The sequence below is a fragment of the Astyanax mexicanus genome, chromosome 4 (assembly GCF_023375975.1).
Source record: "Astyanax mexicanus isolate ESR-SI-001 chromosome 4, AstMex3_surface, whole genome shotgun sequence".
Lineage (NCBI taxonomy): Eukaryota > Metazoa > Chordata > Actinopteri > Characiformes > Acestrorhamphidae > Astyanax > Astyanax mexicanus.
Genome location: NC_064411.1, coordinates 34,384,770 through 34,504,570, shown reverse-complemented (window position 1 = coordinate 34,504,570; position 119,801 = coordinate 34,384,770). Strand labels below are relative to the sequence as shown.

The 119,801-nt window shown below is 37.6% G+C and overlaps 7 protein-coding genes and 1 non-coding gene across 10 annotated transcripts; 3 read left to right on the top strand and 5 right to left on the bottom strand.

Annotated features, from left to right (window-relative positions):
- Positions 1 to 13,685: 13,685 nt before the first annotated feature.
- On the top strand, positions 13,686 to 67,612 carry kcnb2a (potassium voltage-gated channel subfamily B member 2a). Of its 2 annotated transcripts, none has more exons than XM_022679170.2 (3): positions 13,686 to 14,134; positions 17,822 to 18,521; positions 63,616 to 67,612. In XM_022679170.2, the coding sequence occupies exons 2-3, from the start codon at positions 17,946 to 17,948 to the stop codon at positions 65,518 to 65,520; spliced, it is 2,481 nt and encodes an 826-aa protein (XP_022534891.1). In that variant the 5' UTR covers positions 13,686 to 14,134; positions 17,822 to 17,945; the 3' UTR covers positions 65,521 to 67,612. The 2 variants fall into 2 exon arrangements, with proteins under 2 accessions (XP_022534891.1, XP_007253039.2); XM_007252977.4 differs by having other exon boundaries at positions 13,686 to 14,142.
- Positions 67,613 to 72,456: 4,844 nt separating this feature from the next.
- Positions 72,457 to 77,724, bottom strand: rpl7 (ribosomal protein L7). The gene is made up of 7 exons (XM_007252976.4): positions 77,610 to 77,724; positions 75,941 to 76,064; positions 75,661 to 75,827; positions 75,170 to 75,307; positions 74,418 to 74,527; positions 73,762 to 73,981; positions 72,457 to 72,513 (listed from the first exon to the last, which is right to left on the bottom strand). Exons 1-6 carry the CDS (start codon positions 77,621 to 77,623, stop codon positions 73,773 to 73,775), a joined length of 762 nt encoding a protein of 253 aa, XP_007253038.1. The 5' UTR covers positions 77,624 to 77,724; the 3' UTR covers positions 72,457 to 72,513; positions 73,762 to 73,772.
- On the bottom strand, positions 75,379 to 75,467 carry LOC125802101 (small nucleolar SNORD12/SNORD106). Its single transcript, XR_007439059.1, has one exon. It is a non-coding gene; the product is annotated as a small nucleolar SNORD12/SNORD106 (small nucleolar RNA).
- Positions 77,725 to 79,268: 1,544 nt separating the features above from the next.
- On the top strand, positions 79,269 to 84,141 carry rdh10b (retinol dehydrogenase 10b). Its single transcript, XM_007252979.4, has 6 exons — positions 79,269 to 79,878; positions 81,228 to 81,463; positions 81,575 to 81,673; positions 81,898 to 82,043; positions 82,828 to 82,959; positions 83,071 to 84,141. Exons 1-6 carry the CDS (start codon positions 79,605 to 79,607, stop codon positions 83,186 to 83,188), a joined length of 1,005 nt encoding a protein of 334 aa, XP_007253041.3. The 5' UTR covers positions 79,269 to 79,604; the 3' UTR covers positions 83,189 to 84,141.
- An 11,471-nt stretch (positions 84,142 to 95,612) lies between these two features.
- LOC111194457 (uncharacterized) lies at positions 95,613 to 98,851 on the bottom strand. The gene is made up of 8 exons (XM_049478474.1): positions 98,612 to 98,851; positions 98,257 to 98,304; positions 98,011 to 98,133; positions 97,745 to 97,855; positions 97,591 to 97,632; positions 96,865 to 97,122; positions 96,500 to 96,565; positions 95,613 to 96,332 (listed from the first exon to the last, which is right to left on the bottom strand). The coding sequence occupies exons 1-8, from the start codon at positions 98,645 to 98,647 to the stop codon at positions 96,261 to 96,263; spliced, it is 756 nt and encodes a 251-aa protein (XP_049334431.1). The 5' UTR covers positions 98,648 to 98,851; the 3' UTR covers positions 95,613 to 96,260.
- Positions 98,852 to 100,940: 2,089 nt separating this feature from the next.
- On the bottom strand, positions 100,941 to 107,242 carry ube2wa (ubiquitin conjugating enzyme E2 Wa). The gene is made up of 6 exons (XM_022679169.2): positions 107,092 to 107,242; positions 104,700 to 104,791; positions 103,742 to 103,844; positions 103,494 to 103,649; positions 103,010 to 103,085; positions 100,941 to 102,166 (listed from the first exon to the last, which is right to left on the bottom strand). The coding sequence occupies exons 1-6, from the start codon at positions 107,104 to 107,106 to the stop codon at positions 102,153 to 102,155; spliced, it is 456 nt and encodes a 151-aa protein (XP_022534890.1). The 5' UTR covers positions 107,107 to 107,242; the 3' UTR covers positions 100,941 to 102,152.
- Positions 107,243 to 108,419: 1,177 nt separating this feature from the next.
- elocb (elongin C paralog b) lies at positions 108,420 to 114,630 on the bottom strand. Of its 2 annotated transcripts, XM_007243239.3 has the most exons (5): positions 114,516 to 114,630; positions 112,433 to 112,522; positions 112,043 to 112,067; positions 109,777 to 109,920; positions 108,420 to 108,955 (listed from the first exon to the last, which is right to left on the bottom strand). In XM_007243239.3, the coding sequence occupies exons 3-5, from the start codon at positions 112,044 to 112,046 to the stop codon at positions 108,765 to 108,767; spliced, it is 339 nt and encodes a 112-aa protein (XP_007243301.1). In that variant the 5' UTR covers positions 112,047 to 112,067; positions 112,433 to 112,522; positions 114,516 to 114,630; the 3' UTR covers positions 108,420 to 108,764. The 2 variants fall into 2 exon arrangements, with proteins under 2 accessions (XP_007243301.1, XP_007243302.1); XM_007243240.4 differs by lacking the exon at positions 114,516 to 114,630 and having other exon boundaries at positions 112,443 to 112,522.
- On the top strand, positions 114,349 to 116,946 carry tmem70 (transmembrane protein 70). The gene is made up of 3 exons (XM_007243241.4): positions 114,349 to 114,691; positions 115,799 to 115,898; positions 116,325 to 116,946. Exons 1-3 carry the CDS (start codon positions 114,494 to 114,496, stop codon positions 116,768 to 116,770), a joined length of 744 nt encoding a protein of 247 aa, XP_007243303.3. The 5' UTR covers positions 114,349 to 114,493; the 3' UTR covers positions 116,771 to 116,946.
- The last annotated feature ends 2,855 nt before the right edge of the window (positions 116,947 to 119,801 follow it).

Below are 119,801 nucleotides of genomic sequence, written 5' to 3'. Positions count from 1 at the left end.
AGTGTTTCTAAACTTAGATTTGCTTTTAAATTATTTAAGTAAATAAATAAATTAACAAAAAAAAAAAAACATTTGTACATATTCTGTTTGCATACATTAATTACAGACCTGCAGATCAATTTTCAGAAATGGGCTCATGAAAAAGTTCTGTAGCAGTAGTAGCAGTTTAGAAGTAGGAATATTAATAAGTTAAAAGCGATTGCAGGCTAGTTTTTAAAGTAGACAGAGTTCAGTCTTACCTTTTGAGACGTGCAGTCCTTATAGCACACGAGCGTCTCATTATGAGTGAATAGGGTTTATATAGAGCGCCCCCGAATATCAGATTACAGTGCGTGTCAGTGAGAGGGGCAGTGTGTGTGTGTGTGCGTGTGTTTGTTGTCTCTTTACTGCTATCTCTGACACTAATGGGAATTACATCAAAAAATGAAAGTGGAGAATCATCTGGCTGCAGCTTCTGTCACTTTATGAGACTTTATGTCCAAAATAATAGAATTGTAAAAAGTCGTGATTTGGTTTAATTGTGTTTGATTTGCTTTATCCTTGTTTTCCTCATGACTAATGCAATAAGCTGAAGATGATTTCTGAGAAGTGTGAAATCAGTCATGGTTTTTATTCTCTTCTGAGCTGCTTTCTATCATCACAGCGATTCATTAGGGTGGGGGGAAGACTTCCTGTAGCAGAGCAGAGGAAATCATTTGCTCCCTCTTATATTCCTGATTTATTCATTCTCCTTCCTAAGTTGTCACTGTTGCCCTGGTTTCAGGGAGCCAAGAAAGCTCATATACTGGCCACTTTATTGGAAACACCGTCCCTGGATGAACAAGTGTGTGACAAATTTAGTATTTAAAGTGGCCGCAAGTGAGTGGAGTCACAGAATACAGTAGGTGTTTTTAGGTGTTCTATTCTATTCTACCAGGGAGTGAAAGTAGAAGGAAATGTGTTTCTAATAAAGTGGCCAGTAACTGAAAGTATAAGAGATGTGTTTCTAATAAAGTGGTCAGGGAGTGGGAGTATAGGAGAGGTGTTTCTAATAAAGTGGCCAGTGACTGAAATTATAAGAGAGGTGTTTCTAATAAAGTGGCCAGTAACTGAAAGTATAAGAGAGGAGTTTCTAATAAAGTGGCCAGGGAGTGGAAGTATAGGAGAGGTGTTTCTAATAAAGTGGCCAGTGACTGAAATTATAAGAGAGGTGTTTCTAATAAAGTGGCCAGTAACTGAAAGTATAAGAGAGGAGTTTCTAATAAAGTGGCCAGGGAGTGGAAGTATAGGAGAGGTGTTTCTAATAAAGTGGCCAGTGACTGAAAGTATAAGAGAGGTGTTTCTAATAAAGTGGACAGTGACTGAAATTATAAGAGAGGTGTTTCTAATAAAGTGGACAGTGACTGAAATTATAAGAGAGGTGTTTCTAATAAAGTGGCCAGTGACTGATACTATAAGAGAGGTGTTTCTAATAAAGTGGTCAGGGAGTGGAAGTATAGGAGAGGTGTTTCTAATAAAGTGGCCAATGGGTGGATACGCAAGATACAGTAAGTGTTTCTAATAATGTGGCCAGTGACTAAAAGTATAAGAGAGCTGTTTCTAATAAATTGGCCGGTGAATAAAAGAAAAAGAGAGGTGTTTCTAATAAAATGGCCAGTGAATGGAATCACAGGATACAGTACGTGTTTCTAATAAAGTGGCCAGTGACTAAAAGTAAAAGAGAGGTGTTTCTAATAAAGTGGCCAGTGACTTAAAGTATAAGAGGTGTTTCTAATAAAGTGGCCAGTGAATGGAATCACAGGATACAGTACATGTTTCTAATAAAGTGGCCAGTGACTAAAAAGTATAAGAGAGGTGTTTCTAATAAAGTGACCAGTAGTGAGTGAAAACACAAGATACAGTAGGTGTTTCTAATAAAGTGGCCGCTAGTGATTGAAAGCACAAGATACAGTAAGTGTTTCAAATAAATTGAGCAGTGAGTAGAAGCACAGGAAGCAGTAGGTGTTTCTAATAAATGGGCCAGAGTATGAAATTATAAGAGATGTGTTTCTAATAAAGTGGCCAGAGAGTGAAAGCACAAGATACATTATAAATTTCTAATAAAGAGTGAGATACTAGTGCTGAACAGCATGCCTTTCTCTAAGTAATAAATATGAGCCAAGATGGGAGAGATTCAAATTATATTTAATGTGTTAATTCATCACCCAGTGCTGCAGCTATAAAAAGGTCACAAAATCGCACATTATCAACAAGGTAAATTAAATACTGCTGACTTCTGAAATGACACACAGTGAAACCAGTCCAAGCCAAGAGTTTTGTTAATGTAGTACTGTTTCAAATCAGAAAAATCAAGTTATCTACAACTGAAATTCTATGAAAATTTAAAATAAATATCTGATCCACCAGTGTTCAAAAAATCTTCCATTAGAAATTGTTATATGAGATGAGGAATCATTCTTTGTTTATTTAGGGAGTCTTAGTTACAATAACAGTGTGGGTGAAGCTACAGCTGTACTTCAGCTTTGCTGTCTCTCTGTGGGAGTTTACATAGACATGATGAAATTGGTATCATGTCCCATGACTTTTACCTCGTCCCATTCTGCATTGAATGCGGACGTGATTGCACAAGAGTGAACAACTCTATCCAGATGCTGCCGGACACAATCATTGCAACTCACTGCACTGCTGTACAATATGGTAAGTACTGACTTCTATGATGTTTTCCTGGTATACAGGTGAATTGAGGAATGTTAAATGCTGGTGTAGGTGTTCCCAAACCATACTTGAGGTATCCCTTGCCTGTTTGTGTACCTTCATAAGGATGTTGTAACACATTCATTAGCATTAAATAACTTTATACCAAAATTATAAACTAATTGAAATTAGAGGCCTATTAGAAGAACACATTACTTTGTAATAAAGCTTCGTAACAGTGTTATAAATAAAACAAAAGTCTAGGATTTTAGGATCACTTACAGCTCTGGAAAAAATTAAGAGACCACTTCAGTTTCTGAGTTTCTCAGTTTTTGCTATTTATATATTTATTTTTGAGTGAAATGTACATTGTTGTCCATAACAACATTTATTTAGAGCATTTATTTGCAAAACATGAGAAATGGCTGAAATAACAAAAAAGATGCAGAGCTTTCAGACCTCAAATAATGCAAATAAAACAAGTTCCTTTTCATAAAGTTTTAAGAGTTTAGAAATCAATATTTAGTGGAATAACCCTGGTTTTAATCACATTTGGCATGTTCTCCTCCACCAGTCTTACACACTGCTTTTGGATAACTTCATGCCACTCCTGGTGCAAAAATTTAAGCAGTTGGTTCGATGGCTTGTGAGCATCCATCTTCCTCTTGATTATATTCCATATTTCGGTAAAATAAAAAAAAAGTGGTCCCTTATTTTTTTCTAGGGCTGTATATGTCTGCAATGTTTATATTTAACTAAAACGTCATGAGCTTGTGATTAATGCCATGCTGATAATGTTCATGCATATCTATACAGTCATGCTATAAATACATACACTACAATGCTAATGCATGTGCAGTAAGAAGTCCCTGTATAGAAAGCCTGCAAATATAATGAATTAAATTCATGTTAGTTTGCATGGTTTATTATAAGCATGCTTGTGTTCTTCTCAGAAGCAATGCTTCTAAATATGGAAACAACCCAATCATGAAGAAATCGTTTCATGGGAAATTGAATTGTTGCTGCATAATTAGGTTTTTAATTTATAGTTAATCAAACACAAAATCCCTGATGGTTTCAGGTCTGAAAAGATGTTTTCTGGCTGGGCTTTTCCAGTAGTTGTTGACTTGTGGTGTTCTGACCAAGAGCAGACCCCCTTAATGGACCATTTTGCCACTGAAGGCTGGGCCCAGTTTTCTCAGCATGGTAAGCTAACCATACATTTTCATTTAGTTTGTATGCTCCATTTCTCAAGTTAGCATGCTAACTTGCTAACAGCTTGAAATAAGGACAGACATGTCAAACCAGAGCATCTTCAAAGATGGCAAAAAGCACCTCCTGCATTAACATGACTATGAGCTGAGCATCCAACTATTTTTGTTAACTTATTTTTTATTGATTTAATTAGAAATCTCTGCATTATAATAGAACACTGAAATTGAAACTAAGGACATGGGGGCAATTACACATAAATGTCTGAGAAAACATACAAACATTATAAACAATACAAAAAAAAAGTCTTAGCATAATTTATAACATCAGTCCAAAAATGAATCATTGTCACTCTAGCTCCATGAAATCTAGCTGTTGCCCACTCCAAAATCAGAATGCCACAGAGATATCCGCACCACAGGTGTAATAAAAATAAATTGGGTTTAAACCATCATTTCACGACTGATTTCTTGGCTGCTGTTGTTGTACATTCAGCATTAAGTTAGAATCATCAAGTAACAAGAGCAAAGCTAGACACAGGGGAATATTAACACATAAATAATCAGATAGGATTCGCATGACATTTAACCATAAAGTCTTTACAACTGGACATAACCAGAACACATGCATATAATCTCCAGCTAAGCCCAACTGACATCTGCTACAGCTGAGCATCCAACCATAACAAGCTAATGGATTTTCTGAAGGCACACTCTGGTGCGCTATTCCAACAAGACAATGTTCATCCACATACTGCTCTCATCATAAGAGCTTGCCTTGAAAACACATCGACAGATCCACATGTGTGTATTGCTCTATTGTACTGGATGCTCTATAATATTCCACCCCTATTGCAAAATCTGCAGCATCTGCACTGGAATATTCAAGATGCATGAAACAGATTACCGCAGGACCTCATTAGGAACCTCTACAACTCAGTGCAGAGATGTGTTGTGCATGTGTTGTGCCCACACTTCCTTCTGTGCAACAACACACTTCTTTTTTTTTTTTTGCCCGCCACCACCCCCCCTCTTCGGAGGACTATTTAAGACTTTATTTTTATTGTTTATTGGTTGAGGAAGGATAGGGAGATAGGTAAACATGAGATTCACAAATGATAAGGAAGAAAAATAAAAAGAAGTGGGGAACAAATTATAAAGAGGAAGGTAATGAGAATGGGGAAAAGAGAAAAGAAAAATAATAATAATACAAAATAGGAAAAAGAAAAAAATCAAACAGAGATGGGTGAAAATAGAAAATAAGCTTAAATGTTGGTAGAGAATGATTTAGTAATTAATGGGACCATCAAAAATAAATATTGATGGGAAAAAAAAATCTCCAAAATAATTCCAAGTGTTGCTTTGTTATGTATTTTTGTAGGTGTGTGTGTGTGTGTGTGTGTGTGGCAACAACACACTTCTGAAAGTCTTAAAGCCGTCTTGACCTTACGTCTCTCTACATCACACTCCGTGACTTTCTGCAGCATCTCTTGCTGCATTGTGTCTCTAGATAATGCTGCAGGAAAGTGCCTCACGCAGCTGCTTGCAGCTTTAATATTAAATCTATCTTGGTGCACGATGCTCCACGTGTACGCCTGAATCTACTCCAACATTCAGACGAGTTTACATCTGGGTACTTGGTACTTGATAAGTCCGCATCCTCTTTGTGGTTGCCTGTGTTTTGCCTGTGTGTTGTTGCTTGTGTGCACATATCAGAGAGTGTTTGTGTGTGTGTGCATGTGTGTGAATGTCTGTGTAAATGCGTGTGTGTCTTATGTAGCGGCCCAGCACAGGGCCCAGGAAATCAGCCACTGTTGTTTGCAAATGCAGCACCATCTGTCTGGTGCTTCTGTTCAAATGTCATTAATGAGGCACCAGAGCAATCTAGGCAGCACTAAACTTCCTCCAGCCACTATCAGGCTGGACAGCGGCCAGCTGAGAAAAAACACACAGGCCTGATTCAGACCAAAACATCCACCACTAAATATGCAGACTAATTGGAAATCAGAGGGAGTCAGCAAATAGCGGTTTCACTCTTTAAGATGCTGCTAAGTGCACTCACTGGCCACTTTATTAGAAACCCATGTCTTGTAGGCCTGCTTGAACTGAATGACCTGATTATTAGCAACTCTTTCCATTTAGGTCTGCTTGAACACATTGGCCACTTTATGAGAAACACCCGCTTTTAGCCCTACTTGAACTTTATTTAAACCCTTTCCCTTGTACATTTGATTTAACACACTGGCCACTTTATGAGAAACACCTCCTTTTAGCCCTACTTGAACTTTATTTAAACCCTTTCCCTTGTACTTTTGATTAAACACACTGGCCACTTTATTAGTAACCTCGCTCTTGTAGGCCTGCATGAACTTACCTGCCACTTTATTAGATACACTTACCATCCAGGTCTGATTGAACTAATTAGCCACTTTATTAGAAACTCACTCTATCGTAGGCCCCATGAAAACATTGGCCACTTTATTGGAAATACTTGCCTTTAGGTCAGCTTGAAGTCACTGGCCACTTTATTAGAAATATCACCTTGCTGGCCAACTTCAATTCACTGGCCACTTTATAAGAAACCCCTCACGTTTAGGCCTGCTTGTACTCACTGGCCACTTTATAAGAAACCCCTCACTTTTCGGCCTGCTTGTACTCACTGGCCACTTTAATAGAAACCCCTCCCAAGTAGGCTGGTTAGAACTGCCTGGAAACACCCCCCTCGTAGGCCAACCCAAACTCATAGGCCATTTTATTAGAAACTCCTTTTTGTAGGTCTGTTTAAACACTGGCCACTTTATTAGAAATAGACTTGCTAGAACTACCTGGCCATTTTTTTGGAAACATTTCTTTGTAGGTCTGCTTGAACTGATTGGCCACTTTACTAGAAACACCTAGTATGTAGACCTGAGTAAAAATTATTTACCACTTTATTGGAAACACCCCCTTGTAGGTCTGCTAGAACTCACTGGCCACTTTATTAGAAACACCTTCTTAAATGCCAACCTAAACACTGGCCACTTTATTTGAAGCCCCTTCTTTGTAGGCCTGCTTGAAAACATTGGCCACTTTATTAGCCTTGGCGATTTCACAATTTCACTGGCCAACTATGAACTTGAATCTGAACTTGCTGGCCACTTTATTGGAAACTCTTCTTTTGTAGACCTGCTTGAACTTGCAAGTATGATTACAATAAACTCCTCCCTTGTACAGTTACACTATACAGGTGAACAAATACTACAATTTATCACCTTCCAACAATAATGACCCCGTTCATTACTGGACAGTTTCTGTATCTTCTTGTGTGGTGCTGGTACAGACAATCGCACCAGTATATCAGCAGTGTTGCTGGGGTTGGATGTGGATCCACCACCCATATTCAGCATATGTCAGCTCTGTGACTGAACACTGATGAAGTGCCAGAGAAAGGCTAACCCAAAATATGTGCCAACAGACTGGCAACAGCCTCTAACTCCCCACCAGCAAGGTTATGACTCCCACAAGAGAGGTGTTTCTGATAAAATGGCCAGCAGTGTAGGCACGCCTTTAATCGTCAAAAACATAAGTTTTGAAGAAACATCACAGTTTGAGTGGGAACAAACGGATTCATCTGGATATGCATCATCTGGATATGCAGCCATTACTCTTCCGAATTGATAGACTCTACTGGCAGGGCGGCCACTTTAGGGGATGAGGTGCTTTCTTGCAATGAATAATGCACTCACTGTAAATCCTCCACAAGCATCTCCAGTAATCACCAGTCCTCCTGGGCAGAAAGACAAGCAAATAGGACAAAAAGCCTGTCTGAGAAAGCTTGTCCACTTCGGCCTGCATCAGTAGCAATACTGTAAAAAGTTTCTTGTAAATATTTAAAGCATATTACTGTACAATAGTAGTAGTAATTTAATGTAAATGTAATGTAAATGATTATTACAGCTTCTCTAGGGTTTTGGCATAAATAAATACATTACATTACTGTAACTATTCTTTACAATAACTATATGTGCTTTAAATGTTTGGTGTCTTCAGTTGCAGTACTGTACAGTTGAAGTACTGTAAAACTATAATTAGCTATATTCTGTAAAGAAAGTCACTGTAAATGAACAGTAAATTACAGGCAGCAAAAACACTGCTGTTACTGTGCTGCAGTTCAGCATGAAGTCAAGCTTTTGCAGACAATCCTGAAGGAGAATGAAGGACAACCCTGAAAGAGAAGATGGAACTGTTACATCTGATGTAAAACTAACATATTACTTAAAACATGGTGGAGGTAGTGTGATGTTTCGGGCCTGTTTTGCTGCTTCAGGGTCTGGACAACTTGCTTTAATAGATGGAACAAGGAATTCTGCTGTTTACCAGACAATCCAGAAGGAGAATATCCGGCAATCTGTTTGTGACCTCGAGCTCAGGTGTACATGGGTTCTGTAGCAGGACAATGATCCAAAACACACAAACAAGTCTACCTCTGAATAGCTTAAAAAAAACAAAATGAAGGTTTTGGAGTGGCCTGGTTAAATAATTTTTCTTTAATATATATAAATATCGTTTGTATTTGCTTTTTTAAAAATGTTTAGTCAGGATTTTATCCATTTTTTTTGCAACCAGTGTTACAAACATAACTGTTAATTTACTGTTACGTGTGGCAGGCCAAGAAAGGGTTTTAATCTAGTGGAGACATTCCTGTAAACTCTTGCTGTGTGTGGGTAAGCATTATCCTGCTAAAAAAAAGGCCAGATGGAAGCATGGCCCTGAGAGGCAACAAATGTGAATGCTGAATATTTTGCACATATCACTTTGTTGTTAGTTGTTAGTGTTCCTTGTATCACTACTAGAAGTAACATCACACCAGCAGTTGGGGCAGGATCCAGCAAATGCAGGATTGAAGTGCTCACCACAATACCTCCACTCCAAACCCGATCTGATCCCAAACAGACTTTCACCATTCAGAGGTGAGTATATCGGACTGTAGACTGCGTGTTTACTGTATTTAAACAAGCTAGGCTGGACAAACAGCTAGCTAATATCGCCCAGGATTACAGGAGCACTCAGGGTTCCTCAGTGTAGCGCTGTCGGGCAGCATTAGCCGCTAACCGGAAATCTACGCTTACTGTAAATAAACAGAAGCGCTTTACTCACCAAAATAAACAGTTTTTTAGGAGAGAAATCTGTGTAGATTAACATCCAGCGCTCATTTGATTTTAAAAGAAAATGTTTTAAGAATTTAAGTTTTGTTTACTTAACTTAGCATAGCTTTATAGGTCTCGCCACCAGTGATGGTATAGTTACTTTGAGAAAGTAATCCGATTACTGATTACTGATTACTCCTTTAAAAAGTAACTTAGTTACTTTATGGATTACTTGATTTTAAAAGTAACTAAGTTACTTTACAAGTTACTTTATTAGTTACTTTCAGCAGCTGCAGACACCACCTCCCGCCGCCTTAACATAAACATTATAACCAGTTTTGCCAATACTCCCTTTATTGGAAAATGCATTTTTAACAGCAACAATTTATCTCTATTAAGTTGAACTATTTCCTAAAAAAATATATTTTTTTATATAAAAAAAAAATTTACTTAACATAAATATTTTTTTTTATAAAAAATTAAATATGGTCTTTCTTGATTTTACTAAACATAAATACTTGTTTTTATAAAAAATATATAAAATAAAGAAAGTCTTTCTTGACCTGACATATTTAACACTGTAAAACTGAACATTGAACTTGTTGTTCTCTGCAGGGCAGCAAGGAGTGGTTTTATAAAACAGAACCGTGTATATGGTCTAGACCAGGGATCACATATTTGCAGACTGCGGTCCGGGTCCGGACCCAGACGTTGTCCAATACGGACCCATACCGGCGAAAAACGAAAACGGGCGGAAACTAAAGACACGCCGAGCGCGAGAGAGAGAGGCAGGGGAGAAAGCGAGACGCGTGTGATTGGGGAAGAGCAGAGGGGGAATGGGTAAGGGAGCGGTGTGTGTGTGTGTGTGTGTGTGTGTGTGTGTGTGTGTGTGTGTGTGTGTGTGTGTGTGGAGGAGATGAGGTGGAGAGAGAGAGAGAAAGTAACGCACAGTGACTTAAATAAGTAACTTTAATCTGATTACTGGATTGGAAATAGTAACGCGTTAGATTACTCGTTACTGAAAAAAAAGGGTCAGATTAGAGTAACGCGTTACTAAGTAATTAGCCTAAGTAAGTAATTACTAAGTAACGCGTTACTGACATCACTGCTCGCCACCCAGCGAAAAGGAAAACATGGCAACACCTCTGTTGCTTACTATTGTCTCATAATGCGCCTTATAATCTGGTGCGCCTTATGTATGACAATGGACAAAAAAATATATGTTCATTGATAGTGCACCTACGGCAATGTAAAATTTACAAGGATTTTTTTTACAGTGTAGGCTACACATATACAGCGCTGCACGCTAGGGGTGGGCAATATTATATCGTATACAATATACAATATATAAAAATCCATATCGTGATAAAAGAGATGTTCTGTCTTAAAAGTAGTCTATTATTTACTGTGAAGCTTTAAGTGTATTTATTGTATAATTGTTTTAGTTTGCAGTTTATATGCATGCACTAAATATTCTGCAATATTTTTTGCTGCATTATAATATTTTATACTATATTATTTATTTTGCCACATTATGATTATGCTGTTATACTCTTATACTATATTCCTGAAATTAATTCATTATTTTTCTGTTTTCCTATATCGCCAAGTATATCGTTATTGCAAAAATACCCTGAAATATTGTGATATTATTTTAGAGCCATATCGCCCACCACTACTGCACACTATTACACTTTTTTACTACTCCAACAGGGAACCTCTATGTTCAAACTCTTTATTTCAAAATTTTTGCAAGATAGGCATTTACAGTACTTTTTATATTCGTCCAGGTGAACATCCACACTCTGTTGCTTACAGGCCCCTCATATTAAAGTGTCTATTTAGGGCATGTGCTGTCATGAGTGGAAAACTGATCACATCTCTCCCTCCTGTGGTCAGTGGAGACACAGCACTTCACTGAAGGTGTATGATAATCCAAATCACCAGACAGGAACATCGCGTGCAAACAGCCTCTGTAATTATCACAGAAAGATCCTCTGTCTGAGCAGAAGGGTTACGAAGACTTTAGATTTCTGCAAATGCTGCAGAATATTGAGACAGGGCCTATTTAAAACCACACTGTTCTGGTCCAATGGTTCAGATGGACCTCCTGTTGTACATTCTGGCAGGGCCTTGAGGGAGAAAAGTGGTCTAAAAGCAGTGGTGCGAAGAGGAGATTATTTGATCAGTGGAGAGGATACACTCCCTAATAAATCACATTAAAAATCACATAACAAATAAGGAGGCAATTAAAAAATTCTAAATTTAATTGAATTTACATCTTGAAAAAAAAAAAAATTACACCCTTAATATTATTGGAAATCTGTGGTGTGATTTAAAGCGGGCTGTCGATGCTTGGAAACCATCAAACCTGACAGATTTGGAGATGTTTTATAAAGAAGTACGGTCAAACATTCCCTCACCTGGATTTAACTAAGTAAATGATCTGGAGTTGCTGCAATTGGTCAGGTCTAGGTGCAGCATCAGTATGTGCTGAAAGAATGAGGTCAGCTGACTATCTGAATATACTGAATATAGACTAGGTTATTCCATCAATGGTTTTTTTTCTTCCATGATGGAACGGGTATATTCCAAGACAACAATGCCAGGATTCATGGGGCTGGAATTGTGAAAGAGTGTATATTTGAGTATAATGAACATTATTGTTTTATTCTATAAACTATGGATATTTCTCCAAAATTCCAAAATAAAAATCTAGTCATTTGCAAAAAATGAGAAATGGCTGAAATAAAAAAAAAGATGCAGAGCTTTCAGACCTCAAATAATGCAAAGAAAACAAGTTCATATTCATAAAGTTTAAGAGTTCATAAATCAATATTTGGTGGAAAACCATGGTTTTTAATCACAGTTTTCATGCATTTTGGCATGTTCTCCTTCACTAGTCTTACACACTGCTTTTGGACTTCATGCCACGCTTGATGCAAATTTTTAAGCAGTTCATCTTGGTTTGATGGTTTGTGATCATCCATTTTCCTCTTGATTATATTCCAGAGGTTTTCAATTTGGTAAAATCAAAGAAACTCATCATTTTCGTGTGGTCTCATTTTTTCCTGTATATTTGAGCACTACACCTACACATATATATTTGATCACTACACATTTTGTTGTAGAAGTACAAACTACACATCTATTTCAGTACTTTTCAGTAATTTTTTTGTACCATTCATTGCATGCTTTGTATACTATAAAACAGTACACATATTTACGAGCACTACACTGTTTTTCTATTAATATGCTAATTTTCTTTCTAGTACTACAAAGAACACACATATTTGAGTACTACACATGTCTGAGTACTAAAATGAACAATAAATATGCCTAAATAATTAAAAATGAAATTGCAGTTTCCGAGTTGTACACTGATTGTCATAAAAATAGTTGCAAAAATAGTTGCAACCAGAGGAAAATGTCAGCAACAGAGTGAGCTCACTTTGGCAGTTTCCATTGATAGTCTGCTTTAGGTAAGAAAAAAATGCTTTTCATAAACAGTTTTAAAAACGTGTTTAAACCTACCAGTAGAGTCGCTAGCAGTAATTTATTGGGTCTAACAGAATATTAATTATTATTGAAGGGTTAACTTATTTACTCTTACATACTCTTACTGCGGGAAAAAGGTGTATGTGACTGAATTTTTTAGCTAACTAGCACTTGCTAACTTTAGCAAACTACTTCTACAGTATTAGCATGAGCTAGCTAGATGCTTTCTAGTTAACTTTATGTTGTAAGTCATGTTATTTAGTAATTAGCAAGCTAGTTAGTTTTTTATCAGAATTGGATGTTTTAAATAGAGTTTATAAGCTTTGTGGAAAAGATTTTACTGCTAGTTGGCATAGCCACGCCTAGTTCTACCACCTTTTTTTTTGTCTGAAGCTACAAGTTACAATGTATTTTAAAAAGGATGAGTGTACACAGAGAGCAGTGTATTTATTATTTTATGGTAAGTCATAATTATGAGATAGAAAGCTAAAATCATGAGATAGTAAGTCATTATTTTGAGATAATAAGACATTATTATGAGAAGGTAAGTCAATTATGAGACAGAAAGTCATAATTATTATATATATTTATGAGAGGGTGGGTCATAATTATGAGACAGAAAGTCATAATTATTATATAATAAAACATAATTATAAGAGGTTAGGTCGTAATTATGAGATCAGCTTTCATAATTATGAGATAGGTAAGTCACAATTATGAGATGGTAAGTCACAATTATGAGATGGTAAGTCACAATTATGAGATAGTAAGTCACAATTATGAGATTGCTTGATTTAAGTCTTAATTCGCTCATTTTGTAACTTTTATTTTAAGAAATCTTACTAAGAAAAAATGCTCCATGCAGATGTATTTTTATTTTTTTTTATTCATTTTGCTTAATATAAGCATATGTCTCAATTTGCTTATATTTTGTGTAGTTTGTATTAGTGAGCTGAGATGTGTAGTCTGAGGTTAATCAGTTAAACTGGGTTAGGACTGGTATCACTGGTGTGACTGGAGGCTGAATGGGTGTGCTGGGAGCACCACTGCCATCATCAGAGCCTGTAGGTTAACTAACTCTCCGGTAACTGGACGCTCCCTGCTCCTCCTGCACGGGACGGAAACAGCCGCTGCTATCCTTAGTGATGTCCAGCCCAATCCAATTAGACTGCGCCCACGGGCTGAGAGAGAGAGAGTGTGTGAGTGAGAGGGTGTGTGTGTGTGTGTGTGCAGTGCAGGCGGTGGGGGGGACTATCTATCGGCGTTCAGTGTGAGCAGGGAAGCCCACAGGGCTGTTACGGGACGTCTCCTGCGGGGCTGAGGCTCAGAAAACCCCGACAGAACCCACAGAGCAGCGGCGGACTGACCGGGGGGCTGTGAAAAGCCCCTCGCTGCTTTTTCCTCTCCCAATAACCCGCCACGTGCTCATAGCGTGGCTTTATCGAGCAGAATGAAGAAGAGCGGCTGGGCTTCTCCTCTTCCTCCTCCTCCTCTTCCCACTCCTGCTGTTGCTCCTCTCATGGAGGCTCAGTTACAGCCCTGATCTTCCCCAGCCCTCGCTCCTCAGCATCAGTATCAGCAGCAGCAGCAGCACAACAAGCTATGGAACAAGTAGGAAACTACTAGGTAAGGAGGTAAGTGCTGCTTTTTTTATCTTCTTCTGCTTCTTTTTCGACTTTCTGCTGTGTTTTATTAGCATTGCAGAAGATGAAGGCATGTGCATGAAGTGGTTTAAAGGCTACAGAGCTTCAGCTGTCTCAGTAAAGTCAAGTAAAACATTGTTTATTATTGTCAGGCGTCTACGAAGGAAAGTAAAAATGAGTACATATAATTTTATTACAGGTTTCTTGAGTTTCTGTTCAGCTGCCAGCTTATGTGGGGCTCAAATCTGTGTGGAAGTTGGCACAGTACCAATGGAAAAGCTGTAAAGAGTTATCCACAGACGGTGGTCATTTTTTTATAGCTTCCGGATAAAGTTATTATAAGTGGTTAGCCAGATAAACATACATTTGAATTATTTTACACCTAGTAGGAGAATGTGGTTGTAGTCTTGCCAAAGAGCTCTTATCAAACAATAAAAAGACTTACTATCTCATAATTATGGATTACCTTCTCAAAAATATGACTTAGATTAGATTAGATTAATACATTTTTTTAGTGAAATATTAAGGAGAAGATTCCAAGTAAGGCTGATTAGTATGTTTCCTAAAATAAGCTAAATAATCCCACATTTACTAGCTTAGCAAAACAACAATTCTTAACAGATAAAAAAAATGATTTACTGCCCTAAATTAGAGCTATTTTACACATTTTAGCCCCTAGAAGTTCTCAAAAGACTTGCAACTACAAATACAGCACATTGTGAATCCGGAAAGGATTAATGCCACACTTTCTAGATTTTTATTCATAAAAAATGTTGGAAACCATCATTTTATCACTTAGAAAACATGTCCATGTATTTTTTGGAAAATCATCTTACAATGACAAGATATACACTGTTTAATGACATGTGTTATGTGATAATGTTACGTGATTCTAAGTAAATTAGTGTATTACATACAAACTAATATTTTTACAGATATAAAATCTATATGCATTTCTAATAAATAATAAAACATTTTATGTAATTTTACAAATTTACAAAAATAGTTATCACAAATATACAGTCTCATATATGCTGTCAGCTAAAACTGCAAGAAAATATGTTTTTACAGGTATTATATGTTGTCCCTGCTGCCAGAAATTCACATTTTTTTTTACAGATATTTTCTGGCACCCCAAAAAAAAGATGTTTTTTGAAACTATATTGTTATAGAAGTAATATTACAGTACTGTGAAAAGGAGTGCTCACAAAATGCTTATGAGTGCCCAAGGATTCTTATTTGTGTAGCTTGGTGTGCTTGTCCACCATGATAACATAACCTCAATGGGCACAGTTAAAACCCAAATACGCCAACTCAATTATTGACGTCTCAGGTCCCCCTACACCCAAGCTACACCAATAAGAATCCTTGAGCAAGACTCTTACATCTATTGTGCATTCTCCTACCTGTTCATCTATTAAAGTAGTGTTTATTATTTGACAGTTTTCTAAGCAATGGTTTGAATCTCTTTTTTTTTTTTTGAAAGTTTATTTGAGTTTCTGTAAAGCTGCCAGCTTATTTAGGGCTCAGATCTGTGTGGAAGTTGGTCTAATACCCATATAAAAGCTATAAAGGGTTATGCTCTGTCAGAACCTACAAACAGTAGTCATTTTTTTATTGCATTTGGCTTAAGATTTAAGACTTTTACCCAAGAACAGTTATAACAAGAACTGGTGTAGCTTGGTGGACTTGTCCTCCTTGGGAATTGAACCCCAACAGGCAAAGTTAGTACCCGCTATACTTCACATCAACCCAATAGTGGACCATGGAATGGTGGAGTTGCCATGTTGCTCATAATTAGACCTCTCGGACCTCCCTGTGCTCTAAAACAAGGGCACCCCAAGCTAGGCTTCAGAAGTAACAGGACGCTCCAACCTTGTGGGGATAAAGAGCAGAGCTCCTGACGTATTAGATGTGGCAGGGTATTAACTCGGGGCAAACTGCTCGCCCGTGCAAAAGGAGCCCCCGCTCGACTTCTCCTCAATAGCTCCATTACCAAACACTGGCCTAAATAAGTTCTCTCTCAGGTTGGGTGGGGGTTTAAATAGCCTGGCTCTTACGAAGTCTTTTAAGTGCAGGAAATAGCAGCCCGTTAAATAGTCCTGCAGGGATTTGTGATCAAGACGGTTTTAAATGCCCAATCGCATTACGCTCTCCTTCCCTGTAGGGAGATTGCTGTTCAGTACAGCCTGTTGAACCTTCACACGCTCAAAGTCCTGCAATGCACCTGTTACACGTCTGGATTTGACACTTTTTGGTCATTTTGGGGTCCTTGAAGCGCCAAATTCAGCAGAAAGTTATTTAATACAAATGAGAAGGAAATACAGTGGAAAGATTGTACACAATTACATGTACAGAAATTCCATGTTTGGCTGGCTAAAGGGATACTCAACAGGCTATTCAGTAACAGAATAAATAGAATAACTACCAATTATTATTCTGGATAAAGCAACATCCAGCAAGAGACTAACATCAGACTTTAGACAAACATTAGACCTCTTTATCAACATAGAGGTTGTTCAACACATCTACAATTGTCATTACTAAAGGAATGTACCCTGAAAGGTTCCCCAGTCTTTTTGTTTAACAGCTCAAAGATTTGATTATAATCATAAAGATCCGAGCCAAGCTGGATACCTTTATTTTAGCATGAGTCCTGTCGGCTTTGCATGATAATAACTTGAGCATGCTGTGCAACGTTTTGAAGTATTAGTGTCCAGCAGAAGGGCACTTATGTAATCCTGAACCCATTACTAGGCAAGCTGTTAAGTTCACCTGGGTGCCATGTATATTTCAGTGTCGGAAGTGTGTTTCGTTTTCACTCTATCATCGATTTGCATCCAGATAAAATCTGGATCACTTCTTTTAAACTAACAATATGTTTTCAGTTTTCTGTCTAGTGTGAGCCCCACATGTTTGCCATTGTATAATGTATGTATATTTGAGGATTCGTCTAGAATTAGTGCTAAAGAAGATTAAATAGGAAACATTCAGTAGTGCAAAACATGTAACATGATGTTTAAAATAGCCTTGAAACAGGTAGTGAAAATACTGTGCTAAATGAACATCTTATAAACTAGAATTATCTCCCTTTCATTGAAATGTTGTTTACTGGGTATATTGCATACTATTGTAGCCTAAATTCTAACCAGATTGCAGAATTTTTAGATTGAAAACCACAGAATGACCGCAGCTTGACCGCAGATTCAGTAAACCCACCAAGTCTGATATGATTGTTTATGACTTGTTAATAAAATAATGTTTTTCTAATTTTATTTTTTAGCATTTTTGGTGCAAATAAATCTAAATCTTTACTTGATTTTTTGCGAATGAGAAAGAAAATCTGCAATCTGTGAAAAGTGAGTTCTGTTTTTTACATTTTGTACAAAAAAGCTCAGAATTTGTTCAACACAAGTAAAGATGATTTTTGAGAACGATTAAAGCAATTTGGAAAGTTGAGAATGCATCAAATGTTAGAAATTTTGAGATTTGTAAGAGTAATTTAAAAAACTTACATTTTGAGATAATACGTTTTAAACATAAGTAAAAAGGGAATTTTGAGCTTTACAGGATGAGTTGGAAAATTTGGAGAATTTTAAGTAATCCTGAACATTTTTAAATCAAGTAAATGTGTGACTGCCTGTAAATATCTCTTCTGCTCCTCTTGCAGATATGGAGGGACTGGTCTGAGGTGGATTCATTGCAGCTTCTTCATTGGACCTGTCTTTCACTGTTGGTCCTATTTGACCAGTGCAACTTTCTTGACTAGTGTAATTTTTGTTTTATTGGCCGTGATGGCTGAAAGAGCAAACTTCGGTGCTCAGAAGGTGTCCCGGCCGCAGGGCTCCCTTCCACCCGAACCCATCGATATCATCCGGACCAAGGCCCGCTCCAGGAGGGTCCGGATCAATGTGGGCGGGCTGGTCCACGAAGTGCTGTGGCGGACACTGGACCGCCTCCCGCGTACACGACTCGGCAAGCTCAGAGACTGCAACACCCACGACACCTTAATGGAAATCTGCGACGACTACAGTCTGAATGACAACGAGTATTTCTTCGACCGGCACCCGGGCGCCTTCTCCTCTATCTTAAACTTTTACCGGACGGGCAAGCTGCACATGATGGAGGAGATGTGTGCGCTGTCCTTTGGCCAGGAGCTTGACTACTGGGGCATCGATGAGATCTACCTGGAGTCGTGCTGCCAGGCGCGCTACCACCAGAAGAAGGAGCAGATGAACGAGGAGCTGAGGCGCGAGGCCGAGACGCTGCGGGAGAAAGAAGGAGAAGAGGTGGACACAGGCTGCTGCCCAGACAAGAGGCAGAAACTCTGGGATCTGCTGGAGAAGCCCAGCTCATCTGTAGCTGCTAAGGTATGGCAACAATACACACTCCAAACACACACAGTCCAATTGCATGTCCCAAATATGTGTAGCTCAACGCATGTCCCAAACACACAGTCCCCAAATGTTTGGCCCAAATACACACAGTCCAAATACATGGCCCAAACACAAAACTCCAAATGCATGGCTCAAGCACACTCAGTCCAAAGACATGGCCCAAACACATAACTCCAAATGCATGGCCCAAACGCACATCGTCCCAATGCATGGCCCAAACACACTCAGTCTAAAGACATGGCCAAACACATAACTCCAAATGCATGGCCCAAACGCACATCGTCCCAACGCATGGCCCAAACACACACAGTCCAAATGCATGACCCAACCAGGCATCGTCCAAAAACATGGTCCAAACACACAGAGTCCAAACACATGGCCCAAACACGCATCGGCCAAATGCACGGCTCAAGCTCAATTTGTACAGACAGTATATGTGTGGCCCAAACACACATTCCAGACATACTACCCGCAGCCTGTGGGCCAAACATGCCAATCCAAATGCATGGCCCAAACACACTCATTTCATATGCATAGTCCAAACACATGGGTCAAACACAAATGACCACTCCATACCCACTACCAAATGCATTATTCAACTCTTTACCTAAACACACATTCCATACACTAGAAAGAGAAATTGTGCAACTCTCAGTGTGTGTGAATGGTTCAGTTTAATTAATGGATTAATATACAGCATTAACACTGTTATACCAAAAAGTAGTAAAATAAGGGTGTGTTAGTGTGAAGATGATGTACACATTTAAATCAAGTCAATTCGATGCATATAATGCAATCAATGCACTGATTTATTCAGTGTGGTTACTGTGTGGTTCAGTGCCTGGTCCTGGAGGATCTCCTGCATATTTTAGGGTAAACCAGCCAGATAGCAAATATTTTTTTTGCCTCTCTGTTTCTGGTATCAGTACATTTTTAGTACTTAGTTTAGCAAAATAAATAATTATTTTATTAAATTTTAAGTAATGCTCAGATTTTGTTTAATAAAAATTATATATAAAATAATATATATATATATATATATATATATATATATATATATATATATAATGTATAAAACAATGTCATTGTATTTGACTTCATGACATAAGTCTTCAATATTGCAAAAAAATGAACAGTTTCTGGAAATAATGGTTAATTTTCTCAGAATCTTAAAATAATGGCTAAATTCTAAAAACTTCTGATTCATTTTGGTTTAATAATTTACAATATACCATTTAAGACAATGAGGACTTATGTCATGAAAGTAATATTTGTATATTTGTACTTTATGTCATAAGTTTCCAATATCTCAAAACTTTATTTTTTGCATTGTGTCTTTGAATCTTTATATAAAACCTCCAAATAATGTCTAATTTTTTAAACTGACTGACTTTAATAAGTTTGCATGATGAGTGTATATTTTTTAATTGAGTAAAAAATATGAATACATATTTTTCTCATGAATTGGTCATATTTTTCTGAAAAATGAAAACACACTGCTGCAAGAAACCAAGAATTAGACAAAACGAGCAGAAGAGTTTTTCTCTTTTTTTACCTGGTGGGAATGAGCTTCCATAAGCTCAGGAAGGCCAAGTTCCCACCCTGACCTAATATATCATATACATTTACGTTGTGGTGTCTCATTGTGACGTAGCTGAACTCTAGAATCTAAATCCTTTTGATCCAAAATTCTGACATATGGATCAAAAATAGCAATAGTCACATTATAATGGCCGTGCTGTTCTTATTCATCTTCTGCTTTTGTTTATCCAAATGAGGCCTCTCAGCTCAGCCTCTAATGTCATAAGACAAGTGACATATTGTTGCTGCGTGTGCGCCCATCTGTACCGGAGATTTACAGCCCTGGCACTTCACTCAGACTCTTTTAGATTGGCACAATTCTCAGAGCCCATGAATATTCATCAGCTCCCGTTGTTTTTGTTACAGCAAATGACTGCATATACATGCTTTATGCACTTGCAGTGACTTTGGCGGTGCATTGAGATTTCTGAACCGTTCTCTGAGAGTGTTGTGGTGGTATTTTCGCTTTATATTCAATTTTATACAAATTATATACTATTTCACCATCATGTACCACATGTGATGCGAATGACAGTAAAGTCTTATTTAATACTTGAATCCTTGAATCATGGCTGACCTAGTCTTTGAGGAGGAGATCTTTCAGACAGTGCTACAAATTTGGTTTCTAAATTATCCTGTCTAAAATTGCTCATTGTATGTGATTAGTGTTTGGATTGTATCTTAGCTTAGATTTATTTGGATTTTATCCACATGCGTTCACACCTGGTAGTCAAATGTGTCTCTGTATAGTGAGACTGAATTATGATTGCTGTGTGGGATGAGTTATACAAATTTGTCGGTTGTGATGCAGCTATTACTGATGTATCGGTTTTACTTGAAGGAGTTTCAGTTGAACATTTTGTCTTGGAGAGATGGGTGTGTTTACACTGCCGTAACATGGCTCAAATGCGTTTCAGACCCACTTCTGAAGTGGTATCGCCTGAAAATGTGTTTACATTTGGGGGTACACAGTCAGGTATGGTTTTACACTTGCAAGTTTATGTGGTTTGGTGGTCGTATCCAGCAGATAGCCTAATTCTGGTACTCAAGACGCATGAAGTAACTAGGTGTAAATGGGGTGAATACATGTTAAATTCGTTACACCCTTATCAGTAATGTGTTGATGGTCATATAGTACTTTTCATGATCTGGAATCCTGTCCATAAAAGCTTAAAGCCTAACTCAGAATTTACTTGGAAGCTCTTAGTCCTTGTTTCCTAAGCAAAACCACAATCTGATTTGCTTGTAACACAGTGACTAAGCTTCAGCTTGACCATCATTTGTGTGGAATATCCACATACAACTCTGGAAAAAATGAAGAGACCACTTCAGTTTCTGAATCAATTTCTCTGATTTTGCTATTTATAGGTGTAAGTTTGAGTAAAATGAACATTGTTGTTTTATTCTATAAACTACAGACAACATTTCTCCCAAATTCCAAATAAAGGTATTGTCAATTAGAGCATTTATTTGCTGAAAATGAGAAATGGCCGCAATAACAAAAGAGATGCAGAAATAATGCAAAGAAAACAAGTTCATATTCATAAAGTTTTAAGAGTGCAGAAATCAATATTTGGTGGAATAACTCCACCAAACACAGTTTTCATGCATCTTGGCATGCTCTCCTCCACCAGTCTTACGCACCGCTTTTGGATAACTTTATGCCCCTCCTGGTGCAAAAATTCAAGCAGTTCAGCTTGGTTTGATGGCTTGTGATCATTCATTTTCCTCTTGATTATATTCTAGAGCTTTTCAATTTGGTAAAATCAAAGAAACTCATCATTTTTAAGTGGTCTCTTATTTTTTTCCACAGCTGTATAAACACCATGCCTTATTTGCACTGTATCACCCTACCAAACCTCCCCTCATAATACACTTATTTTACAGGATGTCAAAGCGTCCTTCAGTTCCTGAATCAGTACAAAAAGGGTTCAGGAACATTAGAGCCTCATTTTTCCAGCGCTTTTCTGATTAGCCGGATCTGCTGCTGATTTTTTTTCAGAGCGTTGTTCTCAAATCGAATCTTGCCTCATCTTTTTTGCACCAGCGATCATAAATGGCTAATTGCTTCGTGTCGTAAACTGCATTTGTTTTGCCATCAGACAGCTCCAGACGCCTCCCTTGCACAGCATTGTGCCAAATTGCCTTTTGAATGTTTAATGTCAAGCCCACACATGACTTGCATTAAAAGTAGCAGAAAAAGTGGCTCACGTGCCTTTAAGCTTGTTTGTGGGGCTGACAGTTAATGATAATAATAAGCAATTAGGATTGACCTTTTGGATGAATCGACTGTGATTAGTTGGCTTATTAATGAATGCTTTAAATACTATTAATGGATTTAACCTCTTGGGACCCTGTGACCTCATATGTGGACATTACATTTCCACTTCTCTGCACCATCACACTTCATTTTTTAAAACATTGACCCTTTGGCCTCATTTGGAGACACTCTATTTATCATATAGTGATCACATGACAGGAAAACACGGGGACAGGAATCCCAGTCAAAGGTTTCTACAGCCAGTCCAGACAGAAACATGGGCCAGGTAAAGAATAGCATCATTTTTTTATACTACTTAATTTAGTTACTGTCAGAGTATTTTCTGATTCAATCATTTTTAAACTACTGTTCCCATATGGCAAAAATAACTTCCTGTACAAAGACAAAGTTTTGTTTTTATACTTGTTTGGTTCTACTAATCCCAAAAAATTAAAAGGAGATATTGAAATGCAAACTAATCAAAAGTCTGGGTCTCAAGAGGTTAAACCAAGCCTGAAGCACAAGATCATATAAATTGCCATTTGTAAATGTATTTTAACATATTTTAACATATTTTCCTTTATCAAAGAAAGTTGCTATTCAAAATAATTGAGGCAACTCTTGGTCATTTGAGCTGCACATACAGAAGTAATCTGTAATGCATATGGTATTTCAACATGCTAGACATCTCTTCATGTTGTAGAGGAGTTGTAGAGGTTCCTAATGGTGTTCTGTGATAATCCATTCCAGCTTGAATATTCTCATACAATTATTTTACAGTTTTTACAGTATGGGTGTAGTGTTCATAGCACATTACAAACAAAATCCCACATTTTTTCATTTTTAGTATTTTTATCTTCAAGGCAAGCTCTTGAGATGCCAGCAGATTGAGGACAAGCATTGTCCTGTTGGAATAGCGCAGTCCTGTTTGTTTTTAAAGCAGGACAATGATTGGTTTAGTGTAAGAACACTATGAAGTAACATTGCTGGTGCAGCTGTTTAGATAGAGCAGTGGACTCATAATTGCAGACTGATGGTTCCTAACATGGTGGTGTGCTAATGATGCTCTGAGAGGAGGTCACTGAATGAGCTAAGACATTTCTACACACACACACACACACACACACACACACTCTCACACACACACACACAGCCCAGTCCCACAGGCCCATTCCCTACTTCCCAGAATGTGTTCATGGAAAGCAGTCAAATGGACCATTAGTGACGGCCCTTAATGTACATTCGCCCACCCAGCCTCCCCACCTCCCCCATTTTCGCTCACAGTGCCACTCTTGCAGCCATTGTCCAAGCAGAATCCCGAGGATTTTACAGCCAACTGAAAAGACTGAGGCGTCTTACAGAAGATGATCAAATACACTTAACAGCTGGTGATAATGGTCATAAGTGCACTGTCGCTTTCTGTTGTGTGTCTATGGGTGGAGCCTTGACAACTGCTATTCTTGCTCATAGACTGTATATAAAGATAGACGCCGTGTCTCCGTTCCCATTCATTCAATGAAAATGAAGCCAAAATCTTCCGCCATTTTGGCGATTCAGAGACCAGAGTCTGCGCAGTAGAGACCAGAGGAGGGAGAAAGGCTGTGGAGAGACCGCCTACTCATTTAAATAACCCCGCCCCTGAGGGCTGCCGCGCGGTCACAGACTGCAGAGCGGGGCGGAGCGGAGCTGACGGTCTGTTATTGGTCCCGCCCATAAGCAGCCCTTTTACCATTACCACACCTTTTTTGAATAGAGCCGAATAAAGTTTTAAAAACCGAATTCTGTGGGGATATAAAAATTTGACAATATAAGCAGAGGTTACACTAGCTGTTGCGTTTAAATAATGGAGGTAGAATTACAGTATATTAGAAAAAAACGTGATTGAAAGTTGTCTGTTTTGCCATTGAAACCTATGGGGATGGGTGGAGTTACACAGCTTTCTGCAGCCGAACAGCAGGGGGCGCCCGACCTGTGGTGGCTTCACTTTTAAGAGACGATGCTCTGTCCAGCTATATACAGTCTAATGTGTGTTTTTTATGTGTTTTAGTGCAAAACAACATCAGTGGCAGGACAATGAAGAAAAACAGTTCCTATTCATAAAGTTTTAAGAGTTCAGAAATCAATAGTTGGTGGAATAACACTGTTTTTTAATCACAGTTTTCTTGACATGTTCTCCTCCACCAGTCTTACACACTGCATTTAGATAACTTTATGTCACTCCTGGTGCAAAAATCCAAGCATTTCATCTTGGTTTGTTGGCTCATCATCAATCTTCCTCTTGATTTTATTCCAGAGGTTTCCAATTTGGTAAAATAAAGATGAAGAGGGAGAGCAAGAGAATGGAAGAGAATAAGAGGAAAAGAGAGAGAGAGAGAGCAAGAGAGAGAGAGAATAGAAGAAAGAGAGCAGTTGGGTTCAAGAGGTAGAGAGAGCGCGGGTCTCAATAGATGAGAAGAGAGAGGTGAGAGAGAGAAAGAGAGAGAAAAATAAAGATAAAGAAATAAGGCAGGGGATGTTGAAAGAGAGACAGAATAAGATATATAAAAAGTTTCCGAGTGAGACAAAGAGAGATCGTAAGAGAAATAGAGAAGCAGAATGAAAGCAGGGAATAATAAAAGAGGACAAGCAGCAAAGAGATCAAATAAAAAGGAAGATTAAAAGAGAGATAGAGAGAATAGGAAAGGGAGGAGAAAAGGGAAATTATGAACAAGAAATAAGAAACTTGATACAATTCCTAACCGAACACAACTCAAAACCAAAAGAGCAAAGAAATTCAGCAATTTACACTGTTTTTTAGATTTAGGGGATTTGTTCAATTTACGAAGGACGTTCTCAAAAACATATTTAAGAAATTTCTTAGAAAGACATTGATGAACGAGGCCAGTTGTTCTTTATGGACTCTCAAAGAACCCCTTAATAGCATCTTCAATTTTTGAAGTGTGCAATAGATAATTAAAAGACAAGAATGAGAAGAATACAGCAAAAGAGCAAGTGAGAGAGAGTAAAAGAGAGAGAGACCTAGCCCACTAAACTCTGATGTGTCACATCAGGCTGATCCCCCCTCGTCCGTCTGTTTACACATGCTCTCCCTCACCCAGAGTTTGTCAACCTGAGGGAATGAACAGAGCAGTCAGGTTCCCAATCATCACCGCTGACAGTTTTAGCTGCTCTTTATTGGCGGGACGGAATTTGGGCAGCTGGAACTTCAGGTCCCGCTCTCAACACACAGGACGGGGGTTGATTTGCGGCCACAGTGATTTTTTGGCAGTCAATCATATGTGTGAGTCAGCACAACACTTCAGCACTGCCTCAGCACACTCCTGGCGACCATCATCTGTGGATTTTCTTGGACCAGATCAGTCATAACATTAAAACCACCTGCCTTAATACTGTACAGGTCCCTCTTGTGCTGCCCCAAAATTTTAGACCCATTAAGGTTTCCTGTGAAATCTGGAACCAAGACTAACCTTAGCAGCAGATCCTGTAAGTTATGTAAGGTGTGAGGTGAGGCCTTTATGGATTAGTAAGCCTTGGGCCTCTATGACTCTGTTGCTGGTTTACTAATCACCTTCATTTGGCCACTTTTGGTAAGGCCTGGCCATTGCAAAACAAGCTCAGCTGCCTGAAGTTTTGGAGATGTTCTGACCCAATCGTCTAACCAACACAATCAGGTCTTTGTCAGAGTGTCTCCGATTGTATAAACTTTAGAAACTTCAGGAGACTGTTTACTTGCTGCCTAATATATAGCTCCCTCTTCATTAAAATCAGGCAATAATGTTATTTACTCTAACTGCCAGTGGTTTTAATTTTTGGCTGATTGGTGTGAATGAACAAAAAAGTGTTAGCCGGTTGTTGATGTATCAACATGTTTTTTGTTTTGTTTTAGGCCATTTTCAATGACAAATTTGACTTGTTTCAAGGAGAGAAATTATGTAAAAATAGATCATCCCAGTTTTGAAAGAACGCATGAGTTAAATCAAGCAAAGAAAATCAATAAATGGATTGAAAAAAAAAAAATATCCTTGCGATAATCATTTGAAATGTTGCAATTTTGACTAGATCTTTCAGTGTATTTATCGGAAGTAAAGTACACTGTAAAAATGATTTTGTGTGTTTTCTCAAATAAACTCTGATTTTAGATCTACAAAATTTTCAATAAAAACTTGATTACAAATAAAAGATTTATTTGAGTTGAAAAAAAACCTAGTTCAACTGCTTGTTACCAGTGTTTTTAGCTGGATGTGTTGTTAGGTTGAAGCGACAAACCACCTTTTATATTTTTCAGTCTATGTATGGTTATGTATACTAGTTAATAACCCATAGGTTCAATACTCATAAAACACCAATTACACATTCAAACTTATGAAGAATGATCCATCTTTGGCATTCAACTGTTTATTTGTTTTAGTGTTTATTTAACACTTTATTTAAAGGATACATTCAGTAGAACTTTAAAGCATTCAAAAATGACCAAATAACACGTTTTGTAAAGCAACACTTGAGTGTTAGCTTGTGTCACTATTTTCAAGATGAAGTTATATGTTGTAAGGCCCTTAGGTCATTTATTACATTGTTGTGAAGCATAATACACATGTAAAAAATGTATAAAGCTACTATGAGGTCTAGTGTATGATTTAATGATTGCTGGATCTGTTCTCTATGTCTATATGTTTTAGGGCATCAAAACATTTAACTGATGTGTGGCTTAGATCTATGGCTTATTTCATGACAAACGAATGGGTCTTTATTGACTTATGTCGTCTTGGCATGAGCTGTCCATATGTATTCCAGTATAGCTAGTACATAGAACTAGGTGATATCTAGTTCCTATGTACAGTAGGAGGCCAGGGATGACTTGCATTTAATTATAATGGTCATAAACAACCATTAAGTTCTCAAGTCCTTGTCATTATGGTGTGCTTTGTCCAGATCAGAAAGAAAGTCTCTCTTTCACTCTCCTTGGTTATTATTACTAAGTCAGGAAAGGTCTAGATGACACTGCCTTGAGGTGAGCTGCGTTCACGCAGTACCAGCTAAGGGATCGCGACATAATCTCCTTTGGTTCCTAGTCTGCTCCCACAAATAGCGCACTCGGAAGGGCCTTGCCTTGTCTGGTTTATGCCATCTGGTCACATGGTCAGCAGAGCTGCTAATGAGGCAAATGTGGTTTTCCATCGCTTAGAAAGAACGTGATTAAGAAAGAACAGCGTGTGACAGAAACTTTATTGGTTTTCTTTCTGTGTCTGAAGAGTCCACTCTTCTCCACGGTTGGGTCACCGGAGTTAATGGGGGGTGGAATCTGTCCATTAGCGCAGATGGTCCAGCTTTAATCCTGCTTTAAAATTAGCCCTGTTCACATCTTCGAGCCAATCTTCAGAGCACTCGGTTAGATATGGTGTGATGGTTGAGGAGTATTGGCAGATTAAAAATCTTACAGAGAGATGGAAGGCTTTGACCTTGCCCTTTGATAGCTCGTGTATGTATTGATTAGCCGTAGCTGCGGTCCATTTTAGCCCGTCCCTTCCCCCTTGACATTCTCCCTGCCCACGGTATCTCAGAGGATTTAGCAAAGTGTCCTCTCCAAAGGGCACACGGTGCTAACCCCGTTGCATCACATGATCAGGCAGAGCTACTTAAAAGAGCTTGCCAGTCTCTGAAATAAATGTGATGGAATGTATGAAACTTTGTTCGTGACAGTTCTAGACCGTGAACACATTGGTGCGAACAGTTTTTGTTGTGAATATTTTCTGTATGAACAAAATGGCAAAGTGGTAACTTAAAAATACACAACTTAAATTATTATCAAATAAATGAAAAAAAAAAAAAATTGTGCGTATAATACTTTGATTAAACGCAAAGTAATTATGGCAAAGCTGTGATAAATATCTAAAGAAACGCAAAGCAGAACTATCCAAAGTCTGAAATATGAAATATATTCTATGAAATATAAAATATATCTTTAAAATAACAGCCAGTCTGCCAGAAATGTAAATCCAGTACACTGTTACTAAAGTAAACCCTTTAAATGTTTTTAAAATGCTACAAAAGAGGTTGTCAGAGGTGTAACACTAGCAATACTGATAGAAATGTAAAACAATTAAAATGTCAGAAATGTAAGATATCAGCAAGACTGTCAGTGGTGTAACACTGCCAATTTTGCTGCTGTTATATTTCTGCCAATATTGCTAAAGATGTAACACTGCCAAGATTAACCAAAGTGTAAATACTAATACTAAAATTAATACAGCAGCAAGATTGTTTGAGCTGTAACCTTAGTAACAATGTCACAAATGTAACTTCGTTAATATTATGAGAACTGTAACACCATGACAGTGTAATTCAGTTCAAAGTTTGCAAGACTGTCCAAAGTGTAACACTAGTATCAAAGTATTTCTCTGAAGCGTGACAGCAAGACTGTGTAAGATGTAACAACAGGAACATGGTCAGAAATGTAATATCATCATCATCATGATTAGAAAAGCAATGTCCTGACAAATGAAACACATCAGCAACATTAACAAAATGCAATGTTGGCAAAATTGGCAGAAATGTGAAACCCCGACAAAACTGGCAATATTGTAACAAAAGTCACAGTGGTCAGAAGTGTAGCGCTAAGCATTGTTAGAAATGTAACACCTATTCAAATATGTCTGTGCAACAGTCAGAGATTTGACCCTGACAAGTACACACTTGTAAGGCTGTTGGACATAAAACAATGCCAGCACTGTAGGAAATGTTATGCCGCCTTCAAGTCATGCTGGAATTATAGTTATTTATTTGATATGAATGCACATGAACACAACTGCAAACTCATATTTTTGTGCAGTAATACAGCTCTGGAAAAAAATAAGAGATCACTTCTGTTTCTGAATCAATTTCTCTGATTTTACTTTTTATAGGTATATGTTTGTATAAAATGAATTTTTTTGTTTTATTCTATGAACTACAGACAACATTTCTCCCAAATAACAAAAAGATGCAGAGCTTTCAGACCTTAAATAATGCCAAGAAATCAAGTTCATATTCATACAGTTCAGAGTTCAGAATTCCATATTCAGTGAAATAACCCTGGTTCTTAATCACGCATCTTCATGCCTCTTAGCATGTTCTCCTCCACCAGTCTTACACACTGCTTTTGGATAACTTTATGCCACTGTCAGTGGTTTAACACTATCATAAATTCAGAAGTCTGGTGCAAAAATTCAAGCAGTTCAGCTTGGTTTGATGGCTTGTGATCGTCTATCTTCTTCTTGATTATATTCCAGAGGTTTTCAACTTTGTTAAATCAAAGAAACCAAAGTGGTCTCTTTTTTCCAGAGCTGTATTTGCTTTCTATCCAACCAAAACTACTTGAACAGCTTTATTCTTATGAGCTCCAAAGTCATGCGTATGAACTTCCGAGGTGGACTTGAAAGCAACATTACATCAAAGCAATGTCAAACACTTTCTCCTCACTGAGACCTGCTATACACAGCAGATGAATTTAAATTGATTCTGTGTGGGATGTTCTAACCAGCCAGACAATGGCCATCAATACAGAGAAGTACAGAAAGTAAAACTGTGTTAGAGCCTCCAGCCTTTACAAGCTTTTTCCAAAAAAAGGGCCTTTTGCATTTGCACATGCTTCTGAGGCCATATAAGGCTGAAATGGGCCAAGAAAGATGTGCCTTTTTAACATCATAATTCAGTTGTGTAATTTTAGAAGGAAAACTTGGACCAGTGTCTTAGAGAGTACACACTGCACTGTTTAAAAATGGGAAATGATTTATTATTCATGATATGAAACAAGTGAGGCATATAAACAAACCCTCTTCATGTAGATTGTAATTGTTTTTGCTGGGTTTGACTTTTTTAATGCACAGTGTAGAATAAGTATAAAAACAAGCTTCATTAATTGAAATACATTTATACACACATTGTCAAAGAAATGGTTGCAAAAATAGTTGCACCCAGAAGGAAGTGTTGGATTGCAATTCTATTCACAAGGAATATGAAGGTTAATAATTGGAAGAATAAATTATTACAATTGTAGACTGATATGGTATTGAGCTACATATTGAGCAATGTATATGTAATGCAAAATGGCAGATATCTCAGTGTGGAGTTGTAGAGGTTCCTAATGGTGTCTTGTGATAGTACATCCCAGGTAAGCCCTTGAGATGGAAACAGCGCACCAGATTTTGCATCCAGAAAAGATAGGGCTACTGGTTGAAGGACCTCATTAACAGAAAGTTGGGATGACTCACTGCCATCCTAAATCAATCCATGACAGTCTTGCATAACTACCCACCAAGTTTCATTCCTGTCAGTTGATTCCCTCTGGTGAAAAATAACTGTTAACCATGGGTGTATTTCCATGTCGTTTCCACATTTTAGTATGAGGGTTGTACTATAAGCAATGACCACATTTGGCTTTTTACTGTATATCTCTTGTCCAGACATACAGTCAGACTGCACATTAATACTTTATCCATTAATAGCACATTAAGTAGCTTTCTCTGGAACGTTTAAGGGATCACTTCACTTCCTTCCTACTAATTACATTAAATAATAATAATCCCACACATGTGGGGATAAATATATGAAACTTATTCAAACAGAAGCGAAGTATGATCATAAGTTTGTGTGTAAATAGTAGGGCTGGCCCGAATAGCGTTTTTTGAGCTCCGGATATTCGGCACTGATTCGAAGCGAATATTCGAATATTCGTTTTTAAAAAAAGAGGTTTAAAAAAAAAAAAAAAAAAGCAAATCACGGCCCCTTTAATCCACTGAAAAATGTTCAATTTGCTCTGACCTACGAGACATATTCACCCCGGAGTTTTTGGTGTTTTTATCCCGGATTTTTGTGTTTTCACCCCATATTTTTTCTGTGTTTTTAGCCCAGATTTCATCGTGTTTTCATCCCGGAATTTCTGCTGCCCCACACGCGGCTTATCCGTAAGCAGGCTAGAAGGCTGCTGCTGCACGGTTTCTCCGCTGCGCAAGCCAGCCCAGTAAATTGCTGTTTGTGTTTTCACACTTAGGCTATTTGCTTAAAAAAACAAACAAAAAAAACGTTTGTTCAGGAAGTATTTTATATTCTTAAACATTGTTAATTATATTAGAGGACAGTCATTGTAAACTGTACTTGGTCTTTTTCGGTTAAAGGATTGTGCAGGGCATATTACTGATTTTGTATTTTTGCACTTGGGCTATAAGCTCAATATTAAATATTTCGTTTGTTTAGAAATTATTTTATATTTTTAAACCATGTTAAATTATATTAGAGTAGAGGAAAGTCATTGTTAATGACGTTATTGTACTTGGTCTATTTCGGTTAAAGGATTGTGCAGGGCATAGCCGTATTACTGATTTTGTATTTTTGCACTTGGGCTATAAGCTCAATATTAAATATTTCGTTTGCTTCGAAATTATTTTATATTTTTAAACCATTTTAAATTATATTAGATAAGAGGAAATTCGTTCAGACATCATTTTTGTAGGCCAGGCTTTTGTAACCGATTTAGCCCCTACTGTTGCCACATTACCCCTTACGTTTTATTATATAAATCAGTTTTTTTATCATGTATAATAGAGGTCTGCGCGAGACTGATTTTTAAACCCACTCTTCCACGCTCCGCGTTTCTGTCTCGTTACCGCTCCGCAAAAAAATTGCTTCTTTTAATCCCGCGCCCGCCCGCCACATACACATTTCTGCCGCTCCCGCCCCACGTTCCTAATATAAATTAAATAAACTACATTTAATGCTTCAAATTTACTTATATATTTATTAAAACAGCAGCGCCGTTCCTTACCCCAGTCCAAACACCATCGGTGTGTGCGTGTGTGTGTCGGTCCATCCTGCGCGTTGAGAGTTTTCTTTAGGTTTTTTTTTTTTTTTACAATTATTACAGTTTTCTTAACTATTTATTAATTTGCTCCCGCATCGTCTGAATTAAACTCCCGCTCCAGCCAATAACAGTTCAGTTCTGTCCCGCGCGCAAGATATTCTGACGGGACCCGCGAGAACAGAAGTGGTTAGAGTGAGATGGAACTCTGGAAAGGAGAAAAAAAAACGAATATCCGAATACCAAAATTAAAAACCGAATACCTACTCAACGAACGAATATCCGAATACCCGAATATTCGGGTCCAGCCCTAGTAAATAGGTGTTTAGAACAGATTCACTGCGATCAGGTTGTGGCTTCTGTCCTTAAGTGCCTATAACATGAATAATAGATTGCATTGCTAGCGAACGTCAGGGACACGACACTGCTCGGCTTGCGCTGGGGGTAGAGAGATGTGTTCACTGCAGTGCGTTGGGGAAACAGCTGTTCCTACAGTCTATAAGAATGGTAATTATAAAAGCTTACACTACTGTTTATTTTATATACAGTAAAAATTCACACAATATGTTAATTTGTATATAAATAATAAATATTGTTTTATTTAATTAAATATTTGTATTAGTATTAGTCTTTTTATTGAGAGTTTTTAACCCTTTAATGCCAACACAATTTATTTGATGGGTAAATAAATGAATGAGACTTAATATTGTTTGTGTCTTAAAATTTTGGTTGGTAGAATGTTTTCTGACCATTAAGTAAGCGTTCTTAGAATGTTCAATCTGTCAATTTTTTAGGATCATAAACATTTTTATTTAATATTTTTATATAAATTTTGTATAATCTTTATAATTTTTATACAAATATAGTTGTGATGCAAACCTTTATTTTTCAAATGTTTTCAAAGCGTTCCTGGAACTTTTTTTTCTGTCCATTTTTAGAACCAACTTCTAAACATATATATAGTTAAGCCATTGAAGAGTAACTGTTTATTATACCTTGGGTGTATTGATAAATATCTTTCAATTATGATTACTTAACTTAGTATCTATAATTACATAATCATTGTGTGAAACCTTGTATTTTATATGCATTAACCAATACTCACATTGTATTTGATCATTTTTATTACTCACAGTGTATTTTACACGCATTTATATAGAAGATTAACCAATAATCACAATATATATTCTTTACATATATAGTAAAGCATTGTTTGATCAGGCATGTGACTAACACAGACTTTATTATGACAAATTAACCCACATGATACATAAGGCATTTACTAACACAAAGGACCTATTATATGGCGGTCTAACCACGCGCTATTAACACATTAACATATAACATATGAGATCTATTGTGAGACTTGTGTAGCTCATGCTTGAAGCATTTCGTTCACTGCATGTCTCTGACTAACGGCCATCAATCATCAGCTAGAGCACTCTGTACGAACTGAATTGATACAAAGGAGACTTCGGGACGAACAGTGCGGCCTTTCTCTCTCTGTGCGTGCAAAGTTCTTCACCTACCAAAGCGGGAGGAGGACGCGCGCACATAGGGAGGACGGCGCTGTCCAATTCCTGAAACAATACCACACTGTCCGGCTGGATACAGTCAAGGCCAAACACTGATGGTCCGGTCAGACACGTGAAATGGATTACTAACACGTGAAATTATGCATACTAACATGAGATGATTTTAGCAACGCCTCATCAGCAGGTTTCACGTCATTTGGGGTATAAAACATGGAGTCAGATCAGAGGGGGGTCAGAACTTATACTGGGACGGCTGTTAGACGGTTTAAATAAAGTGCAAAAAGCATAAAACTTTCCCTGTTTTTGTTGTTACTTCCTAGAATTTAGCCTAGCATCTTAGCCTAGCATTTTGTGTACTTTAGCTGATGATTATTTCAGTCAGTTATCTTTAAAATATACCAAAACCAATTGTTAACAACATTTTTTAGCATTTCCAGCAACTTATTATATATTTTCAGCCAAACAGGCAACAAGTTAACCCTGAAAACTGTTGTTGTGTGGAGCTGTAGCTAGCTGGCTGACTAAGTTAGTGTTAGCTTAGCTAACTAGCCATAGTCAGTCAGTGCCATACAACACAGTACAGGTTTTATTCCAATTATTCCTGTTACACCATGCTGAATAAAAAGGTCATTTATGCTGATTTATGGACGTGTTATGCTAGTTTAATATTTTTGCACAGAACTTAACATTACTTTTTAACTTTTGGCATAATTTAAATCTCATGTACAATTTCAGCCTCTGTTATCAGCTAACTGAGCTTGAGCTAGCTTAGCCTAGCATAGTTAGCTAACTAACACAACTCTATTTCAGCTGACTAATGCTCAACATATGTGCACCTAGAGAATTAACACTCTAAAGAGTTGTGTTTTGTGGTGTTTAGCTATTTATCAATTGCTCAGTCATTTTTAAGGTAAGATTAGTGGAGTGAACTTTACATATTAAGCCAATTTAATGCTAAATGTCAGATGTATGAGCAGGATATAACTTCTCACACACATTTACAGAGCTGCAGGTAAACAGTTAGCTAAATACTTTAAAGTTTAGTATCGCTGGTTTAACAGTTATTTAAAGGTCACCTTCCGTCGTTTTTTCTTTCATTTTAAAATGTCTAGTTGTGGTCTCTAGTATGAATGAATGACATGTGAGCCGTTTTTGTAAAAAAAAAGTGCTCAGGTGTCTCTGTATAGCTCTTTTTTAATGGACTGTTTTAGGTGTGTGTCCAAAATGACCGGATTCCAGCTTTGCTCATGAATATTCATACATGCAAACAGCATGCAAATATCTCTCCTCTGATTGGCTAGGAGCACTGCGACGCCCCTCCACCGCTCTGCCGCTCACTGCCTCCCACCTCCTAACTGATGAGCGGTGATGTTGCGTCGCTTCAGCTCCGCCTCTGGGAGTTTCTCGAGCCAAGGTGGGCTGGTCTGTGAGTTTCTGCCTACGCAGGCAGAAAGATAATTCAAAATTCACCCGTTTTTCGGAGGGGGGGAGGGGGGATTTCTTTGCTTAGCTCCTGCAGACAATGGGGGCTGCAAAACAGTTTAATGTGCAGGTGTACACATTCAACTCGGAGAGACCTACTGTATTCCACAAAAAACAAGAAAAATCGGATTTTCGCGGAAGGTGACCTTTAACAGCGTCCCACCAGTGTTTATATCAAAATATTCAGTTTAAAATTTTCTCTTTTTTATGTATCAGATTATCATTGTGACCAGCAATGCCAGTTGATAACAATGCATTTTACAATATTTTGCTCTTATAAAGACCATGAAATCATAACCATAGATAGAAGTATAAAGATAGAAGTACTTACTGTGTGTATGACTGACTTTATTAGACACAAATAGATAGAAGTCGTAATAAACTGTATAATACTACTGCTTTTACTACTCTTGATGTGCAGTGCGACCATCTTAGAATTCTAAACTTAGGGTTGGTGAGAAAGTCTCTTCTAAATTTAGAGAAAATCCAACTTGTGGAGAGATTCCAGATTTTTTTTTTTACTTGCGTTAGCAAATTCCATTCAAATGTTTGAATGTATAAAAAGAAAACTGTTACACATTGTCTGCCCAAGATTAGTAGATTATGCTTAATTTATGCATAAAACTGCAATTATATCAGATTTTATTTGGTGAAAACTTTAAAAACATTATTTTTAAACTACTGCATGCTTTTGTACATCACAGGGGTCACCCTGCATTGCACATTCTTGTAATCGTTTCTCTTTTCTCTTCTCGTAGCTGAACCATGCAGTTTTTCAAAAGGGTTTTTGAGCAGAAGCATCTCATTGACATTTTCCTAATACAGGGGAATTTGGCCGGCGTCCCGTTGCCACTTTTGAGAGCCACACAGGGCAGGAGATAAAGCAAGAGTGGAAGAGCACTTTCAGGGTCCGGCGAGATGTTATTAACCGGAGTGTGAGGTGATATCAATCACTCTAGAGCGCCTTTACCCTTTCAGCCCACCACTCTGAAAGTGTGCGTGTGTCTGTATGTGTGTGAGAAAGTGTATCGACACTCTTGAGTATGTCATCACGGCTCTGTTCTCCCGAGGTCACGAAAGAGGAAGGGTGGTCCGAATAATCCACTGAAAGGTGTATTGACACAGAATGAGCACAGTGTTTAATATAGAACAGTACTGGCAGGGCGTTTCAATGAAGTCGATGGGGCTCATGCACTTTGCTGACACTTTTTGCTTTAAGCTGGATGAAAAGGCAGTTCCTGCTCAATGAAGATGTGATTCTTCACTAGCGATGACATTTAACATCTAATTACACCATTTTTGGGAACATTTCTCTTTGGCAGAGCTTTTTCTGCTTTGACGAATTGGGCCGTTTCATAAAGACGCTCATAGTCGAACTCAGCACTTTGGGCTGCTGTTAATTGTCATGCAGGTGTGTAATTCTGTAAATAGGCCCTATATGAGCTATGACCAATACATTTTGTTCTTTTTCAGTTTAATCTTTGGGTTAAAGGGCCCATATTTTTTAAATAAATTTAAATTCTTACACATTTTGGAAGGCCAATTACCCACCATCTGGTCATATGAACTTCCCCCAGACTCTGGTGGCTTGATCTGGGGTCAAGCCAGCGATCTTCAGATCATAGTAACAGTAATTTAGCCCCCTGGACCCTTCAGAGCCTGGATTAAATTTACATTTAATGTGCTTATAGAATGGAGACTAAATATATCTGCAAAAAAATATATCCTGTTCTGAATTCACCTTGGTTTTGATGTCACAACCATGAATACCGTATTTTTCGGACTATAAGGCGCACTTAAAAACTTTTAATTTTCACAAAAATTGACAGTGCATCTTATAATACGGTGCGCCTTTTGTATGGATTTTACTCGTCAGGTTGTAAGGAGCAGTAAACACACTCCGTGCAGCGTTATAGAGAGTTTCAGTGCTATACAGAGTCCAGAGCCGTGCAGCTCCGAGGCTGGAGCAGCAAATAGCATTAGCTAGCTTATTCACTGTTCAGAGATCAGTATTATCTAAATTTTACTCGTCAGGTTGTAAGGAGCAGTAAACACACACTCCGTGCAGCGTTATACAGAGTTTCAGTGCTATACAGAGTCCAGAGCCGTGCAGCTCCGAGGCTGGAGCAGCAAATAGCATTAGCTAGCTTATTCACTGTTCAGAGATCAGTATTATCTAAATTTTACCCGTCAGGTGTAAGGAGCAGTAAACACACACTCCGTGCAGAGCCGTGCCGCTCCGAGGCTGGAGCAGCAATAGCTAGATGCTAACCGCTTAGCTAGCTAGCTTTTTCACTGTTCAGAGATCAGTATTTTCTAAATTTAGCACTTTTAATACTGCTGGAGCAGTATTATTAGAGTTAGATGCTAATCGCTAAGCGTTCACCGTTCAGAGGTGAGTTATCGGCCTGTAAGTCTGTGCTGCTTTGCCTGGCTAGCATTAGCTAGATGCTAAGCGCTAACTCTCTCAGAGGTGAGTTTTATCAGCCTGTAATCTGCTTGTTTACAGTGTTAAAACAAGCTACGGGGGACGAATCGCTAGCTAATATCTCACTGTCTTACCAGAACACGCAGGATTACTCAGTGTAACGCTGTCGTTTAAGTTTGGGTTAACTTTACTAGTTTAGGTGACTAGCTAGCGTGCTAGCGGATAGCTATGCTAACGCTGGTGCAGCAAGCCTTAGTGGACATCTGGAAATCTAAGCTTACTGTAAATAAACTGAAGCACGTTACTCACCCAAATAAACAGTTTTCAGGAGAGGAATCTGTGTAGATTAATATCCAGCACTCGTTTGACTTTGAAATAGCTAGATTTGTATACTGAGACGCTCCACCGGCAAGCGACCACCCCCGGTGGGGGAAGGGAAACATGGCGCCACCCCTGTTCACTTTGATATAGGCACCCTTTCTAGTGTCACTTAACGCGCCTTATAATGCGATGCGCCCTATGTATGGAAAAATAGCAGAAAATAGGCGTTCTTTGATAGTGCGTCTTATAATACGGTGCGCCTTATAGTCCGAAAAATACGGTACATTTGAATAGGACCATGGCCTTCTGCCTACAGCAGCTTAGGTCTGCTGGTAACAATAGAGGTCAGTGCAGGTCAGAAAACAGAGGTTATGTACTTTCTTAAAGATGCAGTAATACAAGCAGCCTATTTCATTCTCAAAGTATAAAAAAAAGTTTAAAAATTGTCTAATTAAAAAAAAATATTTGTTCAGGGTCACATAAGACAAATTCAATACAACACACCACACTGCTCAATACAAAAGAGATCAAATCTGGCGAATAAAATATATTTATATCATATACATTATTGTGCATAAATAGTGTATTAATATTATGTAATGTTGGATTATTGACTTATAGTGAAATCTGGTCAACATTGTTGTATTATTTTATCGCAGTATATATTGCACAATAAATTAATACTTAAAGTTTCTCTTTTCCGATATTTTGCAGTCCTATGCAGAAGCACCACTGTGTTCTCTGTTTGTTTGAGTGCTGGTGCTCTGTAAATGTCTGTTAAGTACATTACGAAAGCCTTTAAGCTAAATACAGCAGCTTGGTTTAAAGTTTTTAGAGAGGCATGCTGCATGTCAGTTCCGCCTTTCATTCAGGCTCGCTCTGGGAGAGTTTTTTTCTTTTTCGGGAACACCTTGAGAGTGATTGATGAACACAGGTTTCAGAGGGACACCCAACGAGGGGAAAACAAACTTTTTTGGTAAGGCCAATCAGCAGGCGTGTTTAGAGAACAGGTCGAGTCAGGTAGAGTACAGGTCAATGATGTTTATTGCATAGATGCCTCGAGGACAAGAACCTGCATGCTTTCATTTATTTCATTTTTGCCCAAAACTGTCAGTAAGTTCTTTCTTTTTTCAGGAAATTTACTTTAAGAAAAGATTTAATGTAAAACTGGGACCTAAACCCTTAATATCACTTTTTTTTTTTGTGGAGAAAAGGGGGAAAAGAAAAAAAAATAATACATAGAAAAAAGAGAATTAATAATAATAATAACAATAATAACAATAATAATAACTGAACAATTTGTAAACCACAAGAGAAAAAGGAAAGGGGGAGGGAAAAGAAAAAAACTGATTATAGCAAACAAGATACAAATATTAGGAAACAATATGTGTGTGTGTGAGTGAGTACAGGAACATTCGGGTACAGGTGTATATATCACATTTTCTTTAGATTAACAGCTTCCATATCTTTCATCTATGAGAGAAAATAAGAAAACCTACTCCATTCACACTTCCTACCTGAAAACATCTCATGCTCAAAGTTGTGATTTTGAAAGAATTTGGAGCTAATTAGAAAGCTATTATTGAGAAACAAACAAACAGACAAATCAAACTGCTGAAGCTGCTGCTGTTCCCAGAATAGTGTAGTGACCTTCCCAGGAGTCCAGACCTCAGCATCACTGAATGTGTGAACACATTGGGAGATCTTGGAAGCTGAGAACCAGAAAATGCTCCTCCACTTTTTAAGACTGTACTTCTGATAATAGCAGCTACACATTTATTTATGCCCATAGCATCAGTGTTTTACAAGGTCTTGCATGGCTGATATCGGATCATATGTTTTCTGTATATTGTATTTAGTTTAAACTAGTTTGCAAACTTCATTTTCTAACTTAATTTTAAGCTTAAAATAGTTCCTAAACTTAATTAATGATTTTGAATTGAATTACAGAGGACTGCATCTTATGCCGGGTTCATTTCAAAGGATTTTTCAATTGATTTTACTGTCACACAAATGTTGTTCTGAAGTCATGAAATCATGTGAGTCTTGCTAGACTTTGGTGTAAGGTGGTCAGGATGATGAGACTTTTTCTCATCTTAAGATTCCATAAAATGGCTCATGCAAAGTGTAATGTGGATATAATCATAATCATCATAATCTTAATTATGATAGTAATAAAGCAGCTGTCCTTGTTCAGAGGTCTGCACACACAAGGGCAGCTGTGGCCAAAAGCTGTTTTTGATTGTGCTTCATTGTTCAAGAGTTTTTCCATGAAATCCCACCAAAACATGATTTGAAATGATCGCAAAAGGAATCAAGTTTTGCAAGATTTTGGAACATTTTCAGTTAATGCAGATTAATGACACATTTTCACGCCTTTTTAAAGTCTTCTAGTATGTGTTTGGCATTAGTTCTATTAATCATGTATAATATATTATATTGACAGTCTTTTATATTTAATATATTTCATTTTATCAGGGCCTTCATATATTCCCTTCATGTTTGCCTTTGCCACATTGCCAGTAGATTGTCAAGCTTCTATTTAAGGGTAATTACAAAATAACCTTTTAATAAGTCTTAATCCTCACAGTTAACATTACCCTCTCAACATGTTCAATAATCAATACAGCCACTGATCCCTCACACACCTCCTATACCTCTATACCTTTAGCATGTTCCATTAAAATATAGTCATCTGACAGCTTTTAGCACACCGGGCAAAAGCTCCGTCCTCTACGTCCCATAAACTGGAGGTCAAATCTTTCAAGTAATTGCTCTAGTTTTCCCTCCAATTTATGACACCATTTCATTCCATTAAAGCAGTTCCCCCAACCCCACCCTGACCACTTCACTCCCTATTGTGAGGGAACAATAGCAAAAGGTACAAAGTGTACCTACCTTATTATGAGCTGAATAAGATGGCCAGATGCTAAAAGTGTTCAAATTTCCACCATAAAAAGAGCTTTTATTTGACAAACGGATAGGGACAAAAATATTGACCCACTGAAATTAAGGGCATTAAAAAGAGTTTATTGTGTTTTGTTGTATAAACTGTCTGTAGTGTCCAGAGAATGTTCTTTTTAGACCCTTGTGAAAAGGAAGTATACTTAAGAGCATTGAAAGTATGTTCATATTAGGTAAAGAACTGCACTTAAAGTGCATTTTTTTAAGTTAATAAATACTTTATGAAAATACACATTAAATATACTTTAATTCAATGTAATATACTTTATGAAAATACACATTAAATCTCTGTATTTTCATAAAATGTATTTTTAAGCATTATGCTTCAAATTATATGTTCTGTTGATAGAAAATATAGATAGTGGTATTGAATAGTGCTTAAAGTGCACTTTCTTAATGTAATATACTTTATGAAAATTCACATTAAATATACTTTAATCCAATTTAATATACGTAATAAAAATACACATTAAATCTCTATTTTTTCATAAAATGTATTTTTAAGCAATATGCTTTAAATTATATGTTCTGTTGATAGAAAATATAGATAGTGGTACTAAATACTGATTAGTGCAATTTAGTGTATTTTTTTTTAAATAGCATTAAGGTGTACACAATATGTGCACCTATACACAAAGTAGTACATTTACAATATAATTCAAGTGTATTAAAAAAGGTGTTTAAAAAACACATACTTAAATCTACTTAAGTTCGCAAAAGTTGTACAAAAAAAAGCACTCAAAAACACAATTTAAATATAAACTGTCATAAGTTGTCATAAGTTTTTCCAAACTAGTACATTTAGTTAGTATTTAAATACATATTTTAACCAACAAGAGCATTAGTGAGGTCAGGATTTTGTCCCAAAGTTCCCAACTTATCCCAAAAGTATTGGATGGAGCACCATCATTCCAGGTCATCCACTGGCTTTATAGGCTTTATACCCCTTTTGTCCACTCCATTCATTAGACATGGTGCCAGTATACTGAAGTATATCTATTCCAGATGGTCCTATTCTGTTGTCCTGTGAGTTTGTATGTGCATCTGCACTAATTTATTACCAGTGTTAGCATTATGCACAACTTAAGTTGAATGTATTTATGAGGAGGTGTTGCCATAAACATTTGTAATTATAGGGTTAGTTTCCCAGACTTGGATTAAGCCGAGTCTTGTACTACACAGCATTTTGAATGGAGATTCATCACTAAAGTAAACTATAGTCTAGTACCAGGCTTAATCCCTGTCTGGAAAACATACTCATAGTTTAGCTACAATAACTGTAATTAATGCCTACAGTAAATACACCAATTAGCCAGGTGCTAACTTCACACCTAACAAAACACACACTGCTAAAGTTAACAGTAAAAGACTTCAACTTCCTGAGGTGGTTTCCAATACTGTACGTACTGTATCCGATCCCAAGTCTCCAGGTTCCTAAGGTTAGGATCCAGGGGTCAAGGCCTAAAGCTCAGGTCTATTAGCTCTGTCTCAATCCGCATATAAGCTCATAGATGAGCTCAGTAGAAGTCTTTCCAAGAAGATCAATCTGAGGAACGATTTTTCGAGCTTAGCAAATTTTCAGTGGGTGTCTCTCTGGGGCGAAATGGAGAACCTCTAAATAAAGTGCTACTAAGAACTTTGCCATGGTCAAAGGCGGAGGAGTCGAAAAAAAGTCCACACAATCCATGGTCATTGTCTATTCATGCATGACTTTTCAGAAGCAAATGACTGGGTTAGAATGGTCAGAGTATACACAGAGGTGAGCAATATGATAGTCGTGTTATTATTATTGTGATGTAATAATACACTTTAGTTTTCTGAGCATATTATAGGTGTATGTACTGCCTTGTAAACTGTCAAAAGTATAAACTTTTTAAGAAACTTTTACTAAGGGTACTTTTAAACTGTGGAGTAACCCTTTAAGATTTTTTCTTTTTGAAAACCTTTTCCTAAAGGTTCCACAAAGCAACACGTTGTTAAAGTAACAGCATAAACTGCATAGTAACAATAAGCTGATTGGTCAACCCATTATGCCCGAAATGTGCTCAGTAAGCAGTTTGTAGATTTGGCGCTACTGTTTTGCGTTTATATTTTATATGTTTATACGTTTATATGTCCAAAAGTGTGTCAAGGGTGTTAATAGGGAGTTTATCCCCCTTTAATACAGTAGCAAGCTCTACTCATCTGGAAAGGCTATACACTAGATGCTGGAACATTTCTGTGAGCATGATTTGGTTTCGTACAGTCGACAGAGTGAACATGAGTTTAAAAGTTTTAGTGAGATCAGGTGCTGATGTTAGATGATTAGTCCTGCCACTCCTAACTCATTATAATGGTGTTCGTTTGAACCCAATACTTGGAGGTTTCGCACCTATACTCTATGCTCTGCATTTTACTGTTTGATTTATTAAAGTGAACAAGCTGTGAATTGAACATATTGGGGTAAAAACATAACAGGACCAAGTGACTATGCCATTACTTTTCAAGCAACATTAGAGTCGATATAAAGCGTTAAATTCAGTAAATAAACAGTAATAGTAACAGTAACAATATGCTAGAATATGCAGAGTCTCTGTTAGTTCATCAGGGATCAGGGATGCCTTAACATTTGCTGTGTGATTATACTGTATATACTTCATATAGAACAATTTGTAGTTTTCTGTAGCAACAATAGAGACATTAAGCCCAAATCATTCCTTTACGTTATCAGTTTCAGCTGCGCTGTTGTACAGTGTCTATCAGCAAGCAAAAAAATTGCTGAAACAACTTTGCCCGTATTTGATGGTGTTACAAATCAGTGCTGACAAGATTTGGCTTGGTGCGAATGTTTATTTGTGACTGTTTTGACTTCAAAAGAAAGCGCCTGTCTCAACAGAGCCTTAGCATCGCCTCGCGGGGCTTGTATCTTCAGCGATTTTTAGAGCCTGGTGTGATTGATCACAGAGCTGTGTGTTCGGTTCCTCTCGGCACATTTATTACGTGCTATGAGCATCCAGTCCAACCTGGGATGATCTATATGAGTGTTTCTGAGGGTGGGTTTGATGAATTAAGACCTTCATGTCAACAAACTTGAAACAAAAAAAAATGCCTGAACTCTTTTTTTAACATGTCACTGCAAACTTTACCCATTGGGTTTTAGTGTATTGGAGATTTTTCTAATGCACTGCCTGGCCAAAAAACAAAGTCTCCACCAAAATAAAAACACTGTAATATTTGGGTGGACCACCTTTAGCTTTGATTGTGGTTCACATTCACTGTGGCATTGTTTTGAAAAGCTTCTGCAATGTTACAAGATTTATTTAAATTCAGTGCTGCATTGTTCACCTAGATCTTGCAGCATTTATGATGGTAGAGTCTGACCACTGCACAAAGCCTTCTCCAGCACATCCCAAAGATTCTCAATGGGGTTAAGGTCTGGACTCTGTGGTGAACAATCCATGTGTAAAAATGATCTTATGCTCCCTGAATCGCTCTTTTACAATTCCAGCCCCATGAATCCTGGCATTGTCATCTTGGAATATGCTCGTGCCATCAGGGAAGAAAAAATGTCTGTCCTTAAATCTGTGCTACAAAGAAATTTTGTCCTACACTAGAATTTGGAACATTGTTGTGAGGATTTGATGACATTCAGCCATAAGAGCATTATGTATCCCAGAGGTATTATAGTCTAGAGCTCCAAACCTCTAGAGAAGTCAGTCCACTGCTCCATTGTCCAGTGCTACAGGGGTTCATACTCATCTATCTACCAGAAGGCATTGGGCATGGTTATTTTACACTCATGCTTGGCTGCTCCAGAGCATTATATTGCCAATACTTTTCTGTGGTGATTTGTATTTATAGTGTATCTGAGGATATGAGGTACACATCATGCTCTGCCTATTAACTTCAGACAGAAAACCTGTAATCTGTTCACAGCTGATTTCAGTTCATTTGTGCTAGCACTGATCCTCACTGTTATACACTATAAGTATATGGACAAAGTGGGGAGCAAGTTCATTCTGCTGCTAATGGATTAATAATGGGATGCCATAGAAGCCTTTGTAGATTTAATATACAGTATATGTGTCCCAATACTTTTGCCCATATAGTCTTTCATTTGAAGTGCACTAACAAGCATACACTATATGTAAGAATGTTTCTGGACACTTTTTGGACTCAGGACACTAACACAAATGTGCAAATGCACACACACAGTGTGTCTAGTCCCTGTATATAAAGAGGTATTGCCAACAGAATAGGACTTTCTGTGGCAGATAAACAAACATAAACCTCTTGGCACCATGCTTAATGCCATGGTGGGCTAGAAGAGTACAAAGCCCTCCAGCAATAAGCTGTGGAGCAAGGGAATGGTGGTTCTTCATCCAGTAGTTTTGGGAGGAGTTTTGGTCTATATTCTGTATATATGTTGTGATTCTATCAACTAACACAAAACTGTACAAAAAACAGTTTGTAAGTGCACAATTTTAAACTTGCATTATGTTTTATCATTATGTACTGCTATGTTTTGTGGGCAGCTCACTCTCAGTAAGCACTGATATAATCACAGTTCGGTGTTTTGTCCTCAAGCACTGGGAGTTTTAGCAGTCTGTGTAAAATCTAGCTGGGACCAGATCAGATCCGGAACGCCCCACACTGTAAGCAAGCTGTGTGTTATTAACATGACATGACAACAAAAGTGCCTACTATTACCTCCACCTACCCGGCCCACTCAGGAACAGAGCCCCTGCCACAGCCGGGAGCCGTGCCAGCGTCTTTTTAGGACGAAGCTGTGGTGTCTTCTATCCTCTAAACAAAGCCGCACTGTGAACCCTGGAGCCATTTCTGCTTCCGCATCAAAAGATATGCATTGTAGCAGTGATTTGCAAGTCCATATCTCAGCTAATGAGGCCTGAAATGATCACTTTGTTAAATCTGTTTAAAAAATATTGATTAAAATGATCTTGATTTTGGCAACATCAATTAGTTGGCAATTAGCATGATGATTATAGTTTAAATTGTCTTATAATTGTCTCTTTTGTACAGTTAGAAACAGAACCTGAATCAATTTAAACAATTGTCCAAGTATGTATTGGTCCATTCATTTTAAATGTAAAGAACAACTGTTAAATTCACATTGGGTGAAAAGAAAAAAGAATTGAGATGCACTGTTTTTTCACGTGACAGTGAAAAATATTTATTTAAAATAAAAGTTTGTCTTTGTAGGGAAGACGATGTAAGGACACCATGGTCAGCGACAATCAATGATTTTTTGTCATGTGTTACACATTTATAAGACCTAGTGTCATGCTGCAGGTTGTATTAGTATGTTAACAGGGTCCCGCAACAAGCAACATGTCCTCTTTTCTGAACACACACTTTGGTGCTCTATTTTAACAGGACAGTGCTCATCCACATACTGCTGTCATCTCAAAAGCTTGCTTGAAGACACAGATACTATGCCACAACCTCTAAACCATTTAAAGTTTGAGTGGGATTCCTTTTGAGTGTAACTGGTTTTTGGCACTATTCCATTTGAATATATTTTTTAAAGTTATTGTAATTATACAGCGTTAATAATACAGCAAAACAAGAAAACGAGATTGGAATCTAAGGGTTAAGCCACAGAAATAGCTGCTGTTTGGCTCAGCTTTAAAGAGTTAAGAAAGACAAAAGCCCTTTTGGACAGGCGGAATAGCAGCCTGCGCTCTGGCACACACTGGCGAGTGTTAGGGGTCTCTGTGTGTAAGTATCGGGCTGAGGATTCGCCTGTTCATCACTGGGAGTCGTCAGGGCCACATTTATAGACTAATCACTGTAATCAACACACACACCCCTCCACTGTGTGCTTCCTGCCTCCCCCGCACATGCAAAACCCACTGCTGAACAGATCAGACAGCGCAGTCCGGGAACGCACAGAAAATATACTTGTTTAAAGCATAGAAGATGAGAGTTATTACTGTCATTTTTACAATTGTGACTGTTTTGTTACTGTCTGACATGAACTACATTACAGCAGAATTACAGAATAATATTTTGTACAGTTAGAATTACAGAAATGTTTTTAATACACTGAAATTACATTACAGGAATAAAAAACATAATGACTATCTCAAATATTTACATTACATTACAGACCTGATGATTACATGAAAAACATTACATTGCAGAAATGTATTACAGGAAAATGTATTTACATTATATTACACTACTTTTGAAGTATATTATATATGTTATTAAGAGCAAATGGAATGTACATTACTATATAAATTGAATTGCATTTCTTTAAGGAATTACATTACAGATCCAATATAATTACATTTAAGGAATTACATTACAGATCCAATATAATTACATTACTTTGAGGAATTACAGTACAGAGCCAAAAGAATTACATGACTTTGAGGAATTACATTACAGATGTAATTACATTACAAATCAAAGGGCATTACATTACCTTGAATGATTACATTTCTTTGATGAATTGCATTATAGAAACAATGGAATTACATTACTTCATCACATAAACGTTACAAAATAAATTGCTTTATTACATTACAGAGCAAAAGGAATTAAATAACTTTTTCATACATAACAAAGCCGATTAAATTACATTACTTTTAGTAATTACATTACTTTTAGGAATTATTATATCATAGAACAAATGGAATTACAACACTTGATCACATTACAGAGTACTTATCTTATTTTATTTTATTTTATTTCAAAGTATTCAAATTTTTGGTTGGGTTAAATTGCAGAAATAAAATAAATGGAGACATCACATTATAAAATTACATTACTGTGTGAAATTAGTTTATCTCATTGCTCAGGGAACACAAGTTCCCACTGTGATGCTGGTCAGCACAGGCATCAGTAGTCTGATGAATCAGAGCTGGGAATCCGGTGCTTTCCTCTAGGCGTGTTGCTGCATAAAGATGCTGCACTGTTGGCAGATTGAAAATAGGGATTGAGAGACTGAACATGTATCGGAGGAGGCATGCTCTTGTCCGCACCCTCCTATAGGATTGCATATGGTAAAAAAAGTGGATAGAAATAAAAAGAAACTAATGAATTCACCTAAAATGACATTTTCGACTTTTCTGTTCAGCAGGTAAAGCTGTGGTTTTGGGCTCCAGATCTGTTTGTTTTGCCCGCAGTCGACTCTGTTACGTCATTAACGCGGCAGCGTAACGGCTTTAATGTCACTTACTCAGCACAACGCCTGATCGCCAGGTCCACTCCAAATAAACCAACCCTATAAAAGAAACCCACCCAGTCCAGCAGATCCCGTGTCGCCCTTCCATAAATAGCCAGGATATTGATCAAGACATTCTTGGGTTTCCAGACAGAATTTCCTCTTCCTCTGCGGGCAGAAATGATAACAGTGTTTTCCAGAAATAATTCAACCTTCATTCTCTCCCTCCCTCCTTTTACTCCTTCACTCACTCTTCACTCCCTCGCTCTCTCGCTCCAGCAGCAGCACCAGCAGCAGACCTTTAGAGAGCTGCTCCGTCCCGGGCTGCTGTTCCCAGGCTCCTCTGTGGGTGTGGATGTTTATGTGAGACTGATAATGCAGACCACACTGCGACACGACTCCAGCTGTGCACTGTAGAGAGATCTGAATTAGGTTTCTACTAGAACATCATGAACACCATCATATTTCAATTATATCTTCAGTATAAAATCTACATATGTATATATGCTAATGCAGATGTTGCGATGTTGATAAGTAAGTAAAACAATCCTTTGCAGAAATTTGTAACTTAAATATAAACTGCTTTTGCAAAATTTGTATGCAATTTCTATTTAATGGCATAGTTGGACAAACTTGAAGAAAAAAATATATGCAAAATATAATTATTGTAACACTTTTTCTACATGACAGATTTTAATACGTTTTAAGAAGAACACAGTAAATAAACTGCAGTCATGCTTGAGAATGCACACAAGATACATCCCATGCAGCTTATATCTTTTTTAATAGGGTTGGGGGGGGTGAAGGGAGTGGAGTGTCGATCCTGTTTTCAATAGCATCCTTTATATGTTCAGTCAGGAATAGGTCTGGCAATATGTTAGCATCTAGCATATGTGTTTTTAAAGCAGCAGTATGTGGAGAAGGACTGTCCTCTAATTGTTAGATTAAATTATTGTATATACCAGTGCAAAATAACAAGCGATTCCAACATAAAAAAAATGGTAAATGATGAATTTATTTATTTGTTAAGTAGACAAAATGGTTATTTAAAGTGTTAGGTTGGTATCCACTGACCTTTATTAAAGTAAACTTCTTTAAAGAACATAAATAATGTATGTAAAATTTTTGAATTGGTTTATAATTTTTTCTTGCTCTGTATCCAAGCCAAGAACCATATGGACCCCAATATTTTACCCATTATTTATTGTTTAAACAGGACAGTGGTAATGGGATTTGTCCACATGGTGTGTAGAGCTATCCATGGTGCTGAACTCCCACATGAATAATTACTGTAACTCAGCTGTTCTCAGTTGGATGTTTTTTAGTTGGAGTTCCACTTTGTGTATGGTAAGTGCCACTGCGACCCCCCCAAACCAACCCACTGTACCCAGAGTAAAAACCAAAAAAACAAAAATGCAAGGTTTTTGGGTATTTTCTTTTAGTCACCACTTTTTTTTTATTTAATAATTTCTAATATTCTCCTGTTTTATTCCCAATTTAGCTAGGCCACTTGTCCCACCCACTCAGCTGCCAATCATCTGTATATCCCCCATCACTAGTCCCTCGCAAGTCCTTCTTCCAACACATGTGTCTTTTCCCAACTGTTGCTAATGCAGCATTGCCGAGTATCCAGCGCACTCTGAGGAAAGCACAGCAATTCGGTTTCGATACATAATCTCACAAGCGCTTTGTGCTGATTGACATCACCCAAAGAAAGAGCACCATCTACCCACCCAGAGAGAGCAAGGTCAATTGTGCTCTCTCGGGGCTCTGGCAGCTGATGGCAAGCTGCATGAACGGGATTCAAACTATATTTCATAGTGGTAGAGTTTGTGACCGCTGGACCACTCTGTGCCTCCTCGTCATCATTTTCCAAACTTTTATTTATTAAAGTTTCGTCTGGGTATGAATGCTTTGTTATGCTATTCTGCTTTCAAAGACCCATTTAAACTGATCTGCTGTCTGTTATATCATTCTTCCTCGAAACTAAACCTATGTCGTGCCTCTCAGCTTCATCGTCCATGTGTGTGGGTCCGCCCTCTCATCGCAAACTTGTTTAAATCAACCCCACACTGCAAGATTAAAGGACAAATCCTCGTGTTCCGGCAGATTGCCTTCCGCAAACAATTCCTACACAGACTGGCGTTTTTTTCACGCTCGCTTTGGAGTCCACACTCGAGACAGTACAGTAACTCAGCAGGCAGCCGAGCCGAGCGAGAGAGAAAAAAAACCCTCCAGATCTTCCAATTAATCTGCTTAGCCCAGGGGCCAGATGTTCCAAGGACTAAAAGACCGGCCCAGGTCACAAAGAGCTCAGGCAGGACAGATGCACCCAAAACCAGACGCAGGGTCCACAACGACTCCCTGGCTAACAGTCCAAAAAGTGTCCTGCTGCAGATCACCATCACCAGTTCCTCATGGAATTAAGATAAAGTAGTGGATAATAATACACTGTCCGAGTTAATCACATTATTCTGTTCTGTAACTGATCATGTTACTCAACCCTGTTACTTACTGTAAACCCAGTTCACACTACCCATCTCCTCACACTGTATTAGACATTAGACTGGAATAAGGCATGTAAAATTAGTTCTGCAAGATGTTTTTGTGGTTCTTTGACTTTAAGAGAGTGGGGTTTGAACTCACACATTCCTGATTCTGGAATGAATGTCTTTAAAAAGGTTCTTTACTCTCATTTCTAAAAATAGATCAAACTCACTACACATTACAAGTTGTTCTAAAGAAAGTGTCTATGACACCTTAACTCTAAAACTGTACGGTTAGAACTCACACCCTCCTGGTGCTGCGACGAATGTTTTTAAAATATGTTTTAAAACAACATTTATTTTTAAAATTATATCGAATGTTCCATATACTAGAAGTGGTTCTGAAGTATGCTTTTGTGGTACCTTAACATTTATAATATGGGGTTTGAACTCACGGCCTCCTGATGCTGGAATGTATGACTTTAAAAAGCTTTTTTACCCTCATTTATAAAAAATAGATCAAATGTACCACACATTACAAGTTGTTCCAAACTCCTTAACTCTAAGACTGTAGGGTTTGAACTCACACCCTCCTGGTTCTGGGACAAATGCTTTTAAGAGATATTCTCCACCCTTATTTCTAAAAATAAACCGAATGTTATACACATTATGACAAATATATATATATATATATATATATATATATATATATATATATATATATATATATATATATATATATATATATATATATGTGTGTGTGTGTGTGTGTGTGTGTGTGTGTGTTTGTGGTACCGGGAAATTCCTGATGCAGGAATAAATGGCTTTAAAAAGGTTTTTTTTTTTTTTTTTCTAAAAGTAGATTAAATATTCCATATGGTAAAAGTGATTTTTTTAAAGAGGTGTTTATGACACCTTTATGTCAAGAGTGTGCACCTGTCACGGTTAGACCCAGGCAGAGAGACGAGGAGGCGGATGTAAACACAGGTAGGGTGAGAATTTATTAAACAAAGAGACAAGTAAACACGTAACAACAAAATAACTAAACAAACGAGGGAGGCTAGAGAACATAAAACTAAACAAACGCTGGAAAATAAACTAGGAATAAACAAGAGAGAGAGACTAATGATAAATAAACAAATAAACAAGTAAACAAGAAACAAAGAAAAACAAGAAACAGAGGCGAGCTAAAACTAACAAACAAACAAGAGATACTAAAGATAAACAAACGGGGAGACTATAAAACTAGGCAGGATAAACTAAAACAGGGCAAGGGAATAAACTAGGGATATCTATACAAGAAAATAAAACAAGAAACTAAACTAGACAGAGGATGAATACACTAAACAGGGAAATGAGAAAACTAGGGAACTAGAAACTAAACAGAGATATACACTAAACAAGGAACTAGGGCAATGACCAATGAAACACAGAGAGACAGAGAAACGCAGAGAGACAGACAACGGGGGACAGTGCAAAGACCGACAGAGGACAAGTAACAGAGGAAGTCTTTTTAACATAACAGGAAACACACTGGGAGTGGAAACACCTGGGGAAGGGGTGGAGCTACAAATGAGACATGAGGTAATGGAAAATCACAGGCAGAACACAGGGGCACGGGTCACGTGGGACAACACAGGCACGAGGACAGACAGGAAACAGGGCCAGGCGTGACAGAAACCTCCCCCTAAACGCGCAGCTCCCGAGGCGCGTAAAAACAAACCCCGGGGGCTGGCGGCAGGGAGAGGCCGGGGAAAACAGGAGACCGAACGGGAGACTGGACAGGGAACTGGACAGGAGATGGAGACTGGACAGGGAACTGGACAGGAGATGGAGACTGGACATGAGACGGAGACTGGACGGGGAACTGGACAGGTGACTGAGACTGGACAGGTGACTGAGACTGGACGGGGAACGGAGACTGGACGGGGAACTGGACAGGTGACGGAGACTGGACGGGAAACTGGACAGGTGACGGAGACTGGACGGGAAACTGGACAGGTGACGGAGACTGGACGGGGAACTGGACAGGTGACTGAGACTGGACGGGGAACTGGACAGGTGACGGAGACTGGACGGGGAACTGGACAGGTGACGGAGACTGGACATGAGACAGAGACTGGACGGGACCGGACATGGGAACAGGGACAAGAACATTGACGGGGACGGAAACAAACACAGTAACAGGGACAGGAACAGAGAAACCACCGGGGACAGGAACTGGAACGATCACAGATACGGGGACCAGGACAGGGAGAGACAGGGGAACCAAAAACACAGGTGGGTGCCCAGGACCGGCAAAAGTCTGTGGGGATAGCCTGGGCACATAACTGGGGGCAAAGTCAGGAGGCCTAGGAGCAGGCCTGGAAATACGGGGCCTGGGCCCAAACATAGTTCTGGGAGCTGCTGGTGCCGGAGCTGGAGCAGCTGGGATTGCTGGTGCCGGAGCTGGAGCAGCTGGGACTGCTGGTGCCGGAGCTGGAGCAGCTGGGACTGCTGGGGCCGGAGCTGGAGCAGCTGGGACTGCTGGGGCCGGAGCTGGAGCAGCTGGGACTGCTGGGGCCGGAGCTGGAGCAGCTGGGACTGCTGGTGCCTGAGCTGGAGCAGCTGGGACTGCTGGTGCCGGAGCTGGAGCAGCTGGGATTGCTGGTGCCGGAGCTGGAGCAGCTGGGACTGCTGGTGCCGGAGCTGGAGCAGCTGGGACTGCTGGGGCCGGAGTTGGAGCAGCTGGGACTGCTGGTGCTTGAGTTGGAGCAGCTGGGACTGCTGGTGCTTGAGAGAGCGGCGTGGCCGCCGCAGAAATCTCGGAGAGCGGCGCCGCCGCCGCTGCAGTCTGTGAGCGCGGCGCGGCCGCCGCTGAAATCTCGGAGAGCGGCGCGGCCGCCGCTGAAGTCCCGGAGAGCGGCGCGGCCGCCGCTAAAGTCTCGAAGAGCGGCGCGGCCGCCGCTGAAATCTCGGAGAGCGGCGTGGCCGCCGCTAAAGTCTCGAAGAGCGGCGCAGCCGCCGCTGAAATCTCGGAGAGCGGCGCGGCCGCCGCTGAAATCTCGGAGGGCGGCGCTGCCGCCGCTGCAGTCTGGGAGAGCGGCGTGGCCGCCGCTAAAGTCTCGAAGAGCGGCGCGGCCGCCGCTGAAATCTCGGAGAGCGGCGCGGCCGCCGCTCGTATCATGGGGTGCAGCGCCTCAGACGCGTGCTTCACGGGGCGTGGCATGAAGAGATCCGCTGCAGCACTGGAGCCCGAAGCTGCGGGTGAAGTAAAAACCCGGACTGGATTCCTACTCTTTCGTGCAGAGTCCGGCGTGAGGAGCGCGGGGAAAGTCATTGACCGCGGCTGGCTCGCCGCGCAGGGGGTCTCGAAGCGCGGTTCCACTGCCACCGTGGAAGGAAGTAGCGGCAGGAGGGCTGGTGCTGGAGGATAGTCCTCTTCCTCCTCGCTGGACGCAGGTGTGAGGAGATCGGAGTAGTCCCAGAGAAAGGACTCCTCACAGCCTGCATCCGAGTCACCCCCTTCCTCCTCGGGGCGAGGACCGAGGCTGACAGCACACACCCCCAGCGCCCCCCCAAAATTTTCCCCGCTCCGGAGGGAGTCCTCCCGCGCCTTGCGGGCTTTTCGGGCCTGTTTCCTCCGAGACTTTTTTTTCTTATGAGTCTCGGTGGGCACCGCTGAAGCTGGGCTGACGGGCTCCAACCCGCGGAAAGGCGCTGGGAGCGGGTCATCTCCCCGGATTTGCTCGGCCAGGAGACGGAGAAACTCCAGGTCCGCCTTCCTTGCAGCGTGCCAGTCTGCTACATCCATTGTGGTCGGTCTTTTTGTCACGGTTAGACCCAGGCAGAGAGACGAGGAGGCGGATGTAAACACAGGTAGGGTGAGAATTTATTAAACAAAGAGACAAGTAAACACGTAACAACAAAATAACTAAACAAACGAGGGAGGCTAGAGAACATAAAACTAAACAAACGCTGGAAAATAAACTAGGAATAAACAAGAGAGAGAGACTAATGATAAATAAACAAATAAACAAGTAAACAAGAAACAAAGAAAAACAAGAAACAGAGGCGAGCTAAAACTAACAAACAAACAAGAGATACTAAAGATAAACAAACGGGGAGACTATAAAACTAGGCAGGATAAACTAAAACAGGGCAAGGGAATAAACTAGGGATATCTATACAAGAAAATAAAACAAGAAACTAAACTAGACAGAGGATGAATACACTAAACAGGGAAATGAGAAAACTAGGGAACTAGAAACTAAACAGAGATATACACTAAACAAGGAACTAGGGCAATGACCAATGAAACACAGAGAGACAGAGAAACGCAGAGAGACAGACAACGGGGGACAGTGCAAAGACCGACAGAGGACAAGTAACAGAGGAAGTCTTTTTAACATAACAGGAAACACACTGGGAGTGGAAACACCTGGGGAAGGGGTGGAGCTACAAATGAGACATGAGGTAATGGAAAATCACAGGCAGAACACAGGGGCACGGGTCACGTGGGACAACACAGGCACGAGGACAGACAGGAAACAGGGCCAGGCGTGACAGCACCTTCCTGATCCTGAAATTAATACCTTATAGGTTATATACCTAATAGGTTCTTCGCCCTCATTTATTAAAAAATAATAATAAACCAAATGGTTCTAAAAGATGTGTTTGTGGTACCTTAACATAAAGACAGTGGGGTTTGAACTTTTCCCCTTATTTCTAAAAAAATAAACATTATGGTGCATAAATTTTTAATGGATGCTGTATTTGTTTTTTTGTTTTGTTTTGTTAGTTTTTTGTTCTATTTTCTTGTGCATTTTACTATGTTTTATAGTGAGGTCAGCTGGGTGATACCGGAGAGTAAAAAGTGTGATCTCTCTTACAAAAGATAATTTTGATGAGTAATTTGAGAATCACTCTAAAAACATCACTGTGTGTGTGTGTGTGTGTGTGTGTGTGTGTGTGTGCTGTTTCCGTATAGATCTGTTACAGGATCAGATCGGATTTATCCTCATATTCCCGCTGAGACCCCATTAGGAATTTTGTACTGGTATCCTCCCCCATACCTAACCATACCTATACATACCCAAAATATCTATAGACATCCAATACTAACTCACATCTGTCTATACACACTCATTACCAATTTATGTACATCTATACCCACCTAACCCTGTTATACCACCTCAGCCTTTTCCAAATGTTCTGTAGCACAGGTCTACAAAGAGTCTTATATCCATCAGATCATTGCAGGCAGTTGTAGCTACTGTAAAAAATGACACAGTGGTGGTAAATTGTAAGTTGAGTGTTTACGACAGTCAAAACTATGGTAATTGACTGACCACAATGCTACAGATGAGTCCCTTTAATAGGGACTAATAATAATAATAATAATACTCTTTTTACTATATTTAATTGTTTGCTTGCAGTTTATATTCATGCACTAAAATATCTTACACTTAGTCTTTTGTTGTTATGTAACTTTATTTTTGCTATTATACACATTATATACATATTATACACATTATTTACACTTTTATTATTTTATACAAAATCAGGGTATTGGTAGTTAATGTTTATAACATACGTTTTTAGATTTTATTTGTTTCTACAGAATATATGAAACTATTTTATATACTAAATAAAACATGAATATTTATTTCTTAATTTGTTTTCTACATTGCAGATTAATATTAAAGACATCAAATAAATTAAGGGACATACAAGGAATTGCATTGGAAACAGTTTTTGGTCACTGAAATCCCCTAATCTAAACCTGATCAACTAAGATTGGTGATTTGGGATCAGCTGACGCTTCACAGCTTGAAGGAAAAGCAGCAACTATTGTTCAGCACCTCCAGAAACTCCTTCAAGATGCTGAGAAAACTATTCCAGGTGATTCTACCTCATGAAGGTCACTGAGATTTAAATACCAAGAGTGTGCAGATTGCTCCTTAAAGATAAGAATGTGGTACATAAAAGAATCTAAGGTAAAACACTTTTTAAACGCATGTGTTCCTGTATAGTAGTTAATATAAAATTTGCAACAAATCATAAAAAGAAGGAGAACACACTGAATGAGTAGAAGAGGTGTATCCAAATTTTTTGACTGGTACTGTAGCAACAGGGCATACCTCTTTGACATCATCCGTATGAGACGCTGTGCTCTTGCTGCAGGTGACCGGGGGGTTGGGTTAATTCAGTAGGGATGTGCCTGGGAGGATCTGTACACTTCCTGAAGTGCACATGCCCTGGCTTTGCCCCAAAAAACCCACACCGTGTCAAGACATGCTCATGTAATCACAGGCTTGGGCCAATCCACAGACAGCCAGAGTTCAATAATCCACCTTTAGTCTCTCTCTCTCTTTCTCTCTTTCTCTAATAGCTACTTAAAAATACCCCAGCCATCACTAAGCAGAACAGCGAGGAGCACAGAAATGCACTGTAATGCCTTCGTCCCAAAGTTCAACCTTTGATGAATGAGAAGCCCGCAGCAGCGCAGCCTTGTGGGAATTGATGTCTTTCCAAAGTTTAGAGCGCTTTGACTTCTCACGCCGTCCTTCAGCACAGGGCAAGCCTTTGTTTAGATTGATACCTGCGCTGTCATATCAAAACCTCTTTTTTATTTTACTCTATACCACACACAGTAGCCGAGTAAACATTTCAAAACAACATAAGATGAAATCTTGTAACTTCTTACGCTGTTAAAGGGCCCATATACAGGAAAAAACACCACACAGTTCTCTTAGTTTTAAACTTAAGCATTTTATAATCCCTATTGGAATGCCAAGTGTCTTACATAATGAACAAATGTGGTGTCCCATGACTTTTGCCATGTCCCTTGAATGCAAAAGTACACTGAACTGATGTGTGAGTCAGTTCTAGAGAGAAGCTGCAGGTAACACTCTGCTCTCTCCACTGTGGGTGGTAATGCCTTCTAGGATGTATTTGTGGTAGTAGGGCTGCAAAAACTAATTGATTCATTTGATTAAAATCGATTATTAAAAGAGTTGGCACCCCCCCACCCCCTTTCCCAGCGTGCACCCCTGTCAACAAACGGCATATTGGAGCCATGTTTTTCATTCCACCTTAAATGTAGCAGCAGTTAGCTACATTCAGAGTGAACGAAAATCAATCCAGACTTTTTTTTTTATTCAAAGTCTTTTCTCACTCTTAACGTTGTATGGCAGTGTTTGAGAATCACAGTGTATATGCACTTTACATACACTCTTGTGTTCTTAAATAAAGATTAAATCTCAGGTTAATTCTTCATGTTAACACATTTTTAATAATGGAAGTTTGTGTGTAGGTCAATGTTCAGCCTCACTCACAAGATAACGCCTCACATCATATACAAATATGGGTGTTCCCAAGCCATTTTTCATGACCAAGTTACTGTGTATACTGCTATCCCATGACTTTTGGAATGTCAGTGTATGCTAGTATTTTTTAAACAGTTTTTTTTTGCCATTTATTTTGACTTCAGTAATGGATGGCCCATTTTTAATTCAGTATATTTGTGATTTGTTTAATATTTATTACATTTTATTAATTTGACCGCAACCAATAGCTGAGCTCCCTTTAGCACCAAGCAGAAAGCAGTCCCTGTTCATTTAACCAGGGTAATGTCATTATTCTGCTGATTTTTTAAAACAAACTTTTGCACACACAAGAGCACCTGTGAACAAAAATAGGCGATTCGGTTTGTGCTTCATTGTTGAGCAGTTCTCCTATATTTTTCCACCAGATGTGAAATAATCTGAAGAGAAATCTAGATGCAGTCGTCCCATTATTGACCCTGCAAGATTTTTGTTTGTCTGTTTTTATTTGTTAAGTAATGGCAAATTATCTTTAAATGTAAGAAAGTGTCAGACTTAAGTCATTAAACGAATTTCAGAGTTTCCAAAAGTTTTATGTGGTTTGACTGGCATACCAATCAAACACAGCTGTCCCCCATCAAACAGACATGTTTTTTATTTGTTGGGGTTGGTCCTGTCAGTGAGGATACTTGTTTTTCATTGGACAGAGACGATTTGTTCTATATACACTGGTATAGAAAAGGGCCCTATATACCACCAATGTTTAAGAACATTTATTATAAGGGACCAAATCTAGGTTATTTTATGCATATAAAAGACTATCCCTGACATCTCTGAAAAATCAATTGAACAGAATTCAACAATGTTCACAGTAAACAAATTCAGATGTGTTTTAACCAAACAATGACAGATTATGTCTGTTCTGTGCTGAACTATGTTATGTTTCAGACAGCACTACAATATTGTGTAAACCCAAGTAATGCACTACTGTAGTGAACGTTGGACCACCACAGTGAGTGGATCAGACACAGCAGTGCTGCTGGAGTTTTTAAAAGCTGTCGACACTCCTGTTGTTAGACACTCCTACATACAGTAGATGCTCCACCTTAAATAATAATAGCTGCTCTGTGCTCTGTGGTGGTCTCACCAGTAGGGTACTGACCTTTGAAGAACAGGGCTAAAGGAGGATAGGAGTAAAGAATGCAGAGAAACAGATACAGTCCCACCACATTAACATACATTAAAATTCACAGTAACAGTGTATTAATGACTTCTTGTGTTAAATGACATCCTCTGGGAGGTTTGGACAGGAAGGTTTCTGTTCCTGTCCTTATCGACCCAAGCGTCTGACACCACAGGGGATTACCGGCAGTCACTTTTTTAACAGCGCTGCCGACCTCTGACCTGGACAGGCCTCTTATTGGCCACGGGCACCCGTAAGCTCAGTCCTTTCTTCCGGGGACGATGGGCTGCCCTGCGTCACGCCATGGCTGCCAATTCAGAGAGCCAATCTAATCCTACGCCTCCGTCACATGGTGCCAGAGACCATGACTATTCGAATTTGTATCTTTTGTATCTTTTTAGATACTGAGATTCAGGGACATAGTTTAGTGTAGCAGTTTTGTATGATGAAAAAACAAGTCTATCAACAACTTTAAAAAGCTGTTTGCACCCTGAGATTACCAATCAGCTAAAAGTAAAAGTAAAAATGGGTAAAATCATCTAAAACATCTGAGCAATTTTTGCTTTATTTAAAAAGTATTGGTTTTAGCATTGCTGAGTGTGTGTTTGAGATTGTTTCATTCTCATGGTTCGACCGTCCAGAAGATTTCTGGGTGACTGATAGGCTTTCGCTGAGAAGCTGGCAGTGGTTTCTGTACTGCAGAGGGTTTCACGTGGCACTCTGAGGTTTTGTGTCCTCAATACTGTTGATGTTAACCTTCCCCCAGAGCAGCCAGCATGTACACAGTCTGCTGTTAGTCGTCAGTTAATACGTAGCGTAACGTATAACATCCATAAACTGGATAAAGAGCTGTGGAAACATTTTTACGGCTTCTGCATGTGAGCTGTGCAAGCTTTCAGCGAGTGTGCTTACATTGTCTCCTCCACGGGCGGATGTTTAGGGATAATTGTAATAATAGGATTTAGCTGCTATCTATAGTGAGGATACAGAAAGGTTAGAAGTGGTTACTCACTCTTTCCACCCCACAGGAAGAGTCATGATAAGGTCTTTGCGTGGAGGAAGGAGGAAGAAGGTTGTGCATGAATAGTCAGAAAATACTGTATATTAAGATAATGATTATAAGCCTTGTTGTTAAATGATTTCTTATGGAAGTTAAAACACAACAGGATGTGTAGAGCCACACTTCCTGTGAGGCAGAGTCAGTTTGCGTGTACAGGAGCAGCTCTGATCCATTAAGGTGTCTTACAGTAAAGACGTCGGCATATTTTCCACTGACTCAATAGTAGTCAGTAGATGACAGCAATATGACGACTGTAGCACAATGTAAAGATTAGTTTAGCAGTGCTGCTGCTGCTGCTGCTGAACACACAGGGGTTTCTTTTTACTGTGCCAGTACATGTATACATATATGTGTATATACAGAGTAAGTTTCAAGTCTGGAAATACTTTATTAATCAGTCAACTCCATCACCATTACACTGTTTAATCCATTTGATCTATTAAAATCCATTAAAATCTTCATCCTTTTGTGGAACTTCATGTTCTTACCTTTAAATAGGTTCCACTGGACACATCTAAAATGAATATAAAATTATAAAAATGCAGTGAAAAGTGTAGTGCTGAATTTACTTTCAAATTATAGTTTGAAAATTGTTTCTAAATGGAATTTTATTTGTTTATTTATCCTGCAGTAGTTGTGTTGATACAATTTGATATTTTATGTATTATATTTATATGGCAGACAAATGAAATTAAAGCAAAATTAAAGCATCTTTTCTGCATAGTAATATGTTTATTACTTGTTAAAATCTCTTATTTTTATAGGACTAGAGATTCATTAATGAGACCAAAGACCAGAAAAGACCAGTTTGGGTCATAGGCCTGTTGTAGATTATAAACATTTTGATTTTATAATTGCACAAAAATGCATCTACACTATTAAAACATCAATTAATATTAACAATAATTTGGGAGATTACTTTCTAGGCAATTCATAATTATGAATTAACTATTATTATAGTTTATTGACATTTTTTTAATATAACTTTTAATAACATTGAAATACTAAAATTTATAAATAAATGTTTGAGTAAATTGAACATAGTTGTTTTATTCTTTAAACTACAGACATTTCTCCCAAATTCCAAATTAAAATAGTGTCATTTAGAGCATTTATTTTGCAGAAAATGATCTGAAATAACAAAAAAGACGCAGAGCTTTCAGACCTCAAATAATGCAAAGAAACAAGTTCATATTATATAGTTTTAGAAATCAATATGTGGTGGAATAAAACAGATTTTTAATCACAGTTTTCATGCATCTTGGCATGTTCTCCTCCACCAGTTTTACACACTGCTCTCCTGGTGGAAGAGATTAAGCAGTTCAGTTTGGTTTGATGGCTTGTGATCATCAATCTTCCTCTTGATTATATTCCAGAGGTTTTCAAATTGGTAAAAAAAAAAAAAAAATTAAGTGGTCTCTTATTTTTTTCCACAGCTGTATATATGTGTTTGTGTGTGTGTGTGTGTGTCAGCTTATCCATGTCAGCTGCGTGTTTGCAATGTTAATGAGGAATCTTCATTTTACTGACAGCAGTCTTCAGTGCCATTCCTTTTTATAGTCCATCACAGACACTCGCTCGCATTTTGAATTCAGCGTGCGTACTCGTCTTCACCTCATCAAGGCATATAAAAGAGAAAAATGAAAAGGAATGAATGGCTTCTCGGAAGCCTGGAGAGCAGAGGTTTATTAGTGAGATTGATAATACTGGGAACTCTGTAGCCTACAATTCAAACAGTGTGAACGGTATGCTTCAGAATATTAGTGTGTGTTTTTAAGAGCATGCAAAGTAAGATGGATAGGTGATAAAACTGGTCATTAAAGCCTGGGAAAGGCAGGAGGCAGCGTTAGCTGCATTCGAGCAAAAGCACAGAAAAAACCTGAGGCATCTTATTGGTTCAATTTACTCGCTCCTAATGATCTACGATAGGTGACAATACTGACCACAAGGCCGTTACTCCAAATCTCTTCTGTATTATATGAGCAGCGTAATGCCTCTGAAATCTAATTTTCTGTGGCCATTAGATTTAAAGTGGTTTAGCATGATTAACTATAGATCTTATGCTTCTATAGGTCATTTACAGGGAATGTTTACTCGTTTAATAGACCTGAAATGTTAGAAACCTAAAATTCTAAAATCCCTGTAAATTCTCGTCAACATGCCTTACAGTCATTTGCCCACAATATTTTCTAAAACTTGTGTTTGAACATGCGATACTGAGCTGTTAAACTAAACATATAGGGCCCTAACTAACAGGCACCTATCTTACACCTCGACAACAGTCTAAGGCATTTGTGGATAATCTACACTGATGGCCGATATGGTCTGGAAGTGAGGTGTATTCAAGTTCATTTCTGGCATATTGCTATCTTGGCAATGGAAAACACAGGTTTGCCACTGACTGATTAGATCCCTGACAACAGTCAACCATCAAACAAGAACACGAAGCAGTGCACAAACCCAACATTTACCTCAACAATAAACAGAATATACACAATAAAATAACATTAATGTTTCGGTAATTACATGCTTGCACACCTTTACAGTGTAAATGCACATCTGGCTCTTAAAGGGACGTTAAGCCCAAAACACAGCCATAATAAATTAAGAGAATTAGTTAATGCTTTTTTGTGGTTTGAGACGCACAAGGCTTACTTTCCCCATCATTACGATAGCAAAGACACACTAGTACGCCCTAAATCAAGCTGCACGGTTGATGGTTCACCTAGAGATCGCTAAAATAGGGTGCTTATAGAAATTTCCCACCATGACCATTGCCAAAAAGTGCAAGAGCAAGCCTGATTTCCGGCATACTGTAGATGATTTGCGGGCATCAGAGAGCCACAATCAATATATGTTACAATCACGGAGGTTGCAGGAGAAGTGAGATGTCTGTGTTATTCAAAGAACATTTTAAGCTAATCAATGAGCAAAAGCTAGCGCGAGACCCAGCTCAATCTTTTTTGGCCGGCTTAATGATTAGAATTCATTGGTTATTAGCAGCATCAGCATTTCTTGCCTGAAGTGTACCTTTAAATAAAAGCACTGTTCCTTCCACCATAAGGTTGCAAACAAACTGATTGATTTAATGCTGTGAAACATGATCTGAAGAAAGGCAACTCAGTCTGATCCAGAATATCTGATTACCCAGTCAAGCAAATTGGAAAACCTCAAGGGGCATCTATTCCATAAGCTAACAAAGCAGCTGATCGATAACTGCTTGGCAGTGCTTATCACTGGAGGTATCTGTGATGAGATTTATACACAATCGATAAGGTTGCACACAGTGCATCTGCTGTGATTCCGATGGAGATAAAGCTATAATGGTGCCATCCTTGCTTTCACTGTATTGTAGGTATTGAAATATTAAAAATGCTTTTTGATGTTTCTGTTCTCTTGACATGGTGTTTTAGAGATGTAACAAGTCTAACTTTACCTTCTTTTCTTTCTTTTATAGGTCCTGGCCATCATATCCATCCTGTTCATCATTCTCTCTACCATCGCCCTGTCACTCAATACCTTACCTGAGTTACAAGTCATTGACGAGTTTGGACAATCCAATGACAATCCCAGTCTTGCTCATGTAGAAGCAGTGTGCATAGCATGGTTCACGATGGAGTACCTTCTGCGGTTTCTGTCCTCACCCAACAAGTGGAAGTTCTTCAAAGGCCCCCTGAATGTTATTGATCTCTTGGCCATCTTGCCATACTATGTCACAATATTCCTAACAGAGTCCAATAAGAGCGTCCTCCAGTTCCAAAATGTGCGCAGAGTGGTCCAGATCTTCAGGATCATGAGAATACTCAGGATCCTCAAACTGGCCAGACACTCCACAGGCCTCCAGTCCCTGGGCTTCACGCTCAGAAGGAGCTACAATGAGCTGGGCTTGCTGATTTTGTTCCTAGCCATGGGAATCATGATCTTCTCCAGTTTGGTGTTCTTTGCCGAGAAGGACGAAGACGCCACAAAGTTCACCAGCATTCCAGCATCATTCTGGTGGGCCACTATTACAATGACAACCGTAGGTTATGGAGACATCTATCCACAAACCCTACTTGGTAAAATAGTAGGTGGGCTCTGTTGTATTGCTGGTGTGCTGGTGATCGCATTGCCCATTCCCATCATTGTGAACAACTTCTCTGAGTTCTACAAAGAGCAGAAGAGGCAGGAGAAGGCCATCAAGCGCAGGGAGGCTCTGGAGAGAGCCAAGAGGAATGGCAGTATCGTGTCAATGAACATGAAAGATGCTTTCGTTCGAAACATGGAGCTGATGGATGTTGTGATAGAGAAGACCGAAGAGAAGCCCTCAGACAATCACCTTTCTCCAAGCAGGTGGAATTTTCAAAAGAGCGCAGATTCTATCGGCAAACCCTTCGACACAAAATATCAAGAAGTAGCGCTGTTAGGATCTCCAGAACGAACGCTGAAGCCTGGATCAAGCCCTCAACGACTGAACGCCAAGTCTCTGGAACAGATGTACAACCAGATGACGACTGCTCCGGCCGCTGCGAGCACCGGTGCTCTTATTCAAAAAGGGGGCAGTAAAATGGGCAGGGAAGAGAAGCTGGAGATGAAAGTGGTCCAGTCAGAGCCACTGCTGAAGGAACGTCCTATCACCGACATTAGGAGCCTGTCGAGTATTGACAGCTTCGCAAGCTGCACCACTGATGTTAGCGAGGTTGAGAAAACCGCCTTGCTTCCCAATGTGACCGGAATGCAGTCAAGACATCCTCGTGCGCCGCCTCCGCTTGATCTCAGCCAGATCTCTGCCCTTGATACACGAGCAGCTGAAAGGGCAAGGCAGCCCACCATCATCAAGGAGGGTCTTTACGAGTTTGTCCAGTGCAAGCCAGACAGCAATACCCTGTCTCAAGGGGAGGAGAACCAAAGCTTTGACATGAGCAGCGAAAACATCAAGAGCTCTCCAAGAGCAACCCCGAACAACCCCATCAAAGCCAAGGGACTCAAGGTCAACCTAAGCGAGTCTGGAGAGGAAGGATCCCCCAGTTTGCATCTAGTCGTTACCGAAGACACAGCGACACTCACGCCGCAATCCTGGCAAAGCCCAAAGTCTCCAGGGACAGTCTTTGAAGCAGAAGGATCAATGAGGTCCCCGGGATCCATCCCATCCTCCAGCGATAGCCAGAGAGGGAAGAATCACGTCGAAAGGTCAGCAGCAGCAACTCCAGCTTCACCGAAACCTGCACTGAATTGTTCCCCTGGCATCACCGGTGCCAGCAGCACGGAGGGAACAGACGGCAGTCAAAGCGCACAGAAGGTAGTCAACCACCTACTCTCACCAGATATCCTCAAATCTCCAGGGGAAGGAAACCTTTCACCACCATGTGAAACTAGCATGTGATGCTAGATGCTTTTGTAGATTCAGGCGCATTGACTTTGAACCGATTACTCTGCACTGGAAGGCGCACATTGACCAGTTCCAGTGTAGTAAAGAGGACATTCTTTCATTTGTGTGGCAGGACACAGTGTCAAGCGTGTCTTGATGTCGCATTGATGGGACTGCATTTCTGCAGAGGAAAGGAACCAGGAACTGGAAAGTCAGTTTCAGTTTAGACACAATGTAAAAGGCCGGCATGGTGCGCTGACCGGACAAACTGTTTTGATCAGAAAAGAAGGACAGTAATGAACTTCATGCTTGATCGTTTCTTTCTTTTTTTTGTTTTTGAATATGTTTAATTTTTTTGAATCAATGAATCAATTAGGAAGTCTGTGTGATCAGAGAGAATGTGATAAAGCAGACTTGTCTATGGGATTGCCAGTGATAAAACTGACAAATGATTAGGTGTCCACCCAACATATCAAATCAGATGATTCGAGCAGGCATCCACAAGAGCAGACTTTCGGTTCCCTAGTACATCCATTTACTCATCGTCAAAGTGCTGCCACTGTATGCAAACAAACAAGTTCTTAGGACTTGATATTTGAGCACTGAAATGCTCACAAAATATGCCTTTATGAGTTTATTTGGTGAATTTGTGCTGCGTGCTAGGCCTCAGAGGCACAATATCCTGGGGTAATATACAGGATTCACGTCACTGTAATGAGCAAATCCACTTTCACGTTCACATATAATCACGTTTCCTTGTCAGTCAAATCCCCCAAGGAACATTAAAAGAGACCAAAAAGAATAAAAACGAAATATTTCACAGTATTCACAGTAATCTAGTGTAGTAATGTTAGCATGTTAGCCTTCATTGTGTTCAGCGTATGTTTAACCTACTGAGTTGGATTAGTTGGAAACACACAGTCCACATACAAATTACCAATACAACAATATATCATTCAGCACATTTCTATCACTGTGGACACAAACAAAAGTCTGACAACCTTCTGTAATCGTGAGGATTGTTAAGATCATTCATTGCTGTAATTTGTGTTGCCTTTTTTATTCATAAACATCTGGGAAAGAACGAGCTAAGCTAATACTTAGGGAAGCATCCGGTGTACGAGGCAGCAGCGCCCTCTGCTGGAACGAAGAGAATGGCACTTTATATTTATATCTACACACATACATCAAACAGCATGGGTTGGAGTGTGTGTTTTGTTGGTGATGCAGTTTTGTCTGGTGTGCAAGAAGAAAGAAGACTGCTCTACCATAGAGGAAAAAAGAAAAAAAGACTTAATTCTGCTTCTCCATAGGCATCAAAGCATCAAAGCTAAATATTTTTGGGGCTACACGAACTGCAAACACATGACATGCAACAGTCTGTCTGCAACAACTAGAAGAATCGAGGATTGAAGTTCCTGCAGGTGGAAAAAAGGTGATTTTTCTAAAGAAACCTCAGGCAGGGTGTGAAGTCCTGCTTCGAGTATTAAATTATGCGTGCCTTTTCATAAATATTTATGAGAAGGCGTTAAAGTATTTGGCTTTGTTCCTATCTGTACAGAAAATTCTACTTTTATAGAGTAAAATATGCAAGTACAATTGAGTTCTCAGGTTTTGTATTATAACTTGAAAAGCACTAATATATAAATATATATATATATACGGCTTCCTTCCTTATTAGACAGTGGTTTTATTTTGCAACACGTATGTCATGTATTCATGTTGTATCGACGTCAGGGAACGGGAACCAGTAGCTCAACTCATATCCCATGACAACCCAACGGGAATAGTCTTCATATGTACAATACAAAGTTTTCTCCAATGTTCTCCTTTCATCAGCCACCAGAGGAGGAGGAATCCTCCAGTAATGGACGTATTTAACCTGCACAACGTAGAGTACAGTTTACGTGACGAACTGTCATTCCTGCATTTACCCTCATGCTGATGTCTTTTTTTCTTTCCTGCACTTCAGTTGATAGTCATGTGGCAGTGGCAAGTAGTGATTTCTATTGTACAATTAAGTTGAAAATAGTAACTGGATTGTTCCAAACACAGTAAACTACTGTAAAAGACCAAATAAATGTGTTTGTACAGGAGAAATGTGCAGCTGTATCTCTTCATCAACAGTGTGAGTGACTGATCACAATACACCGACATGGCAAAAGTCATGGGACAGAAGTACAGTACCAGTCAAAAGCTTGGGCACATCTTCAATCTCATTTAATGTGTTTTCTTTCTTTTTATGATTTTTACATTGTAAATTTAACATTGGAGACTGTATTAAAGCTATACAGGAACACATGCAGAATTATTTTGTAAACAAAAAAAGTAGTAAAGCAGAAAGTACCACATTTATCTTTAAGGACAGATCTGCACACTCTTGGTATTTTAATCGTTTCTTTATGAGGAAGAATCACCTCATAATCATCACAATCATCGTCTTGAAGGAGTTTCAGGAGGTGCTGAACAATAGTTGCTCCCTTTCGTTGATCAGGTTTAGATCAGGGCATTGGGTCAGGTTTTTTACTGTTTATTACGTAATTCCATAAGTGTCCCTTAATTGTTTTCATGTCTTTATTATTAATCTACACTGTAGAGAATATGTGTCCAAACTTATGGTACTGAGTGCTAAACTGGTACTGTACATCAATTGGTCATAAAGTGTTACCTCAGGGAACGGCTTGGGAACGCCCACACCTGTATAATGGCTTTGAAAATATAAGAATCTCCTGCCTGTGAAAAGACACAAGATTGATTTTGCTGATATTAATGATCTCAGGACAATAATCACTTGGTAATTATCTGAGGATTATTAATTACAAAGGCACTGTTTCAGTGCTCACCAACAGACAGGATATGGGTCAATACCAGTATATGTTTTTTTTTATGTCAGCAGGATAATTGTGTTAATTTGTGTAACAATACATAATTTAAAGTTTACTCTGAATTAATACATTATTAGAAATATAGAAAAATGTTAATTTTCACTTTAAAGATTTTTTTTACATGTCTGCAGTGTTGTCGGACAAGCTAAATAATTATTTTACGTAGTTAATAACATTTATACTTATATTTTTTAAGATTTTTGATTCTGATTGATTTGCTGACTTGCCACAGACAGTAGGTACAGATCCCTCCATCAGACAAAGTCTGCTGGCTAATAATGCTGTGTACTGTGGGTGAGGGCCTGGTGGGGGTTGACAGATGAGGGGTGGTTCTATGGAGGTTTCCATATTGTGACGTCACAATAAGGGAGCCATCCAAACGGCTTAAGGATGCATATGATTTCTGTCAACAAAAGCTAAAAGGTAAAGTTTAAAGCAGCATCCTGTAAGATTTTGCAATTTTTTATTGAGGTTGTAGTGTTTCTGAGTGGGAGGAGAGCAAAATAGTTCAATAAATGTCATCAGTGTGCTTCTGCTACCATGGAATTTTGGAGAAATGTTGTCTGTAGTTTATAGAATAAAACAACAATGTTAATTTTACTCAAACATATGCATATAAATAGCAAAATCAGAGAAACTGATTCAGAAACTGATTCAGCGGTCTAATTCTTTCCAGAGCTGAATATGTAAATCATCTGCAGTTTAAATTGCAGATTTTACATTTTTTGTGTAAAACGTTTGGCACAAATTAATTTATAATCTCCTTACAAATTGTACATGCAATTTAACTGTGCATACACAAAAACTCCCAAACCCACACACAGCATGTGAGAATATTCAGCATTTAATTCATCTGTTAAATCTGTAACCACGCTGGACATTAATGATTCTCTCATTAGCGCCACTAGTGTTTGGACATGGAACTGCACCATTCACCTATAATCTGATCATCGCTCTGGGGCAGGACAGATGAGTGACAGGACAGGGGCACTTCAGGGGGCCAATCAGATTTCATCTGGGGTCAATACCCCTGTGGCCCCGCCCCTCGAACCGCCAGTGGCATGCAAGAGTATATGAAGTGATTAAGGTGATTATGGTCGCTGTCCAATGAAAAACAATGATCTTCAAAACAGAGAGAGAGAGATAAAAACCTGCTGTAACTTTCAATGGAAGCCAATGTAAAAGGAGTTTATTTCAGGTAATTTGGAAGAATTTCTTTTTATTTTTTCTTCCAAAAAATGTACACAATGTGACGGACAGTTTGTGATCCAATTATGTAGTAAACTAAATATTGACAAAAAATGAGATAATGGGCAATGACGTTATGTTTTCTGTGTAGTCTGACGTCGTATACATACGATAATAAGGCCAAAATAATTAAAACAGTCAGTTTTGAGGGCCAAAAGGCACAGTACTTGATAATGGCTCACAACGTTGCCAGGTCTAACAAAAATAACCAGCCCAAAATCAGTCCAAAACCCACCCTTCAGAAGCTTAAACTAGCCCAAAATATATGTCTGTCAAGCATTTGAATCAAATAGCAAAACAACTATGAGTGTTTGATTTAGTGTTTAGTTTATAAGGGATTTATTATCGGTATTGCTATTTACCTAAAATACATTAATAGTACTGCAACATTAGTGTTTTATAAATTTTTACAGACAAACCAAGTCTCCCTGAAGCTGCCGGCAGTCTCCCGCATTTCGGTAGTGGCTCACGGATGCCCGCGAGTCACAAATAGTCTCCCGGAATTCAGAACGAGTCCCCCACACGCGCACACAGGCGACAGACTTTTTTTCTCTGATCGCGTGTGGGAAGGAGAGAAAGAAAACAGAGAGGTTTCTGATTGGCCTGTTCTCTGTAAAGAGTCTGGAAGACAGCCAATCAGTTTTTAGTGTGGGCGGGCAGTGTTTTTCCCCCCTCCCGGACGGGTTTTTTTTAATGAGTGAGAGAAAGCAGATCATGGCGGAGGCAATATTAATACTTATTGTAATATGATATGAAATGTTTTTGATGTTGTGCAATTTTTTGTGATATTGTAACTGTCAATTTAAAGAAAAAAAAGGAAAGCAGAGGCAGGGCGTTCCAAAATGAAAAACGTTAAAACTCATTTTACCTCTGAATACTCTAAATTTAAATAAAAAAGGTTTTTTTTTGGGGGGGGGGGGGGGTTCACCTCCCTGAAATCAACTTTTGCAACTTGGGATGTCTGTTTTTATAACAGTTTTATATCAGAGCTCTTAAACATTTAATAGTAACATAATTAGTAAACTGACTTTTACTTACTCGTTTTTGTTTTTGCCCCTCCTGAACCCTCTTCTCTCATTTTTCATGACCTAGTGATATCTGGTTACATTGCGACTTCTCTCTCTCTCTCTCTCCTTCTCCCGCTGTTCTCCTGGTTTATATTGTAGTTTGGACTTGTACACCTTTGCCCACTGTGTTCATGTAACATCCAAGGTAACATCCTTTTTTGGTTGTTCTTTGGCGGCTGCGTTAATTTTTAGAAGTAGCCCAAAAAAACGCACCCCACCGTCCCTAATTTTTACCCGTGACTGGATTTTCAAACAAGCCCAATTTGGCGGGAAAACCGAGAACCTGTCAACTCTGATGTTTTACTGAAATATAAAAACAAAACACACTTGTTACCCTCCTAAAAAATGTTTGACAAATTTAGCACTTTTCCTTAACACAATTCTTACAATAAAATTAGTTTCTAGTGGGTAATTCACCAGAAACGTCCACTTTTGGACCATACTATTACATAACTTTATGGCCATATGTTGTGCACTCATCTAAAGCTGGTAGATACCAAAGAAAGATAACACAGTGACAATAACAGTGGGTGATATGATACATGTGCTGTACACAATGGCTCATAAAATATCTGCCAAAAGGTTATTAAATTTAGTCATCTTCTTAAAATCTTCATATGATCTTAAGGGCCAAATTGTCTTCCGAACTCAAAGAAAAGTAATGCCATCAGTGTGGTTATAATTTCAGAATTCGAGATTGTTTGCCACCAACGACGCAACTTCTGTGATTTTCCTATATTAGTTTAAGGTCATATTTCACAGATGTGTAGATAGTAAAATATAAGTTAAAATAGTAAAAGAAAACGCTCTGTATGCAGAGGGCTCAAAGTTTTAATGAAATCTTAATTGTTAGTCTCACTTGCACATTAAATCAGAAAAATAGAATGTATTTAATGGCTGTAGCAGATCATTGAAGCTACTTTAACCCTCAGGCAAACATATACACTGTCCATTTATTTAAAACTACTGTTCATATTTGTCTGATTTTTCCTTTAGTTACTAAAACAGTGACTTTTAATGTGTGGCAACATAATGCAGTTAGACTATAAGGCAATCATGCTGAAGCAGTGATTCCCAAATGCTTTGATACCAACACAGATCTTTAGCCTGCCAAAAAGTAATATAATCAAAGCAATAGCAAATATCATGCTAGGGGTTAAAACAGTTAAGGATCCTCAGACACTCTGTGATCCGGCCAGTGGGCTTGGGGAGATTGTGAGTGACTTTTGGTGCCTTCTACAGGCCACAGTGGGTAATGACCTTAAAATGATGTTCTCTCTAACTGGAAAACAACCCTACGTTTATTGTTTGGTTTAATGCATTAGAAAACATCCACACAATATTTTTAAAAGAAAAAAAAAAACCCTCACTCCAAAAACACTCTTTTAGACATTAACAGTGTATAAAGTTTCAAAGTTACAGATACAAAATCTTTGTATTAGCAATATAACATTCACATTTAAATGTAGAATTGCATTAAATGTCAAACCTTGATCAAATGTCAAACCTTGATCAAAGACCTATACAGTGCCTTTAAGCAGCACAGGCAACACCAAACACTTAAAAGAAGTTTATGATGGCTAAAATAACAGATCTTTTTAATTGACAAAAGAAAAATCCAAGAGACATTCAAGCAGCTTGCATAGACTATTTTATGTTCTGATGAAATATTTGACCACTAGGTGGAACCATTTAGTTGGGTTCACACTTACTGTGAAAAACACACTTGATAAATAAAACAGACAGAGAAATTTGGGTTTTTAATGTTTATTTTCATTTGTTGGAAAAATGTCCCTGGGCACCTGCACCTGAAAAGGGAAGAAACAAAAAAAGATTGATTAGTAAACAAAAATAATAATAAAACCCTGCATTAAGTGAACCCTCCAGATAACTTAGCTTTCTACTGCCTCAGTATCATCTCTGTACACCAGTAGTCCTTATACATGCTAATACACTTACCCACAAACCCAATCCACCTCACCTAACCCAACCTATAACTGCATTCAGAAATTGTTTGATCTACAATGTTGAGTGAATGAACCGGATTGAGATGAATCATGCAGAAAAATAGCAGTGCACCCTGCAGGACTGGAGACCACTTGGAAAAGCAATTCTACACTTACTATGAAAAATAGTGGAATATTTGAGACAGCCACTGACAACAGATCCAGTTCTGATTCACTGCACTAAATGACAGGCTGAACTTAATGATATATAAATATATAAAATATATAAATATGCTGACGTGATACTTTAATCATTTGTCACTGTTTAAAGGCACAATCAGAACCGCAGGTAAGATTTTTTTTTAAACCTTACTCTTTACCTGTCCCAAACCATGCCATTATCTTTTGTCAATGTATAAAATTACATATCCATAAATCAAATAAATCTTTTAAGTGCCTCCTTAAAATCTATTCAAGTTAATGGTGAAGCTACTGTGAATAATTTAGATCAGCTATAAAACAATGATTGTTTCAAAACATGATGAACATGTATTTAAAAGGTGTTTTTTTTTTTTTTATCTTACAAGCGAGGGATAAACCAATAATTTAATAGTTAAAATAAATTAGCAAAATCTAGTTCAGTTGCTGAAATTAAACACTTCTAAAAATACACCAGGAGATTATGACTATACCACTTAAGAGAACCTTTTTTACCATAGTTAAAACGATTGGCTTCTAAAATTATTTTAACAGTAATATCAGAAGAGTTTATGCACATTTGTGTGGCAAAAACTCAAAAGACTCAGTGAGCCATGGTGGGATTGGATATTAAATAACCAGGCAGTGTGTGTAATCATGGTGATGCCAAATATTATGGGGATTTAACACTATTGTAAAAGTTACTAGTTCTAACAAAATCAGTTGATTTTCACTTCAACAAAAAGGTCAAGGCTGTGGTCATCACTGAAGCCCTAATCAAACATTTATGACAAAATGTATTCTACAAACAAATATAGACCAGAGTGCTGCTCCCATACTACAACGAAGCATCACTATGAATGAAGTTATATATCTAAAATCTCATCTATTGTGTGGCAAGAATAATCTCACCATGCATGGTGTTAGTTCATCCTCCTGATCAATCTGTTGATCTGGTCCTCACGGTTTCCAGCATCTCCTCCCTCCACAAAGTGAGTGGTCTTCTTGTTCATACCACCATGAGGAGAGGACAGCTTGAATGGCCAGAGGAAGTTGTTGGCAGCTTTGAAGTTCTTTCCAACAGTGTAGATCTCATGGATCAAATCCTCGACACAGATGATTCCAGTGCGCCCTGGAAAGAAGTACAGGCTGCATGAGTGGTATTCAAAAGAAGCAGAAAGTACATGCAGGTCTAGTACAATGTAAATATGTAGTGGTCATGTTTCTTTACAAAGGTCAACAACCTCATTTACAGCTGGTTACATCAAACGTCTGGATAAGTATCCAAAACCACAGGTGGTCAGACATGCATCTGAACCACGATATAATAGTGTAAAGTATCTCTTAAAGACAATACCAACCAATGCAACTCTCAATATAACCATAGTGACTCTGCATAATGTTCCAAACAAATATTCTACCTTAGCCTGACTAACCGTAGATGGTGTGAACACCAAGAGTGAATGTAAGTGGCTACAATCTAAATTCAGAATAAATTTCAGCTCATTACATAAAGCAACCAGGTTTAAAAATAGGGTCATTTTTTTTTTTTTTTACTGTAAACTTACCGAGGTTCTTCTCAATGAGAGCGTTGTCTGTCAGAGGAATGCGACGCCTGTTGATCTTGCCATGTCCACGCTTGTAGATCAGCTCGCGGACTGATTTCAGGTTGGGATAACTACACAAAAAAAAAAAAATTAATTACTTAAGAGCAGACAAATACCCATCTCACCCTCATACTAGACTGATTTGCAGCATAAATTGTAACAAGTTCATTGGAACCATTTACAAACACCAAAATGCACTTTTTCTGCCTTAACGTTCAGAAAATCCTTAAGATCTATGCAGAACACACATGTTGGAATTAGGGCACAAATTGGACTTGGAAATTGTGCATAAACTGTGTCCCTTACAAGAGTTAAATTTTTAGAGGACAAATGATGTGATACTGTTCAAGTTGATGTGACCTTTAACCTTTTAACACTAAAACTACAGAAAAACATCAGTATTAAACTGGTATATAAATTATTTATCAATGCAGCTGCTAATTCAGTAATCTGCTAGTGCAGTTTCCCTAAAAAACAAGTGTCCATAACTTTGCATTCGCCATTTCATATTTCATGGACAATAAAAAAATACATTTAAAAAAATCTGAACCTGTTCTGAACAAGTGGAAAACAATCTCTTTTCTTAGTAGCACATGAACACCGTACTAAACCTCTATAATTTAACATGGTCCCAGTTTATCCACTGCAGAAGTTCAAATTACCATTTGGTGATGGTCAAAATGTAATGTCAGTTCAGGTCTAGTTTTCCTTACCCCCAAGCAATGTAGGGCTCTGCGATTCTGAGCATGTTGATTGAGGCCTTGTTGAGTTTAACAAAGACGCCGTTGAAGATCTGGCGGAGACGGAGGAGCTGGAGCACCTTGCGCACTTTGGGGCTGACACCGTTGATACTGCAGTAAAAAGAACAAACTGCATGAACCCCTTTTACATTTTACCAAGTAGACAAAAAATCCATTCAGAAAGAGTGGTTTCAGAGAATTTGGCTTAATTTCAAAGAAATCACCATGGTCGATAAGACGGGGAAAAAAGAGCTGCATCATTAACCACTCTGACATTAAGAGTTTAAAGAACATTTCACCCAAAAGAGTCATCTCAAAACACTAAGCAGCTAAACTGCACTATGGACAAGAATCAAATTTAAAATGGTCAAGAGTAAAACTCAAGACTTTGAAAGAATAGTAGTCTTAAAGAACACCTAGTTTGGGTGAAATAAACACCATAAACCATCCATTAAAGTCCTTACCCTCTGATCCTCACAACAAAAGCCAGCTTGGCCTCGGCAGGGACGTAGAAGTTGCCTGCTTTGCGAGCCATCCTGTTCAGACGGATCTCGCGCCTGTACATCTCCCTGTACTCCTTGTGGTAAGCCTCAGCCCTCTTGAAGATGAGCTTCCTTGTGACTCTGCGGGCCTAAAAGTGTTAAACAGCAAACTTAATAAAATCAACATTCACAAGACAGGCCAAAGCAAAACACCTGTGAACCTCAACATAAAAATAAGTCATTTTTTAAGCAAGCCTCTAACCTTTTTCTCAACCCGCTTGGTCTTGATGCGCTTGGCCTTGACGGCGGCATAGTGCTTCCTCTTCTTCAAGAGGCTTTCAGGGACTGAAGGAACCTTCTTGGTCTTCTTGTCCTTCTTCTGTTCTCTAAAAGCAGAAAAGAAAAAAAAAGGTTTAGATTCAACAACAATTCAAGTTGTCATATCAAATGCACCGATAGACAAATTGAGCTATTTGTTAATTTGAAGCTTGACAACAGTTAAACATTTTATGCACCTTGACGCATGTATCCACTGATAGCAAAATTACTGTCATCTGAACCTGTGCCACATCTGGCACCTACTAGCGGTCCAGGTATTTGATACTTTAACGATAACTAACTTTTGTCCAAAAGCAGTTTTGTGGGCCAGATGCAGATTCATCTTTGCTCGGCTGAATAAAAATACTTTTGTAACCAGTATCATTTAATTCAGTATCAAATAATTTAAAACATTTAGATTTACACAATAAGAACTACTTCAATTGGTCGTCCATTAAGAATTCTCCATCTTTCATCCAACATTGTCAGACCCACCACAGAAATTTGTTTTAAAACCTCTCAATTCTGGATAGAGCTGCATGTAGCCAAAAAAAAAAAAAAAAAAATCCCTCAAAACATTTAAATTACATACCTGACATACCGACAATATCAGTCAGTAACAGCAGATTCTTACTAACCACTACCTAAATATTCTCTCCTATACATTTAACCATACTGTTTTATATTCAATATGTGCCACACTTCATCCTGAATTATTCTGATAAACATGACTACATTCACTAATTAAACGTACAGTTGGTACAGTTGTACAATACACTCAAGAATGTATATTGTGTATAGTGACAGTAAAATAATCATTCCATCAACCCTACTTCTGGACCATCAAAAATGTGGGCCTGATTTATGGTACTTCCAGAGTCAACACTCATCAGGTACTGAACTGAAAAATTCTGAGATCATTACTAGATCAAATGTGCTAGATTAAGGTTGTATTGCTCACCCTAATGAAAGACTTTTGTGGGGACATCAGTCAGGCCACCTTAAGGAGCAATAAAGTGCTCTGGACTCAATACAGACAAATGTTAAGATATTAAGCTAGCTACTTAAAAGATACAAATGCAGAGTACTTAAGTCGTTCACTTATATAGTTAACCATAATTCCAACAAATCCCCTATCGTGACATTTAACTAACGTTACCTACAAAAACACACATCACATCTGACTTCTGTGACTCTACTAGCTAGCTAGTTAACTGTAGCACACTAGCCGGCTAGCCACACTAGCTAAACCTACAGCTCCAACACGCAGAAGCTTAAAGTCACAACACACAAATACATACAAAAACAAGCTCCATAACCAGATTTCACCTTCCACACTTCACTTTCTTCCTCCTGCCGCCCGTAAACGCGTAATCACGCAGTGCTTCGGCAGTTTCAGGCCATTTTATCACACGCTGCTAGAGCCTCACTGAGCCCACAACACCCCTGACCAATAACATCAAATTTTATCACCATCCTTAATCATATCCCCCAAATTCATACTTTATAACATGTATAAGTGCTTTCACTGTATCCTCCACTCATAAACGCGTAGAAACAGACCGCCCTGAAGGCGATGTTACACGATTCAAACAAGAAGACAACCAACTTACGCTTCGCCCGCCATGATCCCCACAGTGAAAGAGGGCTTCACGCATGCGCAGCGGGCGTCTTATACGCCACTCTACACTTCCGGTCAAAATGTCCCATGTAGTACCTTTCCAAAGCCTGAAATACATACAATATCTGTACAAACACCGCAGAAAGAGCTCGCTTCATACGATTAACACCCTAAAACCCCATTTTTAACGGTTTCAAATTTTTCCCTGAATTATAAATAACGTTATCTGTTTCTTATGGAAGCCCATTTCCACCACCTTAAATAAAATAAATTAAAAAATCCAGTCAATGTTCTTTCTCCTCCTTAAGTAAACTGATATCTCATTATTTTGAGATAGTAAGTCATTACTTTGAGATACTATCTCATAATTTTATTTTATCTAAAATTAATGACTTACTATCTCAAAATAATAAGATACTATATAAAAATGACAACTCCAAAACATGAGATAGCAGTTTACTTATTAAAAAGCGGCTTTTTTTATTTGAGGGGACAAGAATGAGCTACTATTTATGCAGTCCACAAACATCTATAATATAGAAAAAAAAAAAAAAAATATATATATATATATATATATATATATATATATATATATATATATATATATATATATATATATATATATATATATAGTAACTTCATACTTCATAATTAGCGCTTTTTCACAGCATGTGTGTGTATCCTTAGTTGCAATACCTATGTTGCTGTTCCTCTGTGTCTAGTCTACCTTTTTGACCACCTTTCTCCATTTCTGTACTGTAACTTGTGACATTCAAATATTTAGTATAATCTACAAATCTTTTATCAACTTTGATCAACTGTGATATATAAATCAAATATTATATGTTTACAACAGTGCATCTAGGGCAAACAAATACCACAAACAGTGAGTTTATGAAAAAAAGGTCACGCACTCTAATATTTGGCGTTTGGTCTTTTTGGTCTAGCTTTGACTGCGGTATGCATTTGCTGTGCCGTTGTTTCAATAAGCTTTTGCAACGTCACAGGATTTCTTTCTTTCCAGTGTTGCATTATTTTTTCACCACAGAGTCTGACCTCTGCACAAAGTCTTCTCCAGCACATTACAAAGATTCTCAATGAGATTAAGGTCTGGACTCTGTGATGGCTAATCCATCCATGAGTGAAAATGATGATCTCATGCTCCCTGAACCACTCTTTCACAATTCCAGCTCCATGACACATCCTTGGAATAGGCTTGTGCCATCAGGGAAGAAAAAATCCATTTATGGAATAACCTGGTCTATAATTAGTATATTCAGGTAGTCAGCTGACCTCATTTTTTTCAGTGCATACTGTTGCTGAACCTAGACCTGACCAACTGCAGCAACCCCAGATAATTTACTTAGTTGAATCCAGGTGGCGACTCTCTTTTTGGCAAGGCAGTGTATTTTATTTTTATATCTCTTTTATTTAAGATTTCAAAATAATTGGTGAAATATATTCTAAAGTCATGTATGTGTAAGTACTGGAATTTTTATAAATGTATTATTTTTACACAATGTGTTAAACAACGCAAAAATAATAAAAACTAAATAAAAAAATACTTTCCCCTAATTTATAATCCATTTCCTCCCATCCTCCCACATCAGCAGTGAAGAGCTATGATATGTAAATCAGGTAGGATGGGCTCAAAGTCTGTACTACGTAGCTCCTGCAGGCTTGGTGTTTGGGGTTATGCAAAGCAGGCATGCGTTTAAAGTTAGGGGTCTCTGCTGTTCTGGAGCAGGAGGAGTCTGATTGCTGATCTGAGAAAGATTGTTCAGGGTTTAATCTTTAATCTGAGTTTAGAAAGGGGAGTTTAAATAGCTTTAGTGCACTGCTGAAGGCTACAGGACTCTCTACTCCTGCCCCTGTTGTATTCAGGCTTTTAACGTAGATAGTTACCTGTGGAGCTTCAGGTGCCATTACTGTCTGCTGTTCAGAAGTTTTGGTAGTTTCTGTAGTTGTTGTTGTGGTAGTTTGAAGGATGAACATCGCCGCTGAACTCCTCGTGGTGTCTTTTAAAGTGATCTGGTCGTTTGTTCTGGCCGGAGCGAAATGGCTGGTGAAGCCCCGGGAGAAGAGAGTGGCGGGGCAGGTCTGTGTGGTGACCGGGGCGGGGAGCGGACTCGGGCGGCTGTTCGCCACGGAGTTCGCCCGGAGAAGAGCCACGCTGGTTCTGTGGGACATCAACCGGGAGGCGAACGAGGAGACCGCGGAGCTGGTGCGGGACATCTACCGAGAGACCGAGCCGCGCAGAGGTAAATAAAACTCAGCTGTAGACTAGAGGGTTGTAATAATAAACAACAGCTGATATATCGCGATACTGTCCGCGGTATATCGCGATACTATGGTAGCTAACTGCTGATGTCAAAATAAGAGTGCACAATATTTGTACATTTATTATGCACTACTTTTTTATCTTTATTTTCATCATTACATGTAATGCCTTTAAAAAAATAGTTATCATAGCTTTTTTATATAGACAATATAACTTAATCAGTTATATTAGCCAGCAGAAATTCATGGCTCACAGTAGCAAAACTTTTCTAGATTGTTTTAGCTAACCTAACTTATGTGATTTAGTGTGTCAATTGATTTTTTATGGTATTGTTTTTATTTAATGTTTTACAGGAAAATAGCACATACTATTATACTTCTCTATAGATTGCTTTATATATTTAATAGACTCTTTTAGTGCTTATAACACTGGTGCTTATTCTATTTTTCTCATAATGTTTATTACCCTGGTAGCTTGCTTAACATCTGCCCTTAGCTGTCAAATTAGCAGTCTATTTTCTAAGATATCATTTGTAACTGCTAATGTCAAAATAAGAGCGCACAATATTTGTACATTTAATGTGAACAATAGTTTTATCTTCATTTTAATCATTACATATAATGTCTTTTAAATATTTGTCTTTTTATATAGACAGTATAATCAGTTATATTATTCAGCAGTAATTCATGGCTTACAGTAGCAACACATTTCTAGATTGTTTTAGCTAATCTATGTGTTTCAACACAAGTTAGTCAGTTAATTCATGCTAAAGACCAGTTGTTCATCCAGAAAAACACATACCCTTCACATAGGCTAGCTCGATTACTTTAAGTTTCTGTTAGTAGGCTAGCTAGCACTTTGGTAACATTGATAAAAAAAAAATTCTCATATTAAATATTAAACATGGACACCTGAAGCTTTGAAATACTTTTGTATGTTTTATTTAAAATGTGAAATTTCTTACTAATGAATAGTTTTTCTTTTACTAAAACTAGAAAGTGACAACAACAAATTGTGTTTATACAGTCTAAATTATGTTAATAAGTTTAAAACAATATTTTAAAACTACATAAACAGATATAACCTTTTAGTAACCAGTCCTACCCTTGATGTTGTAACAAATCATGATTTCTTAATTAACTGGATTATCAGATTCCATATTAATGACTTGAATAAACTTAAGGCTTGCTTAGCTAACTAATGACTAAGAAATCCTGCTTTAGGAAAGACTCATCAGCTCATTTAACTCATTTCCATGCAAATGGTGGAAACCTGTATTATCCTTAATTAACTTAATTAAGTGCAAATCAACACTTTCTTTGTTTCCAGGGTCTGGGGACGGAGTTGAAGACGTGCCATTTTACCAACCCAGGGTTTACACCTACGTGTGTGATGTGAGCAAGAGAGAGAGTGTGTATTCCACAGCAGAAAAGGTGCGACAAGAGGTTGGCAATGTCACCTTCCTCATCAATAATGCTGGAGTGGTCTCAGGACACCATCTTCTGGAATGTCCTGATGAGCTGATTGAAAGGACTATGATGGTCAACTGCCATGCCCACTTCTGGGTGAGTATTTTATTCAGTTGATCTTAAGTGTATTTAGAGTCATAAATATGAAGACCCAGGATAATTAGGTCAGTCAGATTGTGGGTGCTAATTTGTCTTTGTGTTTTTCAGACCACAAAGGCGTTTCTTCCCAAGATGCTGGATTTAAATCATGGACACATCGTTACTGTGGCCAGCTCCCTGGGTCTGTTTACCACAGCTGGTGTGGAGGTTGGTATTTACATGTAATAGTAATATATCAGAGCACACAACAATTTTTATCTTGGTACAAATAATATGGATAACATAAGCATTAGATCTATGTTTGTTAGAAAATAATATTACATAATTATTTCTTTAGAGAATATTGTAGACAATACAGCATTGAATTTTAAGACACACCGTTTTGAATCAGTGATATCTGTGTAAAGCATCTTCTGTTATGTTTGTTACAGGACTATTGTGCAAGTAAGTTTGGCGCTATAGGTTTCCACGAGTCCTTGAGTCACGAGTTAAAGGCGGCCAATAAAGACGGAATTAAAATGACCCTGGTCTGTCCATTCCTGGTGGACACTGGCATGTTCCAAGGCTGCAAAATCAGGTTTGTAAGCTTTTAGAGTAATATTTTTTTTAGTAAAATATTATAAAAACTGGATACTGAAAGGTATTTTAAATGTTTGCTTGCATATTTCAAGTTTCTTTTAAACAGAAAGATGTTATTAAATAATGTAAGTCATAACTATATTTTATGTACAGTCATTGTATTGCATTGTATTTCCATTACAATAAATATATACTGTTATTTAAAATACTATATAAAGGCAAAAAAATAATTTAAACAACTGTTGAAATACAAAATCTGGATAGTCATTTCATTTTAATACTTTCATTTTTGAATTTTCTATGGCTTCATATGGTTAGACACCAATATGAAAAGTTTTGATGGCTTTCATCAATTTTACTTCTTCTACCATTTCCAGTTAAATAGTCTAAATGTATTGTTGTTTTGCTTAACTAGAATTTAAAAACATTTCTGGAACACTGAACATTTTAACATACCAACAAATCATAGTTTGACTTGTAAATTAGCGAAACAAGAAATAATTAATTTGCCCCAGCAAAAATAAAAATGACAGTCTTATTCCACACTGGTTGCAGTGCAACTGTGTCATCCAAAACATTGTATTTAATATGATTATTATTATTCAGTCATTTCAAATGCCTTTTTGGGACAAACATTTTTAGTTGCCAAATATTAGATGCATCCCTTGAAAATGACATTGCAAGTTCTAATTTCTCACTTTGGAATAGTTATGTGTGGTTTGTCACTATGCTAGGTTTTGACAGTCAGTAGTAATATGTTGTGTAATGTGTTGTTTGTGCAGGAAAGAAATAGCGCCGTTCTTCCCACCTCTGAAGCCTGAGTATTGTGTGGAGCAAGCAATGAGGGCCATTCTCACCAACCAGCCCATGGTCTGCACACCACGTGCTATGTACGTGGTCAACTTTATGAAAACGTAAGTAATGTCCACTGTCCAACTCCTATTTTACCCTTCAATACACTGTCCATGTTTTCTATAATGTGTACTAGTTACTAATTTGCGAAACTTCTTATCGCTTTGTTTCAGGATTTTGCCATTTGACGCCATCGTGTGCATGTACCGCTTTCTTGGAGCTGATAAATGCATGTATCCCTTTCTGGCTCACCGGAAAGAGTCCACGAACAACAACGAGTCGAAAATATAAATCTAAAAATTATGACTTATGCAGTTTTCCCTTTGACCTCTAGTGTAGTCAACAAAGATATATTTGAGTGTCTGAAGCTTGTTTCTTTAGTTGTACACTGGAAATATGAGGCTATAGTAGCTAAGTAGCTAACAAAGAATAGAAGTTTGTAGCTAGCTGTTAGCCTTGTGCTAATTGCATGTTTGAATAATGTGTGAAGATGTTCAGTCTTGTTTAGTAAAAAAAAAAAAAAAAAAAACTTGTTTATGTGTTTTCTGACACTCTCTGACTCACTGCTGTGTGGAGAAATGGTCTGAGGTACCTTAACAAGCTTAGTTAGTTGGTGTAACAAAAAAACATGTTAGCATTATCTTGAAGCCTGTATTTTATTAATTTTTTTATGTTGCAGTGAGTCAGAAACAGTGGCAGAAACCACATAAGCAAGTTTATCAGAGATTACTGTATATCTCCATACAGTTTGAGGAGAATGATTATGTGAAATAGTGGATTATAAGCATCTGTATTTTGTTAGCTTCTTTAGCCTTGTAGATCCAGTGCCAAACTAGCTAGATTAGCTAGCTAATAAAGACACAGAGTCATTATTTAGATGAAGCTAGGTTCTGACACCGGTTCTCTGGTGAAGAACTGGTGTAAAGTTGTAAGATGTTGTTCCCCTGGAACAAATACAGACTGTAACCCACAGTATGGATTTATCAAGCTGTCAGTTGTGCTGCTTTTCACAGTCAGTGAAATGCACAGATCAGCTGTGAATAAATATGCAGTATGTTACTGTAAGAATGTACAGTAGGGCCTATCTTATTTATAGATGATCATATCAACATTCTGACTAAATGTTTTTTTTTTTGCCTGGTCACTGGACCTTGTTCCTGTAGACTTAGTATTTTCTTATTTTATATGTATTTTCTGTAATGTTTTATTTCATTTTTGACACAATAAAATCTTTAACTTATAAAGCTTTTCTATTTTCTAAAGAAACATCTTACACGTATTTCCAAAGTTCTATTTTTAGTTTTATATAGCTAAAGCTGTGAAAAAATCATTCACTATAAGAAATATTTTTTTAAGGACATTTCTATACATGTAAGCATATAATTGCATAACAATACATGTTTATGGGATGTAGATTTAAATTATGTAAATAAGATATCAGAGGACATTTTTAGATTAATTCAAAATATTAATTGTAATTCGGAATCTGATCTGATGCATACCTTTGCAACACTTGCATATAAATTTTATTTTTTTGTATATAAAAAAAACCCTACAATAAACACCTTTGCAAGACTTTACCAAAGTTACAACTGTTTCATATACAAAACAAATTACAATATCATGTTAAGGTTTAGGTGGATATGTGCATTATTTAAATGCATGTCTCAGAAATAAGTGTGTTTTTGATTGCAAATTGCAAAAAAGTAGACATAAAAAGATTAAAAGTAATAAGTATTTCTTATTATATGTTAAGGTTGGCAATACACAATATCTACGCAAAGCAAATTGCAAGCAGTGTCCATGATTGATTAAGGCACATGACAGGGACAGGAGAGAGGTCAGAAACTATTAAATAACCAACACATAAAAACATAGCACCCCTAGTAAACTATCTTAGAGCAGGAGAAAGAAACCTTAAGAGGACCCAAAATTCAAGAAGGACTCCTCCTCTTCTGTTTAAACATTTTTAAACTATTTATATAATTAACAATTGTTAGGAAAAAAGCTGAATATAAATTCTACAAGGACTTTATTCTGGAGATAGCTTCAATTAAGTTTCATTATGGAAATATTTTCTTTATTATAACCACTACATCAGTTATCAGATAATATATTATATGTTCATATTATGTTTTATATGTATATATTATATCAGTTATAATTGAACTTTCTACTGGATATTCCTATTATATAATTTTCGTGAAGCTCCTAGAGGATCATGTATTCTGTTTTTATGATCAAAACCAAACATCCCTTCCAAAAATAAGTAACTAAAGATGATCGCTGACTGGCTACCCATGTAGTAGCTAACCTAGTATTCACTAGTCTGCCTTTGCACGAATATGAATTTAAGTGACATCCCATTCTTTATCCATGCACAGCAAAAAACTTGAGTGTTCAAATTTTAGAGTTAAACATTTCCGAGTTGATTTTTACTCCCAAAGAGTAATTTTAACACTCTTAAATGTTCATAGTTGGATTTATCTGACAGAGTTGATCAAATCAGTTTTAACCCAACTAAATGACCACATGACCCAACAGAGTAGAGTACGGAGAGTAATACATTTTATTAATATGAGGTCTGAAATAACAGATTCAACTCTAACAACTCTATTCTAAGAAGGTTTTCCTCAAGGTTTAGGAGTGTGTTTATGGGAGTTTTTGATCATTCTTCCAGAAGCACATTTGTGAAGTCAGATACTGATGTTAGATAAGAAGGCCTGGCTCATAGTCTCGGCTGTAAATCATCCCAAAGGTGTTCCATGGGGCTGAGGTCTGAACTCTTATTAAGCAATAGAACACTCGAGGTCATGTGTCATCACGAATAACATCAGAGATCATCACAGCCGTGATGTTATTCACCATAAAACACATGACCTCGAGTGTTCCATTGCTTTTATACAACTTTTTTTTTATTTACAAAATGAATAAAGAAAATAAAAGAAAAAAATAGTGAATATGCTTTAATACAGACTGTGCTATTCATGAAAAAGTAGTTTCACATCAAGTGAACTGTAACAGAACTGTACAAAAAATATACAATTACAGTCTTATGGAGCATTTCTGCCTGTTTGCTGGGTGGTGTTGGTTTGCTAGTTGGCAGGCTAGCTGTGCCTTTAGGACTGTGGATAAGTTAGCTTGCTTTAGCTCAGCATAAGCTTTGATTAGACTAGACTAGCTGGTTAGCGCTCCGATTTATAGACTGCGGACGAGGTGACTGATGGATTTTTTTTTCTTTTTTTGTCCACAAAAGACGAGCCAGCACAGTGGGCTACAGATGAGCATGCTTTGGGTGGACGCTAGCCTGTGCTAAGCTAATGCTTCTGCTGGTGCTCGTGTAGGATGATACAAAAATGTCTTGTGTCTATATACTGTTACTCGACAACGCGTCCGCGGAGTGATACAGATTTAGTGTAAGAATGCCGGGCTATTATCACAAATATCAGCACGGTTAGAACACCTTTTAACCAATTAGATTGTGAGGTCAGAACTAACTGTTGTATAATGGACCTTGCTTAGCGCACTGCTACACTGTCATGATGGAACAGGAAGGAGCTCACAATCACTTTCACTTTGTTATAATGTCACTGACAATTGACTATGGAATGTTTAGCAGTACATTTCATAAATATCACAGTAACAGACTGGGCTCACTAATGTTTGTAAAAGCAGTCTGCATGTGCTTGGGTTTATACAGTACATATGTGGTCACTGAAGTTGTAAATATATATTGTAAACAAAGAAAAACTATAAAAAGACGATTAAAGAAATAAAAACGCTTAGTGGATATCACAGTGGTTACCTTGTGTGTCAAAGCTTTGGAATTTTTTTAGTCAGGTTGAAATCAGCTGCTGTGATCATCCTTCTGGTCTCATCTTTCCACCTAATGATCTGAAACCTAATTGTGCATTTTTCTACAGTAAATGATTTTCAAATGATTTAATAGCAAAACACAGATTAGACACAGATGAATAGCATTGCTCTGTATGTGCCTCTGCTTTCCTGTATCAGAACAGCTATAAGGGTTATAATGGCGATAATGGGGGTTTAAACGCATAAAGAACAGTATAGAACAGAGCATTAAGCTTCTGCACGAGGCCATTAGACCGGCCTGCACATGCACTGGGATTCCCTTATCGGACACACGGCCTCCCACACACTCTGCCTCATGGAAATAAAATCTCTGCACCAGCTCAGAGCTTCCTGTTTCCTCTCCCACTGAGAATCATTTTGTATTTTACTATCTTTCCCTTTCCTCCCACATCTGGGAATATGAATGAATCAATGAATGAATACAGGCCTTTACTGGAGTCAAAGATGCATCAGCATCTCTGTCTCTCAGAGATGAGTCTTCCGTTAGATTACACTGAAGAATTGATCCACAGAAAAATCTAAAAGGCTAATATAATTATCCCCTTTCCATAAATGTAGATGATCAAGGAGACAATCTGATTATTTGAATAATTTCTATAAATCAATGCAGATATGAATGACATTTATGAAATGTGTCTTACAGCTTACAGCTTTATATAATGTATATTTCTCTACATATGTAGGTTTCTTGTTTAACTACATAGGAAAAACTAACTTTAGGAATTTATTTTTAGAGATTAATGTTTATGGATATACTGGATATTAAAGTTTTCTCACATGTTCATAGACATTTATTTATTCATGAATAAATAAAACTGTCGTTTTATTTTAATTAACATTCTTTGACCAAAAAGAAACACAATCAAAAAGGAGTTGTTGAAATCAAATACAAATGTATATGTGTGAATGTTAAACTACAGTATAAACCACTACACTACTTGTTTCATTTTAAAATGTAATTAAAATTTAATCAGCTAATTTTATTAAAATGTACTTTATGATTTTTAAAAAAGGTTATTTTAAAATACTGCATTTATCAGTAAAACACAACAGTGCTATTATTTATATGTAAATTGACATAGGTACACATTTTCATTTGAAAATGCAGTGAAATGTTTCATTAGTTAGTTTTATTTAAAAAAACATTTATTATTAAAAACTTTTATTTTAAAAATATTATTAAAAGGATATTTTTAAAAAAAATCAGTTTAAACACAAAAACATTTTTATGTAATACATGCAGTACTGCATTTAAAATAAACACAACCAGTAGCAGCAGAGCTTTTTAGACACAAGCATACATTTATCACACATAACTTTTGTGTTATTTTAATATACATTAATTGACCAAAAATAAGGGAGTTGTTGGAATCTAATATAAATGTAAATGTGTAAACTGCAAAAAAAATCATAGCAAGTAAAATGATCTGATAAATTAAAAATATACATATTCTAAAGTATGGTTCTGGTTTATTCCACTTACATTAGATATGTTTAGGGAAACATTTGATATTTACTGAATTCTCTGGATTTTAAAACACTGCACATGCCACTTATGACTTATAAGGAGGATTGGGCCAAAAATACAGTTCATTTAACAGATGGCTTTATGATGTAAGCAAATTAATGCTGCAAATGTGTGTTTTCTGTATTTTCCTAAGTGAGTGTGTATCCGGTGGAACACTCCGTGGCTGGGGGAGAGTGTAAAGATAAGCCAGGGTGAATTGCAGAGATGCTCCACTCTGATTTGACTATAAGCGATTACTGCAGGGAGAGGATTCCCTTCAGCTTCCAGGAAGGACGACACACACCGAGCAGCTTCGTCTGACCTTTACTCAATGACGCATTTAATCAGAGGAGAATGTGTGTGAATGCCAGCATGATGCTGTAATCCAGCCGTCCAGCAGTGGGATTTCCAGTGGAGTGAAGGGAGCGTCCCTCTTAGTGGAGCAGACATGACTATGATGAAATTGCATTACTGATTACATTCATTTCCATTATACATTATTGTTGTTTTGTTTTAATATACACGCATTGACGAAAATAACACGCCAAGAAGGAGTTTTTCGAATGAATGAAATTGTACATGTGTGAATGTAAGGAACATGTAAAGCTCTGGAAAAAAATAAAATAAAAAATTATGAGTTTCTTTGATTTTACCAATTTGAAAACCACTGGAATATAATCAAGAGGAAGATGGATGATCACACCTATAAAATCAAGCTGAACTGCTTGTATTTTTGCACCAGGAGTGGCATAAAGTTATCCAAAAGCAGCATGTAAGACTGGGTGTTCTGGTTGATGACCAACTCTCCTTCACGCACCATGTGGCCTCAGTTGCTCGGTCCTGCTGCTTTGCGCTCTATAACATCCGAAAAATTAGACCGTTCCTGACGCAACAGGCCACCCAACTCCTGGTGCAAGCGGTCGTCATCTCACGCCTCGACTACTGCAATGCCCTGCTAACTGGCCTCCCGTCCTGTGTAGTAAAACCACTCCAGATGATCCAGAACGCAGCAGCACGTCTGGTCTTCAACCAGCCAAAACGGGCACATGTCACCCCGCTGCTCATTGAGCTCCACTGGCTACCAGTTGATGCTCGCATCAAATTCAAAACTCTTACAATCGCCTACAAGGTGATGACAGAACAGGCTCCTTCCTACCTGCACTCGCTCCTGAAGGCTTACGCTACCTCCCGGCCGCTGCGCTCCTCCAATGAACGTCGCCTCGCTTTGCCAAACATTCACACAAAGCAATCCAGACTGTTCTCATACAGAGTTCCCCAATGGTGGAACTAACTACCTTCCACTACCAGATCAGGAGAATCTCTCGCTATCTTTAAGAAACTCCTGAAGACAGAGCTCTTCAAAGAGCACTTACTCTCTTAACACCTCTAACACACTAACTACTTCTAACCTCATTTCCTTCTTCCTCTCCTTCACTCCTCTATCCTATTATTCCCCTTGACCTCCTTTTATCCCTATCCAAAGTTGTTTTTACCTTTAAACTTATTTTACATTGTACTTGACTATTGTAAGTCGCTTTGGACAAAAGCGTCTGCCAAATGTAATGTAATGTAAAAGATGCATGAAAACTGTGATTAAAAACCAGGGTTATTCCACCAAATATTATATTTCTAAAATCTTAAAACTTCATGACAATGAGTTTGTTTTCTTTGCATTATCTGAGGTCTAAAAGCTCTGCATCTTTTCAGGATAAATATTGTCAATGGTTTATAGAATAAAACAACAATGTTAATTTTACTCAAACATATACCTATAAACACAGCACAGCACAACACAGAACCGTCCATTTTAGTTTTTTTTAGCTGAATTAGGTGTCTTAGAGCAGAGAAAACACTACAACGTGCAGTTCATGAGGTTCCCACTGTAATTATGTGATGTAAGAGATGTAAATTGGCTGGGCTGGGATCACAAAGAGTCATCCATTATGTAACCGTTTCTGCTCAAATGGCACCAAACAATTCAGTGTCCCTTAACAAGCACGGAATTTACTCTTCACAAAGGCCTTGATTGCAACATTGATGTGAAACTTTGTGCTCATCCTCAGTAAGCATGTGTTGTTACCTTGTGTTATATGTGACACAGGTGTCTTTTATGTGGCTGTGTAAACAGCAAAAAACACACTGAATGTGACATTTTCTGTGCTGCTTAAATATGTGGCATTGAAATCTGATATGTATTCAATTCAGGGCAATGTAAGTATATAATAAAATGGAAAGTGACAGTGATTTGAGTGCTTCAGTGGCAGAAAATGTTTCAATAATATAAGAAGACCCATGTAGAAACATTGAAATATAAAATAAAAACCTGACTGTGGCCAAATAATGTGTCCCTTTTTCAGCCAGGCTCCAGTTAATTGTTGGTGATAAGTTGTTGGTGACAACTTAACATGAAGCCACTTAAAAAGCAAGCACCATTCAGATAGATGTCAGATATGGGCCACATTAAAAACGTTGTCCAGAGATAAATATTGGATTTGGACAGAAAATCAAATTTGGGCCACTTTTACCTTGGAGAAGCTGAACGAATTGATTAAAAGTGGTGTACACAAACATTTGGACAGAATGTGTATTTTTGCTTGTAAAAGATATGCTGGGGCTCTGAGCAGTGCAGGGGACTAAGGCATTGCCTAAGGCACTGGACCACAAAGGATCGCTGGTTAAAATGCCCTATCTTGCTGCTTGCCATCAGCAGCCGGAGTCCGAGTGAGCTCAATTTAGAGAGCCATGCTCTCTTTCCTCATCATTCCAAACAATGTTGATGAGCAGAGTTTGTTGGATGATGTGTTGTAGTTTTGGAGGCATTATTAGACATAGAAGGAGTCCTAATGAGTGCGTTCAGTAATTTGCCTTCCAAATGTGATGGAAATTACGACATTTTATCAAAAAATGATCAAATAAAATAAATAAATAAATAAATATGATGCATAGGCATACTGGGATGAACAGACACTCCTGAAATGTGTAACACCGGCAGTTACAGCAAAATGATTGTCCAACTATGCTGTCTGTTTAGATAGTTAGACAAGTCACTGCACACTCATCCACCCAAAAAAAGTCAAAGAAAAGAAAGTTCAGACAGTGGAATTCAGTCTGCCTGATGAGTAAAACTTCTGAATGAATTTATTTAGCATTAGCTGTTATCTATAAATACCTCCTCCACTCTTGTGGATCATGGTCCAGTGCTTTACTGAGTAAGCACTGAAGACAGCTAATCTTAAGAGGCAACATTCCTCATTCATGAACTGCACTTTTGGGAGCTAATGATTCATCAAGCCAAGAGAGGGGATGGAATGACTGGGACCAATATGCATGAGTTTACTGCTCCCTAGTGGTAGTGGACGGAGAACTGTAGCTTTGGCTGCATCCCAAATGCATACATACTACACACTACAGATGAACCACGATAGTCAGAAAAAAAGCCCAGACTGTATTAAATGAGTTGTTAATTATTAAATTAAGTAATTAAGTTAATCGAGTTGTTATTTTTGTCAATTAAATAATGGGACTGTATATCTGCATTTATTAGGTTTCTTTTTTTAGAAGGATTACGGCATTCAGAGAGATTTTGTGAGATAAATGATTATTATTATTATTTATTGTTAGTAATATAATATTATTTATTATTAGTAATTCATTATAAGGACTGATTATGAATGTTTAAAAGATGCATATCGTTGCTGTCCAATAAAAAAACTAGTATCTCCAAAACAGCAACTTAACAGGAGAGAGAAAAAAAAACGTTCTAAACTTTTAATAGAAGTCAATAAAAAAGAGTTTAATTCAGGTCATTTTAAAGTATTTCTATTGGTCCGTTCATCAAGAAATTTTGGCAAAGAGTAAGGGACAGTTTGTTTGTTCAAATTATGTAAAAACTTAAACTCGACAAAAATGGAGATACTTGTTTTTCATTGGACAGCACAGATATATGGAAAGTGTTTCTACTTAAGATTTAAGATTAACATGGATATGGGATTGGACCAGAACTAATAGGCTACATACACTGACCATGCCGCATGATGATGACTGATGACCGCACTGTAGTGTCTTCCTTTCAACCGTTGAGGGTTTAAACAGGGTTTTTTTATTTTATCTGCTTAACTATGGAGGGGAATTAATGGCAAATTGAAATGCAAAACAAACATTACATTTCACTGCTCTTGATTAGCCTTGTTTAAAACAGTTAAAACTATAAACAACGTATTTTTGTGATCATTATTATTATTATTATTATTATTATTATTATTATTAATAATAATAATTTATTATTATTATTACACTGTATTTTTGTATATCACATGTTTAAATACTTTGCATGTCTGACAGAAACATAGTTATATTAATATCACACAATATACAAATGTTTGAGATCTTACATAATGTGAATAACTCTATATGTACTACATAATATTGCCCTAAATCCCCAGCGGTAATCAGTGCTGATCAGACCAGAGATTGTCTAATAGAGAGGAGAATCAGAGCTGGTTCTTTCCTCCTCCGTTATATCAGTAAAATACTGCTCACCGCTAGAGGGAGCCCGCGAGTGAGTGTGAAATGAATGGAGGTGAATGGAGCTAAACGGCTAAAAACACCAACTAATAATAGTAACTATTCGAGCAGGATATTCCATGAACTGTAGAAAGTAGAATACGTGTTTTACTAAAACATCAATAAAATTGTTAATTAGTTACTACATTTCTCTACAGTAAACGGGGTTTTAGGCAGTAAAGCTACTACTGTGAGCTGACTTACTCATGAGCGCCTTCTGCTGGTCAAACAAACCCGAAGAGATTCTGAACTGAGTTTAACGTTTAAAAATGTTAATTAATTTTCATACTGAAAAATGTACTGATTTCTAAATACTAAATGTTTCAGCACCACAGGTATATTGTTTAAACTTTTAAACCAACCAACCAATCAGCTCACAGTAGCAGTAATGCAGCGCCTTTACTGACTAAACCCGGTTTAATTTAGAAAAAAAATGACAAATACAGGTAAGATTTTATTTATCTTTCATCAAAATACTTCATTATAATTTTAAAATTTTAGGGAATATTTCACGTCCAAGTGGATATGAACTATTTTACCTTCTTTCACCTCCATTCATTTTGAACTCACTCGCGGGCTCTCTCCAGCGGTGAGCAGTATTTCACTGATATAATGAAAGGTATGAGGAAGTGGGCAGTCTCTCCATAAACCAGCTCTGACCAGAATCACCTGTGTGGCACAACTTGATTGAACACGTAAACAAATTATAAATAACTTAATACAAATCTAAAAATAAAACCTATTTAGAATTCTCTGAGAAATACCGTGCCGTAATACTCCGATTTAGAGCTGAGATATTTGTGCACATTGATTTTATGTTGATTTAAAGTTATGGTTAAACATGCATTGTTGGCATTGAACTTTACTGACGTTAAAAAATTTGTATCTTATATATTTGTGTTTTTTCTTATAGCTTGTACTGTGTTGTTGCAGTATGGAAAGAGGCATTTCAATAATAACATTATATTAAAAGAAAAGGTGTGATTAATCATATAATTCTATTAAATATAAAATGTAGTAATACATTTTCATGATTTACTCTGAATGAACCCATTATTACAAATACAGAGAAAAATGTTAATCTTTACTTTAAAGAAGTGGGATTATTGCCATGTGTCTGTGGTGCTGCTTGGTTAATTTGAATAAATCTTACCAAAAAGTTAAATAACTCATTTCAATTCAACTCATTTAATTATTCTTTTAACATATCAAGCTATTTAAATGTGTCCACAGATCCCTGTCCATCCTGTGATCTTGGGGTAATCGATCCTTTAAGAGAGGGTGCCTCACTGATGCCTACGGGAAGTTTCTCTTCATTTACTTGTCCTTCATCTGCCAGTTGGTCTATGACTGGTTGCACTGTCAGTGTGTAGATGTTTTAAGATCCAAAGTTAAATCTAAATTTACTGTTTTTTGATTGTAGGTGGAGATCCCACTGGACACAGAAAAGCAGTCAGGATGTTTTAGGCAGGCTATTTCTAGGGCACTTTTTCTAGCCCCCTCTACATGAATGTGGTAAGCAGAGTGGACCATAAAGAGGGCTGCTCAGTCATGGGTGTAGCTGCTGAGGGGCTCTTCTGCCTCTGACTAGGGGCTTCCAAATTTCACGATCCTGCCCCCTGTTACTGGTCCCAGAGGACTTAAACCAGGATGTTAAGGTGGATTCCCTTTTATTGAGGGGTGTGTGATTTTGTTTAATGTGTAGAGGCTGGTGCACAGACAGACACCACACGGTCCTTGGCAGGTTTGGGTCAGATTTGGGTTAGTCTGGAACCTCCCCTCTGACCTTACCGCCATGGGTGACCCTACCAGGAACCTAAGTTCCAGACGGCATCGCTCTCAGGTTCATTGGAACACACAAGATTCTCCACCAACAGCAAGGTGGTGAACACACATGCATACACATACAAACACACAAACATACACAAAAACATATACATACACTTACACACACACATGCATATAACTACATGCACATACATACACAAACCCAAATATAACACATACATGTACATCCATTCACACACACATATAAACACATACATACATACACACATGCACATATGCACATTTGGATCGCACTTGGTCTGGAACCTCCCCCTCGACCGTACCGCCATGGGTGACCCTACCAGGAACCTAAGTTCCAGACGGCATCGCTCTCAGGTTCATTGGAACACACAAGATTCTCCACCAACGGCAAGGTGGCGATCCATGGAGAACACACATTCACCCCCATTCATACACACACACAGACAAACAAATTCACACCCATTCATACACACACACAAACACAAACATACACAAACACACACACACATACATACACACACACACACATATAGATACAAAAACACATACATACACACACACATATAGATACAAAAACACATACATACACACACACACACACACACACACACACACACACATGCAGACACTATTTTAAACACATACATGTACATCCATTCACACACACATACACACATAAGCACACACACATACTGTACATACACAAAATTTCAAACCCATATGTACATCCAACATTAACACATTAATTCACAAACACACACATACACACACACATACATAAACAAACACAAATACATACATACACAAACACACATACATATAAACACAAACACACACAAACATACATACACAAACACACTTGCATACAAATTCAAACACATAAATACAAACAAATGTGTATAGGTGTATGTGTGTGTGAGTGTATTAGTATGTCTTTGTGTGTGTTTGTGTATGTATGTGTGTGTGAGTGTATTCATGTGTGTTTGTTTGTGTATATGTGTGCGTGTATTAGTATGTGTATGTGTGTTTGTGTTTGTATGTGTATTTCTATGTGTATTCTACGTCTATTTCTATATCTATGTAAGTAATGCAACTGTGGTTAAATCTAGAGCCCCACCCATTCCCTTCCCCTATACTCTACTCTCCCACTCATTTACATCACACTACACGAGAACCATTAACTCCTACAATTACACTGCTGTGGCCATTTACCGTCCAATCAGCAACATTTATCCCAAACATGAAACACCCACCCTTCCCTTCTCCCACTGATACACTGATCCTTCACTATGCCGCAAGCTCTTCACTGAGGTCATCCGCTGAGCCCCTCCCTTCATAAGCGTTACGCTGAACACCTCAGGAAGACTCAGCAGTGAATTCTGGCATCCCAGACTCACCCCCTCCAAGCTCACGACATAGGAGATCACAGAATATTACCCACAGCCTACATACCACTATCCCATCATCTAGATTACTGCTAACATCCTACTGTGTGCCTCAGCCCATTTACCAAAACTCTAACCCTGCAATGTATGTGTGTGTGTGTATATATGTCTGTATGTATGTGTGTGTGTGTGTGTGTATTTAACAGCTCTACAGCCAGAACCTCTACAGATCACCTTTTCTGCTCTTTCTTGCTGTCCACCTAAAGCAGCTGAGCAGGTGCTGTAGCCATCCTCTCTGCATGGAAAGAAATAAAAGAAAACAGAATTAAGTAACAAATGGTGTAAAAAAACATTGACATACAGACATTGCATATACGTGCATAAGCAATACAGCACAACAAAACAGCAGATTTATACGATTCTATACTGATCCTTTTGCATTAAGTAACACTGAAATCTGACCTTTCTCTTTGGAGCTGTCTCTCGTTGCTCTTCACAGCCCTCCAGGACCTCCAGGTCATCCTCGTCCTACAAGAGACAGAAACACAGAAATAAAGGGAAATTGTTGATTACCTTCAATGTTGTAGATATTTTACTAATAATTTCACTGCATAATGCTTTACAAAAATCTACATGATTTTATAAGAAATATATAATAAAATGTTTATGTATGTAAGTATTGCTGTGACTGCAGGAATTGTGCCTAAAATGTTTTGGACAAAATTTTTTACCATACATTAACATGGTTATTATTAAATGAGATACAATGAATGGGATATAAAGGGAATCTTTAATAGCTAATATCAGGATTTACTCCAAACTCTTACCTGTGCAGCTGGCACTGGCTCCAGTTCAGGCTTTGTGTCCTGAAGCTCCAGCCTGTGACAAGGTTCTGCCTCTTGAACACGCACCAGGACTCGGCGAGGAGACCTGCAACGAGACACAGTGGACGTCCTAAAGTTGGTGGTGAGGCGTTTAAGGGTTCTTCCCTGTGTGTTAATAGTGGGTGACAGTGCAGTGTCTCCCTGCCTGGATGGCTCCGGATGAGAGGTGGTGGTGAGGTCTGGAGCTGGAGCTTCTTGGCACTGTCAATAAAAAAAACAAAACAAGATGAGATAAGATCATTCTTTATTAGTCCCACAATGGGGAATGTTTTGTTACAACAGCAATGGGATAACCAGGTACACAGGAGCAGAAATACTTTACTAAAACATTAATAAATAGTAAAAATATAAAAAATAAAGCAAAATATCTTAAGCATCCAAATGGATTTTGAGGTTTAATGGTTCAAAACAGATCTCACAGCTTCTTATATGTGCTGCTTTAATCCCTTAAAATGCCTTGTCTCGTATACGGGCTACAGGTGCAGGTGATACAAAACCCTTTTTTCTGCAATAAAATAACTTATTTACATTCTGAAAATTTGAGGACTTTAAAATCTCCTACAGGACACTTGGAGAGGCTGCCTGTTCACTCTCTACTCCACTTAATAATTAGTGATGTCAGCCAGACAATTGACAAAAATCTAGGGTTAAATAAAACTGAACTCTGACCTGTCCTCCATGGTCCTCCACGTGATCCAAGCCATACACAGCCTGGAAGAAACAGGGGAAGAAATGAACAGGTTTTCTCCTGAACTGTAGATATTTAATCATTAGAAGCTAGTAGAGAGGCAGAGCTTATATAGGACTAACTGCAAACTCTTACCTGCATAACTGGACCTTGGATACCAGGCTTAGTAGAGTCCAGCCTGTGGGCGGGGTCTGCCTCCCTAACCGGCACCAGGACTCTACCAGCACGCTGCCTGGGACGGGGAAGCTGTAAGGGCGTATAAGATAAAGACTTTGAAGACTCATGTACTTTACAGTACATACAACATAAATATTTCACAGATTTAAGGTGGTATGTGGTTTTGGAAGCAGCTGTACGACTGTGATGCTTCTCTGCATATTAATTCATTGTGCTTTTCTCACCTTCTCCATGAGGGCCCTTAACTTCCCCTCGAGGAACTCGTGCTGAACCCTCCTGAGCTCCATCCAGGGGTCTGGACCCTCACCCTGCCACTGCAGACAGGCGGCCCTCAGCTCCTCAGTGCCCTTCAGGAAAATGGAAAGAAACACAACTCAAGATTAAATATTATTTGTACTGTAGTGCTGCAATATGAACTAAACCACTACATGTTTAAGCAGACCAACAATAACAGTTTGATAGAGACTCACACAAAAAGGCAGGAGAGTGATGGGGTCTTCTGAACAACCAGAAGCCCCCTGCAATAGAAATACATGTAAAATATATTACAATCATTTTTAAAAATAGGACATAAAAACATATACAAGCATTTACTGTCCCTGCTAACGCTGATATTGTGAGCAGCTCAGTAAACTGCTAACTGCTAATAAAATGCTAATGTTTTGCAAATTGGTTAGGCTAGCTACTGAACATCACTTCCTAAAGGATAGCTAATCAACTCCACCTGCCTAAATAACAGCTGCTGTTATTCATGCTGCTTCACCTCTAGTTTTGTCTCTTTACTGTGAATTTGGTGTAAAATTATAACCTATATTTTTTACTGACCTCCAGTAGATAATCCTCACTCCTCCAGAACTCCATGTCGGACCGCAGGGTGTCAGTATACCCACACCGGCCTCCGACACCTGAAAAACAAAATATATACGGTTAATAACAGAAAATACAGATAATATCACAATAATATAATAATTAAAACACAATACAGTTAATAAAACAGTAAATATGGAAGAATAAAATGGCCTGTCGTCGAATATTTGTTGAATATCCTCAGGGAAAAGCTGCCGCTGCTGCCGCTGCTGTAGAGCTCAAGAACTCTGTAAACAACCCTCCAATCCTCGCGCTGAAGGACGCCGCGCGCCGCGTCACTTCTGTAGCCATAGAAACGCATTTATTATTTTTTTTAATTTATTTTTATTGTATTTCTTTAAAAAAATATTTTAAATATTTATATTTATAACAGTATTATATTTATAACAGTAATTAGTGCAGTTATCTCAATTATAGTGAAATTATATGTTGTGGTGAACCCTGGTTGCAAATAACAAAAAATAAACATTTAATTTGACTTGCATTACAACTTTTATAATAATAATAATAATAATAATAGCTTATTGTTGTAATAGTTTAATGGTTTATTATTGTATTTATTAATTAAAGTTTTATTTAATTTGTTTAATCAAGTTGTGGTTGTGCACAGGTGATTCTGGTCAGAGCTGGTTTGTGGAGAGACTGCCCACTTCCGCATACCTTCCATTATATCAGTAAAATACTGCTCAACGCTAGAGGGAGCCCGCGAGTAATTCCAAAATGAATGGAGGTGAATGGAGTAAAAAATAGTAACTAATAACTCGGGTGGGTTGTTCCTTGAATTTTGGAATGAAGAGTGATGTGATTTACTAAAACAGCAAATAAATCTTACTAATATATGTCCGTTTCTCTTCAGTAAACGGGGTTCATTCAGTAAAAGGCGCTGCATTACTGCTACTGTGAGCTGATTGACTGGTTGGTGAGCTGATTGGCAGGAGTTCCAGTCAGAGCACTGAGTTTAAAAGCTTTATAACTGAAGATTAAAGCTTTAAACAATATGTCTGCGGTGCTGAAACATGTAATAATGGTGTCTTTTTAAAAATCAGTTATTTTTAAAAATTACTTTAAAATTATTAAACATTTATAAACTCTGACTTTAGTTCATTGCTCTTTATGAACCCATTAAGGTTGGACTCACTCGGGAGGGATATCAGAGGGATTAGTGCAGTTATCTCTGATTTTATAACTGCATTCTTAATAGGTTTCCATTTTAATCCACCTTATAAACAATATATAATTGTTTGAGATCTTATATAATGTGAATAATAATAATATTGCCCTGAATCTCCAGCGGTAATCAGTGCTGATCAGAGCAGAGAATCTCTAATAGAGAAGAGAATCAGAGCTGGTTTATGAAGAGACTTCCACCTCCTTCCTACTCCGTTATATCAGTAAAATACTGCTCACCGCTAGAGAGAGCCCGCGAGAGAGTGCAAAATGAATGGAGGTGAATGGAGTAAACGGGTTTAGACAGTAAAGTCTCTAGCATTACCGCTACTGTGAGCTGAATGACTCATGAGCGCCTCCTGCTGGCCAAATTTCATTTTATTTATTCTTAGCTTTATTTCCTGTTTAATCTCTTCTTTTTTAATATCTTATTTTTTCTTTATTTAATATTACTACTAGTAGTATTGATAATAATAATATTTGTTTTGTTTATTTTTATTTAGCTTAATTTTTAGAGTTTATTTTGTTTATTTTATTAATATCATTATCTTGATTTCTCATCAATTAAACCTAAAGTTCTATTTTTTATTTGATTTTTTCTATTTTTATCTTTTATTCACTGTTATTTCAAATGTTCTTTTTATTTAAAATGATTAAATGTAGTTATTATTTTCTTTGTCTTGTCTATCCGTTTTTGTAAATGCTCGGCTCGGTAAATGCTTAGATGCTTAGAAATTAGATTCAGCTACCTTATGCTTGTTTTAATAAACTTTACTGAGACTAAGGAGAAATCCAGCGTGATGGACTTGAGGTGTAGTGTTTGAAGCTGTGAAGAAGTTCCTTAAGTTACTTTGAGGAACTTCCAGAAAAGGTTTTCAGAAGAAACTTTCCTCCACAGTGTCAAACTAAACAACCCATAACACTTTTAACAGTATTTCCCATATTAAACCAAGGATACACACATTACATACCAAACATTTCACTGACTTCACTGATCCGACTAAATCTGGGGTCAGTAATCAATCATGTTACATCAAATTTATTTATTTTGGTCTGTCTATTCCTTTGAGGTGTGTAAAAAAGTGTTGTGTACAGTGTAATAAATACAAGGAGCCTGCAGTCATTTCAAAATATATTATTTTTTTCATTAGAACATTTTGTTTAAATAATGTTAAATAACAAAAACATAAACCATATCACACAAGTTCAAATTAAAGTTACTAGCCTTAAAGCCCCAGTCAGAAATCATACTCGAGTACTGCAAAAACAAGAAACGTTCGAAAAACAGCAACACACAGTACACGTACGTTTAACAGGCTCTCTGTCAGTAAACTCAGATTTAATCCCGAGTGGCTGCGGAGGAGATTTTCATCGCTTCCCAAACGGGGTTCTAAGATGGAAGAGGATGACTACTGGTAAATAATTATATATATAAAAAACAGCCTTTCCCAGCACTGCAATATTTAAGAGCATCCACTCATTGAATCTGAAACAAAAACTTCAAAAAGGACCTGAAGTAACAGTATTACATTAGCGATAAAGTGGTTACTGCTTTTTTTTTTTTGCCTTTTCTAAAATCAGTTACTCAGGAAACTACAAGAAGGGAGTGGGTGAAGGAGGCATGAACTATACTTTCACGACGTTTCTGGAACGTCTGTCAGTACTGCAGTAAATCCGAACCCAACACCACATCTTCTACATTTTATACAACCCCTATTCATCAAACACATCAAAAACTTTTAGCTGGGTTTAACTGGGTTCTGTTTTTCTACAATCGTCTACAAAATATAAAACAGAACAGTGTTCACTCCCTAAATTTCACAGTGCATATTTTTTAAGTGAGGCAAAACTGAGACTTTTGTCTCTCCTCATAATGTTTGATCCCTTACAGTAGTTTTGTTTTCTGGATTATTATTACACATTTGGACTAGCCTATCATCTTTGATAGCGTAAGCATGCTTTGACGATTATTGCACAAAAGGCGTCAACATGGAAAGGCTTCTGAGAGAGACAGAGAGAAAAAGAGAACAAAAAGGTGACTCGAAAGAAATTTCACCATTAAAAAGAAAAAAAAAAGAAAGAAAAAAGAAAACTATACACTGCAAAGACTTGCTGCTTGCTTCAGAATATGGAGTTTTACATTCCTGTAGTGTTACGCCTGCTTTTCAGCCCGCTGAAGTGTACGCCCCCAAAACACGTCGCTGCTTTCCATGCCATGTAGCTCAGAGAGGTCTGTCCTTCAGTCTAACGCCGAAGACTGAACATCAAAAAGTGCAGATGTACCATCAGTGAGTCTGTTTTTAATAAGAGTATTCTAAAAGTCCAAGCACCACTAGCATGTATCATCTGCAATGAGAGAAAACAGAAAATTGGAATGAGAATGACAATAACAGGTACTTTTTAGAATTACATTGTATGCTCAAACATTTGTGGACATCGGTTCTAACTATGAACAGAATACACCCCTCTGGAGCAGATAAACATCAACTTATTGGCACCATGCCTAATGCCAGGTGTGAGCTAGAAGTGTATAAATCCACAAGCATTGAATATATTTTGTAGGGATGCACCACTGCCAATATTACACGTATATATTTGCTGATCTTGGTGCAGATTTATAACTTACAGAAAGACTTGACACCCCGGTATATCTTTAACTTTAAAACTAATAAAAAATCAAAATAGCTTAACTCAAAGAATATTAAAATAGTGTAGACGCAGCGTGGAGAGTGTCACTTGGTTCATTTCTGCCAAATAATAAATACAGTATCAGTTTGAAATATTTGGCTAAATCAGCCAATGATGCTTAAAGAAATAATAAAGGAGGAATTATACAGATAACAATACCAATGTAATTTCTATATCTTTGTGCATCCCTAAACTTGTGTACTTGTACTTGGAAAAAATCAAACCTTGTATGTAATGTTCTATTACTATCACCCACCAAATTTTTGCAATATACTAAAGTCAGTGTAGTTTGTGCAGCAGTACCGGATGTCTTTATAGAAAATGTGATGTATTCATACTTGCATAATTTTTTTTTCTTACATTCAGGTTTTACCAAAACTTTGCGTAAGACTGTACATTAGACAAGGGTCAAACATGTAGACAAGGGTCAAACATGTAGGCCAGTTCCATTATAATGTTGCTTAATGTCCTAAAATCACCAGTGAAGAACTCTAAACTCACCATGATACCACCACTTTGTTTTCTTTGGGTTTTTGTTACACGTTCGTACATAAAACGAATTATCTGGTGGGCGTCGCTAGAGAGAGAGACAGAGAGAGACCAGGAAGAATAAAAGTTTCATTATTTTCAATATCAACAAATAAATTCAATTAATACAGTACAGATTTTAATGATCTTCTCTTTGAGAAAGGCACAATTAATATGAAGAAGAAAAATTTTAATAGGTAATGTATACTAGAAAATTATTTCAAAATATATTCTAAATTATATAGTATACTCATGTGTGTGGCACATAATTAACAGGAATTTCCACAAGGATTCAATTTCGGACACTGTGTAATTTCGGGTATTTATTTATTTAACAGGGACAATGCACATTAACCAAATCGCCAATTACCAAATTGTCTAAAAATCTAAAATGCTATTTGTTTTGCTATAGATCAATAAACCAACCAGACTAGACCAACACAACCACAACACTCACCTTTTCTTTGCAGCTCGACAGCATGCTGATAATGCTAAGACAGACAGACTGAACAGACAGAGCTGGGGACCAGTCCTCTGTTAAAATGGACAAGCAGATGTGACCGTTGCTGTACACGTGTGGATGGACAGGGATATTCTCGCCAGTAAACATTACCTGAGTTTGGGGGAAAAAAGGGGGAAGTGTGAATACAGAAGGAGAGTTTGAAAAGATTTTACAGCAGGTTTACTGCGATGTAGGATGTTTACCTGAGGTGAGTCAAAGGGATAACGATTGCTGAATTTGAAGAGGAGCTGGAATTTCTCACCCTCGTAGAGAGTACCAGAAGCTCCCTCCATGTCTATAAACCATCTACAATAAAAAAAAAAAAACATTGAGCATTCTAAAATGATCACGTCTAACTGAAAATTTACTAGATGAACAGCACTGTGTCCCTAAGAAATCGAAAAATATAAAATGGTTTATTTGTTCAGAATAAAAAATTACAAATAAACAAATTAATGTGTGTGTGTATTTACCCATTACCAGAGTCCTTCTTGGGAAAGACCAGTGATCCCATTTTCCATCAAACAACTAGTTTATTTGGGTTTATTCTAATGTTACATAGAGTTTTACAGGTTAACTCTCACTGACCACTGACTTTAAATCACATTCATTGTTGGCACACACGGTAGAAATTCCAGTAAGTGCCCATAACAAAACTACTGCATACCTGAAATGTTTGAGCTGTAACTGCCAGTACTACTTGTAGAACAGGAACTCTGTATTCTGTGACGTTGGGTTTAGCAATATTTTTAGCGCTACATCTGATAAATCTGAGAAGAAGCATCCTGCCCATCATATAATTCCCAAGCACTCTGCTTTTTTTTTTAAGTTAAATATTACACTTTGTGATTTCTTTCTGGTTAATATTTGCACATTCAAGGTACAAGACGTCCTTTGGTGTAAACAAGTTTAATCAGGTTTATAACATAACCATTTCTCATTGGTGCTATTGTCATTTTTTCATGTGATGCATGCTGTTATAGGCCTATCTCTATTCTTATATTCAAAACACTAAAGTGGCATGTGACATGACATGTGGTAACGCCATTTGAAAACCAAAGCTGACAAACACAGAGTAAACACAGTGAGTAGGGACCCATCTGAGGGTCACATTCTAGTGAGTGTTCTAGTGAACAACTGAGCCTAAAAAGGGACACTTACTCTGTGATTGTGTTTTGCACGCTCCTTTCATTCAGTGTCATTCCAGGGGGTGGATCACTTTGCAAAGCCATCAGTTCCTTTTGTAACCTTTTCTAAAGACAATAAAACATGAAAAAGCATAACTATCAGAGCACAGGAGCAGGAACAAATAATGCTTTAAATAATGCCAAGGGCAATTTCCTTCTTCCCGTAAAAGGAAATAGTTGTCTGAGAATTCAAAAACAGACTTCTATGAATTTGGTTAGCTCACTTCATGTTTGCTGGTATCACCATCTTTATCTCGCTCTTATTCACCTGACCTCTAGTCTCACACACTTTCTCCTGTAAGCTTAAAAAAAGCACGTCGTGAACAACGACATGAAGCCAAAGTCACCAGTTATTTGTACTTGCCACCTCAAGTATGAGGTGATTAGATCTATGGCATGCAGTACAAGCCTAAAACAACAACAATGATATAATGATATAAAATGTTTACTACTAGCTACTGATATATAACACCATTCTGAATAGTCATATATTACTACTGATATACATAAAAAAACACTGATAAATGTACCTGGATTTTTAGTAGTATACATGTAATTATAAATTACAGAGAGGGAAATTCAAATTGAATTTACAAACAATAGTAACATATGGTCACATTCATGAAAATAACCAATTAAAATTAATAAAATGTAACAATTAAATTTAATTTTCATTTTTTGCAGAAATGTATTCTTAATTTTTTTTAATTCAGTGTTTTATCATATCATCAAGAGTTTCGTTATCACAAAAATACCATGAAATATTGTGATATTATTTTTGGGCCATATCGTCTAATTATGTTTTTTAATCAGTTAAAATAAGGACTTCATAAACCAAAACAGTAAAAATTAGATGGTAAAAGCGTTAGAAAAAACGGCAAACAATATAAGATTTATTTGGGAAAAGATAAAATAGTTCAAAACAGAAGAATAAGTGGACAGGCTAAAATACAAATTTCCAGTGTCAGGATAAAATCATGTGAGTCTTGGTAGAGTCAAGTTGTGGTCCTGTCATGTTGATGCTTTAGTGTAAGGATTAACATTTTAGTCAGTCTTTTTCTCGTCTTGGTGCTCCAATAAAATCAACGGTGTTTAATATTTAATATTATCGTAAGTCTTGAGAAAATAGTGACTTGAACAATAGGAGACCTATGGGAAGCCACAAGGCAAGAATATTGAGTGCGACTGTTTACAAACTATTTAAAATAACACATTTAGCAGTTAATATGACATATATGGTTCTAATTTTAATATGTATAGCATTTTAAACACAGGTAGCACTTTAAAGTCATTATATTTCAAGTAAATTTATTTTCCACTACTTTGTCTTACTGTGCAGTGTTATTTTTGATACAAACAAGTTTAATAAATACTCATTTTGCAAGATTGATGTTCTTTATTGCATTAATTCTATCTAAAACAAAGGCAAATGTACAGTAGTCAAACTGTAATTCTTTGCTATACAATGTTGTGGCAAAAAAAGGGGGGGGAGGCAGAGCTGAACACAAAATGTATTCTATTAAAAAATATTAAGAACTAACAGAGTGGCAGAAGAATGAACTGTAGATGGAGTCTCTGATAAATCACAGTATTGATATACACATTATTTGTAACTTAATATGTAATATGTATTGTATGTAAACTCCACCAGAAGCATGATGGGAAATAATCTCAGAAAGAATCTAGTCGCAGTTTTACAATTAACGTTAGTGTTCCTCCCTAGTCATTGCAAAATCTTAGTCTGTGATTAAAAAGTCTGTGACAAGTCTTAAAATGTGAGACTGAGTCAGACTTCAGTCTGTTAAAAGCCTTTTCAAAGTCCTGTAGTGTCAACAGTAACTAGGTTAATGTGTCCAGATTAAATTAATTTAGTTATATCTGGAATTATATGATCTGATATTATTACTGAACAGTAACTAAATCATTTAAAACCGATTTCCACTATTTAACGTTACTAGTTTCTATTAGTAACCGCTAGCGTAGGATATATTACAGAATCCCCGATTTTGAGTTTTCCAGTAAACCCCCGAGTAAGGACACTTAAATCTGGTGTTATTTTAGGTATAAAAATAAGGGACTGTCACTCAGACCGTGCGTTAATGTGTCCAGGTTAACCTAAGCTATAGTTTCTAGCGCCGCTTCCACCGTTTCCACCTACAGAGAGCCGAGTTTAACAACCCGCTAACAACAGCTACCGAGCAGCTCGGTCTGATATCCGGGATTCCGAGCTCTAATAATCACAAACAGTCCCTGATACAAACACACTACAGCACACAGCCCCGGAGAGTGTAGCTGACATCCGAATAAAGCAGCGGGGTCCGCTGTTTTTAGCCCGTCTCGACTGTTTACCGCAGGTTGCTACTCACCTGCATGGACGCCATGTTGGACCCCCCGAACTGGACGGGCGAGTGGATGCGTGACGTCACGACCTACGACTTCCCACCCTTTATTTTATTGTTATAGACATAAAACTAACAAGGAGTTTCCCAAATTAACCTAATTCAGCGTGTTTCTGTGGGTTTTGAGTGTGGTTTACATTCTTTGTATTCAGAGTGCGTCGTTCTCTAAACAACGCTAGCAAAACCTAGCTGTTCCAATACGACTACATCCACAGCCGTTAAAAAACTACATCTCCCATAATCACCCGCGTGACGGCTTAGCCACTAGCATTGCTAAGCTACGCTTATTTCAGCGAATGGGCGTATCTGAAATGTACGACATGCTGACTACTAGGGGTTCACTAATCTAGCTTTCTACTTTATTGAGCTAAACCTCTGACATTTAATAAGAACAAAGTTAAACACTTGTATCTGTAGCTGCAAAATGTTCATATTTTGGTAACGCCAGGATTTGCGATACTGATTTTTTTTTTTTTACTACATATTGCCTTCTAGTTAGTTTGGACAGCAAGGCATCAAGGCAGCATGACATTCGTTTCAGATATACCCATTTATACCTACTTAGCGGAGAAGCTCTTCCTGATTTGGGAGACACTAGAGGGCGCACTCGAGTAAATAAAAAATATAGTATAGCTCTTTTCATAAATAAATGCAGCTAAAAGTGCTTCAAAGTTCAGTGCATTTTAAAAATGGGCACCCACAAAAGAAAATATGAACACAATTCGAGAAAACCATATAATAAAAAAATATAGATTCAAATAAAACTGTAAAAGAGTCAAATATATTGATTTCAATAAAAGTACCATAATAGTGTAAATATTTAAAGCGAGTAAAACAGTAAAATTCACTGGGGAAAAAAAGAATATATTAAACAAACTTTATTTTTTAAAACTGTGTAATGATGCTGCTTGTTTAATATCAAGTGAAAAGCTCTTACATTATTTGTGGTGCACAAAAAAAAAACACTGCTACTTCCCCACTTTTCTTCTGGGTTCATATAGAGCATATTAGCAAAATCATAGTTTATAAATGTCTGATCATTTTCATACTGAAAACTGTAAAACGTTTCTAGGGTGTGTTTCCCAAAACCAGTTTGCTCTAGAAAAATATTCAAGATTTCTTTTTAGCAACATAATTTTTCCCATATAATGCACTAGAACAAACATCAGAATGTATTTATTTGTGTAAATCAATTTAACATATTGGTTTTTGTGAAATTCTTCGAAAAGTATTACATTGAATTCCTGGATTTTAGGAAATATTAGGAAATAATAGGCAAACACAATCAGCCAAAATATTTGTAAGAGAGCCTTTATGTGAGGAAATTCTTAATATGATTGATACAGAGCACATACATACATGAGAAAACAAAAGCCTGTATTTCTGTATGTAATTTGTTGTTGTGTACTGTGAATTATGTTATAACTAACACTGAATGAACATAAAAAAAGAGAGAACAATTTATATATTGGGTTAAGTAATAACAAAAAAACATGGATACGTAAGCCTTTCACATTTTATGCCTCTCTTGTTAACAACATTTCAGCAACATAGAGAAGCAAAATAAATACATCTAAGAGACTCTGTGTGAGTGTGTGTACACACTGCATGTACACGTAATGCACCACAAAAGAATGTCCCTAACAATCCAAGAAGTTTGCAGCCATCAGAAGTTCCAAGGCTATCTCAGGAGCAATGGGGAATTCTGGGATTTCTGTGGAGCTATTGGTGTATCGTACTTTGTATGTGAAATACATGCACACTTTAGAGAGGACGTGAGACGGGATCTCTCTGAAATTGACTTCGTTTGTCTCGTTTTCAGCAAACTGACCTGCAACCAAAGAAAAAAAAAAATCAGATTATTTGATACAACAAATTAAATAAGAATTACAATGCAATATATTCTTTAAAAAAATATGTAAGCAGGCTACATTCACACAGCAGGTAAGTGTCCCAAATCTGATAATTCTTTGCTTTGCAACACAAGTCACATGTTCTGATCAGTTGTAATTTAAGTCATTTTCATTCGTGCTATTGAAATCCGATAAATATCTGATGCAAAGAAAATTGAATTCAGTGGACAGTTTGTATTTAAGAAATGAGCTTACTTGTACCTTGTCATCTGATTGAATGCTCAAGTCATCACTAAACAGCATTGTCAAATTTCTTATACTGAATTAAGGCTGCTGCTGCATTTTAACAAATTCGATACAAACAAGTGGATACCAGGTCAAAAACATGCTAATTAATGCTCATTTGTGTAAGTCTTAAAAGGATGACAGCAAAATTTATTGAAAACTTCCAACAATTTCAACATATCAAAAGTTACATTTCATATTCAATAAATCAACACTATGTGTCTAAATAAAAAGAAAATGTAATCCTGTGTTTAAGGCATGTGGTTCCTTTTCTCTCTGTCCAATCATCTCATTCTGTTGGCTAGTCAAGTGGTTTAACATTCCTATGCCATTTTCCCTTTCCTATTTTTCATAGGTGCATTTCTTATTAATTTTCTGTTGAATGTAGTCACTTTGTTACTTTATTTAATATCACTTTTTTCCTCTCTGTGTCATTTTTGAAGTGACTTTGTCCACTAGCTGGAGAAGGTCACCCACTCCCACCCCCCATTTTATTGCATCAAATGTTACCCACCAGGGCCACTCAGCATAGCTTTGATGGTTCCTGATGTCAGGGCATGTTCTCTCTTCACGATGAATTCATGACCATCAGAAGAAATCAGCTTTACATACATGGCATCTGGCCCTTCACAGCCACCATAGGTCTTCTCTTCACAGTCTGAAAAAATTTTTTGATTCATGCAAATATTTAAAACAGTCAATGAAGTTTTCACACAATATTTAAAATAATTTATTACAAATCTGTAATAAAGTGAACCATACTCAACCATTCAAATCTCAAATTTATGTATTAATGTATTTTATTGACTGCAAAGCTCCAAATAAATACTAAAATTCAAATACACATAGAACTATAATTATCCTATTTTATTCTCTGCGAATGTGGATCATTTAAAACACTTTGCATTTTAGGCCCTATTTGGACAGGTTAGTTTAAAAAAAAAAAGTCATGTTCATTAGCCATATAGTGTGTCCTATTGTCCATATCTGCATACTGATTTGTGAATAAAGGTTTCACCATAAAACAAGCTTTAAATTTAACCCCAGTTTGTTAAATTAAAAGAAGAACTGGGTTGCGTATAGAGGAATTTAGTGTTGGCTAAAACTCACCACCCAAATCTAAAAGATGAACGAACCAAAAGACTCATCAGGAGTGTAACAATTCTGGCAGGTTGTGTGTGGTGTATAGTTATAAATGTGTAGCTGCTAATTTTCTAAACATTATGTCAATATAGAGCATGAATCAAAAATCAAGGAAATCCTTTTGTTTTAGAAACTTAATATGGTGGCTTTTAAGATGGCGGGCATGTTCCACACATTAAAAAAAAGGAAAAAAAAAAAGAGAATGTATTACTGTTTGTATTACTTTTTTGGACATGACATCAAAATCTCCCTCTTTCCTCATACAATGTGTCATAAATTTTACAAATCCATGTTTCAATCCAAAATGCTCCCACTATGCCATAATTGGGCCAGACCCCAGCATGAGCCAGTTTTTAAAATGTTATTATCCTTAGACACACACTAGGTATTAATTTAAAGTTTCATAACATTTATATATATTTAATGTTTAGTGTAGTGTATTTAATTTTGAACTATATTATTGCTGAGTTAGGGATGAAGGATAATGCAATATATTTCATCTGCATCTTTTTATACATATTTACAGAATTTCTAATAAGACAATTCAGATATCGCTATTAACAGTAAAACCACCACCCTTGGTGTACATCATAACATGCTGAGAAAGCTGAGTTATACGTTAAATTTATTATATTACAATATTTAAAGGCATTTTTTTTATGAAAGAGTATTGATCATATTTTGACACACAGACAAAATGTATCAGCAGTGGCAGATTGTGCTATTAAAATGCTGTTTCATGTATAGTACAGTAAATATTTTTTGCTGCACCTCTTCCAACTAAACAGGATTTTTTGTACACTCTCTGTAATGAAATGTACATTTGTGTCTGTGTTCTCTAAGTACTTAACATATCTTTAAAATGCTTGTTGATAGGATAAGAAAATGTACACAATAAAATTGATATATTTTCCAGTTCTAAGCTACAGTAAACTATAAAATTAACTAGTTGAATTCTAGGCAAAAGTGACTTTTTTAATAAGCCATTCCACCTTATGTGGTAAAAGCAGCAGGCCTAATAGCTAACTGCTGCAATTTTTGATAGAAAAAAAGATGGAAATTAACCTCGAGATGACCAAACAAATCACTTCAAATTAAAGAAAAAAATATATAGCTCTGGAAAAAAATAAAATTGAGTTTCTTTGATTTTACCAAACTGAAAAAAACAAAACAAAATTTTAATCAAGAGGAAGATTACAAGCCATCAAACAAAGCTGAACTGCTTGACTTTTTGTACCAGAAGTGGTAAAAATGTATCCAAAAGCAGTGTGAAAGACTGGTGGAGGAGAACATGGCAAGATGCATGAGAACTGTTATTAAAAACCATGGTTATACCATCATATATTGATTTCTGAACTCTTAAAACGTTATGAATAGGAACTTGTTTACTTTACATTATCTGAGATCTGAAAGTTCTGCATCTTTTTTGTTATTTCATCAATTTCTTCTTTTCTGCAAATAAATGCTCTAAATGACAATATCTTTATTTGGAATTTGTGAGAAATGTCGTCTGTAGTTTAAAGAATAAAACAACTTGTTCATTTTACTCAAATATAACGTTACATATTTAATTGTGTAACGTATTACTACTCAATTCTAAAATGTTAAAAAAGAAGTACAAGATAACGATTACTTACCCATTTTCTTTCAGCTCCTATTTCTCTGAAACAGACAAGATTACAGTGGTTAAACATTGGTTAAAATAATGTGTATAACAATGCAGAGCAGTCCAGAAAGCAGCTAAATATCCCAGTTAGCGCTATCTAGAGCTTACTGTACCTGCAATTAAAACTCTGATAACAAATTCAGCCTTTAAAACGATTGTACTGGTGAAATTCCTCACCGTCTGTCTGCCTGAGGCGCAGCTGTTAGCTAGCCTAGCTTTAGCCGCTGAGAAAGCGCTATCTAACGCTAGCTAAAACGACGGCTAGTTAAACACTGGCACTAAGATAACACTCCTGAATCCTGTTTTCAGACTAAGTAAATAGTTAAATGTCATTATTACAGTTTTTATTTTTTATATTTACCTCTCTTCACCTTGTTTTCGTCTTGTTGTTAGGCGACAAACTGCCACTGGCGGCTGAATAGCACCAGCTAACAAACTAGCGTTAGTCAACCTGAAACAGGAATGGGTAAAATCACTATTGCGCAGTGCCCTTCAAATTAAAAGTCCCCAGCGCAGGGAGGAAAATATACGTCTGTAAATATTTTTTTAGTGGTGTTAATCAATACAAAAAAATCTAAATAATCAAAACAGAATTATGTGAATAATAAAACTAAAAATCATCAGTATTATTGGTGCCAATCTCTTTAAAAAATAAGAGTATTCATTTTCGGAGACAGTGATTTTTGTTTTTTTATTGGCTGTAAGTCATAATCATCAACAATAAAATAAATAAACACTTAAAATAGATCACTCTGTGCGTCATACATCTATATAATATGAGTTTTAAATTTTAAACTGAATTACTGAAATAAAGTAACTTTTCAATTCCAGACGCACTAGTATAGCTGCGCGGTTTCTAACTAAACCAGAGAATATCTAAAAGAGAGGAGATTTTTTAATGTAGAGAATTTACAAGGGTTTGTTAGACCTCCAGAGGGCGCTCCGAGTGTGACCAAAATAAATGTGTTCATATGGAGCAACTGAGCAAAATTAGAGCTTATATTTAAATGTTTGATTCTTTTTAAACTACAAATACTAATTTTCTCAACATAGAACAATACTAAACGCTATAGTACAGCAGACATATTTGTTTAAGCTTTTAAACTCCAGTTATAAACCTTTGAAACTCAGTGCTCTGACTGGAACTCCAGCATTAGTTAACCCAGTGTTTCTCAACCAGGGTGCCGTCTGGCTTCATCGGGGGTGCCGTCAAAATATTGCGCCTCACGTGCATATTTCCTTTCCAGTCAGCTCGTGTCGGGGTGTGTCCCAAATCACAGGCAGCACTAATCGCGCTAATTGTGACGCGCTATTTTATTTCATATTCCGCCAGCAACACCCCCCGTTCTCACCTGAAGTACTGCGCCAGCACCCCCCCCCCCCCCACCCCCCCCGTTCTCACCTGAAGTAGAAAAAAGGTTGAGAAACACTGAGTTTACCAACCTGTCAGAGCTCAGTTTGGCTCAGTAGCAGTAATGCTAGAGTATTTACTGCATAAAACCCGTTTACTGTAGAAATATATGTACAGCTATTTTTTTTTGTGAAATACTTAATTTTACTTTATAAATGTATAATAATATCGAGGGTAGGTAGTTATTAGTATATGAAATTAGAGCCATTTAGCTACATTTCCATTCTTTGAGGTGTCCCTCGTGGTCTCTCTCTAGCGATTCGAAGTCATTTTCTAATATAACTTGGACATGTGATAACTAGGATGTAATTTTATTTAAGTAATATTCCTATCCAGTTATCTTAATTCCCCAAGCAAGAATTGCATTTTTTTTTATTATATTCAATCAAAACAATCTTTAAAAATAGCTTACATTCCTGATTTTAATGTTAACCATGTTTGGTATTATATTAATCTAGACGACAAAACATCTCATGTAGTGAATATTGTTTCCTTGCTTGCTAAAGATCACATTCATTGTTGTAAGTGGAGAGACCTCCCCATGTTTTGAACCCATTTTTAAAATTAATTTAAACTGTATTATTCCTCACTGAAATATCTTAAATCTAAAGATGTTAAAGTCTCATGTTCTTGTTTTTTCTTCTATTTTTTCAAATTGCACTATAAAAAGTTCTCAACGCGCTTCAAATTAAAAGTCCCCAGCGACGGGAGCAAAATATTTATTTGTATTAATTATATTACGTTTCAGTGCTGGACGTGTTAGGACAACGGATAATGTTTAATTACATATTAAAAAGCAGTTTAATCTGTTTCCAGTCATTACAAGTACCGTTTTCTTTTTATATCTTTATTTTTTTCCTCCACTATTCCTCCACACACGTGGTGGCGTGCTTTCTAACTCAATATTCTGACGGATTTGTCACTGTGCTGCTCCGGATTCACATGGTGGCTTCTGAGATCACATTGGCAGGGTTATAGCTGTAGCTGGTTAGGAAAGAAAGGTCTGTTAAAATGTATTATTTTAGTGTTTTACCCGCGTTTAGATATATCTCAGTGAAGCCACAGCACATTCTGCGGACCGTCCACTGCAGGAGTTTTCATCTGCTTAATCAAACACAGCACAGCACCGGCAGCTTATCCCCTCTCACGTGTGCTCCACCTCCCAACAGGGCTTATGTACTTCATGCTGGTCCACTGACGTGTTTGAAGGTAAGCATTCAAATTCTTACCTGAGGTCACTGATGCTCTCTTGCAATCAAATCACCCTCACAACAATGTTTCAGTGTCTAGTGTAAAGTCTTGGTAGAAGATTAGAAGCCTGTATTTGCTTTACTGCAGCAACAGCGGACACATTTCATAGATTTCCCAGAATTCCTCATGGACAGGTGTGTGTTATGAAGCTCATGGTCACCTTGGACAGTCCAGGCTTCTCTCTGCATTGCAGAACTTGGAGAGCCCAATGCTGGTCTTTGCTACATTATTGATTTATACTGTATATTAGCATGACATCAATCATTTTTGTGTATATGGACAAAAATAAAAGAACATGTGAAAGTGATAGAGCCAAAATGTTAATTCAACATCTGTATATTCCAGTTCCAAATATCAAAGCTTTTATGTTCTTAATAATTAATAGGTGTAAATTAGGGATGTGCCATATCGTATCATATGCGATAATATCGCCAAATGTTTCAATATCGTGAACGATATTATACCCTGAAATATCATGCCATATCACCCACCCCTAATTATCACATCAGGGCACAACTTTTTTGCTGTTTTTAGCAAAAGGAAAATTCACACTGTTCTCATTTTCCATTTTATATCTACTAGTGACAGATTATATATGTCCAGTATAATTTTTTTATTCAATCCTGGATATATGGAGATATTTGGAGTGCATTATTAGTACCATGACATTCTGGATCTTTGACTTCTGTCACAAATTAATGTTACTGCTTAAAATCAGTTAAGGGTGTGCCATATTATACCGTATGCAATAAGACAATTTAACATTCATTTTGGTGCAGTAGTGTTTTTTTTATTTATATATTTTTTAAATTCAGTATTTTGTCATATTGCCAAGAGTATCGTTATCGCGAAAATACCATGAAATATTGTGATATTATTTTAGGGCCATATCGCCCACCCCTAGTGTAAATACATAATTAAGTAAGTGGCATTAAATGACCATTTTGCCTTTTTGCAGCAGGAGAAGCATTAAGTTATCCAAAAGCAGCGTGTAAAACTGATGGAGGAGAACATGCCAAGATGCGTGAAAACTGTTTATTTAACAGAAAGCTCTTTATTTGACAGGTTCAGCCGTATATCTATGAGCGATGCTTTTCCACCCAGCCCGTCAGCCCTGAGGATGGAGCTCTGATCTACACAGGCAGTCTGGGCAAAGCTGTACTTGGTAATTATACACATCCCATCTATGTCCATCCACATAATCACTCATCCATACCCATATATTCCTGTACAATTCACACCCATTCATTTAATATTTGGTTTGCAGCCAAATATTCCAACGTTATGCATAAAATTATATAATTTTAGTTTTTTGTGTTCTTTCAAAACACACAAAAATAAAAATAAAGTTAGCATAAAAAAAGTGTAATTGCAGTAATTTTAGGGGGAGGGGAACTACTTAATTTTCTGGAAAAATAACTAGAGTTAGTAATAATAGCCGCCTTCTTTTCTCAACACTAAAAGGTCTGTGATGAACTAAAGACTGTGATGTTCAGTTTTTATTATATTTTTTTTCCCCTTGACCTGTGGATGTGAATCTGACTGCGATGCTGTAGCTCTCTTTTTAAATAGTTTCTATGTCTGTTTGCAGGAGTGAAGTTTTTCTCCTACTCCACCAGCATGTTCAGCATGTGCGTGATGCCCTACCTCATGATGAAGACGGGCATCGGCGTGGACAGCTTGGCTATGAAGGTGGCGTTCTGTGGCATCATTGGATTCTTCACCTTTATGACTCCTGTGCTCCTCCACATGATCACCAAGGGCTACGTGGTGCGCCTGTACCACAACAAAGACACGGACATGTACACGGCCGTCACCTACAGCGTGTTCCTTGTGGAGAAAAAGAGCCGGTTTCACCAAAGCGAAGTTACAGTACCGGATGTGAGCAAGATGTTCACTAATTTTTATGCCAATAAGTGCGCAATGCTGGTGAACCCCGAACTGTTTGAAATACCGCAGGACTACAACCACCTCATGGGTTACGACCGGCCGTTTTTTTTCGACTTGGATGATCTAAAGAAGCCAGAAAAACGATAACTTTTTATCGGTTGTTGAGATCTCTGTATTATTTCATATTTACGTAAAAAAGGAGCTGTTATGAATGATCCCGGCTTTCCCATGTAGACTGAATGCTGTCCGCCAGTACTGTAGTAAAAGTGTAAATTTATTTAAAGCATTTTGTAAATAAATCTATTACTTGTGTATAAGTTTCACTTATAGTTCAATTTGTTTGATTCTAGTGTACAAAAAATCTATTGTTGTAATTTTCAGAGAAGTAGAATGCCTAATGATTTCAAATTTTATCTCTATTTGTTCTACTATATAGAAGCAAGACACTTAGCACCCTATTTTATCAATCTAAAGCGCACCTTTCTGGTATCGCGAGAGCGAAATAAATACGCCCTGTGCATGAACTAATTCACTTAAGTAATCATGGGTGTGTTTTGGGTGAAATAATCAAATCAAGGTGCTTTTCCGCCGGCATGGTGCCAGGTTCCCATACGGTTCTTTGCGTTTCCACTGCAAAATAATAGGTTCTCGGCCAGAAAAGCCGCTTTCATTCTGGCCCCGCAATCTTGCTGGTATGGAACCAGCAAACCTGTGATGCGAGCGGCCAAAGGGCGTAGCCTTGAAGTGTCTCCCTGGCAAAGTTGTTTACAAACCTCACCTCCATTTACAGCGAAGAGCAGCAGAAGCAGCTAAATTAATAAAAAATAATCAACAGTGCTCCACCGAGGATAGCAGCAAAAGTTTCAAAAGGAGCTCGGGTTCTGCCATGTTGTTCGTAAATCCCCCCCCCCCCGACTTCTGTTTACGCCCAAATTCACATACGTAGTGAGTGACTCCTTAGAGCAGTGAAAACACGGGCTGGTTCTTAAAAGATTCGCAGGAACCGGCTCCGGGTCAGGCTCCGGCACCAGCACTTTGTTGGTGGAAAAGAGGTAACAGTGTGCCGGTTATCATTCCCTTTAAGAGGCAGGTGCACTCTGACTTTGGTGTGTTCGTATTTTAACAGTGAGGCACTTGGTGCATCTCAGCAGAGGATATTGACATCACTTCTTTTTACACTGCAATCAATGCAGAATCACTAAGCAGACAGCACACTTTGAGACAAGTATCACAAGATCCCCAGCTACAACACAATAGCCAACAGACCAGCATCAGCCTGTGCTGATCAGCCTTACAATAGGAGTGACTGGGGAAAAGAATGGATGGCCAGTTGAGCTCTCTCAGTGGAATATTGGAATATTCACAGTGGAGGTGAATGGAAGCAAATGTGTAAAATAATAAATAACTAAACTACTCTTGACAACTTTAATCTGGTAATGCCTAAAAACATGTAATTAACCTAGAAACTTAATTAACTGAAATATTTTGCCAGTTATTAATCATTTTTCTTAGTCTGTCCCCAACTTCTTACAATGAGTCTCTATTTTACTTCACAGCATCTGTGTTACTAACGATGATCAAAAACTCTTAAATAAGCAGTTATAAGTGCCAGTTTTACAGAATTTGAAAACCAGTATTTTTTTCACCACAGGTTTATCCTATTAACTTACTTAAGGCCAAGTCTTAGTGAGTTGACAGCACCTATGTTTAAATAAAAATATATCGACTGTCACTATTGTTGAGTTCAAAAAGAAGATTAAAATGTGGATAAAGGAAATACGGATTAAATCTCATAACTAAATATCTTTCACACACGAAGTCACAGCTCATGTAAAGCATTTATTTAACATGTTTCCTCCTCTACCTGGATTAATCCATCTCTTTGCGTGTAAAACTTGTTAAAGCTGAAACATAAAAAGTTGTTTTACTGTTTGTCATGCATAAACTGTGCTACAATAGCAATTATTTCCCCCATTTAAGCTTCTATGGCGGAGTTTCCTTGTGTTTGGTGCTAAATCTCTCTGTTAAACTTTTTTCTTTACTGCACATTAAAAGATTCCAATTTAAAAAGGATAAAACTCCCCTTAGATATAATAATAAAGTAAAAAAGTCTAGCCACACCACACTACACTATTATTTTTGTCTACCTCCCAAAAAAAAAAAACAGAACCTTGTTTTTTTTTCTTTCTTTCTTAAAGCAAGTGATACTACTAATGTAAATTAGGGCATATTAACACATGACATTAATTGGGAGGCTTTAAGACATGATTTATTTTAACACAAATTAATCACATGACAAAGTCTAATCACATGACAAAGCCTAGTGACATATTAGTCGTTGTATTTAGCAATATAAACTCAGCGTCTCTTACTGTTGAGTACAGAATGTAGATAAATTTTTATTTTAGACCTATATTGATCCCTCTCCCTCTCACAAACTTTCTTTTTCCAAGCTGTTAAAAGTGTATTAGTATTTAGTCTATTAAAGCATTACATAAACTCAGTAACTCAGCACATAAAAAGATTCCAGTTTAAAAAAGCATCAAAACTGCCTAGAGCTATAATAATAAGGTAAAAAAGATTAAATATATTATTGTGATTGTGATTGACACCGCTAATATGAAAATATTTGAACTTTTTATCTAACTTTGCTCTTTTATTTACATTTAAATACCCCTTGTGATAAGCTTAGTCTTAAGGAGAAGCATGGTGATTAATCACAGAATTCTGCTGTGAATAATATATATTTTTTTGCCACTGTAACACTGATTTTTTTTATTCTTTAAATTAAATACATGTAGGACATATGGCCCTTTAATCAAAGTTACATAAGAAATTCCATGCTGATTTCAGGTTGATATTGAAGCCTTCTAATTCCAAGCATTAACATACAAAATGTCATTCTAAAATTTCCACTGGAGGTAAAAAGTCTACTGCTTTCGTCAGCCTTGGGAATATCTCACTTCTCTTATGTGAAACACTTCCTTTTTACTGAACAATTGTTTCTGTTACAATGTTTCCTGCAAATTGTACATAGAATACAGCTGACATTTGCAGTGTGAACGATGTGTGTGTCCCCAGGCTGGAGTTTGGATTAGAGATTGTGCGCCAGCGGTGTGAACATCAGATCATGGTGCTGCTGCTGTTCACTTTACCTTCTCTCAGAGCGGCTGTAGTT

Coding starts and splice junctions, on each gene's coding strand:
- kcnb2a (XM_022679170.2), top strand. CDS start 17,946: ATGGCTGAAAGAGCAAACTTCGGTGCTCAGAAGGTGTCCCGGCCGCAG. Junction 18,522..63,615: donor GCTCATCTGTAGCTGCTAAG/GTATGGCAACAA, acceptor TTTCTTTTATAG/GTCCTGGCCATCATATCCAT.
- rdh10b (XM_007252979.4), top strand. CDS start 79,605: ATGAACATCGCCGCTGAACTCCTCGTGGTGTCTTTTAAAGTGATCTGG. Junction 79,879..81,227: donor AGAGACCGAGCCGCGCAGAG/GTAAATAAAACT, acceptor CTTTGTTTCCAG/GGTCTGGGGACGGAGTTGAA. Junction 81,464..81,574: donor ACTGCCATGCCCACTTCTGG/GTGAGTATTTTA, acceptor TGTGTTTTTCAG/ACCACAAAGGCGTTTCTTCC.
- elocb (XM_007243239.3), bottom strand. Junction 108,956..109,776: donor AGCTATGCTGAGTGGCCCTG/GTGGGTAACATT, acceptor CTTTGGTTGCAG/GTCAGTTTGCTGAAAACGAG.
- tmem70 (XM_007243241.4), top strand. CDS start 114,494: ATGTATTATTTTAGTGTTTTACCCGCGTTTAGATATATCTCAGTGAAG. Junction 114,692..115,798: donor GTCCACTGACGTGTTTGAAG/GTAAGCATTCAA, acceptor TTTATTTGACAG/GTTCAGCCGTATATCTATGA. Junction 115,899..116,324: donor TCTGGGCAAAGCTGTACTTG/GTAATTATACAC, acceptor GTCTGTTTGCAG/GAGTGAAGTTTTTCTCCTAC.
- LOC111194457 (XM_049478474.1), bottom strand. CDS start 98,647: ATGGAGTTCTGGAGGAGTGAGGATTATCTACTGGAG. Junction 98,134..98,256: donor TCACTCTCCTGCCTTTTTGT/GTGAGTCTCTAT, acceptor ATTTTCCTGAAG/GGCACTGAGGAGCTGAGGGC. Junction 96,566..96,864: donor AGCCAGTGCCAGCTGCACAG/GTAAGAGTTTGG, acceptor TGTCTCTTGTAG/GACGAGGATGACCTGGAGGT.
- rpl7 (XM_007252976.4), bottom strand. Junction 75,308..75,660: donor TTTGTTGTGAGGATCAGAGG/GTAAGGACTTTA, acceptor TTTTTACTGCAG/TATCAACGGTGTCAGCCCCA. Junction 74,528..75,169: donor GAGCCCTACATTGCTTGGGG/GTAAGGAAAACT, acceptor TTTTTTGTGTAG/TTATCCCAACCTGAAATCAG.
- ube2wa (XM_022679169.2), bottom strand. Junction 103,845..104,699: donor GTGCAAAACACAATCACAGA/GTAAGTGTCCCT, acceptor TTTTTATTGTAG/ATGGTTTATAGACATGGAGG. Junction 103,086..103,493: donor TGTCGAGCTGCAAAGAAAAG/GTGAGTGTTGTG, acceptor CTCTCTCTCTAG/CGACGCCCACCAGATAATTC.